Here is a 106,551-nt window from a genome sequence, read left to right on the forward strand (position 1 = left end):
TGAAGATTTCTGTGTATATATTTTTAAAGATTCATTTTATTTATTTGAAAGGCAGAGTTACACAGAGAGAGGGCGAGAGAGAGAGAGTGATTCCATCCACTGGTTCACGCCTCAAACGGCTGCAGTTGCCAGGGCTGGGCCAGGCTGAAGCCAGGAGCCAGGCGCTCCATCCGGGTCTCCCACGTGGGTGCAGGGGTCCGAGCACTTGGGCATCCCCCACTGCTTTTCCAGTTGCATTCGCAGGAGCTGGGTAGGCAGTGGGGCAGCGTGGCCTCCAGTCAGTGCTCACATGGGATGCTGAACCCCCCATGCCACAGCGCTGGCCCCAAGATTTCTTAAATGAGAATACAGACAGCGTTAACCCTCGAGTTCCTACCTGGGTGACACTAAAATGGGGAGTTTCTCTTCACATATTATTTGTTATTTACTACAAAATGATGACGAGGTGGTCGGAGAGAGGTGGAGGACGCAGCGTGCGTAGCTGATAAGCTTGGCCAGGACCCTTTATGGAAGCTGGGGCTCGGTGCACACTCTTTCCACTTTTGTTAACACCTGGATGTCCCCCTGATAAAAGCTGAGGGAGCAGAGGGGAGGCAGGCGGCGTGGGGACACACGGGGCCGGAGGAGGGACCTCATTCGGGCCGCAGCTCAGCCGGGAAACTAGCAAGACAGAAAGTGGCCTTTCTGGGCAGGAGGGCGGGCTGGCAGGCCCGGGCTCTGTGCCGTTTCTGGAGCTGGCAGTGGGTGCGCAGCTCTCCGAAGCACTTCAGAATTCTCGCACTTTTCCGTAGGTGTGCTGTGTGTCAGTGACGTGTGTACTGCACTCAGAAGGGGCTCGGCTAGGAGAGGGGCTCTGGGGAATGTAAAATTATCTTACACTGTCCTGTGAAAACCATCTTGTCGTTTAAAAACTGTGTATGTGTCTGAGCGGAGAAGGAGAGGGGGAGAACCTCTCCCATGTGGCTCCCAATTACCTGAGCCATCCCTGCTCCCCTCCAGGGTGTGTGTTAGCTGGAGGCCAGAGTCGGGAGCCGAACCCAGGTATTCCAGTATGTGATGTGGACGTCTTACCCCTAGGCCAAGTGCCCATTCCTAAGAAAGCTCGTTTTAAAATGTTTTTTAAGATTTTATTATTTGAGAGGTAGAGTCACAGAGAGAGGGAGAGACAGAAAGGTCTTCTATCTGCTGGTTCACTCCCCAGAAAGGCCTCAACGGCCAGAGCTGGGCTGATCCGAAGCCGGGAGCCAGGAGCTTCTTCCGGGTCTCCCACACACTTGGGCCATCCTCCACTGCTTTCCCAGGCCACAGCAGAGAGCTCGATCAGAAGTGGAGCAGCTGGGACATGAACCAGTGCCTATATGGGATGCCAGCGCCACAGGCAGAGGCTTAGCTACTATGCCACAGCACCAGCCAGATTGGTTGCTAAAATAAATAAAAGTGGAGCGAGAGGCAACAGTGTTAGCCTTTGCTCAGACACACACATAAACAGGCCGTGGGTCCTGGCGCTCTGTTCAGGCACCGGGCTGGTGCCTTCAGCTGGAGATGGGTGAGCTCTGACACCGCCCCGGGAGATCCCGCTGCCACAGCTGTGAACGACTAATCTGAGCGCCGCGGCTTCCGGGCGGCCTCTCCCAGGCCTGCTGCAGCCTGTGCCCCTGTGGTGGAGCGACGCAGTCCACAAGGTAGCGGCACGTGGAGGACACCGACGACAGTAACTGCGGGTCAAGGGTCCGCGGTGCCGAAGCCGCCGCTCCTGGTGCCGGCGTCCCCACCAGAACACCCGGTCAAGCCCAGCTGCTCTGCTTCCCACCTAGCCCTGCTGATGGGTCCGGGAAAGCGGCAGGGGACGGCCCAAGTGCGTGGATCCCTGCCACCCTCGTGGGAGACCAGGAAGACGCGCCCAGCTCCTGGCTTCAGCCTGGCCCAGCCCAGGCCTCCCCAGCCATTTGGAGAGTGAACCAACAGATGGAAGACGTCTCTGTCTCTGTGGCCTGCTTTTCAAATGCACAAATAAATCTTTTTAAAAAATAACTTTGGCTTTAGAATGACTGCTCTTAACAGTCAGAACCAACTGCTTGCTAAGGAAGGTCGAGTCCCAGGATAGATAACCCTGCGTTATCTGCACACAAGAGACCTTATCCCCTACTGTTCAGCTCTGGCCAACACAATAGGAAAACTTGGGAGACCTCAGTGGCAAGATTGGGTGGGGCTGGGAGTTGGGGTGGGATCTGGAAACGCTTTTTTTCTTTACTTGTACAAGCAACCTTCAGAAAGTTGGTAGAGTGGAATTAGAAGAGTTCGTTTTGGTGCAAAAAATTGGAAACCCATGCATTTTTTTTTTTTTCATTCTGCGCATTTCTGTGACTTTGTGAAGACCCTGTGTGGTTCAACGCCGGGGCTGACGAGGAGACCATCTTCCCCTGAGCACGGAGGAGGCTCATCTCGCCGCCCGGGGATCTGCACCAAGCCCCTGGCGGCTGCCCGTGCCTCCCAGGCGGGGTCCTGTGTGGTGCCACAGCCCTCTCTGCACCACGCGTTTTTCCTGGATTCTAAGTTCCCAGCGATGACCTAAAAACCCAGGTGACAGGCGGGGCCGAGGGGCTCTCTGGGGTCCACTGAGGGGCCCCTGGCTTCAAGCCCGACTTCCCCACCCCTCCAGTCCCATTGGGAAGGTGCGGAACCCCAGGCCGGCTCCCTTCACCCTCGGCTTCCAAGCAGAGGTCAGGAGGACTGAAGGCTGCTTGGAAGGTCGGCACAGATGTTCTAATTGTCCCAAGCACCACAGGCTCTGGGGGACACCCTGGGGGACACCCTGGGGACACCCTGCCTGGCCTTGGAACGGGGCTGCTCCGCTCGGCATCCTCCCCAGAAACCGCCGCGCAGATCCTGAGGGACAAAGTGTCTTCCTCCGGTCGCGTGGCCCCTGCGTCTGGGCCCTCCTCACCTCTCCCTCTGCGCAGGGGCACTGAGCACAGCAGCGAGTCTCCCCGGACCTCCGTGACGTCTGTGCAGACCGGGGCTTCCAAGCAGTCAGAACACGTGTTGAAAAGGCTCTGGGGGTTTTCAGAACAGGTGACTTTGGGGAAAAGGTAAAAAGCAGAACCAACAACTTTCATATAAAAACCCCCCGCGTAAAAACCAAAAGCCAAGTCTAGTAGGCCGCGGCGTCTCCAGCTTCCTGGAACATTTATTGATTTGATGGCATCACCAAGTATCTAGTGGGTGTTCAGATTCCCCAAACTGCCCAGGCAGAGCTCTGGGTAATCAGTCAGGTGCCCAGTGGCATCGGGGCGGGAAGGGGGCTGGGCGGAGGGCAGGGACACAGCCGGCCCAGGGGTGCGGACGCCCACTCACCTTTCCTGGCGTGCGCTCCCCTGGCCTGCCCGAACCCCTTCCACCATGATCCCTGCTTTTACGCCTTCATTTTCTTGGGTTAAGAAACTTACGGTAGGAAATTTAAAAATACATGACAAATTTTTCAAAGATTGATTTATTTATTTGAAAGAGTTACAAAGAGAAGGAGAGGCAGAGAGAGAGAGAGAGAGAGAGAGAGGTCTTCCATCTGCTGGTTCACTCCCCAATTGGCTGCAACAGCCAGAGCTGTGCCGATCTGAAGCCAGGAGTCAGGAGCTTCTTCCGGGTTTCCCACGTGGGTGCAGGGGCCCAAGGACTTGGGCCATCTTCTACTGCTTTCCCAGGCTATAGTAGAGAGCTGGATGCAAAACGGAGCAGCCGGGTCTTGAACCGACGCCCATGTGGCATGCAGGAATGGCAGGCGGCGGCCTTACCTGCTACACTGCAGCGCCAGCCCCATACACAACAAATTTAAAATAAACGACACTGTTATGTGTTGACTCAAGGTCCAAACAGCGAGCCAAGGTTGTGTCACGCGGCACAGTGGCTCTGTGAGTGACAGAGCACAGAGGAGAACCCAGGCCTGCTCCTGCGCTTCCTGAGCGCCGAGGAGCCGCGGGGTGACTGCAGGGAGAAGGAGGCGCTGCACAAGGAAAGGCGTGCACGCTGGTTTTGCGTCTTTCTTCGGCTCCTCAGTGCTGAATAAAGTCCTGAGCGAGTACAGCCAGGAAGACACATGAGCATATTTAATAAAATATTTGTAGCTCGGGGCCAGCACTGAAGTGTAACCAGTTAAGCCACCACCTGTGATTCTGGATTCTGGCATCCCATATGGGCGCTGGTTCTAGTCCCGGCTGCTCTACTTCCGATCCAGCTCTCTGCTGTGGCCTGGGAAAGCAGTGGAGGATGGCCCAAGTGCCTGGGCCCCTGCACCCCCGTGGGAGACCCGGAAGCAGCCCCAGGCTCCTGGCTTCGGCCCGCCACAGCCCAGCTGTCGTGGCCATTTGGGGGAGTGAACCAGTGGATGGCAGATCTCTCTCTCTCTCTCTCTCCCTTTCAAATCAATAATAAGAACAATTTTTACAAAACAGAGCTGCAGCTTTAGTTACAGCATCCTGTCTTTGGCGGCCGCCCTCCCGTGCCCTGGGGTGCTGGACCGAGACAGACACCCCTCTGCGTGTGAGGTGTGACGTGCGACCGGGCAGTGTGTGTCAGCAAACGCTGTGACAGCCAACACGGCTTCCTTCCCCGCGGAGCGCGGGCTCAGCACCCACCCCAGGCCAGAAATCCCGCGGGGCCACACGTGGGGGCCACACCTCACCCCCCCCCCGGGTGCCAGCCACCTGCACTCTGTGCGTTCCCTTGTTTGTTATCTCAATCTGCCACTAAGGCCCCGAAACACGGACGGTTTCTCACACACACGCACACACACACACTCACACAAACAACCGTCACTCACACCAACTCCCTCCCACCGACACCCAGACACAACTGCACTCCCTCAGCCACACCCACGTCCCCTAACGGACAGCTACCTTCCTCCACTGTGACCCTGACACGCTCACTGACGCTCACCCTCACTCTCACACTCTCACACAATCACACTGACACACACCATCTCACACAAGCACGGACGCACTCACCATCTCACTGTCACATGCTCACTGACGCTAACACTCACCATCACACTGACACAACATCTCACACTCACAATCACACTGACTCACACCATCTCACATAACCACGGATGTACTATCTCACTGTCACGCACTCACTGACGCTCACTCTCACCCTCACACACCGTCTCAGTCGCTCACACTGACACACACCATCTCACTGTCATATGCTCACACTCAGTCTCACAATCACTCACAGACACTCACCATCTCACTGTCACACACTCACTGACGCTCACACTCACTCACCATCACACTGACACAACCACCTCACACTCACAATCACTGACTCATACCATCTCATATTCACAACCACGGACGCACTCACCATCTGTCACACGTTCACACTCAGTCTCACAATCACACTGACTCACACCGTCTCACACTCACAATCACTGACATACACCATCTCACTCACAATCACACTGACCCACACCATCTCACACAATCACTGACATACACCATCTCACACAACCACACTGACACACACCATCTCACACAGTCACTGACATACACCATCTCACACAACCACACTGACACACACCATCTCACACAGTCACTGACATACACCATCTCACACTCACAACCACACTGACACACACCATCTCACACAATCACTGACATACACCATCTCACGCTCACAACCACACTGACACACACCATCTCACACTCATACTCACTGACATATACTATCTCACACTCACGATCACACTGACTCACACCATCTCACACAAGCACGGACGCACTCACCATCTCACTGTCACACTTTCACTGACGCTCACTCTCACCATCGCACTGACACAACATCTCACACTCACAATCACACTGACTTACACCATCTCATATAACCACGGATGTACTATCTCACTGTCACGCACTCACTGACGCTCACTCTCACCCTCACACACCGTCTCAGTCGCTCACACTGACACACACCATCTCACTGTCATATGCTCACACTCAGTCTCACAATCACTCACAGACACTCACCATCTCACTGTCACACACTCATTGACGCTCACACTCACCATCACACTGACACAGCCACCTCACACTCACAATCACTGACTCATACCATCTCATATTCACAACCACGGACGCACTCACCATCTGTCACACGCTCACACTCAGTCTCACAATCACACTGACTCACACCGTCTCACACTCACAATCACTGACATACACCATCTCACACTCACGATCACACTGACCCACACCACCTCACACAACCACGGACGCACTCACCATCTGTCACACGCTTACACACCGTCTCACAATCACACTGACTCACACCGTCTCACACTCACAATCACTGACATACACCATCTCACACTCACGATCACACTGACCCACACCACCTCACACAACCACGGACACACTCACCATCTGTCACACGCTCACACACCGTCTCACACTCACAACCAGGGACGCACTCACCATCTCGCTGTCACACGCACTCCCAGGCCCAGAGAAGCCCCCACCCCGGCTCGGCCCGGTGCTCGTCCCGGGCCTAGTCCCCCACCCGAGCCCCGTGACTCAGCAGGGCCCAGGAGCGGGCGGGACGCGGCCCGGGAGGCCAGGCCGCGCCCACGCCCGGGGCTGAGCTCGCGGAGCCCCTCAGCCCCTCCCCAGGACCCCGAGCGCGGCCGGGGCGGGGCGCAGGCTCCCCCCCTCCCCGCCCCCGCCGCCCTCCCGGCATGCACCGCCGCGCCCCTCCCCCTCCGCGCTCGGCCCGCGCCCCCCCGCCCCACCCCTCGCCGCCCCCCGCACGCCGCTGCGCCCCCGGCCCTGCCCCGGCGCCCCTCCCCACGCCGAGCGAGTGCGGGCCGCGCGCGGGGCGGGCGCGGGGCGGGCCTGCGCCCCTGCCCTGCCCTCCCCTCCCCTCCCCGGCCGACCCCACCCGCCCGCCGGCCCCACCCCCTGCGCTTCCTCCCGGCGCGCTGGGGCGGGCGCGGAGGTCGGGCCGGTGGGCGCCGCGAGCGGAGTGCGGGGCGCGGGGCGCGGGGCGCGAGGCGGAGCGGACATGCGGGCGCGGGCGCTGTGGCCGGCGCTGGCCGTGCTGGCGGCGACGGCGGCGGGCTGCGCGCGGGCGGCCATGGACGAGTGCGCGGACGAGCGCGGGCGGCCGCAGCGCTGCATGCCCGAGTTCGTGAACGCCGCCTTCAACGCCACGGTGGTGGCCACCAACACGTGCGGGAGCCCGCCCGAGGAGTACTGCGTGCAGACCGGGGTGACCGGGGTCACCAAGTCCTGCCACCTGTGCGACGCCGCGCAGCCGCACCTGCGGCACGGCGCCGCCTTCCTCACCGACTACAACAACCAGGCCGACACCACCTGGTGGCAGAGCCAGACCATGCTGGCCGGCGTGCAGTACCCCAGCGCCATCAACCTCACGCTGCACCTCGGTGAGCGCGCGCGCGGGGCCGGGGCGCGGGGCCGGGGCGCGGGGCCGGGGCGCGGGGCCGGGGTGGGGGCCGGGGTGGGGGCCGAGCCCCAGGGCCAGGCGCCTGGCGGCGGGCGCGCCCGAGGGGGGTCCCCAGGGGACAGCGGGCGGCCTGGGGCCTGCGCCCCTGCCCTTCCGCGCCCCGTGTTCGGACGTCGACTCGGGGCTTCCGTGTGTGGCCGCCAGCGCCTCTGCAGGCTTCGGCTTCTCCCGGAGGCGCTGCCGTGGGATGGGGCCGGGGGGCCGGGGGCCGCGCCGGCGCCGGCTCGCACTTGCCCTTGCGGGGAGATCCTCCGTCCGGACCTGGCCTCGCGGGCCGAGCCTGCTGACCCAGAGAGGCCGTGCGGATGCTTCGCGCAGGGGCGGGCTCACTGCGGGCGCAGCCGTTAGCGACTTGGGAAGATGGAGGCGAAATTGCCCGCTTGGTCCTGGAGGTGGGAGGCAGGGGGATGCGTGCAGCCCGCTCGCTCCCTCTCCCTCCCCCCCTTTCCTCTCTCTCCCTCCCCTTTCCCTCTCTCTCCCTCTCCCCCCTTCCCTCTCTCTCCCCCCTTTCCTTCTCTCCCTCTCCCCCCTTTCCCTCCCTCTCTCCCCTTTCCCTCCCTCTCTCTCCCCCCTTTCCCTCCCCCCTTCCCCCCCTTTCCCTCTCTCCCTCTCCCCCCTTTCCCTCTCTCTCCCTCTCCCCCCTTCCCTCTCTCTCCCCCTTTTCCTTCTCTCCCTCTCCCCCCTTTCCCTCCCTCTCCCCCCTTTCCCTCCCTCTGTCCCCCCTTTCCCTCTCTCCCTCTCCCCCCTTTCCCTCCCTTCCCCTTCCCCCCCTTTCCCTCTCTCCCTCTCCCCCCTTCCCTCTCTCTCCCCCCTTTCCTTCTCTCCCTCTCCCCCCTTTCCCTCCCTCTCTCTCCCCCCCTTTCCCTCTCTCCCTCTCCCCCCTTTCCCTCCCTCCCCCTTCCCCCCTTTCCCTCTCTCTCCCCCCTTTTCCTCCCCCTTCCCCCCCTTTCCCTCCCTCGCTCTCCCCCCCTTTTCCTCTCTCCCTCTCCCCCCCTTTTCCTCTCTCCCTCTCCCCGCTTTTCCTCCCCCCCCCCCCCCGCCCCGCTCAGCGACCGGGGTCCAGGCTGCGCTGCCCGGGGCCTGCAGTGTGTGGCCAGCAGGCCAGGCTGCCAGCGTCGCTGTGTTTTGATTCTCAGCGAATTCCCTTCCTCCTGGGCTGTGGCTGTTTCCCACGGGGTCAGGGACCGTGTGGGCCGTGTGCAGCCATTGGCTGGGTTCACATACCCTCGGACAAGTGATGCGTGCTTCCCAGGGTCCCGGGAGCCGCGTGGAGCTGCGTGCAGCCCCACCAGGCCGGCCTGTCTCTGGGGCAGACCTGGAAGGCAGCGCAGTCACACCAGCCGGGTCAGGCCACGCGGGAGTGGTCACTGAAACACGTGTGTTTCAGCCACGTTTTCGTAATACAGATGAAACAGAGCGTGTAAGGACACGGCGGCCAGGCCGCTCAGTCACACGCCCTTCAGACACGGCCCACGCAGGTGCAGATCCACGGCCACAGTCGTGCCCACGGGGGAGGCGTGCTGCGCGGGGAGAAGCCTCGGCCAGGCACCCCCGCCCAGAAAGTCTCTCCTGCCTCCCGCTTGCGGGTGCTCCCTGCTGGCGTGGGTGGGTTCCGAGCCGTGGAGGGAGGCCGGGCAGCTGGCGGTCACGGTACCACTGCCTCTTATCAGGCGGGCTGTGGATGGATTGGGGGACGGGTCTGGGACTTGGAGGAGGGTCCTGTCCCTGCTAGTAGCAGATGAAGCAGAAGGCGGTCGGCTCTCGCAGAGCGGCGGCCAGGGTGAGTCTGCAGGCCGCTGGCGCTCCCGCAGTGAGCGCCCAGGAGGTGGACGGAGATGGACGCCCAGCGCGTTCTGTTCCCTCGCTGGGCTCCCCCTCCCCCCTCCCCAGTCCTCGCAAGGTGGGTGTGGCTGTCGCTGACTTCGCTGGTATTCCAGGCCCCGGGCCACTTGCCATGGCCTCCTGAGGCCTGGTGTGCCACTGCAGGTTTCGACTTGAGCCTGCAAGTGGCCGCCCGCAGTCCCCCAGCCTCCCGCCGCCTTGCTCCAGCCGGCTCCATGCTGGCTCCATGCTTCTCGGGCATGCTGGGAGAAAACCACCCCGGGGCGGGGGCAGGGCCCTCACCTGCCAGGCCAGCCCAGCCTCGGCCCCTGTGGGGGGCAGTTTGAGGCCGAGCCCTCAGGAAGTTGGGGTGCCCTCTGCTGAGAGCCCTGCCCCCGCCCTTGCTCTGGAGGTAGTGGTCACGCCCCCCATTGTCCTGGGCAGGGGCTGGGGGGGGGGGAGCCTCCTCCTCCCCCCCTCCTCCTCCCCCCCTCCCCCCCCCCCCCTCCTCCTCCTCCTCCTCGCTTGTCTCTGACAATCTCTGAAGAGGCTCTGGGGATTTCCCAGAGGCCTTTGCGTCCCTGCTGGCTCAGAGAGGCCACGGCCTGGGCTTGTCCTGTCCCGGGCCTCCCGGGTTGCCACACCCCGTCCTGGCCTGCGGGCTCCGTTCTCCAGGGCTGGAGAGCCGTGGCCAAGGTCCGTCTGGGTGTCTGAGGCCGTGTCCGTCAGTCCCGTGACCCAGTTCAGCGCTGTTGCGTGATGGGCAGTGGAGCTCCCGCTGCCTCCCGCACCGTGCTGACCGCCTCTGACCAGGGCTCCGCTCCCTGCCTGCCTCCTGACCCCTGTCCCCTGTGGGCAGCCTTTCGCCCTGGGGCGGTGGCAGTGCTGGCCTCACTGGCAAGTGGTCCTTCTGCTGCCCTGGCCGCAGGGTGGGAACGGACAGTGATGCTCCTGACCCCTGGGGCTGGCCAATTTGAACATTTATTTATTTATTATTCATTTCAAAGGCAGAGGTACAGAAAGAGAAGGAGAGAGAAAGAGAGAGAGAGAGATCTTCCATCTACTGGTTCACTCCCCAAATGGCTGCAGTGGCCAGAGCTGGGCCAGGCTGAAGCCGGGAGCTTCATCTGGGTCTCCCAGGTGCGAGCGGGGGCCCAGGCACTTGGGCCACCTCCCACTGCGTTCCCAGGCTCATTTGCAAACAGCTGGATCGGAAGTGGAGCAGCCGGCACTGTAGGCAGAGGCTTGGCCTTCTGCTCCACAGCGCTGGCCCCAGAGCTGGCCAGTTTGGATTCTTCCAATCAGCATTTTTGTTTCTATTTTATATTTTATTATTATTTTTATCTATTTCAAAGGCAGAGAGACAGAGAAAGAGGCCAGGAACTCCATCTGGTCTCCCGTGTGGGGGGCTGGGGCCCACATCCTTGGCCATCACCTCTGTCTCCGGGGTGCCCGTTACAGGAAGCCGGGTCGGGAGGGTGGGAGCTTGAACCCAGGCGGCGCACGCCCGGCCCTGTAGAGCTGGCTTTGGAGTCGGTTTCTGTCGACGCCGGCTCTTCATTTCCTGCGACGTTCGTGGCTGCCATGGCTGATGTGAAGTGTGGCGCGTGGTTTCATTTCTGTCAGAGCACAGTGAGGCGTGGAACCGAGCGGATCGAGGTTGTGGCTGCTCGTGGGTGAGAGCGGACTGCTCTCGGCGTGGCGGGAGCCTGGGCGAGTGCCCTGAGGAAGCTGCTCGTGGGTTCTCACGAGAACATTCGCTTCTGAAATCTCAGTGTCAGCTTGGCTTTCCACGTGAGCACATTGCACTTGAAGCACACACGTCCACGCGCACACGTGCTTCCATTGCTGAAATGGACGTTTGTTTTAAAGATTCATTTATGTATTTGAAAGGCAGAGTTACAGAGAGGCAGAGAGAGCGAGGGCGAGAAGAGAGGGCTTCCATCCGCTGGTTCACTCCCCCAAATGGCCACCATGGCCAGAGTTGGGCTGATCTGAAGCCAGGAGCCGGGAACTTCTTCCTGGTCTCCCACGTGGGTGCAGGGGCCCAAGCACTTGGGCCATCTTCTGCTGCTTTCCCAGGCCACAGCAGAGCTGGATCGGAAGTGGAGCAGCCGGGACTCAAACCCACGCCCATATGGGATGCTGGCAGTGCAGGTGGCGGCTTTACCCGCTGCGCCGCTGCACTGGCCCCTGAAATGAACTCTTGAGGGGTCGCGGGCAGGTGAGGCGACGTTGCAGCAATGTCTCTGTTAAGTCTCCGTTGGGGGCGGGAAAGGCAGGGCTGTGGAGGGCACCCCCAGGCAGAGAGGCCAAGGACAGGTAGGCGCCTGCCCAGCCCAGCCACACTGCTTCCCCGCTGTGGGTCTGGGTCTTGGAAAAAGTGTCACTGTTTGCAGCAGAGCCGTTGTGTACTTTTACTGCTTAGAATTCCTGAGAAAACTGAAAATAAGGATTAATCTGTGCAGAGGGTAGATTGCACGGTGCTGGGTGCTGCTCCTCCCTGGGTGCTCAGTGCTGGGTGCTGGGTGCTGTTCCTCACTGGGTGCTGAGTGCTGGGTGCTGCTCCTCACTGGGTGCTGAGTGCTGGGTGCTGCTCCTCACTGGGTGCTCAGGGTGCTGAGTGCTGGGTGCTGTTCCTCACTGGGTGCTGAGTGCTGGGTGCTGCTCCTCACTGGGTGCTCAGTGCTGGGTACTGTCCCTCACTGGGGTGCTCAGGGTACTCAGTGCTGGGTGCTGCTCCTCCCTGGGTGCTCAGTGCTGGGTGCTGTTCCTCCTGGGTGCTCAGTGCTGGGTGCTGTCCCTCACTGGAGTGCTTAGGGTGTTGAGTGCTGGTACTGTTCCTCACTGGGTGCTGAGTGCTGGTGCTACTCCACACTGGGGTGCTCAGGGTGCTGAGTGCTGGTGCTGCTCCCCACTGGGTCCTCAGTGCTGGGTGCTGCTCCCCACTGGGGTGCTCAGGGTGCTCAGTGCTGGTGCTGCTCCTCGCTGGGTGCTCAGTGCTGGGTGCTGCTCCTCACTGGGTGCTGAGTGCTGGTGCTGCTCCCCACTGGGTGCTCAGTGCTGGTGCTGCTCCCCACTGGGTGCTGAGTGCTGGTGCTGCTCCCCACTGGGTGCTCAGTGCTGGTGCTGCTCCCCACTGGGTGCTCAGTGCTGGGTGCTGCTCTTCCTGGGTGCTCAGTGCTGGGTGCTGTGAGTGCCGGTCAGTGTCCCAGGACCTTTGTGTGGTCCTGGAGGCATCTGCAGGTGGAGAGGGGTCAGTTCCCTCAGGCCTCGCACTGGCCAGTCCCCTGTGAGCCAGCGCTGGGCCCTGGAGGCCCGCCGTGGGCTCCTCCTGGGCAGCCTGCAGGAGCTGGGCCATGGCGCTCAGGTCCGGGGCCGGGCGGGCGGGGGCCAGCACCCGCGGTCTCCGCCCCTTCTTTGATTCCTGGTTCCCAGCTGTGCGGCCCCTTCCTGCGGCCCTGCAGTCAACACTGGAGCTCTGTTCTTTGGATTTCTGTGCTGTGACACTGGTGGGATAGCAAATCCCTGGGTGACTGTAACTCCCAGGCCTGGGCCAGGCCGGAGCAGGAGTTCTCCCGGTCTCCCCAGGGGTGCGGGGGCCCACGCACTGGGGGACCCGTCCTGCGCTGCTTTCCCAGGCACGGCAGCAGGGAGCTGGGTTGGCAGTGGAGCAGTCTAGCAGGGTGGGCGCCCAGGGCGGCTGTGCCCCTTCTGTAGTGAGGGGAGCAGGTCCTCCCTGCGTCTGGGGAGCTGTGGTGCAGGGCCCTGGGCTGAGCCTCCCATAGGGGTGCCGGCCCCATCACTAGGATCGCGGACTTCCGGCAGAATGCAGGCTGAGGCCTCGTCCGCGGACTGGCGTTCACGGAGCCTGCCTGGTGTGGGGGAAGCCTGGGGGAGTCGGGAGCTGGGAGCAGGCGGAAGCGGTGGCCCTGGCTGGCGCGCTGTGGTTCCTGTGGTTCCTGCGGTACGCTGGGGACTTGGGGGCGGGGCTTGAGTGCTGAGTGACACGAGGCAGGCCCAGCCCCTGGGGGGTGGCTCCTTGGAGCACAGATGGGGCACCCGGCGCTCTGCTGCCCTGCGTTGGGGGGTGACCTGCACTGTGGGGCTGGGGACCCGGGCTGTCCTGCGAAAGCTGCAGGTCTGTGATCAGTGGGAGAAATCGGGTTTCGGGTCCTCGTACTGGAGTTGTGTTAACGCTTGTAGGAATCCCCGAGGAGGCCTGGGTTCTGTCAGCGTCTGCTCCCGGGAGCAGTGCCGCGGCCTGTGTCCGGAAGGTGGCCGCATGGCTCACCACCTCCACCGTGGTGCCTGCAGGGCCTGTGCTTCTGGTGAGAGCTGGCCCTGCCCGCCGCTCCCGCTCTGCACAGGCCTGCCGACGGCTCAGTCACCGCGGCCCAGGGCCGCCTCTGCCGATGGTGCTCGGTCACCGCAGCCCAGAGCTGCCTCTGCCGACGACTCGGTCACCGCGGCCCAGAGCTGCCTCTGCCAACAGTGCTCACTCACCGCGGCCCAGAGCCGCCTCTGCCAACAGTGCTCACTCACCGGCGCTCGGTCACCGCAGTCCAGAGCCGCCTCTGCCGACGGCGCTCGGTCACCGCAGCCCAGAGCTGCCTCTGCCGACGGCGCTCGGTCACCGCGGCCCAGAGCCGCCTCTGCCTCCATCTCCCTCTCCCAGGCCCAGGCCTCCTGCGTCCGCCTGATTTCCGTGTTTGCAAGTTTGTGAATCGGTCCGTCCCACGCGCCCCCTGCCTCGCTGGGCTGAGGCTGACCCCAGGCCGACGCGGCTGCAGACCCGGCCGCTGCCCAGCTCCTCCGGGAACCTGGGGCTCAGCACTGGTTTTTCCCTTCAGAAAAAAACCAAAGCTCTTCCTCCTGGAACCTGGAGCTTCACAGGTGGGCGCTGGCTGATCACGCCCTGCCCCTCTGCTTCCCTTAGACACGCTAGTACACGTGTGTGCTTCTGTGTGCATGTGGCTCCGTCATCACCCCGCCTGCCCGTACACGTGTGTGCCTCTGTGTGCGTGTGGCTCCGTCATCACCCTGCCTGCCCGTACACGTGTGTGCTTCTGTGTGCGTGTGGCTCCGTCATCACCCCGCCTGCCCGTACACGTGTGTGCTTCTGTGTCCGTGTGGCTGGGTCATCACCCCGCCTACCCGTACACGTGTGTGCCTCTGTGTGCGTGTGGCTCCGTCATCACCCCGCCTGCCCGTACACGTGTGTGCCTCTGTGTGCGTGTGGCTCCGTCATCACCCTGCCTGCCCGTACACGTGTGTGCCTCTGTGTGCGTGTGGCTCCGTCATCACCCCGCCTGCCCGTACACGTGTGTGCTTCTGTGTGCGTGTGGCTCCGTCATCACCCCGCCTGCCCGTACACGTGTGTGCTTCTGTGTGCGTGTGGCTCCGTCATCACCCCGCCTGCCCGTACACGTGTGTGCTTCTGTGTGCGTGTGGCTGGGTCATCACCCCGCCTGCCCGTACACGTGTGTGCTTCTGTGTGCGTGTGGCTCCGTCATCACCCCGCCTGCCCGTACACGTGTGTGCCTCTGTGTGCGTGTGGCTGGGTCATCACCCCGCCTGCCCGTACACGTGTGTGCCTCTGTGTGTGTGTGGCTCCGTCATCACCCCGCCTGCCCGTACACGTGTGTGCTTCTGTGTGCGTGTGGCTGGGTCATCACCCCGCCTGCCCGTACACGTGTGTGCCTCTGTGTGCGTGTGGCTCCGTCATCACCCCGCCTGCCCGTACACATGTGTGCTTCTGTGTGCGTGTGGCTCCGTCATCACCCCGCCTGCCCATACACGTGTGTGCTTCTGTGTGCGTGTGGCTCCGTCATCACGCCACCTGCCCATACATGTGTGTGCTTCTGTGTGCGTGTGGCTGGGTCATCAAGCTGCAGGCTCTGCCTTCCCTCCTGCTGGGGAGGCCGGTGGGATGGCCCCACTGCCGTGCTGGGTGCTGGGCATGGGTACCCCCCTTGTTGCCAGTTGCTGGAGTCAGAAGCGTGGACCCCGAGGGCGGCTGTGCGGCTTTGGCTTTCTGTGGGAGTGGGCAGGTCCTCGGCACATCCCCGCGCGGCCGCCCGGCCTGTGGTGGGTGTGGAGGCAACGCCCGGGCTGAGTCAGATGCTGTTTTGAGTTTTCCACTCACCAGCAGGGACTGGGAAGTGATGTAAACACAGATCCTAATAGAGGCAGGAAAATCTATCGCTGTCGGACTTCCAGAAAGGGGGAGGGCCTAGTGGTCACAGCGCCCCGGCCCGTCCTAGAGGGCCTGGGTCGCAGCCCTGGCTCCACTCCCAGTGCCGGCTCTGCTGATGCAGCCCGGGGGGGCAGGGCAGGTGCTGGCTCGCGTCCTTGGGAGACCTGGGCTGAGCTGCCGGCTCCTGGCTTCCACCTGGTGCAGCCCCAGCTGTTGTGGGCATTTGGGGAGTGAACCAGAGGACGGGAGCTCTCTCGTCTGTCTTTCAAGTTAAAAAGAAGATGCAATTGGCAGGTTGTTGGCGGTGTCAGGTGTTCTCTCCGGAAGTGCAGACTTTGGACCCTGGATCGTCACATGTGGCCGCTGCAGTCTGTGTCCATGGCGCGCGCTGAATCCCCGGGCAGTGGGCTGGGAGGCGGTGCCCTCAGGGGCGCCTCACATCCTCGCCACGGGGGTGGGCCTGCTACAGCAGCGAGGGCGAGCCCTGCTGCCGGGCCCTCTGGTGCCTGCTGCCCCTGGGACGTGGCAGGACACCCTCGCCAGCCACTGGACCGCTCGGCTGGCAGAGCGGGAGGCAGACACGTTGCTGTCTGCAGATTACCCCAGTGGGTGGTGTTCCATGTGGTGCCCACGGGAATGGCAAGGTCCAGTGCATAGGAGTGGAAGGAAGGTGTCTTGAGTGGATCCTGGTTCGCATTGCGTAGTCTCTCGGCAGGCGGCCGCAGGTGCGGTTGCCCTGGGTCGGCAGTTCCCTGCGCACCTGCTGCTCGGCCCCCTCCCGCGCCCGACTCTGGTGGGGGCTGTGACGTGGCCTCCCAGTGGCCCGGCTTTTTTGTGGTGGTGCTTTGAGTGGCAGGCTGTGATTGATGCTGCGTCCTGGAGCTTTGTGGAGGTGGGCGGGGCAAGGGGCCGAGGATGAAGACTGGGGGGTCCGAGTGTGTCCTTGGGCTGCGTTGGCCATGTGACCACCTCTGTGGGGAGGTGGTGTTGGGGCTTGGAATTTGCGGTCAGCACTCGAGGTAGGTGTGTGGGATAGACAGCCTGCTGGCCGCTGCCTTCTCAGGGCTTTCCGGATGAGGAACGTCTGTGGGGACATCTGTAACGCAGCTGAGGTTAAACTTGTTTACTTTATCAGGACTGCTTTGGAGGCGCAAAGGGGCGTGGCTTTGCCGTTGCCAGTGTTTGTGTGCCAGCCCTGGCGGACGGGGGCCGCACAGCTTTGTGGCCATTCCGCCAAGGCTTGCTGCAAACGTGCGGCCCCCGTGCCCGGCACTGACCCTAGTGGTCGGTGCGGACCCCCGCATATGCACCGGCCCTGGCATCTGGGGAGGCAGGCCCGTCTGCATGGCCGCATGTGCTCTGCTCCTGGGTGTCTGCCCAGGGCAGCGCGCTCTCTGCCTTCACTGCTGGGGCTGCTTGGGCTGGGAAATCCGTTTGGCAGGAGGTTTTGTGTGACACCGGTGACTCCGGGCTGACGTTTGTGTGGGGAGAGTGGAGGCAGCTTGTCCCCGGGCGGGCGGCTCCGGAAGGAGCTCCGGAGCTTTTCATTCCCATCCCTGGGGCCGTGGTTAGGAAATTGGCCGGGAGGCTCGGGTGGGCGGCCCTCTGCCGGGCCTGACTACACAGGCTCTGTGTTTGAGATTCGCAGCGTGGCCGGGGTCCCTGCTGTCCCCTGCCCTCCTGCTAACACACAGCTGTTCCGGCTCACACCTCCCGTCACGTCCAGCTGCCGGTGGCTTCCCCAGGCCCCTTTTATGGTGAAGAGAGGACGCGGGAGATTGAACGCCGAGTGTGTGCTTGTTCCAACAGGAAGTCTCGGGGAACAAAGAGGGACAGGAAGGCATCTGCAGGGGACCGTCCAGGCGGCTCTGAGCTGCGCGCCCAGCCCCCAGCCCAGTTAGGGCTTAGTGCGTAGTGCTCGGGGAGAAATGAGTTGTGGTGTCGGTGGCAGTAACCACAGGAAGGGGGTCTGCCTCTGTGAGGAATGGCCTGGGACAAGGCTCCTGTGATGGGATGGGTGGCACCGCGGCTGAGCCCTGGTGGGCAGCGGGTGGGCGTGGCAGGGGCCCAGGGGCTGGAATGACGCAGTCTTGACTGCTGAGCGGTGCCAGACCGGGAGACCGAGTCACAGGTCCCAGGCCAGCTCTCGGAGCCCAAGCACAGGGCGCTGCAGAGGCCGCACGAGCGTGGCCCCGACGTCCGTGTGGCGGCCTCCGAGGGTCCTGCCATCCACGTGGGTCCTGATCCTGGAAGGTTCACAAGCGGGAGCCCTGGGTTCATGGCACGTGGGTGGGTTCTGTGGATGCCTTGGCCCGGGATCCGGGCTGGCCACCCAGCCTGGGCGCTGGCTTCCCTGCGTCTCTGCCCACCTCCTTGTCATCCCTGCGGGCTGGTGGAGTTTCACCTGCCGCGGGCGCTTTGCTGGTTCTGACCCTCCTACACCTGCGCGGCCCCTGCCAGGTTTGTTTCCAGACCTCAGCGTGAGCCCGGCTGGGTGGGAGCGGACGGTGCCGACAAGGGGAGCCCACTGCCGACAAGGGGAGCCCACCTAGGACAAGGGGAGCCCGCCGAGGACAAGGGGAGCCTGGTGGTGCCCGCCGTCATCCACTCATCCAGCGAGACTCATGGGCCTGCGCCAGACCGCCCCGCGGCCGTGTCCTGGGTGCGATCCTGTGGCTCAGGGACTGACCCAGCTGGGCTTCCAGAGCTTTCTCGTGACTTGGCGTTCCCTCGTAGGTGGCAAATCCCTTTTTTTTTAAGATTTATTTTACTTGGCTGGCGCCGTGGCTCAATAGGCTAGTCCTCTGCCTTGTGGCGCTGGCACACCAGGTTCTAGTCCCGGTCGGGGCTCTGGATTTTGTCCCGGTTGCCCCTCTTCCAGGCCAGCTCTCTGCTGTGGCCTGGGTGTGCAGTGGAGGATGGTCCAAGTGCTTGGGCCCTGCACCCCATGGGAGACCAGGAGAAGCACCTGGCTCCTGGCTTCAGATCAGCGTGATGCGCCAGCGGCAGCGTGCCGGCCACGGCGGCCATTAGAGGGTGAACCAATAGCAAAAAGGAAGACCTTTCTCTCTGTCTCTCTCTCTCACTGTCCACCCTGCCTGTCAAAAAAAGAGAAAGATTTATTTTACTTGAAAGGCAGAGTTACACACACACAGTAGATAGGAGAGAGCTCTTCCATCTGCTGGTTCACTCCCCAAGTGGCTGCAATGGCTGGGGCTGGGCCAGGCGGAGGCCAGGAGCCTGGAGCTCCATCTGAGTCTTCCATGTGGGTGCAGAGGCCCAGGCACTTGGGCCATCCTCCACTGCTTTCCCAGACAGAGCAGAGAGCCGGATCGGAAGAGGAGCAGCCAGGACTAGAACCGGCGCCCATGTGGATGCCAGCATCCCAGGCAGTGGCTTTTACCTGCCCCCCACAGTGCCCCGGCTCTGAGCCCTTTCTGGACTGAGAGTTAACCCTGTCACGCAGCAACAGGTGATGGGGGACATCTGTCTTCCCTGGCTGCCCCTACCACCACTCTTCTCCCGCGTCTGTTTAGGTTTGTGTTGCTGCAGGTGCCTCTACGGGCGTCTTCGCCAGGGTAGCTGTGGAGGGTTGCGCCGGCCCTGGGACCTCCGCTGGTGGTCACGACTCCGCAGCTTTTTTCCTTCGTCATTCTCGACCTGGGCAGATTCCCTCGCCCTCACCCTTCACCCAGCCACGTCGTGTTGTCCTCTGGGTTTTATCGTCCCCGTTTATCCCTCGGGGCTGTGACGGGGCTGGTGTGGCCCTCGGAGGTCCAGCACACCTGTTGTCCCCCGGATCTTTATGATGTGTCCTTGTCTTGTTTCCCTGCCTGGCGCACTGCGGCTGGGAGCCCGAGGCGCTGCTCAGTCAGGAAGCAGGGGTGCTGGGTGGCAGGGGCACTGGGTGGCAGGGGCACTGGGTGGCTGTCTTGCACCGAAGACTCGGTCTCAGCAGCCAGCACGGCCAGGCCACGGCCCTGGGGGTCTCAGGAGGGCTCCGGTCGCTGACCCGGCTTGGCGGGGGTCAGGTCTGCTTCTTAGAACTCCAGGTGTCCTGGATGGCAGTAATGGCAGGCCTGCCTGGGGGGACGGGAAGAGAGCCCAGCCCAGCCCAGCAGGGACGTCGTCTTTTTCGGGAGCTCTCTGCTTTCCAGGGCCGCGGGGCAGTGCATACCTTTCTTTTTTTAGGAGAGCAGTTTCTCAGAGCAGCCCTGGGTTCTGTTCGACTTCCGTAAAGTCCCGCGGAGTTGGTGTTCTGAGTGCCTTGAAGGGAAGTGAGGCTCCCTGACGCCTCCCTCGTCCCCCGTGTCGCTTGTGTGGAGTGAGAATTCGGCAGCGGTTTCACAGAGGCTGGAATTGGCCCGGGCCCCCCCGGGGCTGCCCGGCGTGGGGAAGGGGCCGTGTGGTGCTGTGGGTGGAACCCGGCTGGCAAGGGTGCCGAGACAGTGCACGGAGCTGCCGGTACAGCCCCTGCCTCCTTGTCCTGTGCGTGACGCTGAGGGCGGGCGCCCTCTGTCCCATCTTTCCTGGGTGGCTGGGCCACTTCTGCGTGCCGCCACTGGACAGGGCTCCCAGGCCTGCCCTGAGCGGGCGTCACCCCACGCCTCGCTGCCATGTGCTCAGTCCACAAGTCCCTGGGGCTTGTGGCCTTCGAAGTCTCTCAGCTGGCTGCCTTGGTTTGCACGTGGCTGAACCAAGGCCCGGGGAGTGGCAGTGGCCCGAGGTTGGCCGTCACTCCAGATGGGCACCTACCTCCACGTGAGAGCCCAGGCCAGAACGAAACACAACAGGAAGCCCACACAAGCCCGAGCCGCTCCTGGGTTGGTGTCCTGCGCCCAGCCCTGCCCCTGTCCTGCCTCAGTGGGTCGGGGGGTATTTGAGCCATGCTCTTTTATACAGTCTCAACACGGGATTGATTCTCCTGGGCCCAGCGTTGCGGTGCAGTGAGTTAAGCTGTCCTCGCGACTGCTGGTATTCCATGTTGGTGCACCGGTTCTGGTCCCAACTGCTCTGCTTCCGATCCGGCTCCAACGAACGCTCCTGGGAAGGCAGCAGAGAATGGCCCAAGGACTTAGGCCCCTGTCACCCACCTGGGAAAGCTGGATGGAGTTCCTGGCTCCCGACCTCTGGCTGGCTCAGCTCTGGCTGTGTGCTTCTTTCTCTGCCTTTCAAATAAATGAATACATCTTTAAGAGAAAAAGATGGACTATTATATATTTACCAAGCACCCACTGTGAGCTTTGTGCCTTCTGGGACGGGAGCTGGGACTCCTGGGGAATGAGGGGAGCTTGTACAGCGCCGAGGCCTGGGTCCCCTCACCTCCTCATCCCGGGGGAAAGGCGTCTGGTGGTGGTAGGTGTTCTTATTCTAAGGCCACAGTGGTGCCCACCACATCGCTCTCTGGACGGGCCAGAGCCTCCTGTGGCAGCCTCCCTGTCTGGGCACCGTCTTTGGCGTCAGGACGGGCCAGGCTCCAGATGGACTGCGTTGTCTGTGTGTCCCTGAGCCATGGAGACACAGCAGAGGCAGCCTGAGTGGGTGTGATGCAGTATGCCACCGTCGCTTACCCTCTGTTGCTGTTTTAAATATCCGTGGACATCAAATGTGTTTTTGATGGATGGAGCCATCTTTAGAGGGATCTGCTTTTGTTTGGCCAATAATAGCGGACTACATCTCTTTCTAAAAATAAGTCGCTGGGTATTTCCAAGCCTTCTAGAAGGAGGCGTCTCATTCTCTCGCGATGTGGGAGACCATTTATTTTTTGTCTGTGATGTAGTTTTCCAAAAGTGCCTGTACTGGCGGCTTCACTTCTGTTCTAAACATGGCCGTTCCAGGTCTGGTCTGAGGCCTGCTCCAGTGTGTGTGGATGTGGGGGCGTGGCTGACGGCACATCACACCTGCGGCCGGGGGCCTTTGCCTCTGACGCACCCCCCTGCCTGGTGGGCGCACGTTCAAGTCTGGTCCTGCTTCTTCGCCGCCGCTGGTTGATGGTGGAGACTGGTTCTGTTTACTGTCCCCGGGGAGCCCTCGCTGACGTGAAGAGTGATGGGTTTTGTGAGTGGGGGTCTGGTGTGTGTGTACATCGTTAGAAAACATGTGGGCTGGCAGCCACCTTCCAGTTTCTTTGTTCAGATACATCTTTGCTGAGTTCCTATAGTGCCTTCTGTCCCCGCAGGTAGATAGTTCATCTCCACTCATACAGTGCTTCTTGTTAGCCAGTTCATCTCCCAAGACTGTTTATGTAGCCTGGAAATAGTTGTTGTGTCTGTGGGTGTCCTGAGAACCTTCCAGAAAGCATCCAGGAATCTCTGCCCGCCTACTTGGTTTCCCTGGAGGGACAGAGAAGGTGATTAATGTAGGAGACGCCGTGGGCACGAGGGCACACGCGTGTTTATGTTTTAAAGGAGGGCCCGCCAGCCACCGCCTGAGCCCGACAAGGTGCTCTCTGCCGTCGCTCTGCTTCCCTAGTGGTGAGATTTTCTCGCAGGGTCTCGCAGAAGACGCTCAGGAGAGATCGCTGGGCTGGGGCAGGACCCACGCTGCTGTCTGGTCCCGGGAGTCGGGCGTGGCCGATAGCTTCCGTGGCGTTTCCTGCAGCCACCAGAGCAGCGTGGCCTCCCGTTCGTTCGTGTCTTCACTGCTGCGAGCTGTGTTTGCAGACAAAGATCGTGACCGTTGAGCGTGGCCGGCCCAGGAGGGGTCCTGAGTGGGAGGCGGGCGGTAGTGGAGTGGCTCTCGAGAGCCCCTCCAGGTCCTCGGCTCAGCCCGTTTCCCGAGACTCCCCCAGCCAGGGTGGGTGACTTGCCGGGGTGAGTCAGTAGCTCTCTGTGGCCACCCTGAGTGCTTCCCAGGGTAGATGGACCAGAGAGACCAGGGCAGTGCCGGGTGGGACAAGGGGATTGATCAGGAGGGACGGGGGACCCCCAGAGCCCCTGCAGGGCAGAGCTGAGAGCCTCGCGTCTGAGCACGTCGCCCTGCACTTTAAGCTCTCCTCATTGGCGCCAGCACCGCTCCCGCTCTGTGCTGACTCCTGCCAGGCCTGGAACTCGGATGCGCCGCCCTCCTGTGCTCTGCCGGCGCCATCCAGCCCCTTCTGTGGGCCCTGTTGCCCAGGCACTGGCCCTTGCCTTCCCTGCTGCTGCTGTTTTGCCACGGTTGTCTGTGAGTGTCCAGCGTGTGTCTACATATCTGACTCACTCAGTCATGCTCGTATTCCTGGGGGCTGAGGACGGGGCCGAGTCACGTCTGTGTTCCAGACGCCTGCAGGTGCCCCTGATGCCTGCGTGACCAGATGAGTGAGAAGCAGAAATAGAGAGGCTCGCCTGAGCGACGCCAGCGGGACGTCCTTGACTCCGAGTCAGAGCAGCAGCCTGACGCTGCAGGTGGTGGGTCGCAGTCAGGACGCAGGCGTGTGCATGTGACAGACAGAACCCTGGTGTCTGCGGGTGAGCACGAAGCATGACGAAGCGTGGATGGAGTCAGTGTGGAGACGCGCCGTGCACGCCGGCACTCCCGGTCAGAGAATGTCAGTGTGGTCTTGCACACTGCCGGCCTCACATGGGACTCTCGGCTTGTGCCACAGTGGGGACAAAGCCCAGCATGTGAAAGTGCCATGGTTTTGGTGGGACGCGGAGGGGGCTGGGTAGGGGCCGTGCATAGCAGAGGCTTCTTCGAGACAGAGACAGAAGACGCACGCTCAGGGGTTGAGCCGTGTGACGAGAGGGGCCCGTGGAGCTGGCGGCCAGGGAGGCAATGTGGTCAGAGAGCAGACACGGGCAGGGTCACCCTGTGGCCAGAGGGATTGGGCCGGAACAGCAGGTCAGGTGACCGCGGCGAGATGAGGCCGGGGTTGTTCACAGCACACGCAGCCTTGGGCGCGCCTTCCCTTGCGCCGCTCGGCAGCGCCTCCTCAGTCCCGCGCACGGGGCTCACAGTTTGTTTTGCCAAGGCCACCCCTCGTCCCCCAGGAGTGAAGTCCTCTCCGCCTGAATCCTGAACCTGCACTGAGGGCTGAAGAGGAGCGGAAGTGCCCTCAGCAACCATCATGGCTTCTGGGAGCTGGCCCTCGGGCCCCCGGTCAGCTGCCCGATCTCAGAAGTTCTGTCCGGCCCAGGTGTCTCTGTAAGGTCCCTCTCCGTGGGTTGTGAAGAACGGCAGCGGGAGTTCTGGGCAGACGTGGGTTTGCTGTGTGAGTTTCTGTGTTGATCGAGTGGACCAGTTCCCTGGACGTGGTAGCGAAGGCCGGTGAGAGCCTTTCCTGTCCCCGGCTGGGCCGCTCAGACGTGGCTCATCTCACCTGCGCGCAGGGGCTGGTTGAGTACCTGGACGAGCTGCCTTATTAGGGAAACTAAGGCCTTGGGCCGCTGCTGCCACTCCTCTCTGCACGACTGAGCACAGTGGGGCGGAAAAGGAAGCTGTGTCTTTTCAGGGCCCGCTGTCTGCTGTTTGGCTCTGCACATTGGTAACAGAGCCCCCTGCCCACTGAGAGATGGGTGGCAGTGGGGCTTGGCTGTGTATGCGTATTGCACTCACTGGATTTCATCTGTGTATTCTGTTTGCAAAACAGAAGTTCAAAGTCATGTGGATATGAAAATTCTAATAGCTACTTTCTGGCTGCATCAATATTATTTACGAGGTTTTCTTGTCAGAACACGCTGAAAGTCACATTTGGGTCTTTAAACCAGTAGCTTTCTGAGCGGCTTGTTCTGAATTTCAGGGTAGCATTCGGCTGCACTGATCCAGAAAACCTGAAGGATTATCAGTAAGCACTTGGGTGAAAGTTGATTGCCAGGCCCGTGGGGGGACACCCGAGTTCTTGCAGTTGTGTCCAAGGGAACGCGTTCCTGCAGATCTCAGCGTCGGGGGCCTGGAGCTCGCTTGCTCAGCAAGATGGGCCAGTCGGTGCTTGTGTTTCATCTCAGAGACAGGCAGTGAAGGAAGCTTAGCAACAGGAGTGATATTTTAAAAGATTTATTTATTTACTTGAAAGGCAGAGCAGGAGAGAGAGAAAGATCTTTCATTCGCTGGTTCATTCCTCAAATGCCTGCAACAGCCAGGGCTGGGCACGGCTGAAGCCAGGAGCCTGGAACTCTGTCTGCTCTCCCATGTGGATGTCAGGGGCCCAAGTACTTGGATCATCTTCCCCTTCCTTCTGAGGTGCATTTGTAGGGAGCTGGATCGGAGGTGGAGCAGTGGGGACTTGAACCAGCACTCGTATGGGATGTTGACATTCTAAGTGGCAGCTTAACTTACTGTGTCACAACCCCAGGCCCAACCACGGTGATTTTTTTTAAAAGCTTGTTGACATATTTAAGACAGCACATTGCAAAAAGCAAACTCAGGTCTGGGGAAAAAAAAAAGGTTGAAATTGTTATGTGTGAGGCCAGTGCTGTGGCGCAGTAGGTTAATCCTCCGCCTGTGGCACCGGCATCCTATATGGGCACCGGTTCTAGTCCTGGCTGCTTCTCTTCTGCTCCAGCTCTCTGCTATGGCCTGGGAAAGCAGTAGAAGATGTCCCAAGTCCTTGGGCCCCTGCACCCATGTGGGAGACCGGAGGAAGCTCCTGGCTTTGGATCAGCGCAGCTCCAGCGCAGCCAATTGGGGAGTGAACCAGTGGACGGAAGACTTTTTCTTTCTGTCTCTCCTTCTCACTCTAACTTTCAAATAAATAAAATCTTAAAAAAAAATTGTTATGTGTGGGTGTAGCCACCTGGATGGTGAGTCCTTGAAGGGCTGCCTAGTAACCCTGACTACTTCCAGGGTGAGATCCGCCCTTCTGAGAGGTGCTGGCATCTGACGTTCAGCATCGACTGTTAGAACTGACCACTGGCCACGAGAACTGACCACTGGACCTGGCCATGAGAACTGACTGCTAGACCTGACCACCAGAATGATGAGAACTGGCCATTAGATCTGACCACAAGAAATGACGGCTGGGACTGGCCACTAGATCTGACCTTGAGACCCAACCACAAGAACCGACCACTGGATCTGACCATGAGAACTGGTCACAAGAGCTGACCATGAGACCTGTGTCTGCAAGTTGCTTTTCAGGGATCATGTTGCTCCTGTGACCTTTCCTATCATAGTGCCCTCTAGGCCAGGGTCCCCCGAGTCTGCCTCCCTTGGCTTCTGCAGAAGCTAGCACGAAGGAGGCCCCCTGTCTCGTCAGCTCAGGGGATAAGAGTTCAGTCAGCTCCCATATTGGGCCCATCCCTGTGAGCATGCACTCATGCTTGATTCCCCGGTGTGGTTGTGGAGACTGCTGTGCATTTTATTCCCATGATGCCTTGCTCATCCATCCTTCATGGTGCAGTTTTTCCTTTTTTAAAAAGACTGACTTATTTAAGGCAGAGCTACAGAGTGAGTGAGAGGGGAATCTTCCATCTACCGGAGAGAGAGAGAGGTAGAGGTAGAGATCAGTCTCGCCATCTGCTGGTTCACTCCCCAAATGGCTGCAACAATCAGGGCTGGTCCAGACTGAAGCCAAGAGCCACGAACTCCATCTGGGTCTCCCACGTGAGTGGCAGGGGCCCAAGTACTTGAACCATATTCTGTTGCTTTCCCTGGTGCGTTAGGGAGCTGGATCAGAAGTGGAGCATCTGAGACTTGAACTGGAGCTCATGTGGGATATCAAGTGTCCCAGGTGGCGGCTTAACCCTCTAGCCACCAAACCGGCACCCATGATACAGTTTTCTATCTTTTGTTGGATGTTTGCTTCTAATGTGGATCATTTGTGGCAATTTACTTTTTTTTTTTTTAAGATTTTATTTATTTATTTGAGAGACAGAGTTAGACAGTGAGAGGGAGAGACAGAGAGAAAGGTCTTCCTTCCGTTGGTTCACTCCCCAAATGGCTGCAATGGCTGGAGCTGTGCCGATCCGAAGCCAGGAACCAGGTGCTTCTTCCCAGTCTCCCACGCAGGTGCAGGGGCCCAAGGACTTGGGTCATCTTCTACTGCTTTCCCAGGCCACAGCAGAGAGCTGGATTGGAATAGGAGCAGCCGGGACTTGAACCGGTGCCCAAATGGGATGCCGATGCCACAGGCGGAGGATTAACCTACTGCGCTATGGCACAGGCCCCGTGGCGATTTACTATGAATGACAGAGTACTTATATTTTTATTGTCAGGCTGTAACCATAACAGACAGTAATACACAAAGATTGAAATCCATCATTAAAGTGTCACGAAGCCAGCCGAAGCCCAGCAGTGCACAGGCAGGTGCGTGCACCCTCTCCCTGTCATTGGGTGGACATGGTCGGCAGTGATAGTGAGCGCTCACTACAGGTCTCAGACTGAGTTTACAGGAAGACAAGCACGTGTGATGCCTAAGTAAGGGCACCATGATCAGAAATACCACACGAGGAAGCAGAGTTTGTCCAGGGTCTGCGTGAAAACGAGATAATTGTGTGAGCTATTGCAGCTGATGGTCCACATTTTACGTATAATACATTGAACATGTATCTATTGGTTCAGGCTCTCCAGCGACAGGCCCAGTGGGGTAAGTGGGATATACGTTATATACGCATCCCCCAGGGGTTCCACATATATCGAGAGTTTAGTTGGCTCACGTGACATTGGGGCTGACGTGTCTGACAGTTGTAGGATGGGCCAGCAGGCTGGAGCTGGGGGGGAGTGGATGCTGCTGTCCTGAGTCTGGGCCTGGAACTTTGGCCAGGGTTTCTGCGGTACAGTCTGGGGACAGACTCCCTTCTTTGGGGACCTAAGACTTTGCTCTGCAGGCCGCTGACAGGACGAGGCCTACCCGCTGTGGAAGGTCACTCGCTTCACTCGGAGTTGGCAGCTTCCGGGTCAGTCTCCCATTCGCGGGACTTTGACCATTCTGAAGCACAGGCTCTGAGAAGTGAGCACCACGTGGAGGACGTGGAGCAGCGAGGACGTGGAAGTGGGCAGCGTGGGTTCAGCGTGCGTGCCTTTGGTCAAGTTTCTTGACCTCAAGTCTGGGTTTGCACATTTGTAAAGTTAGACGTGACCTCACCGGGCTAAGTAAACCAGGGAAAGTCTGAGCCCTCCAGGGGAACACACCTGTGGGATGACTGCGTGGGAGTGAGTCTCAGCCAGGCTTCATGATAGTTCTGGGGTTCCCTCCAAGTCGTCTGCACAGTGCCTGGTACGCGGGGGGTTGCTGAGTGCATCCGGGGTGGTTTAAGGGGCACCTCTCAGCTTACTCCGTTTCTGAGGGGCTACAGTGGACGCACCCGGAGGGGTGAGACGGGGACGCGGGCTGAGGCGCTGCCCTGAAAGCCTCTGCGGCGTGGGCGCTAAGCTGGGCTGAGCTGGGTTGGCTTGCTCACAGGCGTGTGATTCCCTGAAGGCTGACATTACAGGTAAGTCTGTCCCAAGAGCACGCCATGGCTTACTTTTCTGTTTGGAAGCAGTGTTTGCTGAAGTGGGATTGTATTTTCTAGTAAGGCTTTATTTTTTATTTATTTATTTTTTTTGACAAGCAGAGTGGACAGTGAGAGAGAGAGAGGGAGATACAAAGGTCTTCCTTTACCGTTGGTTCATCCTCCAGTGGCTGCCGCGGCCGGCGCACTGCGGCCGGCACACTGCGCTGATTCGATGGCAGGAGCCAGGTGCTTCTCCTGGTCTCCCACGGGGTGCAGAGCCCAAGCACTTGGGCCATCCTCCACTGCACTCCCGGGCCACAGCAGAGAGCTGGCCTGGAAGAGGGGCAACCGGGACAGAATCCGGCCCCCCGACCGGGACTAGAACCTGGTGTGCCGGCGCTGCTAGGCAGAGGATTAGCCTATTGAGCCGCGGCGCCGGCCAGTAAGGCTTTAAAGCAAATCACGTTCTTACGTCCTTCATACGCGGGACCTTGTCAGTCGCCGTGAGGACTGAGTGCTCAGCTCTGGGATTTTTCTCAGAAGTAGATAACCTTTGACCCATTACACTGTTCCGTGTTGCTTAGGTCCTTTGGCTTGGTCGGTGCAGTCTGAAAGCGCTCGTTCTCATTAGGAGAGAAGACTGCTGTACCCCCCGGGTTGACCACACAGCTGCAAAACTCAGTTCGCCCATCCTCCTTGCCGCAGCGCCCTGTCTGCTGGCTCCCCGTGGCGTGGGGAGCTCGATGCCAGCAGCCCTGCTGGCTCATGGGGGTGACCGTGCCCGTTGTGTTGTGGGGCACCCTGGCGGCAGGGAGGACTTGGTAGGATCTCTTGCATGGGCGCTGCTGTGATGAAACCAAGGGCAGGAAGATGGCGTGGTTTGCAGATGTTCGTCCGGCTGCCCGGGGCCGGCAGAGGTCAGCCCGGCGTGGCTCCCTGTGAGACCTGGCGCCAGGTCAGGCTCGCCTGGGGTTTCAGCGTTTGTTCTGCAGAAGCCTGTTCCAAAGCCTGTTGCCTGGTGTGGGCGCACGATGACGCGGGGCCCTGCGCGCCTGGAGCAGAAGCTGGCTGCGGCAGCCCGGGCTGTCGCGTGCGGTTGGCGCCGAGCTAACCCGCACCCACATCCCCGGCGTAGGACAGGCCGTGGCACTTCGCCTCACGTTTTGCCAAAGAAGTTGGCGTGAACTTGAAAAACCCAACCAGGAAGGCCTGGTTAAAGAGCCTCTCCGACGGCAGACGCCCGCCAATGAGGGGAAAGCGCGGGAACACCCGGTGCGCATGCGCCCCTCGTGCCCGCCGCTGAGGAGAAAGCGCGGGAACACCCGGCGCGCATGCGCCCCCGCGCCCATGCTTTCGTCTCCTCTCGAGTCCCCTGGTGACCCTGTCCGGTTCCGCAATGCGTTCCTCGGGCGGTTCGTGGGCGCTGTGACCCCCTCAGGGCGGCCTTGGGAATTTCGGGAACCCTTACCCGTCGTCCTGGCGCTGCGGCACACAGCCTCGAGGCGCCGGCCCGGGGTCTCTCCCGCCGCCGGCTCCCCAGGTCCCCGGCTGGCAGTGTCCCCTGCGTGGCTCTCGCCCCAGTGAGTGCTGTCGCCCCTGACTCGCTTTGAGCAGCGGCCCGAGCCACGCAGAGCTCCTGGCCACGCAGACTGGCACAGGGAGGCTTCCGGCCTGGCGAGGGAAGTCCTTCCCCGAGGGGGCGGGGCGGAGCGGGCGTGGGGGCGGAGCCGGGGCGGGGCGGAGCCGGGGCGGGGCGGAGCCAGGCAGGGCGGAGCCCGGTGCAGGGGGCGGAGTTGGGGCAGGGCGGAGCCGGGCGGGGCGGAGCCTGGGCAGGGCGGAGCCAGGCAGGGCGGAGCCGGGCGAGGGGCGGAGCCCCGGTGCAGGGGGCGGAGTCGGGGGCGGATCCCGGTGCAGGGGGCGGAGCCAGGGCGGGGCTCGCGGGTTTGGGCTCCGGAGCCGTGAAGGTGGGGGGCCTCTGCTGTTCTGAGGGGTGTAGCAGGGGTGACCGGGGGGCGGGCTTTCGTTGTGCTGCCAGGCGTCGTCAAAATGACTGTCGACCTTCGCTCGGCTGAACTGTATTTCTTTATTTTAAAGGTGTAGGTGTGCGAAAGGCAGGTTTACGGGGAGGCGGGGCGGGACACATCTTACACGCGCTGGGCCGGGACACCTGGTGCTGCCCCGGCGGAGCTCCCTCCTGGTCCCGCAGGGGGTGGCGGGGCCCGGGCCCGTGAGGCGTTGCTTGGTGCCTCCCTGGGCGGGCGTCGGCAGAGCTGGAGTCGGCGAGCTGGGCATTGAGCGAGGCGTTGACGTGGGCTGTGGGTGGGGGTGTCAGCCACGGGCCGCACGTCCCGGCCTCTGTGCCGGGCACTCCAGGGCGCGCTCACTGGCCAGGGCCCCACGCGCAGGGAGCAGCGTTGGCTCCTGGGGCTTGCCAGGGCCTTTCAGGCACTGGCGTTCTCAGGACCGCCTGTGTATCTGTGGTAACACCAGGGTCTGAGCCTCCCCGGTGTCAGCGGTGTGGCGGCGACAGCTGCTCACGGCGTGAAGGTGAGCATTGAAATATGGTTCACCGCCTGACCTTGTGCAGCAGGAGTCCGGAGAGGCACCCCCAGGCCCTGTGCTCAGGAGGTCCCGGTCCAGCTCGTGGTGCTCAGTCTCCTCTACCCCTGGAACAGGGGTGTGGAGGGGCCAGGGTCGGGGCTGAAGCGTCAGAGTGGAACACGGACCCCGTGGGAATCACGGTGTGTGCCTGCGGCAGCCACTCCGAGTCCAGGGCTGCTCCTGGCACCCGCGCCCGTGCCAGGCCCCTGTGCAGTCTGGGTGCTGGGTCCTGTAGACTTTTTAAAAAATATTTATTTATTTGAGAGGTAGAGTTACAGAGACAGGGAGGGAGAGACAGAGAGGTCTTCCATCCACTGGTTCACTCCCCAGTTGGCTACAATGGCCAGAGCTGTGCCGACCCAAAGCCAGGATCCAGGAGTTTCTTCTGGTCTCCCACGCAGGTGCAGGGACCCAAGGACTTGGGCCATCATCTACTGCTATCCCAGGCCATAGCAGAGAGCTGGATGGGAAGAGGAGCAGCTGGGACTGGAACCAGCACTCGTATGGGATGCCAGTGCTGCAAGTGTAGGCCCAGCCCACCACACCACAGCGCTGGCCCCTGTCCTGTCTGTGCACTTTCTAAAGCAGGCCCTGAAGGTAGCCACCACAAGTGGGTCCTCATCTTCTACCAGAACCAGAACAGAAGTAGAGCGAGGTGGCAAGGGCTCTCCAGGTAGACGGTGGGTGGAAGGAGGGCGGCCTTGCTGTGCACACGGGGGCTGGGATGGCCCCGTGCCCTGCAGTGGCTGCTCAGAGTGATGGAGCGCGGCTCTGCTGGGTGGTGGGATGTGTTAGAGCAGGGCAGACGGGAGTGCTAGTGTGTAGTGTGCCGTGTAGACGGATGGGTGAGCTGGTGGCAGTGTGTAGTGTAGACGGAGGGATGGTGAGCTGGTGGCAGTGTGTAGTTTAGACTGAGGGATGGCTGTGCTGGTGCAGTGTGTAGTGTAGACGGAGGGATGGGTGAGCTGGTGCAGTGTAGTGTAGACGGAGGGATGGGTGAGCTGGAGGCAGTGTGTAGTGTAGACGGATGGGTGAGCTGGTGCAGTGTAGTGTAGACGGAGGGATGGGTGAGCTGGTGGCAGTGTGTAGTGTAGATGGAGGGATGGGTGAGCTGGTGGCAGTGTAGACGGACGGATGAGCGTGCTGGTGGCACCGTGTGGGGCAGGGGTTGGAGTTCTTGGTCGTGGCCGCCTTGTGTCCTGGTGATGAGGGGCTTTGCGGGCCAGGTGCTCCAGGACTTGCTGAAGTCTCCAGGCCAGGAACAAGATGACCGGGCTTGTGTTCTCCAAGACCTGGGTTTTTCTAGCTGATAGGCGCCTGCTGTTGCCCACTAGGAAGCAGATCCTCAGCCGTCAGCTCTGCCTGTGACCATGCGGTTGCATTTGCAGGTGGCCGAGTCTCCTGCTGTGTCGTCCCCTGTCTGTCCACTCTGGCATCGGCGAGACAGAGTGCTGTGTGTCCACTGGTTGTCCCCCGAGGTATGCAGCAGCCAGGGCCAAGGCAGCTCAGTCAGGAGACGGGAACACAGTCGGGGTCTCCAGTGTGGGTGGCAGGACCCCCGGTACTCGGCCATCACCACTGGCTCCGGTGTGGGTGAGCAGGAAGTGGGTCAGAAGCTGGGCAGGTGTGTTGAGCGCCAGGCCGACGGCCCGCCCCACAGCTGTGGTTTTCAGCACAGGGCCGGGACCCGCACATTCTGTCGGGATTTGCTTCTGCCCTTGGTGCTGTTGTCCTGGCTCAGTGTGGTCCCGACGTCCGCAGCCTGGGCTGCCCTCAGTTCGGGGGTGATGGTTGCACTGTGCTCCCTCCTTGTTGCCTGGGCCATGGTCTCACAGCTGCCCCACGCGTTGGATTGATTTGGCCACTTTGATCTCTGATAAAGCACCTGTTACAGTTTTTTAAAGCTGTGGGTGGAGTCAGTGTTGGCCCTAGGTGACGAGTAGGAAGGCGTACTCCTTGGCCCTAGTACGGAGGAGCCTTTAATTTGGGACATTTTCCCTGCTTGAATTCCCTGGGGTCTTTTCCAGTTCCCTTTCTGTCGCGTCACCCTTGAGAGCCGCCTTGTGTGACTATGTGAAGAGTTGTCGGGCAGTGGCTGAGCCGTGGGGCAGGGGTGAGCTGGAGGACCAGAGCTCCTAGGATGGTGGCCGGCTGCCCTGCAGCCACGGGATTTGGCTGCTCTATGCCCTGCCGGGACTGCGAATGCATGGGGGACATTTGTGCTATTTCCTGTCTGATCCCAGCGTGCCACCTGCTGTATCCTATACAAAGTAACTTACTATACAAAGGCTGTTTAGGAAATCGGGCGGGTCAGGAAGCCGGTTTTGGGGGTGTCCCACAATAGAATGGCCCAGGAATCCTCCCTCAGCTCCCTGGTGCAAAGCTGGGGTGGGTGGGGGTGGGCACAGGAAGGGGCTGCCAAGGAGCCTGGAATCCTGTGTGGAGGTTTGCCTGACGTGGGGGAGGGGAGTGCTGGCGTGTTCCGCGGCTGTTGCCCTGTGGGCTCTCACTTGGGACTGGAACCTGAGTGCAGACACAGGTGCAGAAGTGGCACTGGGTGCCCCACAGCCTGCGTGCGTTTTCTCTGCACTCTGGAGGGAGGAGACCACAGCTTGGCAGGGGCTCTCGGGGTGCGGGTGTGGACTCCCCTGTGCAGCCTCAGTGTGTGCGGCTTTGCCTGGGTGTCACCCACGGGCGTCTGGGGACAGGCGCGGAGCCGTGCCTCCCCCGTCGCCATGGTCCGGGGCATTCCTTGCTCGGTGTGTGGGGTGCCCCAGTGTGCAGTTTGTGCTTCATCCCAGCGATGCCCCTGCCTCACCAGGCTCCCCACTGCTGCCGTCCCGGGGCGCGGGAGGTGCACGTGTGGGGAGGTGGTGCTGTTGGTCGTGAGTTCTTTGTCCACGCACAGGTGTCCGTGGAGCAGGTGCGTTTAAGCAGAAGCGCATGAGACAAGGCTGCGGGTTGATCCGGTGGCTCCAGGCTCCCTGGTCCAGGCTCTGGGGCAGAGGAACTGGGAGAGTGGGCGTTTCCAGTGGGTGCTCACCAGTCCCGAGCATGGCTCAGGTATCTGGGAGAACTTGCAGGACGTTTCCACCTTTTAACATGTAAACAAAATTACATCCTGAAGAGGAAAAGAGCTGTTCAACTTGGAGTACATGTGCTGGGGGGGCGGGCATAGAGACCACCTGCTGGGCAGTCACAGCACTCGCCGGACCCCAGTGGGGCATGGACATTTATTTAGGTGGTCCTGGCGGGGTCCTCAGCTGACCCTGACTTTGCTGTTGTTTTTAAGATTTATTTATTTACTTGAAAGAGTTACACAGAGAGAGAAGGAGAGGCAGAGAGAGAGAGGTCTTCCATCCACTGGTTCACTCCCCAATTGGCCGCAACGAACAGCTGGAGCTGTGCCGATCCGAAGCCGGGAGCCAGGAGCTTCCTCCGGGTCTCCCACACAGGTGCAGGGGCCCAAGGACTTGGACCATCTGTTTTCCCAGGCCATAGCAGAGAGCTGGATCAGAAGTGGAGCAGCTGGGACTCGAACCGGCACCCATGGGATGCTGGCACTGCAGGCAGCAGCTTTACTTGCTATGGCCACAGTGCCGGCCCTGACCCTGACTTTGTTGGACTTCTGCAGAGTCCAGCTGACAGCTGCGTCTCAGCTCTGTTACCGTACCGGGTGGGGACCCCTCGTACTCGGAGCCAGTGCGTGGAGCTTTCCTCGTTCCTGTTACTGCTGGGTGTGGTGGCAGCATGACTGCTGGGAGTTAGCTTTGAGTAGCACTGACAGTGGGGTTGTACCTTTCTAAACAAGATTCATTTCCCAGGTGGCTGCAGCGACTGGGGCTGGGCCGGTCCACAGCCAGGAGCCGGAAGCCAGGAGCTGTATTCAGGTCTGCCACGTGTGTGGCAGGGGCCCAACACTTGGGCCATCTCCCGGGGCCTTGTCAGGTGTGTTAGCAGAGAGCTGGGTTGGAAGCAGAGTCGTAAGGCTTGAACCTGTGCTCTGAGGTGACATGCCGGCGTCACAGGTGGCGGCTTAACCCACTGCACCGCAACACCGACCCCTGGCGTTTAACTTCTTGCTCACCTTTGGCCTCTGTGCTCCTCTTTCTCTCCTGTTTGCTGTTGTCTGGAGGCGACTTCCGTACTCCAGCCTAAGGGTCTGATACACTTGAGAGCTTCAAAAACACGAGTGCCAGGCAGGCAGTGACAAAGCGGAGAAATGCCGACGCGTTCCGAGCAGCTGGTGGAGGCGCGTGGAGCAGGCGTCGGGTCACGCCGCGGCTTCCGCCAAGCTCAGGGCCCCGGACGAGCGGCTGTGCTTGGCCTTGTGGAGCCTTTTTTTTCCGTAAAAGTTACTACGTGGAAGTCCATGTCCAGAGTCTGGCCACCTGCAGCTCACGCGGACTGCAGCATGGAGGTCGTTATTGATACTGCGTGTGGTGCCGTGAGAATTTGCCCATCTTTGTCTCTGGTTCCTGGCGCAGAGTTTCAGAAACCTCTGGAATTTTCCACATGACAGGAATGTGTGTTCTGTGGATCGGTGACTCACGGTGGGCCCCTCAGGCTTCAGTGGGGGCATGGTCACCAGGAAGACCCCGTGTGATTAGACTCGGAGCTCGGCCGCCAGGTCCCCGGGGAGGTGGAGATTGCCAGTGTCAAAGACAGGCTGGACACCCAGGCCACGGCGCCTCGGGAGGGTGACGCACTCAGAGCTCTCCGGGAGACGGCAAGGCCTCGTGTCTGCTGCGTCCAGCCCTCTCCCTGCGTAGTTCTTTGCTCCCTGTTCCTGGTCTGCACCCTGTACGACGTCCTGGGCAGTGTGGGGTTTCTGCTGACCATTGTCCCCGGGGGGCTGTGGGAGCTGCATGCTCACGGCCGGCTTGGAAGAAGCGCACATGGCCCGGCGGGTCCACAAGGGCCGTGTCAGAGGACCGAGCGCCACACCTGCACATGTGGCGGGGGCCCCCGGTGGCTGGCGAGGCTTGGACGTGCCCGGCAGTGCCGGTGGGCTGGCTCACCCCCTGATGATGTGTTGTTTGGTAGGTCTCGGGTTTTTCCCAGCCAGGTGTGAAGCGGCATCTCATTTATTCCTGATTAGAACCATGGGACTGTTTATTAGCCATAAACGCTTCTTCCGCCCTTAGCCCTTCTTCCTGCACTGGTCGCTGTCTCCAGCATGAGGCCAGAGGCTGACCAAGGGTCTTCCTTTTTTCCGTTGGTTCACCCCCCAAATGGCCACCACGGCCGGCACGCTGCACCAATCTGGAGCCAGGAGCCAGGTGCTTCTCCTGGTCTCCCATGGGGTGCAGGGCCCAAGCACCTGGGCCATCCTCCACTGCCCTCCCAGGCCACAGCAGAGAGCTGGCCTGGAAGAGGAGCAACCGGGACAGAATCCGGCGCCCTGACCGGGACTAGAACCCGGTGTGCCGGCGCCGCAGGTGGAGGATTAGCCCAGTGAGCCGCGGCGCCGGCCAACCACTGGGTCTTGAAGCCTTGATGGATGCTTTTATAGAAAATCACTTCGCATGAAAACACTCGTGCGCGTGCAGAGTCACTGTTCCCGTTGGAGATCTGCCAGGTTCCTCCTCGCCGTCTGCGACCCTGCCCTCGATACTTGAGCACAGGAGAGCCCGTGCCCAGCTAGCTGCGCAGAAGGCCTGTTGGTGCAGGCCGGGGAGCTGGCCCTCCCTCTGCGGCCGTCTGGAACAGCCGCGTCCGTGCTTGACGGCCAGCCTGGGCAGCTCCTGTGTGGTTTGAAGGGAGCAGAAGAAGGGCCCAGAGAGGGGAAACCGCCTTGGCCCTCCCCGGCTGTCTCAGGGAGGCAGGAGCCCTTCTGCACGGTGGTCCCCAGGGCGGTCCTGCCAGGCCGTGGCGGACGGGGCGCTCGTGGCACAGCTGCCGGCTGAGCTGCCTGCTTCCCAGGGCACCCCTCTCCGACCTCGTGCGGCCCGGATGCCTCCTGCCTCCTGTCTCTTAGGAGTCACTCATCGGCCGCAGAGTTCTCCCTTCCGCTCCGTCGACCCTGGCTTCTACTTTTCTTAACCTTTCAAAGCAGCGTTCTGCCTTCTGCCTGCGCATGTGTGTTTGTGCACATGTGTGTTTGTGCACATGTGTGTTTAAAAACCTGCCTGCACATGTGTGTCTGCGTTTAGTGGCTTTCCCGGTATCTCAGACTCAGGTTAAAGTTCAGGTGTCGGGAGAGACGTCGCTGCGCCCTGAGCTTCCTGCCCCTGGGTGTGAGGTGCGGACGGAGGGTCTCCCACTGCAGCTGGTTCCGTGTTAGAGGCACTTCCGGCTGGAAGCCCCCTTCATCGTGTGCCGTCCAGGGAGAGCTGCAGCCCAGGCCCGCCCGCGGACTGGTTTGCCAGCCACCTTGCGAGGTTAAGGGGCCGGGCTCAGGTTCACTAACAGTAAGGACTGAAGCTGAAAAGAGAAACAGAGTAACAGAGTAAAAATGTTCATCTCTCCTGCTCTGTGGGAGAGCACCCTAATTTTAGACCAGTCTGATTATTTTTAGAGAATGCTGGCATTGCCCTGTGGAAGCTGGCTGGCCTGAGACTGCTTGGCTCCTGCGCTCCAGCCCTGCTCCCCGGGGCCTGGTGTGTCACGAGGACTGGCCTGTGCGGGGACTGCTCCCACTGTCCTGACCACTGCCCTGTCAGGAACCACGCCTGCAGTGGTGTGTGCCGTGTGCACCGTAGGACACAGGTCTGTGGAGCCGCACCTGTGGTGGTCTGTGCCATGTGCACCGTGGGACACAGGTCTGTGGAGCCGCACCTGTGGTGGTCTGTGCCGTGTGCACCATAGGACACAGGTCTGTGGAGCCGCACCTGCAGTGGTCTGTGCCGTGTGCACCGTAGGACACAGGTCAGTGGAGCCACACCTGCTGTGATCTGTGCCGTGTGCACCGTAGGACACAGGTCTGTGGAGCCACACCTGTGGTGGTCTGTGCCGTGTGCACCGTGGGACACAGGTCTGTGTAGCCATACCTGCGGTGGTCTGTGCCGTGTGCACCGTAGGACACAGGTCTGTGGAGCCACACCTGTGGTGGTCTGTGCCATGTGCACCGTAGGACACAGGTCTGTGTAGCCACACCTGCGGTGGTCTGTGCCGTGTGTACTGTGGGACACAGGTTAGTGGAGCCACACCTGTGGTGGTCTGTGCCGTGTGCACCGTGGGACACAGGTCAGTGGAGCCACACCTGTGGTGGTCTGTGCTGTGTGCACTGTGGGACACAGGTCTGTGGAGCCGCACCTGTGGTGGTCTGTGCCGTGTGCACCGTAGGACACAGGTCAGTGGAGCCACACCTGTGGTGGTCTGTGCTGTGTGCACCGTGGGACACAGGTCTGTGGAGCCGCACCTGTGGAGGTCTGTGCCGTGTGCACCGTGGGACACAGGTCTGTGCAGCCGCACCTGCGGTGGTCTGTGCCGTGTGCACCGTAGGACACAGGTCTGTGCAGCCGCACCTGCAGTGGTCTGTGCTGTGTGCACCGTGGGACACAGGTCTGTGTAGCCGCACCTGCAGTGGTCTGTGCCGTCCGTGTGCACCGTGGGACACAGGTCTGTGTAGCCGCACCTGTGGTGGTCTGTGCCGTGTGCACCGTAGGACACAGGTCTGTGGAGCCACACCTGCAGTGGTCTGTGCCGTGTGCACCGTAGGACACAGGTCTGTGGAGCCGCACCTGTGGTGGTCTGTGCCGTGTGCACCGTAGGACACAGGTCAGTGGAGCCACACCTGTTGTGATCTGTGCCGTGTGCACCGTAGGACACAGGTCTGTGGAGCCGCACCTGTGGTGGTCTGTGCCGTGTGCACCATAGGGCACAGGTCTGTGCAGCCGCACCTGCAGTGGTCTGTGCCGTGTGCACCGTGGGACACAGGTCTGTGCAGCCACACCTGCAGTGGTCTGTGCCGTGTGCACCGTGGGACACAGGTCTGTGGAGCCACACCTGCAGTGGTCTGTGCCGTGTGCACCGTGGGACACAGGTCTGTGGAGCCACACCTGTGGTGGTCTGTGATGTGTGCACTCTGGGGTGTGGGTCAGTGGACCTGCACCTGCGGTGGTCTCTGCCATGTGCCCCACTGTCCTGCAGCCTCAGGGCTTCAGTGGGCAGAGAGAAACTGGCCTTGCGAATGTGTGGACACCGCCACGGACACCAGTGTCTACATGGCTGCCTGGGGGTCCTGCCGGGTAGAGACGTGGTCCTAGGCATTTGCTTTTTCTCTGTTTTACAGGCAGAGTACAGAGGAGAGAGAGAGAGGTCTTCCATCTACTGGTTCACTCCCCTGCGTGGCTGCAGGGACCCAGGCTGGGCCAGGCTGAAGCCAGGAGCTTCTTCCAGGTCTCCCCCTTGGGTGTGGGGTCCCAAAGACTTGGGCCTTCCTCCGCTGCCTTCCTAGACACATGCGCAGGGAGCTGGATTGGAAGTGGAGCAGCGGGACTCAAACAGGCTGCCAGCACTGCAGGTGGAGGCCTAACCTACTCCACTACCGCGCCGGCCGGGTGTTTCCTAAGTCAGGGGCCTGTCCCGGGGCGCTGTGAGGAGGCTGCAGCGCCGAGCTCCCCTCCCCGGGGCTGTTTGAGGTGTCAGTGTTCAGTTTTATTTAGGCTGGGTCCGGCATCGTTCCCAGAGAGCTACACAGTCCTGAAACGTACGTGTGCGTAACATGTGGGCACAGTGAGGGAACACGTGCTCAGCCGGGGCATGGTGAGGGAACACGCGTGCTCAGCCCGGGCGTGGTGAGGGAACACGCGTGCTCAGCCCGGGCGTGGTGAGGGAACACGCGCTCAGCCCGGGCGTGGTGAGGGAACACGCGTGCTCAGCCCGGGCGTGGTGAGGGAACACGTGTGCTCAGCCGGGGCGTGGTGAGGGAACACGTGCTCAGCCCGGGCGTGGTGAGGGAACACGCGTGCTCAGCCGGGGCGTGGTGAGGGAACACGTGCTCAGCCCGGGCGTGGTGAGGGAACACGCGTGCTCAGCCTGGGCATGCAGGAGGGAGCACGCGTGCTCAGCCTGGGGTGTTAGTTTTTCCAGACACAGTAGCTGGTTGAGGCCCCACCGGTACTGCTAACTCAGTGCTTGGTCTGTGGCTAGGACTTCAGCCGCAGCTGTGTGCGCGTGACTGTGTGCCGGCCGCCGCCGGCGTTCGGGCAGTGCCGGCTCACGTTCTGCTGGTGCCTGGGAAAGGCTGGACGTTTACCGGGTTTCTCCGACATTCCACGGATGCTCTCTCCTTTTGGAATGAACAGACTTCAGGGTGTTTTTAGACTCACAGCCAAACAGTCGGAAGCACGGTGGCTCACGTCCTGCCCCTCCCCACACACAGCGCCACTCCCGCGGCACACACTGTGGTCCTGAAGTCGCCAGTCCAGGCCGGCGTGCGTTCTGTGCGTTCTGTGGATCTGGACGGTGGGCAGTGATCAGTGTCCGCCCGGCAGTGGCCCTGGCCCTGGCCACACTGACCTTTTCCGCATCTCTGTGGTCCTGCCTTTGAGAGCTGGAGCCACACGGCAGGTGGCCTTTCCGCATTGGTAACACGCATGTGCTCCTCCGTGTTGACTGCGTGTTTCTGTCACTGACACTCTGCTGTCTGGGCATGGCACGTTTAGTCACTCGCTTACTGATTGTGAATAAAGCTGTCCACACGTATATGTGCAGGGTTTTGTGTGTACGAAGCTCTTTAACCGCGTGGCCGAGCCCAGTGTTGTGAGTGCAGAGTCTGGGCTACACTGTTTGGTCTTGCAAGAAGCTGCCAAGCCGCTGTGAGTGAGGGCAGTGATGCTCTGAGGCCTAGGGGCTGGTGCCTGGGGTGCACTTGCGATGACTTCCTGTGGGTTTCAGTGTGACGTGTGTCGGGGGCAGGGTGCGTGTGCACAGGCGGGTGGGGGCGGGGGTCTGGTGGAGGGCTCCCTTCAGCACCCACACCTCATCCTGGGGCTCGCTCTGCATCAGTGTAGGAAGTGCAGATGCGCTGTGGGAGCAGCACTGGCACTCTTCCGTCATCTGAGTTGTGTGGTTTTTTTTTTTTTTTTTTTTAGATTTATATATTTTTTTAAGAGGTAGAGTTACGGACAGAGAGGCAGAGACAGAGACAGAGGTCTTCCATCCCCTGGTTCATTCCTCAAATGGCCACAGTGGCTGGAGCTGCACTGATCTGAAGCCAGGAGCCAGGAGCTTCTTCTGGGTCTCCCACATGGGAAGCTGGACTTGCGAGTGGAGCTGGGACTCGAACCCAGGGACTGCAATGCCAGATGTGGGCACCCGGAGCAGCGTCTTCACTGCCTTTTGTCCCCATGACACACAGAGGCCAACCCGATCTGCCTTTGTCCCCATGACACACAGGGGCCAACCCGATCTGCCTTTGTCCCCATGACACACAGAGGCCAACCCGATCTGCCTTTGTCCCCATGACACACAAGGGCCAACCTGATCTGCCTTTGTCCCCACGATACACAGAGGCCAACCTGATCTGCCTTTGTCCCCACGACACACAGAGGCCAACTCGATCTGCCTTTGTCCCCAAGACACACGGAGGCCAACCCGATCTGCCTTTGTCCCCACGACACACAGAGGCCAACCCTGATCTGCCTTTGTCCCCATGACACACAGGGGCCAACCCGATCTGCCTTTGTCCCCACGACGCACAAGGGCCAACCCGATCTGCCTTTGCCCCATGATGTACAGAGGCCAACCTGATCTGCCTTGGTTCCCACGACACACAGAGGCCAACTCGATCTGCCTTTGTCCCCATGACACACAGGGGCCAACCCGATCTGCCTTTGCCCCATGACACACAAGGGCCAACCCGATCTGCCTTTGTCCCCATGACACACAAGGGCCAATCCGATCTGCCTTTGTCCCCACGACGCACAAGGGCCAACCCGATCTGCCTTTGCCCCATGACACACAGGGGCCAACCCGATCTGCCTTTGTCCCCATGACACGCAGGGGCCAACCCGATCTGCCTTTGTCCCCATGACACACAGAGGCCAACCCGATCTGCCTTTGTCCCCATACACACAGAGGCCAACCCGATCTGCCTTTGTCCCCATGACACACAGAGGCCAACCCGATCTGCCTTTGTCCCCATGACACACAAGGGCCAACCCGATCTGCCTTTGTCCCCACGACGCACAAGGGCCAACCCGATCTGCCTTTGTCCCCACGACACACAGGGGCCAACCCGATCTGCCTTTGTCCCCACGACACACAGAGGCCAACCCGATCTGCCTTTGTCCCCATGACACACAGGGGCCAACCTGATCTGCCTTTGTCCCCATGACACACAGGGGCCAACCCGATCTGCCTTTGTCCCCATGACACACAAGGGCCAACCCGATCTGCCTTTGTCCCCACGACACACAGAGGCCAACCCGATCTGCCTTTGTCCCCACGACACACAGAGGCCAACCCGATCTGCCTTTGTCCCCATACACACAGAGGCCAACCCGATCTGCCTTTGTCCCCATGACACACAGAGGCCAACCCGATCTGCCTTTGTCCCCATGACACACAGAGGCCAACCCGATCTGCCTTTGTCCCCATGACACACAAGGGCCAACCCGATCTGCCTTTGTCCCCACGATACACAGAGGCCAACCTGATCTGCCTTTGTCCCCACGACACACAGAGGCCAACTCGATCTGCCTTTGTCCCCACGACACACGGAGGCCAACCCGATCTGCCTTTGTCCCCACGACACACAGAGGCCAACCCTGATCTGCCTTTGTCCCCATGACACACAGGGGCCAACCCGATCTGCCTTTGTCCCCACGACGCACAAGGGCCAACCCGATCTGCCTTTGCCCCATGATGTACAGAGGCCAACCTGATCTGCCTTTGTCCCCACGACACACAGAGGCCAACTCGATCTGCCTTTGTCCCCATGACACACAGGGGCCAACCCGATCTGCCTTTGTCCCCATGACACACAAGGGCCAACCCGATCTGCCTTTGTCCCTATGACACACAAGGGCCAACCCGATCTGCCTTTGTCCCTATGACACACAAGGGCCAACCCGATCTGCCTTTGTCCCATGACACACAAGGGCCAACCCGATCTGCCTTTGCCCCATGACACACAGGGGCCAACCCGATCTGCCTTTGTCCCCATACACACAGAGGCCAACCCGATCTGCCTTTGTCCCCATGACACACAAGGGCCAACCCGATCTGCCTTTGTCCCCACGACGCACAAGGGCCAACCCGATCTGCCTTTGCCCCATGACACACAGAGGCCAACCCGATCTGCCTTTGTCCCCATACACACAGAGGCCAACCCGATCTGCCTTTGTCCCCATGACACACAAGGGCCAACCCGATCTGCCTTTGTCCCCACGACGCACAAGGGCCAACCCGATCTGCCTTTGCCCCATGATGTACAGAGGCCAACCCGATCTGCTTTTGTCCCCATGACACACAGGGGCCAACCCGATCTGCCTTTGTCCCCACGACGCACAAGGGCCAACCCGATCTGCCTTTGCCCCATGATGTACAGAGGCCAACCTGATCTGCCTTTGTCCCCACGACACACAGGGGCCAACCCGATCTGCCTTTGTCCCCATGACACACAGGGGCCAACCCGATCTGCCTTTGTCCCCACGACACACAGGGGCCAACCCGATCTGCCTTTGCCCCATGATGTACAGAGGCCAACCTGATCTGCCTTTGTCCCCATGACACACAAGGGCCAACCCGATCTGCCTTTGTCCCCATGACACACAGAGGCCAACCAACCCGATCTGCCTTTGTCCCCATGACACACAAGGGCCAACCCGATCTGCCTTTGCCCCATGACACACAGGGGCCAACCCGATCTGCCTTTGTCCCCATGACACACAGAGGCCAACCAACCCGATCTGCCTTTGTCCCCATGACACACAGGGGCCAACTCGATCTGCCTTTGCCCCATGACACACAAGGGCCAACCCGATCTGCCTTTGTCCCCATGACACACAGGGGCCAACCCGATCTGCCTTTGTCCCCACGACACACAGGGGCCAACTCGATCTGCCTTTGCCCCATGACACACAGAGGCCAACCCGATCTGCCTTTGTCCCCATGACACACAAGGGCCAACCCGATCTGCCTTTGTCCCCATGACACACAGAGGCCAACCCGATCTGCCTTTGTCCCCATGACACACAGAGGCCAACTCGATCTGCCTTTGTCCCCATGACACACAGGGGCCAACCCGATCTGCCTTTGCCCCATGACACACAGGGGCCAACCCGATCTGCCTTTGCCCCATGACACACAGGGGCCAACCCGATCTGCCTTTGTCCCCATGACACACAGGGGCCAACCCGATCTGCCTTTGCCCCATGACACACAGGGGCCAACCCGATCTGCCTTTGCCCCATGACACACAGGGGCCAACCCGATCTGCCTTTGTCCCCACGACACACAGAGGCCAACCCGATCTGCCTTTGTCCCCAGGACACACAGAGGCCAACCCGATCTGCCTTTGTCCCCACGACACACAGAGGCCAACCCGATCTGCCTTTGTCCCCACGACACACAAGGGCCAACCCGATCTGCCTTTGTCCCCACGACATACAGAGGCCAACCAACCCGATCTGCCTTTGTCCCCACGACACACAGAGGCCAACCCGATCTGCCTTTGTCCCCACGACATACAGAGGCCAACCAACCCGATCTGCCTTTGTCCCCACGACACACAGATGCCAACCAACCCGATCTGCCTTTGTCCCCACGACACACAGGGGCCAACCCGATCTGCCTTTGTCCCCACGACACACAGAGGCCAACCCGATCTGCCTTTGTCCCCATGACACACAGAGGCCAACCCGATCTGCCTTTGTCCCCATGACGTACAGAGGAGTTTTTTCCTTTCAACATTTTAATCAGAGTAGCTTTACATCTACAAAACAAAAATTATGAGGTAGTAATACAAAGAATTGGCTTTGCTATTGTGAAGTAGGAATAAGATGAGAAGGGGGGAGTGGCTCAGCCAGGCACCCCGCTCCCCATGGACGGCGGAAACCATCCTGGGGAGAGGCTGCCTGTTGACGCGAGGCCCTCCCGCGGAGCCCCGTGTGCGCCGTGAGGTCCGCGGGTCCCCGTGTGAGGTTCACCCTGGTACGCGTGTGTGGCAGCCCATGTAGCTGTTTACCCTTTGCCATTTTAGAAGATTTTAAAAAGACGGGTTTTGCCAGCTTAAATATATACAAAATTTAGGGACCTACTAGGCGGCGTAATCAGATTCTGCTGTATCAACTTTCATGTCTGTACTGAGTCTTTTTATTTTTTAAGGTTTATTTTTATTTATCCGAAATGCAGAGTTACAGAGAGTGGTGGGGGGTGGGGAGAGAGAGAGAGCTCTTCAACTGGCCAGGCTGGGCCAGGCCGGAGCCAGGAGCTCCTTTGGGTCTCCTGCATTAGCAGAGAGCGGGATTGGAAGTGGAGCAGCCAAGACTCAAAACAAGTGCCCATACGGGACGCTGGCCTCTTGGGTGACAGCTCCACCCACCGAGCTCAGCGCCAGCCCCTGTGCTGAGTCTGTGGCGTAGTTTTCGGTGCTTCCTCCTGCATCTCCAGTGCAGCTGATCATGGCCATCAGAGGGTCCTTCAGATCCTGCCCTGCTCGTTTTTATGACTAATTGTGACACAGCGCATTTGGAAATTGGGTGAGGTTGTGGTCACCGAAATTCCCTCTCGGCCCCCCACACCGCTCCCGAAACACGACCCGTTTCCCTGTTTGCCCCCTTGGTTTGTGCCTGGAGTCTTCCCGGCACCACGTGCGCCCTCCTGCCTCCGGGTGTCCATCAGAGGCCCGGTGCCCGGCACGCTCAGCACTTCCCCGCGACTCCATGGAGGGGTGACCTGTGACCTCCCTGGAGGTGACCGTGTGACCATGCGTGTCCTATGTCAGTTTCCAAAACATGCGTCATTTGGGGCTTCCTCAAGCTAGTTTGGTTTCCTGACGGGGATTTGTGGGAAGCCGGGAGTCCTGACAAGGAAGTTCAGGCTATGGGGTCCACGCAGCTGCTCTGGGGCCAGCAGCGCCCCTTCGCATTCTACTCCGTGTGAATGTGCTCTGCACTCGTGCCGACGGGAGGGCCCACGTGCGGCCCTGTGTCGCAGCCGCCCCGGCCTTCCTCACGGGCTCTGCGCGGGGGATCTGATCTCCTTCATCAGCTCGGGATCGGGCGTCGCTGCTGCCCGACTCCCACGCAGACAGAGGCTGTAGCTGCGGGTGGAAGGCTGGCCCCCGTGCCCAGGTCCCCGGGCCCTCTGGGACGGCCTGATTCCCTGTTCTCGACCCAGCCTTCTAGGTGAGCCTGGGGAGGCGGGGGACAGCCCTGGGTGGGCAGATACAAGGTGGGTGCCCGTGTCCGAGTACAGCACAGACGGGCCTGTCTCGTGTTCAGCTCCTGCACTGGCACAGGGCAGACTCCCTGAGCTGCATCTGCAGGAGGAGGGCAGGCCTGGGGCGGCTGCTGCGCTCCCCCGTGCAACCCCGAGCCAGCGTGCCCCAGGGGCAGCCCGCCCCCGCGCCGGGCTCAATGGGGTCTTTGTTCCAGACCTGAGGAGGAAGCACAGAGCCCGCAAGGCTGAGCAAGCCGGGCGTGCCGTCACTAACACGCCACGCTGCCTCCTCCAGGACAGAAGCCGAACCCCCGTCCTGCTTCCACTGGGAGCCTGTCCCGCGTGGCTCGGGGCGCAGGCGGCTGTCCTGTCCACTGGGAGCCTGTCCCGCGTGGCCCGGTGTGCATGCGGCTGTCCCGTCCACTGGGAGCCTGTCCCGCGTGGCTCAGTGCGCAGAGCTGTCCCGTCCACTGGGAGCCTGTCCCGCGTGGCCCGGTGCGCAGAGCTGTCCTGTCCACTGGGAAGCCTGTCCCGCGTGGCTCGGGGCGCAGGCGGCTGTCCTGTCCACTGGGAGCCTGTCCCGCGTGGCTCGGGGCACAGAGCTGTCCCGTCCACTGGGAGCCTGTCCCGCGTGGCTCGGGGCACAGAGCTGTCCCGTCCACTGGGAGCCTGTCCCTCGTGGCTCAGTGTGCAGGCGGCTGTCCCGTCCACTGGGAGCCTGTCCCACATGGCCCGGTGTGCAGAGCTGTCCCGTCCACTGAGAGCCTGTCCCGCGTGGCTCAGTGTGCAGGCGGCTGTCCCGTCCACTGGGAGCCTGTCCCGCGTGGCTCAGTGTGCAGGCGGCTGTCCCGTCCACTGGGAGCCTGTCCTGCGTGGCCCGGTGTGCAGGCGGCTGTCCTGTCCACTGGGAGCCTGTCCCGCGTGGCTCGGTGCGCAGAGCTGTCCCGTCCACTGGGAGCCTGTCCTGCGTGGCCCGGTGTGCAGGCGGCTGTCCTGTCCACTGGGAGCCTGTCCCGCGTGGCTCGGTGCGCAGGCGGCTGTCCCGTCCACTGGGAGCCTGTCCTGCGTGGCTCAGTGTGCAGGCGGCTGTCCTTCCACTGGGAGCCTGTCCCGCGTGGCTCAGTGTGCAGGCGGTTGTCCTGTCCACTGGGAGCCTGTCCTGCGTGGCTCGGTGCGCAGGCGGCTGTCCTGTCCACTGGGAGCCTGTCCCGCGTGGCCCGGTGCGCAGGCGGCTGTCCCAGCGTGGAGCCTGTCCCGCGTGGCCCGGTGCGCAGAGCTGTCCTGTCCACTGGGAGCCTGTCCCGCGTGGCCCGGTGCGCAGAGCTGTCCTGTCCACTGGGAGCCTGTCCCGCGTGGCCCGGTGCGCAGAGCTGTCCTGTCCACTGGGAAGCCTGTCCCGTGTGGCTCAGTGTGCAGGCGGCTGTCCCGTCCACTGGGAGCCTGTCCCGCGTGGCTCGGGGCGCAGGCGGCTGTCCCGTCCACTGGGAGCCTGTCCCGCGTGGCCCGGTGCGCAGAGCTGTCCCGTCCACTGGGAGCCTGTCCCGTGTGGCCCGGTGCGCAGAGCTGTCCTGTCCACTGGGAGCCTGTCCCGCGTGGCCCGGTGCGCAGAGCTGTCCTGTCCACTGGGAAGCCTGTCCCGCGTGGCTCAGTGTGCAGGCGGCTGTCCCGTCCACTGGGAGCCTGTCCCGCGTGGCTCAGTGTGCAGGCGGCTGTCCTGTCCACTGGGAGCCTGTCCCGCGTGGCTCAGTGTGCAGGCGGCTGTCCCGTCCACTGGGAGCCTGTCCCGCGTGGCCCGGTGCGCAGAGCTGTCCTGTCCACTGGGAGCCTGTCCCGCGTGGCCCGGTGCGCAGGCGGCTGTCCCAGCGTGGAGCCTGTCCCTCGTGGCCCGGTGCGCAGGCGGCTGTCCTGTCCACTGGGAGCCTGTCCCGCGTGGCTCGGGGCACAGAGCTGTCCCGTCCACTGGGAGCCTGTCCCGCGTGGCCCGGTGCGCAGAGCTGTCCCGTCCACTGGGAGCCTGTCCCGCGTGGCCCGGTGCGCAGGCGGCTGTCCTGTCCACTGGGAGCCTGTCCCGCGTGGCCCGGTGCGCAGAGCTGTCCCGTCCACTGGGAGCCTGTCCCACGTGGCCCGGTGCGCAGGCGGCTGTCCTGTCCACTGGGAGCCTGTCCCGCGTGGCCCGGTGCGCAGGCGGCTGTCCTGTCCACTGGGAGCCTGTCCCGCGTGGCTCGGGGCGCAGAGCTGTCCCGTCCACTGGGAGCCTGTCCCGCGTGGCTCGGGGCGCAGAGCTGTCCCGTCCACTGGGAGCCTGTCCCGCGTGGCCCGGTGCGCAGAGCTGTCCTGTCCACTGGGAGCCTGTCCCGCGTGGCTCGGTGCGCAGGCGGCTGTCCTGTCCACTGGGAGCCTGTCCCGCGTGGCTCAGTGCGCAGAGCTGTCCCGTCCACTGGGAGCCTGTCCCGCGTGGCTCGGGGCGCAGAGCTGTCCTGTCCACTGGGAGCCTGTCCCGCGTGGCTCGGGGCACAGAGCTGTCCCGTCCACTGGGAGCCTGTCCCGCGTGGCCCGGTGCGCAGGCGGCTGTCCCAGCGTGGAGCCTGTCCCGCGTGGCCCGGTGTGCAGGCGGCTGTCCCAGCGTGGAGCCTGTCCCGCGTGGCCCGGGGCGCAGAGTTGTCCCGTCCACTGGGAAGCCTGTCCCGCGTGGCTCGGGGCACAGAGCTGTCCCGTCCACTGGGAGCCTGTCCCGCGTGGCCCGGTGCGCAGGCGGCTGTCCCAGCGTGGAGCCTGTCCCGCGTGGCTCGGGGCGCAGAGCTGTCCTTTCCACTGGGAGCCTGTCCCGCGTGGCTCGGGGCGCAGAGCTGTCCCGTCCACTGGGAGCCTGTCCTGCGTGGCTCGGGGCACAGAGCTGTCCCAGCGTGGAGCCTGGCCATTGAAGCTGGAAACCCAGCGTGAACGGCTGCCTGAGGACCCTGAGCTCGGGCCCTGGAAAGTCCCCCCCTTGGAAACAGCCTCAGCCCCATCGCCCTGCACTCGTTGTTCCACACAGGCCACCTGCACGGGCACGGAGACCCGGCTGAGCTCCCAGGTTGTCCGGGGCCCTGCCGCTGAGCCTCGCTGCAAGCCGCTGGCCCCGTCGGGTCACTGAGGCAGCGTAGGATGCAGGGAGGGGGTGACTGACAGGTGAACGTGGGGAGCTAGCCGGCAGAGGGGTGCCCCGGCTCCTCCTCAGGGACCCAGCGTCGCGTCTTCATGACCTTGTCCCCTTGGGGCCGGGGCCCACTCTGACTTCTGTATCCCCAGTGCCCCTGTGGCGCACGGCACGTTCCAGGATGTGTTTATAAAACGTGTGAGTCACTGAACGAATGAGCCGGGCCAGAGAGGCCCTCGCGGTCCTGTCCATGGCTACCGCTTTCACCAGGCGGGCGCTTCTTCCTAACGGGCGGCAGTGTCCCTCAGAGTAGAGCCGGGGACAGAGGCGGAGTCCAGGCCTTCCGAAGCCTGGGGGCCTTGTGAATGCAGGGGTAGGAAGTGAATGAGGGGCGGGCGCTCCCCCGAGTCAGGGTGCCGTGTCCCATGGTGGCTCCTGACTCCAGCTTCCCGCTGATGCACTGTGGGAGGCAGCAGTGGGGGCTCAGGTAATCGGGTTCCTGCCCCCACATGGGAGATCTGCGTGAGTTCTCAGCTCCGACTCGGCCCTGACCCAGCCCTGGCTGGTGCACGCGTGTGACGCGTGAACCAGAGGATCGCAGTCCTCTCTCTCTCTCTTTGCTTTTCAAATAGGTCATAAAAAAAAGAGATAATTCCAGATACTGATAACCCCACAGAAGAAGTGCCACAAGCATGGTGCAGGGAAAGCTGAGCTTCCCAGTAAATGCCCCGTGTGCTCCCTTTAGTTCAGTAGAGACCTGTGCCCAAGCGCGGGGCTCTCTGTCCATCTCCCTCAGAGAGGAGACCCCTGCACGCCTGAGGGAGCCGGCATTGGTGCGTGGCCACGCCATGGTGGTTCTCGTAGGAGCCAGCGCTGCTGGGGTGGTGCCTCTCCGAAGTTCGCTTTGTGTGGGGCTGGAGGGTTCAGATATAAGTGTACCCCAAAAATTCATGCGAAGGTGGAATTAAATTTATTTAGGTGCAAAAAATTCAGAAATATATGCCTGATTTTTTGAAAATATTCATTATTCTGTGACTTTTTTTTTTTAAGATTTACTTATTTATTTGAAAGCCAGAGTTAGAGAGAGAGAGAGAGGTCTTCCATCTGCTGGTTCACTCCCCAATTGGCTGCAACAGCTGGAGCTGTGCTGATCCCAAGCCAGGAGCCAGGAGCTTTTTCCAGGTCTCCCACACGGGAACAGGAGCCCAAGGACTTGGGCCATCTTCCACTGCTTTCCCAGGCCATAGCAGAGAGCTGGATCGGAAGTGGAGCAGCCGGGACTAGAATCGGCGCCCGTATGGGATGCTGGCGCTTCAGGCCAGGGCGTTAACCCGCTGCGCCACAGCACCGTCCCCTCTGTGACCGTTGTGAAAAATCATTGGCAAGGCTGCCTGGAGACCGCATGTATGCACGGTTAGAACCTGCTGGTACCATGAAGTCAGGTTAGTGAGCTGGGACCAGCGTTTCCTACAGAGGAGAACATTGGATTTTCTCAGACTTGAGTGATAATTGTGTGCCTGTTTAGTGATGCAGTCCTGTGTGCCGTGGTCAGAAAAGCTTGGGAAAGACTCTTCTAGAGGGCACCAGAAAGTAGCAAGACTCTCCTGGCCTTTGAGTAAGTTAGGCTCTCGTTGAGACAGGAGCGGCCCTCAGGAGGTGGGTGCTGTGGCTCGGACCAGGGGTGCTGTACGCCCAGCAGAGCAGCGTGATGCCCTGGACTCCGCGGCCCCAGAGTACCGCCCGGGGAGACAGGTGGGGGTCTGGGAGGCGGTGGCGGCAGCGTGGGTGACGCAGGTGGGAGCCTGGGGCACAGGGTTCAGTTTACGCTGGGAGGCCGAGGATGGTTCCTAGGTGGGAGCTGAAGCCCAGCCTTTCGGACCTGAGAATGCTGGGTAAGAACAGCCCCAGCACGACGCCCACGCTGGTTCGCGGGACCTGCGAGGCCGCCTCCGCGGAGGAGGCGGGAGCTCACTGGGCTTCTAGCCGGTTTTCCATCTGCCTCCTGCCGCCTCGTCAGTCCTTAGGGAATGTTTCCCAGGTGGGTGTTGGATACCAGGTCTCTGGCATCACTTCAAAGGGAGCGTGCAGCCGTGGGCCGCTCTCGGGAGGTAAACAGGACGGTGTGCGGGCCGTCCGGCCGCGTTTGAAGAGCGTTCCTCCTGATAGCGCTGCTCAGTGTTTGCTCTCGCTGTGGAGGGAGAAGCAGATGAAAAGGGCCGGCGTGTTTGAAGTCCTGGAGTGCGCGGCCCGCCCGAGGTACGCACGTGAGCCATCTGTCAGGAGGTGCTGTCTTGGCCCCCGCCCGTCCCGGCGGAATCTGGCGTGGGTAAATTCATGAAATCACCGCGGAGCCGTCACACAGAAGTTCCTCATCGCTGCTTCCCAGCGGAAGAGAAATGTGAAACAAAGTCCCGAATAGTAATGTGCATTAGAGAGAGGGATTTAACTAGGGGGAAGAACTCAAAGCCAGGCCCTGCCTGTGCCTGTGCCTGGCTCCCGGCTGCTCGGCTTCCAGTCCAGCTTCCTGCCAATGGGCCCTGCAGGCGGCAGGCGGTGGCTCAGGTGGCCGAGTCCCTGCCGCTCGTGCAGAAGACTCCAGGGCTCCTGGTTCCCGGCATTGGCTTGGCCCAGCCCCAGCTGTTGCCAGCACTTGGGGGAGTGAACCAGCAGGTGGAATCTCTCTCTACCCCTCTGTCACTCTGTCTTTAAAGTCCATGAATAGGGTTTTTGTTAGAAGCCTGTTGAATCCATAACACTACATACACAGAAGCGTTGATTGGCCTGGAAGTCGGGGCCGATGCTCCGATGTTCTGAGCTGAGGCCGTACCGGAAAGCATATTTGGTGTTTGATCTTCATCACCAGCAGCCGCAAGCGAACGCTGGCCTCTGAGCGTGCAGGGCCTTGAGCGGCTTCCTAGATATGGGGGTTCAGTCAGAGGCGCGCAGCACCCCAAGCACAGCCGTGGGAGAGGTGTGCACGGGCACCCGCTGCCAGCTGCCAGGCTGTCCACTGAGGGTGAAAGATCTGCGAGCAGACCTGTCCAGGGAGGGGCTATCCAGAGCTACCGCTGAGGCCCCTCCCAGCTAGCTACTCCCGCGGGGGTGGGGGGAGGCGGAACCTCTGCCCCAGCGCTGATCTCATCTTTCGGCTTCACTGGGTGAATCACGGGGAGGTGGGGCGGGGGCAGAGCTGAAGGTGTTAGGACGGAGCTGCTTCTGAGAGGCGGCCACTCTGTGTGCCCTCACCGTGTAGCGGCCACTGTGTTCGCATCCTGGTTCCTGTGAAACAGTAGGTAATCCTAGGCGGGAGCCGTGTCTCGGCCACGTCTGGCCTTGTCGAAGTCCGAGCCGACGCGGTGGCTGTGACAGAGGAAGAACTCACTTCCCTGGCCCAGGTTGTCTGTGGTGAGCGCCGCAGCCGCAGGCGGACGAGGCTCCACAGAAGCTGTTGCTGCTGTCCTGATGGCCGAGGTCAGGGATCAGCAGTCTTCCTCCGCACAGGGCCACGGAGTCCATCTCCCCGGCCCTGTGGGCCCTCAGGGTCTCCCACGGTTGCTCAGCCCCGCCTCGTCGGCAGAGCAGCCACCATGGCTGTGCCGGGCGGTGCCTGTGCGCCCTGCACACGGAGGTGGTGGGTTCTGCGTTTGGCTCTGAAGGTCGCTCACTCACCCCTGTGTCCCAGACTGAGCTGTCGAGGCTCCCTGCTCAGGCAAGAGCCTGGGAGAGCAGTGGAAGATGACCAAGTGCGTGGGCCCAGCACCTGTGGGAGACCTGGAGGAAGCTCCTGGCTTCAGCCTGGCCCAGCCCTGACCTTGAGGCCATCTGGGGAGTGAACCAGCGGATGGAGGATTCTCTCTCTCTCTGTAAAACTGCCTTTCAAATAAATGAACGAATCTGTATTTAAAGAGTGGAAGGAGGTGGGCTCAGGGACTCGGTGTTCCTATGGCGACCGCAGCAGCGTGGCCTGTAGGTCAGTGTGAGTGCTGGGGACAGTTACAGCCCAGAGCACACGACTGCGGCTCTTCCCTCTCCCAGCTCCCCCTCCCACGCCCCGTCGCGGCCAGGGCAGCTCCTGGTGCTTTCCCCTGACTCCCTGTATTCTGTATATTCATTAAAAAACAAGCGCCTGGAGTTCTCTGAAAAGTCTACATCCCCGCAGGTCTCCACCACGCTAGAGGGTTAGCTGGGCCCAGGCCTGCGGGCGGGGTGCACTGAAGCTTGGCTTCGCCGTTTGCTTCCCGGCCTGCCCCTCGCCCAGGAGGGTTGTCGTGGTCCTGTGCTGCCAGTGATTGTGGGGTCCAGGCGAGAGGAAGGTGGGGCGGGAGCCTAGGGCCAGGGCCCCAGCAGGGGTGCTTTCTAACCCTCAGAGTTTCTCTGCGAGCCTGGGGTACAGGCCGAGCGGGCTGGAAATTCCCGAGGAAAACGTAGGGCGTTGGGTTCACACGATTGACATCTGTGTGTGTCCTGGAGGAAGTGGACAGTGCTGTCTGTCCACGTGCGCTCTCTGTAGTCCACTCTGTATGTCCTGCTGTCTGCGCGTGCCCTGCCGTGGGAATGCAGTGCCCTGGAGCGCGTGTGGGAGAGCCCAGGCCCCCTGAGAGCAGCCCGGAGGGCAGGAGCCCGAGTCTGCCGTAGGGAAGTGTTTCCCAAATGTGACCGCCTTTCGTGCTTAAATTCAGGTGTAGGGGCCTCACCTGGACCTGCCGGGTGGAACTGGTGGAGATGAGGCCGAGCGCTCTCCAGGGATGCTGCCAGCCAGGCTGTGGGGACCACCAGGCAGGAAGTCCTGCCGGAGAGGCTGACCCCCCAGGTCCCATGGGTTCTGAATGTCTGGGCTCGGGACGCCCTCAGCGGCCCTGGGCCTGGCTTTGCCCCATGGACCCAGGCCGCTCTGTGAAACCCGCCTGCTCTCCACTAAAGGAGCCCTCGCTGTCCCTGCAAGTCCAGCACCACCTGATGCAGGACGCGCTGTGGCTTTAAGAAGCCGCTCCTCTGAGCCTGTCTCTTCCCTCCAGCTACCCAGTTCTCCATAGCACAGTTCCTTGGGAAAGCGTCTTTGTTGTCTGTATTAATAGCTGTCTGTTCCCTGCCCCGCCCTGTGCACAGTCTGGATCGTACCCGGTCATTCTAGCCGGCTTCTCGTAAGGTCAGCAGTAACCGCGGCGGCTACACTCAGGAGCCAGCGCTGCGTCTGTCTCTCTTCACCCTGCGGGAGCATTTGGCTCCGGAGTCCCTGCTGTCCCCCGCTTCCCACGTTGGTGGTTGCTGCTCTCCAGCCTTCCTGGCCGTGTCCTCCCTGTGCCCTGTTCGTAGAAGTCCGTGACCTTGAGGTGAGACAGCCGGTGACCCCAGGTTCTCCCTCGGCGCACCCTCTCCCCACGGCCACGCTGCACAGGTGCATCGTAACTGCCCACGTGACATCTCCACTCACGTCCCATGGGCATCCCGCGCTCACCGTGTCCTAAACTCACTGCCGGTTTCCTCCTGCCCACTCCTGTCTGGCCTCAGGGAACGGCAGCTGCGTAAACCAGTGCTACGTCCACATCCAGTGCCTCCACAAGCCTGGTCTGTTCCGCCCGTGGGTACAGCTGCACTCAACACTGCCCACTGTCTCTCTGGCAGACTGCCCTGTCTCCCTGGATTACTGCAGAGCCCCTGGCCGCCGCCCTGGCGTGTCCTCTGCGGCCTTTGTCTGTAGGGAGGCAGAGCACGGCGCTGCCTTGTATCGACTTCTGTGGGTTTTCACCTCTTTCGGCGTCAAAACCAAGTCTCAGAGTGGCCGCCGAGGCCCTACAGGACCTGCAGTCCGACTCCGCCCCCTCCCCCAACACTCCCAGCTGGCAGGTGCTACAGTCCCAACCCCCAACACTCCCCACTGGTGGGAGCTGTAGCCTGACCCTCTGGCTGGTGGGAGCTGTAACCCGACCCCTGACACTCCTGGCTGGTGGGAGCTATGGTCCGGACCCCCGACTCTCCCCACTGGTGGGAGCTGTAGTCCATCCCCTGACACTCCCCGCTGGTGGGAGCTGTAGCTTGACCCCCGACACTCCCGGCTGGTGGGAGCTATGGTCCGACCCCCAACACTCCCCACTGGTGGGAGCTGTAGCTCGACCCCCGACACTCCCGGCTGGTGGAAGCTACGGTCTGACCCCTGACTCTCCCCGCTGGCGGGAGCTGTATCTAACCTCCCCACACTCCTGGCTGGTGGGAGCTGTAGTCCGACCCCTGACTCTCCTGGCTGGTGGGCCGCGAGAGGTGCTCTGCCCCTGTGGCCGACTGCTGTTTTTCTTGCGGGGGTCTCTGGTACCTCCCTGGTCAGGGAGACAGCCTCTGACGCTGCTGTGTAGTTAACATGCAGACATGTTAACGCTGTGGTGAGTGGCGCTCTTTGCCCCACGCTTCCTGTCCCTGTCAGTCTTCACTGTCGTCTGACCCAGATGGTTTGTATCTTTGTTTTCGCTTCTGTCCCCTACTCACTCCTGCTCCCTGCTGCACTGCGGAGCCTGGGACCTCGTCTGTCTGGTTCTCCCAGCCTCTGGACGGGAGCAGCAGCTGGAGCGTGGTGGGTGCTTGGTAACCATCGACGTGTCCGGTGAATGGCTGAGCTTGGACTTGAGCATTGAGCAAGCCTGGCCGTGGCCGTTAACCTTGACCTGGTGGTGTGAGGCCCGAGAAAGACTTCTAGCGGTGAGATTCCCAAGTACCTGTGGTTGCTGCTTCTGAGGATGGGGGCACAGACTGCGTGATGGGGGCAGGCTCCTCAGGAGCGAGAGACTGGCTGGCAGGTGGACTAGAATGTTCTGGTCAGCGTGTCATGGCGGGTGTTTGGGAGCCTTCGCTCAGCAGGTGGCTGCACTATGGGTTAGCGTTGTCGGCTCATGTGTGAGGACGGCACTGTTGGGGTGTGGTACCGGCCCAAGCTTGAGCGAATCTTGGGGGTTCTTTTAACAAAACGTCGGGAAACAACTTTCAGAGGTGGAAGCTTTGATTTGATTGGCAAGTATCAGTGAAGCGCGTGGCCCGAGAGGCGAGCAGGCAGGGGCTGGGCGGGCCTGGCTGTGAGGAAGTGTCCCGGGCCTTTAAGGCATTGCTGTCTGTCATTGGGTCGTTCTCTGGGGGTGCCCACTGGACAGGCCGGGGCTCACATGCTGTATGTTGGTAGGCTTGGGGCTCATGGAGACAGTGGGGGTCTCCCCGTAGGGGCTCAGCCCCCTCCTCTGCTCGCTCTGGGTGGAAGACTGCAGCTGACTTGAAGATGCGATTAAAGCCGCAAGGTCACACATGCGGCACAGGAAGTACCATGGGGGAGAAGGTCATCCTACACATCTGAGGCCCGGTGGCCCCCAGCGCCGGTGACGGCCCCAGGTGGGCACCGTGGGACTGCCCGTCACAGTCTCCTGTTGGAGAAGGTCGTCCTATGTATGACATCTGAGGCCCGGCGGCCCCCAGCGCCGGTGACGGCCCCGGGTGGGCACCGTGGACTGCCTGTCACAGTCTCCTGTTGGCAGCCAGGTTATTTTCTTGTTGTCTCTTACCACCGTAACTCTTCTGTTACAGGCGAGCGCCGGCCTGCAGCTAGACCTCAGTAACGCGTGTGTGCCTGCCTGCGCTGGAAACGTGTTCTGTGCCGTTACAGCGACCTTTTCCTTGTACGTTTGCGTGTGTGGCTTGTGTTTCCTTGCCTGTTGCTTCTGTGTTTCCCTGGTAACTCGCTTCTTGCGGGGACAGGCAGTGTGCCTCCCGTCAGTCCGTCCCCTGCAGTTGGAACCCGGGCCTCGTGCAGCTGTGAGAACGTTCTGTCCCAGCTCGGGGAGTGGGAGTGAGCACTGGCCGCATGCCCCGAGCCCAGCGCAGGCTCCCAGGCCTGTCTGACCTACTAGCCTGGATCAGGCTGGCCCGAGTCCTGTGCACAGGGACCCAGGGCGGGTGAGGCCTGGGCCCAGGTCCTCTGCTTGGGATTTCACCCGGGACTCTCGTCTCTTGTGGTGAAGAGATCCAATGAGACGGCAGAGCTCCGGATGTATTTGTCTTATGTTTTGATACAGGACAGCGCCGCCGACAGTAACTTGCACCCTCCAAGGGTTAGGATTTCTCTCTGCTCACATCCTGCCGTCTCACCGTCTCCTGTAGTGTTGCTGGGTCAGGTCGTGTGGCGGGAAGCCTGTAGCACCCCGTGGGCGCCCCCGGCCTGCTCGGCCTGGAGACGACGGGGAGGGAGTGGCACCACGTTTTGGGCTTGGACACTAAGTTTGATACTCCAGCTCCCCTAAGAGATGACAGGTTCCCCCTCCCCTGCTCATGCCCTCTGTTTCAAAGTGGCTTTCGTCTTGCTCCTAGATCCTAGCTGAGCCGTTGTTTTCATGGGGACCTTTGGCATAGAGTGCTGTGAGCTTCCAAAGCTGTAGAGCTGCCGTTGTCTTTGCTTCTTCATCTGCCTACTCTGCGTGTTTTGTGGTGACAGCCGTGTCCCTGTCGCCGAGACGTGGGTGTGATGGGAAGTGCTGTAGCGTGTGCTGGGGACAGGGGCTGCTGTGGCCACTTGTTTGTTCCTCTTGGAGGGGCGCTTTCTGGAACTGTGAGTCCTTGTGCTGCAGAACGTTTAGTTAGAAGCTGATGTTGGGGTTGGCATGGAGGCGCACAGGGTCAGGCTGCCACTTGCAATGCCAGCATCTCGTCCTGGAGCACTCGTCTGAGTCCTGGCTGCTCCACTTCTGACCCAGCTCCCTGCTGCTGCTCCTGGGAAAGCAGTGGAGGACGGTCCTGGTGTTTGGACCCCTGCAGCCACATGGGAGACCTGGATGGAGTTCGCCCAGCCCCAGCCATTGTGGCCGTCTGGGAGTGAACCCGCAGGTGGAAGAGGGCTTTCTAGCTCTGTCTCTCCGCCTCTCAAATAAGTAAACAAATGTTTTCTTAAAAATTTTTCAAAAAGAAGTTAAGGTATGCAGAGTCATGGGGACTCGCCCACCTTGGATCATGTCCTCCGCACCCCCCCACCCCCATGTGCTTCCAGCTCGTCGTACGGGGGGCACTTGGTGAGGGCAGTCAACCTTGCACCTTGCGGGTGAGTTCCAACCTTGCCCTCCAGCAGACACACGCAGGGCTGAGTGTGGCCCGGGCCTGCTCCCTGCACCGTGTGTGTCTGCCGAGGCTCCCACGTCAGTGTGAACTTGGCCCCGAGTGATCTTAATTGCTGAGGCTCTGTGTGTGCAATCGGCTGCCGAGGTGAACAATAGCAGCTGGGGTGCAGCTGGACGCTCCGTCCTGGGAACTCCATTTCCAGCCAGCGCTTATGCTAACAAAATCGAGGACGTTTTCAAAGAGCTGCTCTCCGTGACTACTGTTTGTGTTAACTGTTTGGAGAGCCCCAGTTCGTAGCCTAAACAGGCGCCCCGTCTGCTGGCCTCATGCTGTATCTTTGTTCAAGGTTTCCATCTGGAAGCTCAGGTCTGGCCGCCAGGAGAGCTCCGCTCCCTGGTTTCCTAATTTGGTGCTGTGGCGCGAGCCGGTCGTCTCCATTGTCTGTGGCTGAGCCGAGGAGGAGTTCATTTCACAAGAGCCCCTGGAATTCTGAGCCGCACAGCACAGAGAGGCGCCCTGTTCCCAGCGGTCAGTCCTGGCCGAGGCCCCCAGACGGGAAGTCCCTCCCGGCCCTGAGATGAGAAGCACTTCGCGTAGGAGGCCTCAGGATTCCGGGCGGCCGCGCGGACAGAGGCTGGATTCTCCTCGGGCTCCACCCCTCCCCCCAGCGGGTGTGACCGGAGCAGGGAGCAGGAAGCGTCGCTAATCCTCTGTGCTTTGCTCTAAACATCTGCACTTGAGGCTTTTTGTTGATGGGAGGAATGTGCAGGGGGAGGGGCCGCGGTAGAGCTTTTGCAGGAGTGGAAGGCGGCCCTGCAGTGCGGGTGCAGGTCGGGCTCCATGTGCCGGGGCTGGCAGGACCGCTGGACGGGCCGAGCGCCCAGTGGCTGGAATGCGTGCAGAGCCGTGCTCACGGGTGTCCCCGCTGTTGATGGGATGCGTTCCGTGAGCTCCCCTGGGGTAGTGATGGCACGCAAGTTTGTGCTGGGCTGGGAGTCCATGTGGGCCAAGTGGGACCTGTGGGGGACAGGCGGGCAGCGTGGTGGCTGCTGGATGAGCCCAGCCTGACCTGTCTCCCGTCTGCGCCCTTGTTTACCCCTGCGCTAACGAAGGCCCCTCGCTCGCTGTCCTCCAGCCTGGTGGAGGTGCCTCTGTGGACAGGCAGAGCTCCACGGAGTCTGCACACAGCCAGGCCCCTCCTCTTCTGTGCCCGCCAAGCCCCTGTGCTCTCTGCAGCCTGCAGTCCCTCACTTGGCTGGAGCCCTCAGCTCCTGTCCCATGTCTGTTCTGGGATGTTCTGCACGGCGGGAAGCCACAAGGCAGCTTTCCCGCCCTGGGGAGCACCTGGGCTTCATCCCAGGTATCTGATACAGGATGTGGGTATGCCGAACGGTGGCCTGACCCGCCGAGGCACCGTGCCCCCGCTAAGCGTTCAGGGTGGCCACGCGCTGCCTGTGGAAGGGCCCTGCCCTGGAGCTGAAGCTGCTCCCTGTCCTGCCCTCAGGCTGGTGCTTCTCGCCTTCCTCTGGGCCGCTCCACATGATGCTGTTGCCTGCCGTGAGCGAGCCCGCCTCTATCCGCTGGACAGCCGGTCCCTGTCCCCAGGTGCGGATTCTGAGCACCCTCAGGTCTTGGGCTTAGCTGCCTCCTCGTCTTGGAAGCCGGCCTTGGCCTGGCAGGTCTGTGCCCCCAAGGGTGGGGCGCATCCCTCTGGTCAGGTCATCACTGGCAGCTGTGCCAGCTCAGACTGTGCACAAGGCGGCCCCGAGGGAGGAAGTGTCAGCCGCCACACGGATGCCGCCAGCTCCTTGTCCACGTCCAGCTCTGCGTGGGCAGCTCCGAAAGGAGGCACAGAGCCCGTGGAGCCAGGCCGGCACCTGCAGGCCAGGCTGCCCTCCGGACATCTGCCTGGGGCTTTGTGGTGTGGCTGCTGGGCGGGGGTGCAGGACCCCCGGTCTGCTTCGCCTCCTCCTGCCAGCCCCGGCTGCTGTGGGTCAGTTTCCAGGGAGCAGTGGGTGTCAGGGAACAGCAGAGGAGGGGGTGAGTGTGTAACGCACAGGTTAGCGGAAGCATCCCCACACCACCTGCTGCCAAGTGGCTGCCTGCGGCCTCCCACACACCACCCTGTGGCCTCACCTGGTTCAGACGGGCGTCCTGTCTCAGGGTGGAGAAGATGCTGTCGGAGGTGTATGACCCGTGCCTGTGTGGCCGCATCCCACGTGGAAGGTCGTGCTTGTGCAGTGGCGGCTGCACCCAGTTGCCCCACAAGGTCGTGGCCTCCTGCACGAACACATTTGGGACCCGGCCCGGGATTTTCCACCAGACCTTGCGTCCGTGTGGAGCTTACTGTTAACCATGGTTGACCTTCCTGCAGAGTGGATGTCGTGGGACCGGGGCTGAACTTGGGACCCGTGTCCTGTGTCTGGGCAGTGACCACCGGTCATGACTCCTCGTGCCTGACACACCCTGTGCTGTGTGGTGACCAGGGTGTGGTCAGATGAGCCCAGCCATGAGACCTGGCCTGGCAGGGGCCCCCTTACCTGCTGGCTCTTCTTCAAGGGAGTGGCCTGCGTGGTTTTGTGGGAACTGGCCTGTTGGGTTCTCGCGGCCTCACACCATGCGCATTCCTGTTTGCTGGGATAGGTGTGTCCCTTGTCCACCTGTGTGGCTCACATCTGTGACCGTCTGCCCCACAGGGAAAGCCTTCGACATCACCTACGTGCGCCTCAAGTTCCACACCAGCCGCCCTGAGAGCTTCGCCATCTACAAGCGCACGCGGGAGGACGGGCCCTGGGTCCCCTACCAGTACTACAGCGGCTCCTGCGAGAACACCTACTCCAGGGCCAGCCGCGGCTTCATCCGCACGGGCGAGGACGAGCAGCAGGCCCTGTGCACCGACGAGTTCAGCGACATCTCCCCGCTCACCGGCGGCAACGTGGCCTTCTCCACGCTGGAAGGGAGGCCCAGCGCCTACAACTTCGACAACAGCCCCGTGCTGCAGGTGGGTCCCGGGTCGAATGGGCGGCAGCGCCCTCTGCTCTCCTGAGTCCCTGCTGGTGACCGAGGGCGGCCGAGCACCTGCACGTGCGTCCTGCCAGGTGGGCTCGGCCGGGTTTGTAAAACTTGAGTGACTCTGACTTCAGTCTCCGTCCCTGTTCTGACGTCTGGCGAGGGATTTGGCCAGGTGTGGCCTGTCTCCTCATGGCCCCTCTTCCGCTCTTTCTCTCAGCTGGTGCCACCCGCCAGGCTGTCACCCAGGAGCATCGGCACCTGTGCCAGGCCCTGGTTTCTGGGTTTTCTTCTTCTGTGTCCTCTTGTTCTTTCTCTCAGATGGATTCTGCCATTCATGGACTGATTTAGGTTTAATTCTTAATGGGCAGCGTGGCTTTGGCTGTGGCAACAGAGGGCAGTCCATTTCCCTGGGGTCCAGGGCCCTTCCTTATGCTTCTGGGGCTAAGCTGAGCAGTGTGCGTGTTGGCAGAGGCCTTTCGGGAATGTGTCTAATGTGTCTCTTGTAGCGGAGAACAAACGGCAGGGGTGCGCCTGGCTCACGTGGCTGACCACGCGTGTCCAGGACAAGTGGCAGGGGTGCACGTGGCTCACATGGCTGACCACGTGTGTCCAGGACAAGCGGCAGGGGTGCGCCTGGCTCACATGGCTGACCACGTGTGTCCAGGACAAGCGGCAGGGGTGCACCTGGCTCACATGGCTGACCACGCGTGTCCAGAACAAGTGGCAGGGGTGCACCTGGCTCACGTGGCTGACCACGTGTGTCCAGGACAAGCGGCAGGGGTGCACCTGGCTCACGTGGCTGACCACGCGTGTCCAGGACAAGCGGCAGGGGTGCGCCTGGCTCATGTGGCTGACCACGCGTGTCCAGAACACGTGGCAGGGGTGCGCCTGGCTCACGTGGCTGACCACGCGTGTCCAGAACAAGCGGCAGGGGTGCACCTGACTCACGTGGCTGACCACGCGTGTCCAGGACAAGCGGCAGGGGTGCACCTGGCTCACGTGGCTGACCACGCGTGTCCAGGACAAGTGGCAGGGGTGCACCTGGCTCACATGGCTGACCGCGTATGTCTAGAGGAAGTAGAGAGTGCATAGCTGGCCCATGAAGCTGACCGGCTACCGGGAGCGTGCGGACACGCAGCAGTCGGTGTTTGTCTCCGCCTTTAGCACGCTCCCCTGTGCTGAACGCTGTGCCGAGCCTAGGTGGTCAGCCGGTGCCGGCCCTCTCCTTGTCCCCCAGTACAGATGAGAAACCCACAAACCCTAACTCCTAATGCTTTGGGAAGAGGCACTTCCGCGTGGAGAAGCTGCAGTGGGGGTGCAGCGGTGGGAGGTGTGACGAGCACTGCCTGTGGGGAGGGTCGTGGTGCTGCTCCCTGTCAGACGCCAACAGGGCACTGAGCCGTGGGCGCCATTGCCACCCCACCCCCGGTCCCAGGCTGCCTGGGGGTGGGCTTCTGGGAGCACCCACAGGCTCACGGCGGGCTCTGAACACCACCCCAGATGGTGACGATTTAAATGGTGTGATTTCTTCGCTAGCCTGGGCTCCCTCCTGACAGTTGGCTGGGGGCTGGTCCCCCTCGCTAGGGTCCTCTGTCTGGAGGAGGCTGGGCTCGCCATCTTCACAGGGAGGGGGACACTTCCAGTGAGGGCAAGGCACGGAGCACGAGAACTTATCCAGCCTCTGCTGGGTCACGTCTGTGGGTGTCCCCTCCAGGCCCGGGTCAGTGTGGAGAGGGGTCACGCCTGGGCTGCTGGGAGTGACCCACCTGCACGTTTAGGGTGAAGGCAGCTGGTGCCCGGCACCAGGGCTCGGCATTCACACGGCGCTCGGTGGGCACTGTAGGAAGCCCAGTGCAAGTGCTCTGCCTGTTGGGGTTTGCAGTCACCCAGGGGCAGTTCCACACCCAGGGCCAAGGCAGGCCCCACGGACGGTGATTTCTGGAAGGGTCCAGACCAACATGGCTGCTCTGCTTGGCCTGGGCCAGTGGAAGGGTCTGTCGTTTTCTGTTCTGGGTCTGCTGCAGCACACAGGGTCTTGAGGGAGGGGCAGACGGTGCAGAATGGTCAAGGGAGAAGTGACCACAACAACATGGGGGGACAACCTCCCCTTCTCTCGCCCTCCCCCTCCCTCTTCCCCTCAGGTACAGAGAGACAGGGAGGCCCCGTGGGTGGTGACCAGCAGGTGCACAGAGGTGTGGGGGAGGCCCCATGGGTGGTGACCAGCAGGTGCACAGAGCGTGGGTGGTGACCGGCAGGTGCACAGAGGTGTGGGGGAGGCCCTGTGGGTGGTGACATGCAGGTGCACAGAGGCTTGGGGGAGGCCCTGTGGGTGGTGACCGGCAGGTGCACAGAGGCGTAGGGGAGGCCCTGTGGGTGGTGACCAGCAGGTGCACAGAGGTGTGGGGGAGGCCCTGTGGGTGGTGACCAGCAGGTGCACAGAGGTGTGGGGGAGGCCCCGTGGATGGTGACCAGCAGGTGCACAGAGGCGTGGGTGGTGACCGGCAGGTGCACAGAGGTGTGGGGGAGGCCCCGTGGGTGGTGACCAGCAGGTGCACAGAGGTGTGGGGGAGGCCCTGTGGGTGGTGACCGGCAGGTGCACAGAGGTGTGGGGGAGGCCCTGTGGGTGGTGACATGCAGGTGCACAGAGGCGTGGGGGAGGCCCCGTGGGTGGTGACCAGCAGGTGCACAGAGGCGTGGGGGAGGCCCCGTGGGTGGTGACATGCAGGTGCACAGAGGTGTGGGGGAGGCCCTGTGGGTGGTGACCAGCAGGTGCACAGAGGTGTGGGGGAGGCCCCGTGGGTGGTGACCAGCAGGTGCACAGAGCGTGGGTGCTGACCTGCAGGTGCACAGAGGTGTGGGGGAGGCCCCGTGGATGGTGACCAGCAGGTGCACAGAGCGTGGGTGGTGACCGGCAGGTGCACAGAGGTGTGGGGGAGGCCCCGTGGGTGGTGACCAGCAGGTGCACAGAGCGTGGGTGCTGACCTGCAGGTGCACAGAGGTGTGGGGGAGGCCCCGTGGATGGTGACCAGCAGGTGCACAGAGCGTGGGTGGTGACCAGCAGGTGCACAGAGGTGTGGGGGAGGCCCCGTGGGTGGTGACCGGCAGGTGCACAGAGGTGTGGGGGAGGCCCTGTGGGTGGTGACCAGCAGGTGCACAGAGGTGTGGGGGAGGCCCTGTGGGTGGTGACCAGCAGGTACACAGAGGCATTGGGGAGGCCCCGTGGGTGGTGACCAGCAGGTGCACAGAGGTGTGGGGGAGGCCCTGTGGGTGGTGACCGGCAGGTGCACAGAGGTGTGGGGGAGGCCCCGTGGGTGGTGACCGGCAGGTGCACAGAGGCATGGGGGAGGCCCCGTGGGTGGTGACCGGCAGGTGCACAGAGGCATGGGGGAGGCCCTGTGGGTGGTGACCGGCAGGTGCACAGAGGCATGGGGGAGGCCCTGTGGGTGGTGACCGGCAGGTGCACAGAGGCATGGGGGAGGCCCCGTGGGTGGTGACCAGCAGGTGCACAGAGGCATGGGGGAGGCCCTGTGGGTGGTGACCAGCAGGTGCAGAGGCATGGGGGAGGCCCCGTGGGTGGTGACCAGCAGGTGCACAGAGCGTGGGTGGTGACCAGCAGGTGCACAGAGGTGTGGGGGAGGCCCTGTGGGTGGTGACCGGCAGGTGCACAGAGGTGTGGGGGAGGCCCTGTGGGTGGTGACATGCAGGTGCACAGAGGCGTGGGGGAGGCCCCGTGGGTGGTGACCAGCAGGTGCACAGAGGCGTGGGGGAGGCCCTGTGGGTGGTGACCAGCAGGTGCACAGAGGTGTGGGGGAGGCCCCGTGGGTGGTGACCAGCAGGTGCAGAGGCATGGGGGAGGCCCTGTGGGTGGTGACCAGCAGGTGCAGAGGCATGGAGGAGGCCCTGTGGGTGGTGACCAGCAGGTACACAGAGGCATTGGGGAGGCCCCGTGGGTGGTGACCGGCAGGTGCAGAGGCGTGGGGGGAGGGGCGTGCAGTGAGCCGTCAGACGCTCGCTTTTCCCCTGAAGATCTTCATGAGGGAGCACGCACGTGTGTCCCTCTCTGAGTCCGAGTGACGAGGCGACAGCTGGAGACTGAGGGAGCGGGGAGAGGGCAGGGTCTGACGCTGGTTCCCTGTCCCCTGCGTCTCCTGCCCATCCATCCGTCTCCTGAAGTTTCTGCCGGGTTGTTCCTCCTGACAGGAGTGGGTGACAGCCACGGACATCAGAGTCACACTGAACCGGCTCAACACCTTTGGAGACGAGGTGTTCAACGACCCCAAGGTGCTCAAGTCCTACTACTACGCCGTCTCTGACTTCGCCGTGGGCGGCAGGTGCGTGTGCCGGAGCCCGGGGCGGCTTTCCTTCCCATCGCCGCCTTGTGCTGGAGCAGCTTGTCCTGGCCAGCACCGTGGGGGTGTCCCCAACCGCCCGGGTGCAGGGTCCCTCCTCAGACCCTGCAGCGGCCGTGCTCCGAAATGAAAAGTGCCGGCAGCACTGGCCCAGGGCCGCGTGCCAGCGCCAGGCTCGGGCAGAGAGTGGGGTTGGAGCGAGGCCTCGAGGGACAGGAAGGACTGGACGGAGGCAGCTGGGGGCGGGCAGGTCCGAGTGGACGCTCCGAGAGCACAACCGCGTGTGCGGAAAGTCGCTGTGAGCTTGTAGCATTTTATATATATATGTGTGTGTGTGTGTGTGTGTGTGTATGTATATGTATATATATATATATTTTTTTTTTTTTTTGACAGAGTGGATAGTGAGAGAGAGAGACAGACAAAGGTCTTCCTTTTTGCCGTTGGTTCACCCTCTAATGGCCGTTGCGGCCGGCGCACCGTGCTGATCCGAAGCCAGGAGCCAGGTGCTTCTCCTGGTCTCCCATGCGGGTGCAGGGCCCAAGCACTTGGGCCATTCTCCACTGCACTCCCGGCCCATAGCAGAGAGCTGGCCTGGAAGAGGGGCAACCAGGATAGAATCCAGCGCCCCAACTGGGACTAGAACCCGGTGTGCTGGCGCCACAAGGTGGAGGATTAGCCTGTTAAGCCACGGCGCCGGCAGCATTTTATAATTTTCCATTTGAGGCAGAGGCACAGAGTGCTCCTGTCCACTGCTTCATACCCTAAACACACAGCAGCCAGGGCTGGGCCGGGCGGCAGCTGAGACCTGGGGACTCAGTCCAGGGCTCTGTGTGCGTGGCAGGGACTCGGACACCTGAGCCCACCACTGCCTCCCAGGGTGTGTGTCAGCAGGAAGTGGGGTCAGGAGCTGTGGCTGGGCAGTGAACCCAGGCGCCCCGACAGAGGGCATGGGCGTCTTCACCGCCTGGCCAGTGCCTGCCCAGTTTGTAGAGTTTGGAACTTAGGTGGCCAGAGACCCTAGACGGCAGGCTGCCTGTGTGGACCACAGGTCCCGAGCAGAGGAGCCATCTTGCCCGCAGAATTCCTTGGATGGGGTTAAAACTGGTGAGAGCCTCAACCAAAGGAAAATCTGGTGTGATTCTTGGAGTGGGGCCATGCTGGCCTTTCCCTGCCGGGTGCCCTGTCCTGCAGGTGTCAGGCAGGTGTGTTGGGGAGGAGGCACCGGGCAAAGGCTCTTGTGAGGTCAGGAGGTCGGAGTGGGGGGGGGGGCTGATCGGAGGGGATGATGGACATGGGTGTGGGACGTCAGGTCACAGGGTCAGCTCAGCTGAGGGTAGAAGAGGGACGAGGTGAGGGCCAGGGTGCAGCCTGGGGCTCACCTGGAGCCGGATGGCGTGCAGGGGCAGGGGAAGCACTGCCGTTCCATCGTGTATGTGCACCAACACCCTCCCCGACCCTCGGGGGCGCTCATCCTACACACCTGAGGGGGTCCCGGGCTGTCTCTCCACCTTCAGGTGGGGGCGCCGAGGCGGCGTCGTGGCAGAGGGTGCGCGTGCCGCTGAGACAGGCAGAGCTGGCGCCTCTACCTTCCTGGGGTCCGTCCCGCTGGAAGCGAGGGGCCCCGGCGGGCAGCGGAGCCTCAGCGTCCCTGCCCCATGCTCCCCCCAGGTGCAAGTGCAACGGCCACGCCAGCGAGTGTGTGAAGAACGAGCAGGACCAGCTGGTGTGCGACTGCAAGCACAACACGCACGGCGTGGACTGTGAGAAGTGCCTGCCCTTCTTCAACGACCGGCCCTGGAGGAGGGCCACGGCCGAGAGCGCCAGCGAGTGCCTGCGTGAGTGCCCAGGGGCGGGAGGGGGGCCCAGCCGGAGGAGGCCCTGCCGCCCGGGCAGCCAGGGTCCCGGTGACAGCCTCCGCGCCGCGAGCCCCAGCGAGGACGACCATTCAGAAGATGGCTTCTCCAAATGGCTTTCCCTTTTATCTCACTAAAGAGCGATTGGTTTGAGAGGCAGAGAGGGGGCGGGCAGACAATTCCTATCTCCCGATCCACTCCCCAAATGCCCACTGCAGCCAGGCCTGGGCCGAGCCAAAGCCAGGAAACAGGAGCTCGGTCTGGGCTCCCACGTGGGCGGCAAGGCCCCAGCCACTGGAACCATCACTGCCGCGCCGGGCAGCTGGAGCCGGGAGCAGGGCTCCTGTGCGAGGAGGGACGTGGGCATCCCGGTGGCATTGAACTGCCAGGCCGGTGCCCGGCCCCGCGTCTTGGTTCCTGACGGCCCCCCCTGCAGCTGCTCAGAGCGGACTTCCTCTCTCATCCTTTCTTGCAGCAAGCCCCGATTTGCACGTAGCTCTCACAGCCTCCCCACGGCCCTGAGCCCTGGCTCTCATGTCCTGCCCTCCCCGTCTGCACTGTGCTACCTGGGGCTGGCCCTGCGCAGTGAATCACGGCGGGCGAGAGAGGGACGGCCCCAGCGGCCGGCCAGGCCTCTGGGTCAGCAGACGCCTGTGGCGAGGAGTGCTGTGCCCGGTGGGGTCACCTGTGATCCTTTCTGGGAAATGACAGCAACGACAAACGAAACTGACCGCCAGCCTGCCACGCCAGGGACATGGGCGAGGGCTGAGTCCGTTCTCGGCCTTCTGGTGGTGTATCAGGCTGCAGGGGCCTGCGGTGGGGACGTGACAGCTGCCTCCTCTGGGAAGGGAGCCACAGTCCTGTGCCCACCAGGCCGGGACAGCAGGAGCCCGGGTCCTTCCACATTGTGGTCTAGAGCACCAGGCCTGTGGGAGACGGGGGTACAGCTACAAGGAGACCCACGAGGGGAACTTGGTGATGGAGATGGGGCCGTAGCTCTGGGAAGGACCGGGGCCACGAGACCTGCCAGCAGCCCTCGGCGATTCGAGGCCTTGAAGAACTTCCCGGGAAGGAGCTGCAGTGAGGTTTTCCTTAAGAACAGCCGCGCTGCGCCAGACCAGCTTTGCTGGGTGTTCACGCTACCGCGTGTGCCTCAGCGGAGTTGGGAGTCCTGGGAAGACCGCCTGAACGTACAGGCTTGCAGTGCCTGCAGGTCCTGGCCCCGGACAGGGCCCCGCCGGGACGCCCTCCGCTTCCCTGTGATCCCGCCCCCATCTGCGGCGGCTCCCGGGCCCCCAGAGTGGATCCACGGGGAATCGGGCACTACAGAAGTCAGTGTCTGCATGGGTTCGAATCCTCTGACGCCCGAGAGGTTGAGGTCAGGTGAAGCCTGCGCATGACTTGGCGCCCGCGTCTCAGGTTGCAGGAGAGAAGCCCTCGGCTCCACTCATGTGTGAGCACCTGCCCGGGGCGGGCCGCGGCCGAGCATGGGCGTCCCCGGTTCGGCAGTGCTGGCTCCGGGAGGTGGGCGCTTCCTAGCAGCGGTCGCGGGGATGCAGACCCGCGCCACTGGTGCGGGCGCTGCCCGAGGCTTGGTGTCGAGGCCCTGACGGCGCTCTCGTGCCTCGGCCCACAGCCTGTGACTGCAGCGGGCGGTCACAGGAATGCTACTTCGACCCCGAGCTGTACCGCTCCACCGGCCACGGGGGCCACTGCATCAACTGCCGGGACAACACCGATGGCGCCAACTGCGAGAGGTGCCGGGAGAACTTCTTCCGCCTGGGGAACAGCGAGGCCTGCTCGCCGTGCCACTGCAGCCCGGTCGGTAAGTGCAGGAGCCCCGGCCACCTACCTCGTCCAGGGTGAGCTTTCCGACAGTTGCCCGTGTGTGTCCCTGCGGGGGTGGCCGGGGCAGCAGCTCTGTAAATAACTAGTAACAGGAAAGCAGGACCACTTGAACCTGACCTGCGAGGTTCTGGCTGGTCTGTGGTTGTTTAGTCTGCCCTCCTCGGAGGCCGAGCTGCTCTCAGAGCAGGGGTGTGTGTCCCAGATACTCGGCACTCGGTCCCTTCCCCTCGACCAGGAGTTGGCCTGACTCGCGCTGCTCCTGCCTGCAACACAGCTGGGGAGAAGGGGCAGGGCCCGCATGCCGGGCCGTGCCCCCCTCTGCAAACTGGAAATGCCAGCAGCTTAGCCAAGTACCATTCTCAGGGTTCTGATCGGAAGTCCACCTTTTCCCACCCAAGAGCATCTGGGGACTCCGTAGCTTCCCCAGCACGGCCCTCAGTGGGCGATGCCCCGTCCCCTACCTGTGACCTTTCCCAACCTTTCTGGCCGGATCTGCGGCTGACCACAGCCCCTCGGGTCTTAGGTTCTCTGAGCACACAGTGTGACAGCTACGGCCGATGCAGCTGCAAGCCAGGCGTGACAGGTGACAAGTGTGACCGCTGCCAGCCCGGGTTCCACTCTCTGACCGAGGCGGGATGCAGGTACCGTGTGCTCAGCCCGAGGCCGCGGTGTCAGGGCTTGTGGGTTTACAGGTGGTGGTGGGAACGCTTTTCCCCCAGAGGTTGTAGCGAGGCTCAGGGCTCTGGTCTGTGCAGCGTTGTCGGTATCTGAACACACACGGTGGTGCCTTCAGGGTTCGGCCCATGCTGTGTGTGTTTCCTCAAAACGCTGCTCTCCCGCCCACGCCCCTGCTTCTGTCCCGGCTCCCCCCGTAGGCCGTGCTCCTGCAACCCGGCAGGCAGCACCGAGGAGTGCAACGTGGAGACGGGCAGATGTGTGTGCCGCGACCACGTGGAGGGCTTCGCCTGTGAGAGGTAGAGCGTGTGCCGCGTGCTCTGTGTGCCTGTTCCAATGAACAGAGACGGACAGACAGCTCCGTCTTGATCTCCTTCAGATGCAAACCTGGATTCTTTAACCTGGAGTCGTCACACCCCGGGGGCTGCACACCCTGCTTCTGCTATGGTCACTCCTCCGTGTGCAGCAGCGCCGTGGGCTACAGCGCGCACGCCGTGTCCTCCACCTTCCACACTGGTAACGCCGGCCCCGCCTCCCAGCTCCCCTGCAGGGTTCCGGGGCTTTTCTCAGTTGGGGGCTTTTGGGGGTTTTGCAGTAGGGTCACCTTGTCATGGCTTCCTCCAAGTGGAAGCAGACTCGTGGTTTGAGAACCAGGGGCTGAGCGGTGAGTGCAGCTGCCGCGTGGATCAACAAAGCGGAACACAGCGTGGGCGTCAGCTCTGTTCACCCAGAGCCATGGGGCCGCGTGCGGTGTGCGCAGTGTGTGCCTGGGGTGCTGGGTGTAGCAGGCGGCCTGTGTTCCTGCAGGCCAGGACGGGTGGCGTGTGGAGCAGAGGGACGGCTCCGAGGCCTCTCTCGAGTGGTCCTCGGAGAGGCAGGACATCTCCGTGATCTCAGACAGCTACTTCCCCAGGTACTTCGTGGCACCAGGTAAGTGCGGCTGCGCCGCAGCCAGCCCCCGTGCTCCCCCGCCCCGTGCCCTCGTGCTCACCCCTTGCCTCATGCCTCTGTCTGTCTTCCAGCCAAGTTCTTGGGCAACCAGCTGCTGAGTTACGGCCAGAACCTGTCCTTCTCCTTCCGCGTGGACAGGCGCGACACCCGCCTCTCTGCGGAGGACGTCGTGCTCGAGGGGGCCGGCCTGCGCGTGTCCGTGCCCCTGATCGCGCAAGGCAACTCCTACCCGAGCGAGACCGCCGGGAAGTACGTCTTCAGGTGAGCGCCCGCCGGCCCTGGGGCGCGTGAGAAGGAGGCCTTCGGGACCTCGGGACCTGGTTGGGCAGCCAGCGCAGGTGTGCGCGGGGAGGCAGGCTTCCCGGACCCTCGCGGTGACCGCGCCCTCCCCCTCCAGGCTCCATGAAGCGGCCGAGTACCCTTGGCGGCCCGCGCTCTCCGCGTTTGAGTTCCAGAAGCTCCTCAACAACCTGACCGCCATCAGGATCCGCGGGACCTACAGCGAGAGAAGTGAGGCGCTGGGGCTGGCGGGTCAGGAGGCCTGGGCAAGCGGGCGGGCGCGGTCCACAGCCACGCGCCGGGCCTGGATTCCGTGTGAAGTGCTGGCTTCGGCTGCTCCTGAGGCCCTGCGGCCACCGCCGCCGGTGGAGACACGGCTCTGGTGTGGGTTCAGGCTGCCTGGTTTGACTCCCACTTGGCTAGCTTTGCTGATGTCGAGACCGGATGAGGAGAGATTATACATTACCGTGAGCATCTGCTACAGCATCAGGCAAACACGACTTCCTAAACGTGCCTTCACATTTCCTCCTGCGAGGAGTTTCTGAAATGGGGACGTTTCTCTGGCAGGGGAAGGCTGTGGGGGGAGGTGATGTCAGAGCCAGGGTGGCGTCAGCGTAGCGTCCTCTACGTGGATGTGTTGGTGTAGGAGAGTGTCCGATGAAAATGTGTCACAGGCAGTGAGAAGTAGGGGCCTGGCCTGGGAAAGGCTGGGGGTGCAGGGTCGGAGGAGGGGTGTGAGTGCAGGGGGTGATGGGCAGAGGCTGGGGGTGCAGGGTGGGTGAGGGGTGTGAGTGCAGGGGGTGATGGGCAGAGGCTGGGGGTGCAGGGTGGGGGAGGGGTGTGAGTGCAGGGGGTGGTGGGCAGAGGCTGGGGGTGCAGGGTGGGTGAGGGGTGTGAGTGCAGGGGGTGATGGGCAGAGGCTGGGGGTGCAGGGTGGGGGAGGGGTGTGAGTGCAGGGGGTGATGGGCAGAGGCTGGGGGTGCAGGGTCGGGGGAGGGGTGTGAGTGCAGGGGGTGATGGGCAGAGGCTGGGGGTGCAGGGTCGGGGGAGGGGTGTGAGTGCAGGGGCTGGTGGGCAAACTCGGAAGTGCCACAAGCTCTAGAGAGAAAAGATGTGGGGTCTCCTGAGGAAGAGAGGCATAGTTTGGGGTGCGAGGCCCCCACTTGGGGCCTGTGGGAGAGGTGCTGCTCACAGCTGTGCAGACCCGGGCTGGGTGGCAGAGCTGGGAGAAGAAGCTTGGCGATGGAGCAGAGCAGGATGGAGTGAGTGTGTTTCCGGAGGGGGAGACGGAGGGACGTCTCCATCTGGGTGCACGCTGACCGGTGCAGACCGGTCTGATCCGAGGGACAAACACAGACATCGTGGAAGTGAAGTGGGCTGGAGGCCATGGCAGAGGGATCAGGCTGCAGGCGATTATGTAACTGGCCAGGGGTGTTTCGTAACTCGGTGAAACGCGCTGCGAGCCCCAGGCTACAGAAGCCCAGAGCCAGGGGCGAGGGAAGCTCCCTCGGGGGCCTGTGGCTGCAGAAACGGGGGGTCTGAGCCGTGGCGTCTCCCTGCGGGGGCGGGGGCTGTGATGGTCCACCGGGTGGGGAGGGCAGAAGCATGTGCAACCCGAGTGTCCCCCGTAGGCAGGTGCTTCCGCTTCCTGTCCTTGCTCTGCAGGACACCTGCCTAGGTGCCGCTGAGCAGAGGCTCCGCCTCCTGCCTCAGTTGACCGCTTCTTCCCTCTTCGGGGCTCCCCAGACTGTCCAGTGCTCTCCCTGGGTTGCGCTGGTGAAAGGGAGGCTGAATGTTCAGCAGGGCTGCTTGGACGTTTCAGCCGTGAACCCCGCATTGTTCTACACGACATTTTGTTTCTTAAGGTTATTTGTTTATTTGAAAGGCAGAGATACAGAGAGATCTTCCCTCCTCTGGTTCACTCCCCAAATAACCTCAATGACCAGAGCTAGGCCAGGCCGAAGCCAGGAACCAGGAGCTTCTTCCACATCTCATCTGGGTGCAGGGGCCCAAGGACGTGGGCCATCTTGCACTGCTTTCCCAGATGCATTAGCAGGGAGCTGGATGGGGAGTGGAGCAGCCGGGACTCGAACCGGTGCCCCATGGGATGCTGGCACTGCAGTGGATTCTTAGCCTGCTGTGCCTCAGCACCAGCCCCCCAGACACCGGTTCTCATTCTCTTCTCCAGTGGGTGAATTAACTGATGGCGGGCCTTCTCCGGGATCGTGGGCTCGTCTTTCGCGTCGCTAACTTTCCACAAGCTCTGGGAGGGGGAAGCCAGGTCACTGGTTGTGTTTTCCACGCTGTGCACAGGTGCGGGGTATTTGGATGACGTCACCCTGGCCAGTGCTCGCCCTGGGCCTGGGGCCCCTGCGACCTGGGTGGAGTCGTGCACCTGCCCTGCTGGCTACGGAGGGCAGTTCTGTGAGTCGTGCCTCTCGGGCTACAGAAGAGAAGCCCCAAGTCTCGGACCGTACAGCCCATGTGTGCCCTGTACCTGCAACGGACACAGCGAGACCTGTGACCCCGAGACAGGTGAGGGCCGAGCTGCGGCGGCCGCTGGGCCTGGCTTGTGGGAGGCATGCGTCGCGGTGTTTACCTGTGTGCTTGTGTCCTCCCTGGACAGGCGTGTGTAACTGCAGAGACAACACCGCCGGTCCCCACTGCGAGAGATGCGGCGACGGGTTCTACGGAGACTCGACCGCGGGCACCTCCGCCGACTGCCAGCCCTGCCCGTGCCCCGGGGGCTCCAGCTGTGCCGTGGTCCCCACGACGAAGGAGGTGGTGTGCACCAACTGCCCCATGGGCATCACCGGTGAGTCTGCCCTGCCCCGTGCCCTCAGGTCCGAGCTGTGACCGACCCAGGGCCAGGACCCTGGAGCTCGGGGGTTTGTGTGTGGCTTGGTGGTCGCGGTTTTCTGAGTGGCAGAGGCTTTGTGGGAAGAGGTTGGGGGCAGTGAGAGAGGCCAGCGTGTGTTTGGTATTCGTGGCTGGGCTGTCCGTTCCCTGGACCTCAGGGGTAGGTACTGTTGTCCCTTCAAGTCATGGCTGAGGAAACAGGCATGGGGACCCTGGGCTGCTGTCCAGGCCGTGTGGCCAAGTGGCCCGACACCACAGATGACAATGGCAACAGTTCACCTTGTCTGAGGATGAGGACCCCAAGTCGGGTTTCACTCTGTGAGTCTGTCCCGGGGTTCTGGACAGGAAGTGGTCATTGGTAAATTCTCCCTGGCAGTTTTCCGCCCAGCGGAGCGGCGTCCAGCATGTGCGGTCAGGGGGATGTGGGTCCACAGAGGCGCCTGTCCCTGGCCCGCACTCACGGGAGCGTGAAGCCTGGCTCTGCCAGCTGCTCCGAGAGCTGTCCCGCCCTGCGAGGACCCCAGGGCGGCCCCCGGGGTGCAGAGGCTCCGGCCTGGCCTTGACTGCACCGCGTGAGAGTAAGCAAAGCAAGACAGACCACGGCCGCCGCCTGTGCCGCCGGCACCATTGCTGGGAAGTGTCCAACCAGGGCTGTCACGCATGTCGGGTGGCTGGGCCAGTGAGTCACAGAATTAGCGTCCGGCTGTTCCTGCCTTTTCCCTTTCTAAGTGGTGACCCAGCCAAAGCCTGGGCAGCCCGCGCCCCCTGCCCCGGCCCACTGGGCGGAGCCTGTTGGTCCGTCCAGTTCCCTGTCCCCTGGCATCTGGACCGTGGGCTGGGTGGACACGTCACTCTCTCAGGAAGGCCGCCCCCAGTGACCCAGCACGAGCCAGGGGACCTGGCACGTCTCTGCACCATCGTGACCCGCTCCTGGAGTTTGTGGGATTTGGAAGCGGCCGCTCAGGCCTCACTGGCTTTGCTGGCTGAGCACCCTCGTGTTGGTGCCAGAAGCACCGGCTGTCACGGTTTCGGATTAGGGGTGCCCAGGCCGTGGGCATTTCCGGGACAGTCTGACTCGTCCCGCCGGCTGCGGGGGAGGGCAGGCAGCTGCAGAGTGGAGCGCTGTGTCGTGGTGACGTCCTTGTATCCCCACTGGGTAATCCCTGAGCTGAGTTCTGACTTGAGGATGCGTAACGGGAAGGCCGGTGGAATTCTGGCACGGCCAGTGCCAGGATGCAGCCCAGTCCCCTGCCTGCCGCAGGGCCACCCGCCTTGCCTGTGGGGGGTGGGCTGCTCTGCTTACAGCCAGCGGTGTGGTCGCACCACCGGCGTCTTTCTTAGCCTGCCGTATCTCCCCGCAGGTAAGAGGTGTGAGCTCTGTGACGATGGCTATTTCGGAGACCCTCTGGGCAGAGGTGGCCCCGTGAGGCTGTGCCGCCCGTGCCAGTGCAGTGATAACGTGGACCCCAACGCCGTTGGCAACTGTGACCGCTCGATGGGAGAATGCCTCAAGTGCATCTACAACACCGCCGGCTTCTACTGCGACCGCTGCAAGGACGGCTTCTTCGGGAACCCCCTGGCGCCCAGCCCCACGGACAAGTGCAGAGGTACCGGCCGCGGGCCGCGGGGCGGCCACACCGGCTCACACTTCCTCGCTTGTAACACAGTCACGCAACCTCCCCTAGCTCATGTGAAACCCGTGAGATTCATGGCCTCTCCTCACACCAAGCCCCATGCCCAGGCAGCGCCGGCTCGTGGGCGCCTCCCCTGACTCTGTCTCTGTCTCCGTCTCCGTCTCCCGCCTCAGCCTGCGATTGTAACCCCTATGGGACCATGAGACAGCAGGGCGGCTGCAACCCCGTGACCGGGCAGTGCGCGTGTCTGCCCCACGTGGCCGGCCGGGACTGTGGGGCTTGCGAGCCCGGCTTCTACAACCTGCAGAGCGGGCGCGGCTGTGAGAGGTGAGGTGCCGGCCCGTGCCTGGCACAGGCGAGGCCTTGGGGGGCGGCCCTGGGGAAGCGGCAGGCAGTGATGGGACCAGGAGGGCGCGCAGACCCACCTGAGCCGCCGGGTGAAGGTGCAGATGGCAAGGTGCTGCCTGAGGTGCCCAGGGTCAGCCCTCCAGGGCTTCCGAACCCAGGCAGTGCCCACGCGGTGTGGGTGGATGGCGCTGGTGGAGGCGAGGCTAGGAAGGAGCTTCTGTGCCCAGCGTTGTGGCACAGCGGATTCAGCCCCCACCTGCAGCCGGTGAGTTCCGGCTGTACTGGAACTAATGCAGACCCCGGGAGGCAGCGGAGGTCCTTGGGTCCCGGCCAGGCTTGGAGACTGGGTGAAACTCCAGGCTCCAGTCTGTGGCTGGCCCAGCCCATTTGGGGAATGAACCAGCAGATGGAAGATCTTTCTCTCTCTCTGCCTTTCAAACAAATAATTAGATCTTTAAAAGGAAAAAAAAAAAAAAAAAAACACAGGAAGAAAAGAGGTTGTGAATGGCCCCTGGGCAGGCAGTGTCTCTGCTGTACGGCCCAGCGGCGCCCGCCCACCGGCCTCACCTGGGAAGCGCCCTGTGCTTGCTTTCAGGTGTGACTGCCACGCCCTGGGCTCCACCGACGGGCAGTGCGACATCCGCACCGGGCAGTGTGAGTGCCAGCCGGGCGTCACTGGCCAGCACTGTGAACGCTGTGAGATCAACCACTTCGGGTTTGGCCCGGAAGGCTGCAAACGTAAGGGGAGCCCCTCGCCCACCCCCCAGTTCCGGCAGGCACCTTGAGTCCAGGAGGAACCTGCCAGCCCCATCCAGCCGCCTGGTTCCCAGCTGGGGCTGCCCCCGCCCCGGCGTAGGGGCCTGCTCCACAGACCTGCACCTCCCACAGCCCTGGGCCCAGGGCTCCTCCGGGTCCCCGGCAGCCACCGTACTGGGGTTCTGATCCCTCGTTTTCCCAGTTCCGGTTTCTGAGAGAAAGCCTCCCTGTCCTCCTTGTACTCTGTGGGTGCCGATGACCCGCTGGTCACCGATGACCTGCCCCACCCCCTCGGTGCCTCCCCCGGGACAGGTGACTTTTCTGCCTCAGGAGCGCCCGCCTTCTCCTGTGGGCGCAGCCAGAGTACGGGGCCCAGTGCAGGGCGGCCGTGGGGAGGCGGGCAGGTGAGCCGAGGCACCGGCGCAGGCCCGTCGGCAGGCTCTGGGGTTTGTACGTCGCGTGCTGTGCCCCAGGGGTGCACTCTTTCCCTGAAGGCTTGTCGTCGTTTGAAAGGTCTGCCTGCACTCTCAGCAGACCGGAACGCAGGCGTGGGGGCGGGGCCCGGGCGGGCACAGGTGCACTGCGCCTCCCTGCCCTCCCCTCACTGTGGCCCCCCGCGTCCCACAGCCTGCGACTGCCACCCCGAGGGGTCCCTGTCGCTGCAGTGTGGAGAGGACGGGCGGTGCAAGTGCCGGCCGGGCTTTGTGGGCAGCCGCTGTGACCAGTGTGAGGAGAACTACTTCTACAACCGCTCCTGGCCCGGCTGCCAGGAGTGCCCGGCCTGCTACCGGCTGGTAAAGGACAAGGTGAGCTGGCCGTGGCTGCTGCGCCCCCGCTGGGCGGTGAGTCAGGGAGGCCTGGAGAGGAGGGCCTGGGGGTGCTACTCCGAGCCTCTCCAGGGGTCCAGCCTGGCGAGGCCCTGGGTAGGGGCGTGCGTGCAGCTCTGGCCCCAGGCAGGGTGCGAGAACCTCTCGGAAACTGGGAGTTAGCCTGTGTTGTCCGAGGTGTAGTCAGGCTAGGGCGGGGGAGGCCGTGGGGAGCCCCTCCTCGGACTCGACCTTCCCTTCCTGTGTTCAGGTTGCCGAGCATCGCGCCAAGCTCCAGGAATTAGAGAGCCTCCTAGCGAACCTGGGCACGGGCGATGAGGTGGTGACGGACCAGGCCTTCGAAGACAGGCTGAAGGAGGCCGAGAGGGAGGTCACCGACCTCCTCCGCGAGGCCCAGGACGTCAAAGGTAGGTGGCGGCTGGCGGGGTCCCTGGGGCGGCTGCACAGACCCTTCCTAGCGGTAGGGCTCCGCGGGACGTGAGTTCCGTTCCACGCCGTGGCTGCTGGCACAGCCCGTGGACTCAGTGCGTTCCGCTGCCATGAGCGCAGCCGCTCTTCTGACGCAGTCAGAGCTGTTGGAGTTCAAGCACTTAGCAAGCCACGTGTGCCACGGGTGTCCTGAGCCACTGAGTTGGTCACGGGTGTCCTGTGGGATTCCGCTTTGTTGCACACGGTTGGGGGCGGGGGAGTGGGCCTCTCCCTCTGAGACACTGCCTCATGGACTCAGAGAGGACCCCCAAAGGAAACGCCGCGGTCTCCACGTCTGGACTGGACGGCGCTGCTGACCGTGCCGCGCCCAGCCCTGCAGAAATGAGTGGCAGCCGTCGGCGTTTGCCAGGCGTTTCCTGTCCAGTCCGCCTCCGTGTGGTGCACGGCCCTGGTGACAGCGCACCGGCGTGCCGCCCGGGACAGGGAATGGGGCTCCACACACGCAGCACAGAGCTGCCAGCCCAGCGAGGGCCCACAGACACCTGGACGGTTGGCTGGGCTCCTCTTCCCGTCGCTCTGGGGGCGTCCCCGCAGGGCTGGGCCGAGGTCCAGGCCCCGGCTGACCTGTCCAGCTGGAGTCTGACCAGCCGGGGAGGACCGTGGCTTCGGTGTGACCTGTCTCCTGAGGCTCGTGTGAGTCCACTCGTAGTTAGAGCTCGTGTTCATTCCGCAGACACTGAAGGTGTGAGGTGCGGGGAGGGCCTGCGGGTAACCCTCGCAGTGAGCCCAGCGGCTAGGGCGTCTGCCCTCGCAGCTGAAGTTGTGTCTCAAGAACTGGACGGAGGGGCCAGCCCCTGCTGCCTTCTCGCAGGTCGGCTCGAGAGAGAAGGGGGTGTTATAGCCTCCTCTGCTAAAACTAGATGATTCTCTGATGCAAAGTTGCTTTTGTTCTCTGTTGTTTCTTATGGATCTTTTTTTTTAAAGATTCATTTTCTCTTTTTGAAAGAGTTACAGAGATAGGTAGATACAGAGAGAGACCTTCTATCCACTGGCTCACTCTCCACATTGGCTGCAGTGGCCAGGGCTGGGCCAGGCCAAAGCCAGGAGCAAGGAGCCAGGAGCTTCTTCCGGGTCTCCCATGTAGGCAGCAGAGGCCCGAGTACTTGGGCCATCCTCTACTGCTTTCCCTGGGCCATTAGCAGGGAGCTGGATCGGAAGTGGAGTAGCCGGGACTTGAACCGGTGCCCACGTGAGATGCTGGCGTCAGAGGCAGCGGCTTTACCCACTCCGCCACAACGCCGGCCCCTGTTCCTTACAAATCTTTCCATATCAGAGGTGCAGGCGGTCCTCTGGGCAGGGACTGCGCAGAGGGCGCCCAGCCGGTGAGGTCCTGCTTCCACATCTGTGTGCATCTTTATGAACTTCGACCTCTCACCCTCTTTCACTGGGAAAGGCGGGCCGGCACTGTGCGTCAGACTGACGTAAGGACAGCTCAGCTCTCAGGAGGACTTGGTCTGTTGTGTGGATCTGACATGACAGGCCGCGTTCGCGTGGCTCGTGTTTGTCTTCCGCTGCACCAGGACCAGAGTACAAAAGCTGAGTCGGACAGGTGCAGTTAGTGAAGCAGTCTGAAGACGGTTTAAAAGCAGAGGGGGAGGCAGGTACACGGTTTCCCGGCCTCCGGCCTCTGTTTCCAGCCAGGTTTAGCCGAGCTGGAATAAACAGCCGTTGGGGCTGGCACAGTCTCTGGTTAAGCCGGGTCTGGGCTGGACTCACAGTCGGCTTTTCTCCTGTGTCCAGCTGTCCCCGAGTGTCCCCTCTGCCAAGCCTGGCGTTGGAGTGAACAGTGAGGAAGAGGAGCTCATGGAGGCGGGGCGGGGGGCAGACAGGCGCCTAGGGCCTGTGCCATGAGCGCACAGCGGAGACGCTGGGCTGAGGGCTGCTGGTGGGTCCTGGGGAGGCGACAGAGGCCGTCGGAGAGCAAGGGTGCCGTGAGGCCTGGATTGCACGTGAGGCGCTAAGTACCCTAGATACTCATGGGTCCTCCCCCCCCCCCCCCAGACGTGGACCAGAACTTGCTGGGTCGGCTTCAGAGAGTAAACAGCACCCTGTCCAGCCAGCTCGGCCGTCTGCAGAACATCCGGAAGACCATCGAGGAGACGGGAGACTTGGCTGAACAAGCCCGCAGCCGAGTGGCCAACACAGAGCGGCTCATAGAAATCGCGTCCAGAGAGCTGGAGAAGGCGAAAGTGGCCGTGGCCAACGTGGTGAGCGCACGGAGCGGTCCCGGGGGGCCCCAGTCACCTGTGACCTGTCCCTGGCCGTGGAGCAGTGAACGTTGGTCCCTAAGTCAGGATCAGGGAGGCCTGGCTGCCAACAGTCGTGAGACAGACAGGACAGAAGCCAGGCCCTGCTCCTCGTGGGCACGGGGGTGTCCTCTGTCCAGGAGTGAGAGCAGGGGGATCTGCCATCCGAGGTGCCGGTGCCTGGTGACTCCCCAGGACACAAGGCGGCCGTGCCCGCTCAGATGGGAGTAACTCAGCCCTGTTGTTTCCTCAGTCCATCACGCAGCCAGAGTCCACGGGGGATCCGAACAACATGACCCTGCTGGCGGAGGAGGCCCGGCAGCTCGCAGAACGGTACCTGGGCCCCGCCCCTCCACGTTGTCCTGGGGGGGTAGTGACGTTGCACCTCCCAGAGCTAACTCTGGCCTGCTTAGATTTTAGCGTCAAGGCCTTGCAGCTCAATAGCACCCATCACAAAGTTTAAAAAATTTTTTAAATTAATTTCTAACAAAAAAGTTTAATTTTTCAAATCTCAGTAGAAAGCATTTAATAACCCATAGTGCATCTGAAAATATGGCAACCATTTTAATTCCTGATTTTTTAGACTTTTTTTTTTTTAATTAAACATAAGGTGATTTCTTTAGGAAACTTGAAGTCTCAAGTTAGAAAGTTTTTTTAAAAGGTTTATTTATCTATTTGAGAGGTGGAGTTACAGAGAGAGGGAGAGAGAGAAAGAAAGAAGTCTTCCATCCACTGATTCTCCCCCTTAGCCAGAGCTGAGTTGAGCTGACCAGGAGCTTCATCCAGGTCTCCCACACGGCTGCAGGGGCTCAAGCACTTGGGCCATCTTCTACTTCTTTCTCAGGCCATCAGCAGGGAGCTGGATCAGAAGTGGAGTAGCTGGGACTCGAACCTGTGCCCATATAGGATTCCAGCCCCACAGGCAGAAGCTTAACCTACTGTGCCACAGCACCGGGCTCACGTTAGATTTTAAAAGCAGAGGCCGGCACTGTGGCTCACTTGGCTAGTCTTCCATCTGTGGTGCCAGCACCCCGGGTTCTAGTCCAGGTTGGGGCGCCGGATTCTATCCCGGTTGCTCCTCTTCCAGTCCAGCTCTCTGCTGTGGTCCGGGAAGGCAGTGGAGGATGGCCCAAGTGCTTGGGCCCTGCACCCGCATGGGAGACCCAGAAGAAGCACCTGGCTCCTGGCTTCGGATTGGCGCAGTGCGCCGGCCATAGCGGCCATTTGGAGGGTGAACCAACGGAAGGAAGACCTTTCTCTCTCTCTCTCTGTCTCTCTCTCTCTAACTCTGCTTGTCAAAAAAAAAAAAAAGAAAAAAGAAAAAAGAATTGCTAGAATGTAGCCTCTATGAGAATTGGGGAGGTGAAGAGACCCCAGGCATTGGCCGGGCCACTGTGCCATGCATGACCATGGGGGTCCAGTGGTGTTCCCTGGCGGCGTCTGGGGGCGTGGCCACCAGGAGCCAGGGTCAGCTGCACAGCAGGTGGCCTGAGGGCCTGACACCACGTTTGTGATGAGAGCGGCAGGTTCTGCTCAGCATATGTTGTTTGACCTGTGAGTTTTCCCCGGATAAGTGTGTTTCAAGGTAGTCTTTCTGGAATAGTCCTTTAGCTGCAAGTTTCAGACCATCAGTCTTGGACAGCATGCCTGTCTGCAGAACACTGTACACTCAGCCAGCGACGTGATCGCACGCGTCCAGGTTAGGGGCTCCCCCAGGAGAACTCTGCTCCCACCAGTGTGTGCCAGCGCGGTGAAGCAGGCCCCGCCCCTCCACAGCCACAGGCGCACCTGTTGGGAGCTCACTCACTCTGTCACCTTTGCCCGCAGCCACAGGCAGGAAGCCGATGACATCGTCCGGGTGGCGACAACAGCCAATGACACGGCCGCGGAGGCGTTCGCGCTGCTCCTGAGAACACTGGCCGGAGAAAACCAGACGGCGCTCGAGATCCAAGACCTCAACAGGAAGTGAGTGACGTCACAGTGCTGGCCGCACCGGGACTGGAGCCCATGCAGGACGACTGTGCGGTGGTCAGGGCGGGGCCGTGGAGCCCCTGACTGCAGCTGTAGGGGGCGGGGGCGAGGCAGCCCTGGGCCTTACGCTTCTGCTTCAAGGAGAAGAAAGCGTTCTGTAGTAGAGGAAGGGTGAGAGGCCTCACAGCAGCACGTTCGGTGCCAGAAGAAACGTACCTGTTCGTCCCCTCCCGTACCCGAGTGCTGGGGACTGGGGGTGTTTCGGATTTTGGAATATTTGTGTGTACGTACCGAGATGCCTCGGGCTTGGGACCCAGGTCTGAACCCAGAATCCACTTGTGTTCTGTGCACCTCACAGATGCCTACGTGTTCACCCTGCTGCCTCGTGAGGCGCCCTGTGGGCCCCAGAGCTACAGGCTTGGCAGCGTTCCTGGGTTGGGGTGCTCGGGCTGTGTGTGGCAGACCCCACATTACAGAGAAGCCGTGAGACGTGAACGTGGGCTGGATCCCCGTGAGGGAGTCTCCTCGGCCACGTACACTGAGTGGGGTCTGGCTGCCTCGAGGCTGTGAGCAGCTAAGGTTTGTCAAATCTCATCGCGCACCCCCAGGTACGAGCAGGCAAGGAACATCTCTCAGGACCTGGAGAAGCAGGCCGCCCGCGTCCATGAGGAGGCCAAGCGGGCCGGGGACAAGGCCGTGGAGATCTATGCCAGCGTGGCCCAGCTGAGCCCCGTGGACTCGGAGGCCCTGGAGGTACGGGGCAGCCGAGGGCACGCATGCGACACACCGAGACCCACCCCCGGCGAGCTGCTGTGTCGTGGTGCACGGGCACAGGTGGCACCCGTGCACGGCAGAGGCGCCTGGGCCTGAGGCCCCCGTGTCAACCCCAGCCCTGGTGCACTGCACTCACTTGCAGCAGGGGCATCAGGGACAGAGGGGGCGTGCCCCAGGCTGTGTGGGGTCTGTGCTCCTGTCTGTTGGGGGTCCTCTCCCTAGGCTCTGAAGGGATGGTGCATTTTCCACATCAAACTTTTTTATTTATTTGTTCAAAAGGCTGAGTGACAGGGAGGGAAAAAAGATCTTCCATTCTCTGGTTCCCTCCCCAAATGCCCACAGAAGCCGGGACTGGGCCACACTGAAGCCAGGAGCCAGGAGCTCCATCCAGACCTCCCACGTGGGTGCAGGGGCCACCTTCCACTGCCTTCCCAGGCATGTTAGCGGGGAGCTGGATCGGATGTGGGGCAGCCGGGACTCACACCGGCACTCCCAATCTGGGACGTGGGCATCCCCGGCGATGGCTGACCCTGCCACGCCACAGTGCCTGCCCCGGCCCGTTAACCATGCAGGGTGCCGGGTGTCACTCGCCGTGTCTGAGGGGTTGGGCCAGTTTTTCCTGTTAGGGTCAGGGCTCTTCAGACGTGCCTGCCACTGTGGACGTGGAATTTGGAAAACAGACAAGGCTGTGACCAAAGCCAGGAAGTGTCCGCCGCGGTGGTGCCTGGAAGGACACAGGGGCCGTCCCGTGTCCTGGTCAGGGCGTGGGTTCACATGGGCCCACGTGTCGCTGCGTGCCCTGTCTGAAACGGAGCCGTCTCCCTCAGAATGAAGCCCGCAAGATAAAGAAGGAAGCCGAGGACCTGGCCCGGCTGGTGGACCAGAAGCTGAGCGACTACGAGGACCTCAGGGAGGACATGAGAGGGAAGGAGTTTGACGTGAAGAACCTTCTGGAGAAAGGGAAGACAGAGCAGCAGGTGGGTCTGGCCGCGGCTGCCTCCGGCTACGCGTGCGGGCGGTGTCCAGAGTGTGCAGAGCTGAGCCCGGCCGGTGGGGGTCAGGCCTGCCTGTCGGGGGCCCTGCCCATCGGGGGCCCTGCCATCAGGGGCCGTGTCCATCGGGGGCCCTGCCCGTCGGGGGTCCTGCCATCAGGGGCTGTGCCCGTCGGGGGCCCTGCCATCAGGGGCCGTGTCCATTGGGGCCCTGCCCGTCGGGGGTCCTGCCATCAGGGGCCGTGTCCATCGGGGCCCTGCCCGTCGGGGGCCCTGCCATCAGGGGCCGTGTCCATCGGGGCCCTGCCCGTCGGGCCGTGTCCGTCAGGGCCGTGCCCGTCGGGCCGTGCCAGGGGCTCACGCCTCACTCCTGCCCTCGCAGACTGCAGACCAGCTGCTGGCCCGCGCCGATGCCGCCAAGGCCCTTGCCGAGGAGGCAGCGAAGCGGGGCCGAGACACCTTGCAGGAAGCTAATGACATCCTTGGCAACCTGCAAGGTAGGGGAGGCGGGGCGGGCCTGCGCCCACATCCCCTCTGCCGCCCGGGGCCTCGGAGCACCCCAGAGCCTGCGTCCCCCGTCCCCGGGGGCTCGGGACAGCTGCGTCGCCTGCTGCACCGGCTTCCCTGTCCCCTGCCTATGGCGTCCCACTGTCTGGTCTTTTCTCGCCGTTCCCTGAGCAGCCCCGGCGCCCCTGCGATAACACAGCTGAAGGTTCTGTCCCCGGGGGGGGGGGGGCCGTGGCCTGTGTCTGAATCCCCGCTGCATGGATTGGGTCACCTCTGCCACCTTGGTTTCTCCTCAGAACAGCACACAAGGGACGCTCGGCTGCAGCCGTTGCGCAGTCCAGCGGCAGGGCCGGCCTCCCTGGGCTCCCGGTGACACGTTTTCCATGAGGCGTGTCTCGGGCGTGACCGTGTGTGGTGGTGCCACACCCCGGGGTGTCTGCGTGTTGCTGCGCACACATGGTCAGCGGTTTCTCCCGGCCTGCGTGCGTGAGCTGAGCTGAGCTGCAGCTCCCTGGAAGGCCCCGCTCGGACCCCCGCCCGTCCCTCGCAGACTTTGACAGGCGCGTGAATGACAACAAGACGGCCGCCGAGGAGGCGCTCCGCCGGATCCCGGCCATCAGCCAGACGCTCGCCGAGGCCGACGAGAAGACCCGCGAGGTGCAGCTGGCGCTGGGCACTGCCGCGGCCGACGCCACCGAGGCCAAGCTCAAGGCCCACGAGGCCGAGCGGATCGCCAGTGCCGTCCAGAAGGTGCCCACAGGCCTGCCCCCCTCTCCTGGGCTCCAGCAAAACTGCCCGAGACCCTGTGGTCCCCTCGTAGGCTAGGGTTAGAGCAGCGACCGCCCTGACGGGGGAGGATGGCAGACAAGCCCCCTGCTCTGAGACCCCTGCTGCGTCTCCGTGCGGGCTCTGAAGGCCAGCGAGCCCCTCCCCAGAGAGCAGTCCCTCCCTGCGTCCCTCAGGTTAGCACTGGGACGTTTTCCACCTTGCTCCGAGTGCCTTGAACACGACTCACCTGCAAGCCAGCAAGTGAGCAAGTGCATCACCCGCCCCTCCAGAGACCCCCACAGAGACCCCTCCCGTGGAGACCCACCCCACAGAGACCCCTCCCATGGAGACCCACCCCACAGAGACCCCTCCCGTGGAGACCCACCCCACAGAGACCCCTTCCATGGAGACCCACCCCACAGAGACCCCTCCCATGGAGACGCACCCCACAGAGACCCCTCCCGTGGAGACCCACCCCACAGAGACCCCTCCCGTGGAGACCCACCCCACAGAGACCCCTCCCGTGGAGACCCACCCCACAGAGACCCCTCCCATGGAGACCCTCCCAGAGGAGAGATCGAGGGTCACGGGTTTGTTGGTGTCTTTCCCCAGTGGCTCTGGATTGGTTTGGGGCTGTGGTCTTGTAGTTGTGAACTGGGAGGAGGCGGGGCAGCTCTGGGTGCAGACACGTGCGTGGCCTGGCGTGCTGGGAAGCGTGGCCGTGTGCTGGCCGTGTGCTGGCCGTGCGGTCTTGAGTGGGACCGGCAGGAGCGGAGCAGACGGCAGGATCGAAGCGGTTGCACCTGGAGGTGTTTGTGACCCGTGAGGCGCCGCGTTGGGCGCTGTGTTAGTTCCTCCGGTGACGGAGGCCGGCGGCCGCCGTGCCGATCGGGGATGGGAGCCGCCCTCAGACCGTCGGTGTTCTCAGCAGTTTGCTTCCTTTCACGCAGAATGCGACCAGCACCAGGGCAGAGGCTGAGCGGACGTTTGCGGAGGTCACGGGTCTGGACCGCGAGGTGAACGACGTGCTGAAGCAGCTGCAGGACGCAGAGAGGGAGCTGAAGAGGAAGCAGGACGACGCCGACCAGGACATGATGATGGCAGGGATGGTAAGGGGGCGGGGCGAGGGGCCGGGTGCTGAGCAGGGCAGGGGGCGGGGCGAGGGGCCGGGTGCTGAGCAGGGCGGGGGGCGGGGCGAGGGGCCCAGGTGCTGAGCGGGGCAGGGTGGCGGCAGCATGGGCTCATGGTGGCCGTGGTGGGGCGCAGGGGTGAGCAGGGCAGGGTGGCAGGGGTGTGGTCTCACGGTGGCCATGGTAGCGTGCCGGCGTTAGAAGCCCAGGGTACTGAGCGGGGCAGGGTGGTGGGGGCGTGGGCTCGTGGCGGCCGCAGGGGAGGCAGGCGGTGCACGGAGGCCGGTGTGCCATGCGGAGTCCTGTCAGTTGGTTGCTTTCCACGGCGAGAGTCTTCTGCCCAGGCGTTGGGTTTGCAGCTGCCAGGGAAGTCAGAATCCCGGCCTCCACCAGGAGTTCTGGCACACATCCCTGCCCACGGCCACGACTCGCTCTCGCGTGGAGGCCAGGGACGCAGCAGAGCAGGCGTGCCTCTGAGTGGCTGATGGCTAAGTGGTGTGAAGTCAGAGTTAGTGTCCCCAGCGCTGGCTCCTGGGCAGCCCCAGAGAAGCAGCCCCCAGGCTCGCCTCTGCAGCCACGTGCGGGTGACTTGTGGGTGTCAGCACCCTCCTATTCCCGCTGTGCCTTGGAACTGGGGTGCAGGGCCTGGCAGAACGCGCCTTCTGTCCAGGGCAGGGCTGGGCAGGGACCTTGGCTGACCCGCACAGGAACTCTTGGGGCAGGCGGGGCTTTGCCCTCTGCTGCCGAGGCAGCACCCAGCTGCCCATCACTTCAGCTCAGCTGGGGCAGGGCGCGTCCCCATGCAGGCAGTGAAGGGGTCCCTGGGCTGCGGGATGCTGGGTTCCGCGTGGGTTTATTGGAAGGACAGGGCGCTGTGTCCCCCTCACGCACTGCCCGCTGGGATCCACACTGTGTGTGACGGCAGCCGTGACGGGGCCCCAGGCTGCCGCTGACCCCGCTTGGTGTGAGGTGCCTGTGGCTCTGACCCCAGAACGTGCTGAGAACGGGAAGGCGGGGGTGTGGGAGGCCGTGCGGGGCCACCCAGTCACTCCCTGCGGCCATGTCTGGAGTGCACCTGCTTCCTGGGCCTCGCCTGCGTGTCAGCTGCCATGGGCTGTGTGTGCCATGTGTCGGGTGTGCTGTGCAGGTGGTGTTTCTGGGGGGGGGGGTCGTCTCCATGGTGTGTGGTTGTAGCTGGGTATTGTGTCTGGGACATGTTTGCATGGTACATGCTGTGTGTGTGCCATGCTTGCCCATGTGTGCTGTGTCATCGTGGCTGTGTCTCAGGTCTGTGATGGGTTTTATGTGCGTGGCGTGCCTGCGTGCCTGTAGTTGTAGCTGGGTGTTGTCTGGGATGTGTGCTCTGTATGTGGCGTGCTATGTCTCTGGCGTGTGCAGTGTGTGTCGTCTGCATGGTGGGTGCTGTGTCTCTGATGTGTGCTACATGTGCCGTGTCTCTAGCGTGTGCTGTGTGTGGCGTGTTTGTGGTAGATGCCGTGTCTCTAGTGTGTGCTGTGTGTGGCGTGTTTATGTGTGGTAGATGCTGTGTTTTTGGCGTGTGCTTGTGTGGCGTGTTTGTGGTAGATGCCGTCTCTGGCGTGTGCTGTGTGGCGTGTTTGTGTGTGGTAGATGCTGCGTTTCTGGCGTAGGCTGTGTGTGGTTCTTGTGTGGTAGATACTGTGTCTCTGATGTGTGCTACATGTGCTGTATCTCTGGCGTGTGCTGTGTGTAGCGTGTTTGTGCATGGTAGGTGCTGTGTCTGTGGCGTGCGCTGTGTGTGGTTCTTGTGTGGTAGATACTGTGTCTCTGATGTGTGCTACGTGTGCTGTATCTCTGGCGTGTGCTGTGTGTAGCGTGTTTGTGCATGGTAGGTGCTGTGTCTGTGGCGTGCGCTGTGTGTGGCGTGGTAGATGCCATGTCTCTGGCGTGTGCTGTGTGTGGCGTGTCCATGCATGGCGTGTCTGTGCAGCTGGTGTCTGGGTACAGAAGACGTCCCTTGGCCACAACGTCTTTGAAGAGCACACATTTCTGTGGGTCCCCAGGAGGCCTGGAGGGCGAGCACTGGCTGACCCGGAGGCCCTGCCCTCGCCCCGAGCACGGCCTCCACAGGCTGGGTTTGCACTCGCAGCACTCTGGGCACTCGTGACGGGCCCACAGGGAAAGGCGAGATCGTTCGGAGCCCGCTGGCCGCTCTGTGTGTTGTCACCCGGGTGCAGATGAGAAATCCCCCCGAGCCTGGCCAGACCGCGCCCTGCCGTGGGTTGGGGCAGGACTCTGAGCGCGTGCCTTCTCCCCCAGGCGTCGCAGGCCGCCCTGGAAGCCGAGGTCAGCGCCCGGAAGGTGAAGAACTCTGCCACCAGCCTCCTGGGCATCATCAGTGACCTCCTGCAGCAGCTGGGTGAGTGGCAGGAGCCGGCTCTGCGCTGGGGCCAGGGCCAGGGGACCGCGGAGCAGAGGCCCCCAGAGTCACCCGCGTCTTCTTTGGCTCCGGTGTGAGATGCCGCCCACGGTGAATGGTGTCAGCTGGAGGGGGAGCGTGGCTTCAGGCTGTGTCCTCGGGCAGGGCGGGGCCGAGCCGGGCTTCCCTGGCCATCTTCTGGCAGCGCCTCAAGGGTTCACGGTGAAGGTTGTGAGCGGGTAGAGGACGCGGCCCAGGGGGTCTCTGCCCCGAGAGCGGTGAGGTCTGATTGCTCGGGGCTTCCTTACCCAGAGGGGGACACGTTGACTTCCCAAGGCACAGGAGCCAACCAGCGGCAGCTTGGGGCCAGGGAACAGGTGCGGACCAGCTGTCAGGGAGCCGCTCCGGCCATGCCCGCTGCAGCCAGGAGCATAGCCTTTAGGGGGTGATGAGTTTTGTGGGGTTCTCGTTGGGGGTCAGGCAGAGTGTGTTGTGCGCCAGCAGCGGATAGAAAATGCACGTGGGCTGGAGCGAGGGGGCCTAGGGCAGCAGGGGGGGTGGTCACCAGCCTGCAGTGCCAGGACCCAGGGCAGCGGGGGGCAGTCGTCAGCCTGCAGTGCTGGGGTCCAGGGCAGCAGGGGGGTGGGTGGACTTCAGCCCGCGGTGCCAGGACGGGGGCGGGGGGCGGTCATCAGCGGGCGGTGCCAGGGCGGTGCCGGGGCGGGGGGCGGTCATCAGCCGGCGGTGCCGGGACGGGGGGGGGCGGTCATCAGCCGGCGGTGCCGGGGCGGGGGCAGGGGGTGGTCATCAGCTGGCGGTGCCAGGACGGGGGGGGGGCGGTCATCAGCCGGCGGTGCTGGGGCGGGGGTGGGGGGCGGTCATCAGCCGGCGGTGCCGGGGCGGGGGTGGGGGGCGGTCATCAGCCGGCGGTGCCGGGGCGGGGGTGGGGGGCGGTCATCAGCCGGCGGTGCCGGGACGGGGGGGGGGGCGGTCATCAGCCGGCGGTGCCGGGGCGGGGGTGGGGGGTGGTCATCAGCCGGCGGTGCCGGGACGGGGGGGGGGCGGTCATCAGCCGGCGGTGCCGGGGCGGGGGTGGGGGGCGGTCATCAGCCGGCGGTGCCGGGACGGGGGGGGGCGGTCATCAGCCGGCGGTGCCGGGGCGGGGGGCGGTCATCAGCCGGCGGTGCCGGGGCGGGGGCGGGGGGCGGTCATCAGCCGGCAGTGCCGGGGCGGGGGCGGGGGGCGGTCATCAGCCGGCAGTGCCGGGGCCCGGGAGGGTTTCCTGAGCACTTTGTGCCTGCGTCCTTTCCCGTGGAAGTGGTTTCTTCACGAGAGTCGTCTTTCCAAGCTGACCGTGCAGCTGGGGTCGCCTAGCACTTCCACGTAGCCCTCTCTCGAGGGCTTCCTCCTCGCTGGGGCCTGTGTTAGCCCTGCTGTGTCCCCATGTGGCGCTAACGTGACCGAACCACTTCTCTGTCTCTGTGGCTCACGTGACACGGTGTCCGGGTGTGCACCCGGAGAAGGTGCTGTCCGGCCCGGAGTCCGGCCCGGTCAGGTCTGGGAGGCGGAGACTGCTCTTAGCAGGTCCGGCCCCTCGCAGGGAAGCAGCAGCCGCGCGCGTCTGCCCTGGGCTCGCGCCGTCCAGGCCCTGGAGGACAGCACGGCCCGCAGGTCCCTGCTGCAGGCCCTCAGGGCGAGGTGCCCGCGCTTGCCGCGTGCGTCCGAGCCCTCCCGTGTCCCCTCTGGCCTGCAGGGCAGCTGGACACGGTGGACCTGAACAAGCTGAGTGAGATCGAGGGCAGCCTGAACAAGGCCAAGGAGGAGATGCAGGCCAGCGAGGTGGACCGCAAGGTGGCGGAGCTGGAGCGGGAAGCCCGGAAGCAGGAGGCCGCCCTGCTGGACTACAACCGCGACATCGAGGAGGTACTGCGCGACATCCGCAACCTCGAGGACATCCGCGGCTCGCTGCCGGCCGGCTGCTTCAACACGCCGTCCATCGAGAAGCCCTAGGCGCGGCCGCGGGGCCCGCGCTCGCCTCTCGGACCCCCCAGCTGCCCCTCCACTGCCCCTCCGCACTGGGAACGGCCCCAGGCTCAGCGCGGGCGGGGCACACACTGGGCAGCCTCGGCCCCCTCCCGTCCCCGCACTCACGTCTATGAAGGAAAAGCCGGGCCCGGACAGCGGGATGGCGGCCAGCGTCTCCGCCCTGTGTCCTCCCCCACGGAGCCACAGCAGGCGGACGCCCCCGCGCAGAGTCCGCAGTGACCCAGTCTGGCAGAGCGGGGCGTGGGCCTTCCGATGCTGGCCGGGTGGGCTCCCGCTGTCCAGGCCGCTGGCCACGCCACGCGGAGGCGGGAGACCCCCGCTGAGCCCCTCCCAGAGGGCCTGGTGCAGAAGTGACAGGGACGTGTGATGGCTGCGGCGAGCTGGTCTGGGACGCGTGGGGGGTCCCCGGCGGGATGGCAGCGGAAGAGCAGGTTGGGGAGGGGCCGGCTGCAGCTCGGTCACGGACCCCACGCTGTGTTTCTGTGCTGGAGAGAGAGCGTGTCTGGCTCTTAGCGCCAGGCCTCAGAGCCCCCAGGCCCCGCCCTTTGTGGTGCGGCGGCCCCCAGGGGCCTCCCGGCCTCGGCCCCTCTGCCCTGTGGTCGCCCCCGAGACCGTCGCCTGCCACGAGTCTCTCCCTTAGCCTCTAACACTATGCAACGTCGTCCCTTACCCGCGGGGGAGGAGCCGGGACCTGACACACTGGTGCTATGAATTATTTCAGATCTATATTTTTGTGTGAACATTGTGTTTTACCATGACCATAGAGTAAGGAACTCATGTGAATACCCCCGGCCCTGCTGTCGCCGCCTCAGGCCCTCTGCTCCCCTGGCCGCGCCCCCGGGACCCCCTCCTTGTCCCTGTCCCAGGAGCCCGTGCTTGTCGGCTCCGCTCCACGCTCCCGGCCCAGGTCCGGGCACCTCCGCCCGCAGCGCCTGCTCCCCCACCCCGAGACGGGCGGGGGCCTCCTGGGTCTCCCCAGCATTGAGCTGGCTACAGCCTTTCTGGCGGCAGTTAGAGCCGAGTGGGTGGCGGAGTCCCTGGCTCGCTGTGAGCGGGGAGGAGCGCACGGCGTCCGCTTACCCCCGTGTCATGGGAGGCACAGCTCTTCCTTGCCCAGGGTCTCATCCGTGTTTCCTGGCTCGTGCCTGTTAAGCGGCCACAGCCTCCCGCGTATGTGCTGGCTGAGGTCGCGGGGGACGGGGGAAGGGCCAAGGGTGGACGCCGGGGTCACACTGGCAACTCTGAGGCCACCGCGGGGTTTCTGTCGCATTGTGGGTTTTTTCCTTCTCCACCTGTGTGGTGTATTTTTAAACAGATTTTATTTTTCAAAGAAGATTTCTTGTAGACGATCACACTCCCATGGGCCAGCGTGGCCTCCCGGCGTGGCTGCAGCGGCCAACGGGACGCCTGCCAAGGGGCGCAGGTGCCACCGCCCCGCCCACGGCCGCGGCCCGTGCCTCCGTGCCTTCACTTGAGCTGTTTGCCTTAATCTCTGCAGTCTCGCTTTTCAGGGTGGTTAATAAAATGCAACACTTGGCATTTTTTATGTTTAAGAAACAGTATTTTATTTATAATAAAATCTGAATATTTGTAACCCTTTCTCTTGGGCGTGGCCTGAGTGTGTTTCTGGGGACAACCGGCGGGTGCCAGGCAGGATGAGCGGCGTCTCCGGGCTACCTGTCACCTTGGGACGCTGCAGTGTAGCTCCAAGGGCACCAGGGCCCCACACTCTCGGACCGGCTGTGCTGGGGCAGGGTGCAGCCTTCCAAGGCGGGTCCTGGGGTCCCATGGGAACAGAACCGAGGGGTTTGGGACAGAGGGGAAGACACTACTTGGGACGTCCACTTCCCGTCCAACCTCCTGCCCATGGGCACCTGGGAAGTAGCGGCTTGTGAGAGACACGGGGGGAGCTCCTGGCTCCCGGCTTCCGCCCGGCCCAGCCCTGGCTGTTGTGGGCATTCTGGGAGTGACCCAGAAGATGGACGGTCTGTCTACCTTTCAAGTAAATAATGACTTTCACAGACGCACCCGAAAAAGTGCACGCCAAGCTAGAAGCTGAGTGCACCCCGCCCCCGAAGGGCAGGGCCAGCTGCAGGGCCCTTCTGTGTCCTCAGGCCCCGTAAGGAGGACCTCGGCTCCTGGGGGTGTCCCAGGGGAGGTGCTGGTGAGATCAGACACAGCTCCTGTGTGACCACTGGGAACCTGGAAGAGGTGGCTCAAGGTGCTCCTACCCTCCACGATTTGGGGGCCGCACCTCAGGTGTGCACCCCATAACATGGCCAACTCGGTACCCGTCCTCGCCCCGTGATGAGTGTGGGTGTGCCAGCTCCTCCACCAGCTCCCAAGGCTGCAGGGTCTTGAGGTGGGGTAGCACGGGCTGAGGGGAAGCCCCCCTAGCCTGGGCGCAGTTACAGACGGCCCCCACCCCTTTTCGGCCCACCCGTGGCCTCAGCCTGGGGTCAGTGTGGATCAAGAGCGAGGTCAGCCCGGGCAGAGCCGTCTGGGAGAGGACACCGGCCGGGGATTGCAGGTTCTGGGGCTGCTGAGCCAGCGCCCGAGCCGGCTGTGGTTTCGGGGATGACAGGTTCGTCATGGCCGGGGGTGTGTTGGAACCTGCAGACGCTGCGTGGCTGAGACAGTCAGCCCTCCACGTCTCGGCTGCATCCTGCCAGGACCGGCGCCGTGGAGGCCGCGTGCACCTGCAGCCTCCTCTTGGGGCCCCAGTTCACTGGACCCAGGATGAGGTTCTAAGGGTTTCCCAGGGCGTGTGGCTCCCGACCTCTGGGCTCTGTTGTCCACCTGTCCCTGCCTCGCTCCCAGGTCTACTGTGTCGTCTTGTTGGGGCCCTGGCTGCACACCTGCGTGACAAGCCGCCTCTGATCCCTGCTCTGGAGGGGGCAGGGCGGGATTTGAATACACCAGCAACGTGCCCAGCACGAGGGACCAGCGAGGGCAGGATTCTCACTCAGAACCCCGGGTTCCGCAGGCTGGGCCCGCACACCACAGAGCTAGCCCCACTCCCCGCTGGCTGCTGCGTCCGCCTCTCCGCTTGGGCTCAGGAGTGAGCATCCAAGGCCTCTCCACCTGTAACTTGGCGAAAGAGGAATTCAGGAGCCAGCACTGTGGCACGCAGGTTAAGCCATTGCTTGCAACACCAGCATCCCATTCCAGCGCCGGTTCGAGTCCTGGCTGCTCCACTTCCTATCCAGCTCCCTGATAATGCACCCAGGAAAGCAGTGGAAGATGGACCAAGTACATGGACCCCTGCTACACACATGGGAGACTGGGATGCAGCTCTGGACTCCTGGCTTCGGCCTGGCCCAGCCCCAGTCTGCAGCCATTTGGGGAGAGAACCAGCAGGTGGAAGACCTCTGTTTATCCACTTGTCTCTGTAACTCTGCCTTTCAAATAATCATCAAAGCAGAGGAATTCACCTGCAAGTTCTCTCTTGGGACATCTCGGGACTGAGTCCGCTGTCCTCCACGTGCTGCCCGCGAGCTCGAGTCCTCGTTACAGTGCTGTGAGTGAACCCACTCCTGCAGCATTTGGGGAACGTGCGACTGTAGTCCTGCATTCCGTATCTCTTCTTTCTGCCTTTCCAAATGTCTTTTACTTTGAGAGACTTTGAGGCTTGGAGTGACGAAGGCCATGCTCAGCCCTGTACGCGCCACCTGCTCCCCCAGGCGTGGCCGCTGACGTGGCCGTGGCACGGGGATCAAAGCTGAGGGACTGGCGCGAGCATGGTGGACACCCCCACCCCCTGTCAGTGCCTCCTTCAAGCCCTGGTCCTCTGCTTCCCATTCAGCTTCCTGCCAACGCGTCCAGGAGGCAGCGGGCGGTGGCTCAGGCGCCTGGCCCTGCCGCCCACGTGGGAGACCCAGATGGAGCTCCAGGCTCCTGGGCGGTCTGTGGTGGGCATCTGGGGAGAGAACCAGCAGATGGAAGACACCACTGCCCCTTTCTCTCTCTCTCTCCCTCTCTCTCTCGTGCCCTGCCGTTCCAGTACTGTTAACTAAGTTACAGCCTCCTGCCCACTAAACATGTTCCCAAGGCTTCATTTTTGCAGGAAGGCTGGACTTTTAGCAGAAAATGAGAACACTCAACACTAATTCCGGAGCTGTAGGGCACCAGGAGTATGGACTCCCCTTTCCTGCCCCGCTCGTCCCGGTGTGGGCTTAGGCACAGCTGACTGCCAAGGTGACTCGGTGACTTGACCCAGCTGTTCTCAGCCTCGGGAACCGCAGGCTCGGGTCTCAGTGCTGACACGTTAGGGGACGCTGCGTCTTAGACGCTTTAAATCAGCTGAATTTCAGAGCACAGAAGAACGGCGACTTGGGCAGCAAAAGCCCCCAGGTTTCCTCCGCCCGGATTCCCCAAATGTCGGCGTTTCCCGCGTTGCTGCCACCTCTGTGCTCCCCGTGGGACTCCAGGCGCTTCCCGAGGCAGGCGCAGTGGGCGTGTGGAGACCCTGAATAGGCACACATGCCCGGGCGGGCGGCACGTGCCATGCGGCAGGCTGGGGCTGTGCCTGGGCAGGCCGGGGCTGGGAAGGGCTGGGCGGGGCTGGGCGGGGCTGTGCCTGGGCTGGGCGGGGCTATGCCTGGGCTAGGCGGGGCTGGGCGGGGCCTGCATTTTCTCGGCCCCTGGGTTGGTGTTGGGCTCCGGTGGCCCTGAGCAGGAGGCTGGAGCGTCTACTGCTCGGTTCATTGCTGTGTGACGATGTGCTGGCTGCTCCCAGCTCCACTTCCCAGCCGGCTCCCTGCTAACGCACGCCCTGGAGGGGCAGGTGGTGGCTCCCGGGGGAGACTCCGGGGCAGTTTCTGCTGCTTGCACGCATTTGGGGAGTGAACCAGCAGCGGATAGAAGATTCTCTGTCACTCTGCCTTTGAAATAAACGAACATCTTTTTTATAAAAAGATTGTTTGGGTGTGAGAACTGAAATCCTTGCGCAGTGTTCTCATCCCAGGCGTTCGCCATGAATCTTCGAGGGAGCTGCACACGTTGTTGCCGATTCATGGGTCCCTCTTGAGTTCGTGGGCTGCATGGAGTGGTTCTGGATCCCTGTGGATCCCGAGCTGCCGCCCTGGGGAGCGGGAGTGTCCAGCAGGCCCTGCCCCCGCGATGGCCCCACCCCCACGATGGCCCCAGCTCCGCCCCTGCCAGCCCCGCCCACAACCCAGGCCTACACAGGGGCAGGAGGCGGGGTCGGACCACCCCAGGGTCCACGGCCACCTGCCAGCCTGGTGCTGGAGCCGGCTCTCTGCCCTGAGGAGCCTCGCCTGCCAGCCCAGGCTCTGGGAGCAGATCCTGAGCTGTTTTCAGGCTGAGGGCTGATCTGGCCGAAGAGACGCAGGACCCCGACAGCCTGGTCCCCCCAGCACCTCCGCCCGTGTTCCGGCCAGGGCTGGGCTTTGGTTTCACAGGGGCCTCTGAGGAACAGCCTGGCAGAGCCCAACGCCGGGCAGAGGACCCTCATTGTTCCACATCGCAGCTTCCGTCCCCCGCGGCCGGGGACCGGGCGGCTGGCCAGCAGCAGCAAGGCCAGGCCAACCTGCAGGTGTGTGTTTCAGGAGAGCATGGGGACAGCCACCCCGTGTGGGAGGGCAGGGTCCACACCCACGAAGGTGCTGATGGCTGGAAGGCCAAGGGCGCAGATCCGGGACAGCCCGGCCAGGACCAGCTCAAACCTGCAGACACCCGGCTGGTGGCCAGGCCCGGTGGAGCAGCCCCAGGTTATTCACTCGCAGGCCTTGGCGTGTGGGGTCAGCCAGGAGCCGCTGACCCTGGAGCTGACCCAGCGGACACTCAACCTGCAGATGACATCAGGGTCTGTCGTGTCTCCTGCATGCCCAGATTACGAACACGCCTAATTCTAGAAAATTCCACCACTTAGAGGAAATTGGCCCTAGCCCACTTTCCACAGATATCAGTGAACTAAAATCATCCATCCACGTAAAGATTAGGCTAAAACTCCTCGAGAGGAGACAGCCCTCCCGCCCAGGATCTCCCTGTGCCCCCGGGAGGTGACCAGGAGGGTCCCAAGCGGACGCTCGGGGCTCACGCTCCTGAGCAGAGGCATGGAGACGGCGTGCCACGCCCAGAGCCCCAGCGCATGGCGGGAAAACACCAGCACCTCCCCGCCTGTGCTCCCCGAACTCTCAAGGCCACCGAAGATTCGAACGGCCAGGGCGGCCCCCGGAGGCCCGAGGACGGAGGCCACCTGCTGTCCGGGGAGCTCCTGCGCCCAGGACAAGAGACGTGGTCAGCAGTGTCAGTGATGGGAACAGGCCCACCGCCTGGCCTGCGAGGCTGAAGAGCGGGAGGCCGTGTGTGGGCCAGCCGGGGCTCTCTGCCTTGCCTCAGGTTTCTGTAGGTCCACAGCTGTTTGTAGAAATAACATCTAGTTAGAGAAACAACTACTTCACTGACAGAAGAGCCCCACTGCTCTCAGAGCCAGGTCCAGCCCGGCCCCCAGCTCTGGTGCAGCATCTGGCCCCGCCCCCAGCTCTGGTGCAGAATCTGGCCCCACCCCCAGGTCTGGGGCAGTCTGACCCCGCCCCCAGGTCTGGTGCAGCATCTGGCCCCGCCCCCAGGTCTGGTGCAGAGTCTGGCCCCGCCCCCCAGGTCTGGGGCAGTCTGACCCCGCCCCCAGGTCTGGTGCAGCATCTGGCCCCACCCCCAGGTCTGGTGCAGAGTCTGGCCCCGCCCCCCAGGTCTGGGGCAGTCTGACCCCGCCCCCAGGTCTGGTGCAGCATCTGGCCCCACCCCCAGGTCTGGTGCAGAGTCTGGCCCCGCCCCCCAGGTCTGGGGCAGTCTGACCCCGCCCCCAGGTCTGGTGCAGAGTCTGGCCCCACCCCCAGGTCTGGTGCAGCATCTGGCCCCACCCCCAGGTCTGGTGCAGTCTGGCCCCGCCCCCCAGGTCTGGGGCAGTCTGACCCCGCCCCCAGGTCTGGGGCAGTCTGACCCCGCCCCCAGGTCTGGTGCAGAGTCTGGCCCCACCCCCAGGTCTGGTGCAGCATCTGGCCCCGCCCCCAGCTCTGGTGCAGAATCTAACCCACCCCCAGGTCTGGTGCAGTCTGGCCCCGCCCCCAGCTCTGGTATGGTCTGGCCCCGCCCCCCAGCTCAGGCACCCGTCCATCCGTGTGGTGAGCGGGCATCGTCCTGGTTCTACACCCTCCCCTGCACAGAGAAGAGTGAGCAACAGGGGCTGTGCTGTGCGCGTTCCTAGCCCTTCTCTGGCCTCTCACCTCCATTCAGCCAATACTAACATTGAGAACATTCTGGAATAAGCTTTATTACTCATTGCGAAAGGGGGACCTTGTCCAGGACCACCATTGCCTGTGGGTGGGCCGGGATCCAGGTTCAGACAGCCTGACCTCTGTTGCATCCTTGGCTCCCCATCACCCCTCCCCCCAGACACCTGGGGGTCCGCACTATCCACAGGGGCTGCCCTTGGAGTGTGAGTGGTGGAGCTTAGGACGACCCCACCCACAGTGTGGACTCGGGGGTGGGCGGGTGCTGTGAGCTCGCACATGGACAGCGTGTCTGGTGTAGGGGCCCACATGGGGCTGAATACAGACCTTCAGTCCCTTCTCGCCCCAAACCCAGCGTTGCCCACCCTGGTGTCCTGGGAACACCCCTGCCCTGGGCACTGTTGGTGGTTTTTGTAATCTACAGGTGACCCCCCAGCCGTCCACCTGCTCACGTGGCCCCCCCAGCCATCCCGCCCTGCTCCCGTGGCCCCACAGCCATCCCGCCTGCTCACGTGGCCCCACAGCTGTCCTGCCTGCTCCCGTGGCCCCACAGGTGTCCACCCTGCTCATGTGGCCCCACAGCCATCCTGCCTGCTCCTGTGGTCCCCCAGCTGTCCTGCCCTGCTGGTGTGGCCCCACAGCCATCCACCCTGCTCTGCTCACGTGGCCCCCCAGCCGTTCTGCCTGCTCACGTGGCCCCACAGCCATCCTGCCTGCTCACATGGCCCCCCAGCCAGCCACCCTGCTCACGTGGCCCCCCAGCCGTCTACCCTGCTCACGTGGCCCCCCAGCCATCCACCCTGTTCACGTGGCCCCATAGCCGTCCTGCCTGCTCGCGTGGCCCCGTGGTTTCTGTGTCCTGCAGGTGCTCCCAGCCCTGTGCCTCAGCCCCTTTCATTCCAGAGTGCGGCGGAACCGCCAGCCCTGGCCCAGGGAAGCGGTGTGGGCCACGTGGGCAGAGGCGTCCACGGCCGGTGGGAGGCGGGCAGGCGACTGCTTCGCAACAGCAACTTCTCCAACTCTGCCCTCTCCAGAAATCTCCCTAACGGAGTTGATAAAGACCCTCGGCGAGGCTGGTTTGGGGGCCGGTGTGTGGCACAGCGGGCTCAGCGGCTGGCACCCCGTATCAGAGCTGGCCCAGGCCACGGCTGCTCCACTTCCGATCCAGCTCCTGCTCAGGTGCCTTGGAAGGCAGCTCTGGGGCCCAAGCTCCTGGGCCCCTGCACCCACGTGGAAGCCCGGATGGAGCTCCTGCTTCAGCCTGGCCCAGCCCCGGCTGGCGTGGCCTTCTGGGGAGTGAGCCAGCAGATGGAAAATCTCTCTCTCTGTCTCTCCCTCTCTCTGTTGTTCTGCCTTTCGGATAAATCAATGAAATTTAATTTTTAAAAATAGAGGAAGGCGAATGGAAAAAAGTTGCCCCGCCCTTTGGAAGGAAAGCAGCGAGGCCGTTTCCACAGGGCGAGCAGCCTGCTGGGCGGACGCCCGGAGCCTCTCTGCCTTCTGCCTCTGCTTAAGCAATCACTCCTGGCCCGGCTGCCGGGAAATCTGAAGACAAGCCCGTGGCCCTCAGAGTTCCGGTGCTGCCGGAACGTTCCCTGCCGCCGTTCGGACAACAGAGCCTGGGAGGCGCTGGGGACGCCGGGCTGGGGACAGTCTGGGGCTGTGGGTGTCGGGGGCAGGAGCCTCCTCTGTGAGGGCTTAGATTCGGCCTCCGACCCCACGCACACCCCGGTCTCTGCAGAGCGCGCCTCTGGAACCTTCCTACTGCGAGCATGGCCAGTGTGTCCTCAGCCCCCGCTCCCGCGGGGCTCACTGCTCTTTGTTTTTCCCTTTAAAGATTTATTTGTTTATTTGAAAGTCAACATTTCAGAGAGGCAGAGACAAAGACAGAGACAGAGAGGTCTTCCATCTCCTGATTCACTCCCCAGATGACCACAACAGCCAGGGTTGAGCCAGGCCGAAGCCAGGAGCCAGGAGCTTCTTCCAGGTCTCCCACGCAGGTGCAGGGGCCCAAGCACTCAGACTATCCTCTACTGTGGTCCCAGGCCACAGCAGAGAGCTGGATCAGAAGAGGAGCAGCTGGGACTAGAATCGGCGCCCAGTGCAGCAGGTAGCTGCTTAACCACGGCACCACAGCGCCGGCCCGGCCTGCCGTCTCCCACACCTCTCCTGCTGCGGTCACTCGCCATCCTCTGTGTGTGTTTGGTCTCGGTTTCATGAGTGCCCTGGGTTCATTTTATTCTAATAAAGGAAGGAACTCGAGTTGTGAGACTGACGGCCCCAAGCCGGCCAGCTTGGGTGATTTCAGCGTGGCTCCCTCCCCAACAGCCTTTGCGGTGAGGCACAGCTCCCCAGTCACACCGGCGACCGAGCCAGGACACAGGATGGAGCCTGGAGCCTTGTAGGGTGAGCGGTGGACGGCTCCCCTTCGCCCACTCAAAGAGACGTCTCTGAGGGTCAGCTGAGGGCCGGCCTGCAGGAGACAGGTGGTAACCCACAGGGAGGAGGGGTTGCCGGGGCCTTTGACTGCAGTGGGGCGCGCCCTGGGGGGCCTGGGTCCCCGTCCTCCTTGGATCCAGCAGAGGGGGTGGGGAGACTGCAGACACGGGCTCGGGGGGAGGCCAGGGCACAGCATGAGGACCCCGGAGGCCACCACTGGGACGCTGGGTTTTACGCTGAGAGGGACAGGTGCCCTCGCAGGGTCACTGGCCCCGCCCCCACTGGCCTGCCCTCGGGTCCCCAGGCAGTCACCTCCGCGGGCCCTTCTGTCTCACCCAGCAGCCAGCCAGCCGCGCTCCCACCGGGTGAGACGGACTCGGCCGGGCCGCCCGGGAGCTGCCCTCCGGCAGCCCGGGGAGGGCTATTTCTGCACACCTGTCCTACCTGGTCTCCCTGGGGTGGCGCCGCGGTCTCGTGGGAGGTCACCAGCAAGGTGTGCCCACGGCGCGGACTCTCTGTGGAGTCCTCTCAGTAGCGGGCACTTGCGGACTGGGACGTGGAGAATTGAGCCGCGGCCTGGGGACGCGGGGCACAAGCGGACTCTTTCCTCCCGGGTCTCCATCCCGCAGGGAGCCTGTGGTTGCGCGGGGCCGTATGGGAGGGCAATGCCGTTCGGGGAAGACTGCGGTAGTCGCTCACCGCCCACGCGCTCGCTTTCCCGCCGCTCACTCCTCTCGCCAGAGCTCGAGGGTGAAGTCACCATTTGCTGACCCCAACACTGACATCTGGTTCCAAGCGGGGGCTGGAAGGAGGTACCTGGTGGGATGACCAACATGGGAGCGGTTTGAGATGTCCTAGGACCCGGTCTGCCACTAGTCACCTGCGGCTACTGGAATTAAAAATTTAATCAGTGACAAGAACTGAGTTCCTCGTGGTGTCCGCCCTATGGCTGCCCCAGGAGGAGGCACAGAGCGCTTCCGTCGCCATGGAGACGGAGCCAGTGGATGGGCTCTGAGGAGGGGGCCGAGCGCCTGCCCTGGCACAGGCTGCACAGCTTCTGGGGGAGGGGAGGGTCCTCTGCTTGTAGTGGGAGAGACAGCAGCTAGGAGACGCCCAGGAGCTATTTCAAGTTCTCATGGCCCGAGACCTGGGTGGACATCTTGGAGCTCGCGCACACCTGCTGAGGGCGTGGGCGGAAGACGTGTCCCCAGAGGTGGCCGTGGCGGCAACGTTTTCCCAAACAGAACCTTCCAGGTGAGGCTTTGCCGAAGTCAGTGCCGAACAGCAAGTAAACCTCGTGGACTGCTCCCGGGAATGGGGGAAGCGGGCGGTGAACCGTGAGAGCCGAGGGGAGCGTGTGAATTCCCAGAGCCGAGGGGCCCCGCGTCTGCTTCCCGTCCAGGACAGGATCAAGAGGTCCTGTGGCAGGGACTGCACCATGCAGGGGTGAGGCAGCCACCCGTGCCGCCAGCATCCCGCCCTGCTAACGCGTCTGGGGAAACAGCAGAAGACGGCCCGAGTGCTCGGGCCCCTGCACCCATGTGGGAGACCTGGAAGGAGCTCCCGGCTCCTGGCCTTGGCCCGACCCAGGCCTGACCATTGTGGCCACTTGGGGAGTGAGCCAGGGGAAGGAAGTCCTCTCTGTCTCTCCCTGCCTTTCAAACACGTGAAATAAATCTTAAAAAAGAAGTCGGAGAGGGAGCCGTGGTTCCTGCTTCCTGCTGAGGGCCGGGGAGGGAGCCGTGGTTCCTGCTTCCTGCCGAGGGCCGGGGAAACCACGTCCAGCTCAGCACTTGGCGCCCTGCAGGCAGCAGGAGAGCAGCGAGCGCCTCCAGGCAGATGGATCAGAGAGGCGCAGCCCTGCCGCTCATCAGCTCGGACAGAGGTGTCCACCCTGGACCCAGCACCCAGGACCCCTGCACCCAGAGGTGTCCATGCCGGACCCAGCACCCAGGACCCCTGCACCCAGAGGTGTCCACGCCGGACCCAGCACCCAGGAGCCCTGCACCCAGAGGTGTCTATGCCGGATCCAGCACCCAGGATGCCCTGCCATACGCTCGGGGCTGGCATGACCTTGCTAGGTGACCCCAGGGAACTTGCCGGGCTGTGCTTCGAGCAGGGTGGCAGACGTTGGAGACTGGGTCTGTCTTAGCCACACACACGCAGGAGAGGAAGGACGCACCCTGAGACGGGGTCGGGGTCCCCAGGAAAATCCCGACAGCGGGGTCTTCTGGCCGGGTGGGCCGAGGGACACCGGCTGACACGGGTCCCCTCCCAAGCCCGCAAGGGAACCGGCAAATCCTGATGCCTCGGGCCAGTGGCAGCTGAGGGCCCCTCAGTGCAAAAACAGCAGACTTTACGTGGTGGGTCAGGAGCTCCAGAAAATATGTAAGATACGTCTAAGATATGTATATGATATGTATATTGACATGTCTAAGATATGTATATTGACATGTCTAAGATATGTCTAAGATATGTATGTGATATGTATATTGATGTCTAAGATATGTCTAGGGTTGGTCGATCTGTCCCTTTGTATCAGATCACACCAGCATGAGAATGGACGAGAACTGCGTTGCAGTAATGACCGCGCATTTACCCTGATCCCGAGGCTCTGATGTAGTAAAAATTCCTTAAAATACATGAATGACCTTAGAAAGGGGTGGTTGTTCATGGAGAATTCCACACTGTGCTGACCAGAAAGCACCAAGGTATTGTAGACGCTTTCGAGCGTTGAAGGTGAAGTCAGCGGTGCGCCCTGCGCCCGGCTCCTTGCCGGTGCCCCTGCTGGTGGGGCCGGGCCAGGGTGGGGGCGCTGGCCTGAGCCCCGCCGGAGAGGAGACCACCAGGTGCACTGGTTAGACAGGGTCTGCGTCTGAAGGGAAGTGCCCTAAACCAGCTTGTATGCAAACAGATGCCCTTGCAGGACTCAGAGTCCTCTGGAAAGTGGACGGCCGCCGTGAGGCTGAGCTCCGCCGGGGCGGTCTCTCCCGCGACCCCGGAGAGCCTCGGGCTTAGAACTGCCCTCTCCTTGGGAATCCCAGAGAGTGGAATGGGGGCCGGCAGGCGACCAGCCAGACCACACCCCAACCAGGGGGACCAAGAATCTGCACCCGGAGCCCGAGAGATAGACATGTGCATGTGTGAGTGTATGTGTGTGCACATGCGAGCACTGCGTGTGCATGAATGTGCACTGTGCAAGCATCACGTGTATGCAGGAGTGAGCATGGGTATGTGACATGTGCACCTGCGTGCATGCGTGTGTGAGCGTGTACGCATGTGAGTGTGTGTACACGTGTGTGTGAGCGTGTGCGCGTGTGAGTGCATGTACGCGTGTGCGTGTACGCGCGTGAGTGTGCGTGTACGCGTGTGTGAGCGTGTGCGTGTGTGTGCAGTGTGTGTCTGTGGAGTGTCAGCACCTGTGTCATCTGTCGTGCGTTTACCTGAGGCACAAGCAATTCTATGGCAAAACCAGGCCGCCGTGCTCTGCTGTGGCCAGGGCTGTGCTCCCAGCCCGTCACACAGGCCGCGGGGAGGGCCTTGCGGACTTGGGTGGGGGGCGACTCCCAGGACAGCGGGATGCCCAGCCCTGGCACGCAGGCCAGCTCGAGGTTGGGACAAGGTGCTGTCGGTTGGTGGGGTCTGAGGCGGCCCGAGGGCTCCTGCTGGGTCCGCGCCTGCACCCAGCGCAGCGAGGCGGGGCTCTGCGGGGTTGTAGCTCCCGCCCCAGCTGACCCCTGGGCCGTCTTCCCACAGACCCGCCAGGGTATTTGGGGATTTCTGTGAAAATCCTAGAGAAGCAGAGCCCCGGGCTCTGTGACAACTCCGCTGGGAGGCCTCAGGGGGGCCGGGCGGCTGGGGGGGGGGGGGGCGGCACCAGGCCCCCTCTTAGTGCAGCTTCCACCCGCGTCCCTTCACTGGGGAAGGCGGGCTCCTGCCACAGGGGCCACCGCTGTCATCATGGTGAGGGCGGGAGACGGGAGCAGGCGGGCACTTGGGAGGGAGCCGCCCTGGGGGGGTCAGTCCTGGCCCCTGCTGGGGGGTCAGCCCCGTGGCCCCTGCTGGGGGGGTCAGTCCTGGCCCCTGCTGAGGGGGTCAGCCCCGTGGCCTGTGCTGGGGGGTGGGCTTGGCCTGTGGACCCTGCTGTGGAAGTCAGCCCGTGGCCTCTACTAGGGTGGGTAAGCCCTGTGGCCCCTGTTGGGGGTCATCCCTGTGGCCCCAGCTGGGGGGTCAGCCCATGGCCTCTGCTGGGGGTCAGCCCTGTGGCTCCAGCTGGGGGGTCAGCCCATGGCCCCTGCTGGGGGGTCAGCCCATGGCCTCTGCTGGGGGTCAGCCCCGTGGCCCCTGCTGGGGGTCAGCCCATGGCCTCTGCTGGGGGTCAGCCCCGTGGCCCCTGCTGGGGGGGTCAGTCCTGGCCCCTGCTGTGGTGGTCAGCCCCATGGCCCCTGCTGGGGGGGTGGGGGTCAGCCCTGTGGCCCCTGCTGGGGGGTCAGCCCATGGCCTCTGCTGGGGGTCAGCACCGTGGCCCCTGCTGGGGGTCAGCCCATGGCCTCTGCTGGGGGTCAGCCCATGGCCTCTGCTGGGGGTCAGCCCCGTGGCCCCTGCTGGGGGTCAGCCCATGGCCTCTGCTGGGGGTCAGCACCGTGGCCCCTGCTGGGGGTCAGCCCTGTGGCCCCAGCTGGGGGGTCAGCCCACGGCCTCTGCTGGGGGTCAGCCCTGTGGTCCCTGCTGGGGGGTCAGCCCACAGCCTCCAGGCAGGGGCTGTGGGTACTGGAGTTGTCAGAATTTCGGTTAGACTTCACATGCGGCCAGCGTGTGCCCCCTGGGGCAGAGGACGGGATCTGAGCAGAGAGCCCTCCGGTCCCGGCTGAGTGATGGATACAGGTTCCCCCACCCCACCCCGCCCCGAGGGCGGCAGCACAGCACCCTCCTGTCGCTCCCGCCTTCCCAAGGTGAGGGACTCCTGCGGTCGGAGGGGGACCCGGGCAGCCGGGGGGACACCAGTGTCCGTGGCCCCGCAGGGAGCTCCTATGTGTGCGCTCACACCTGGGCACCCGGGGTTCGGGTAGGGTGGCTGGGCCTGCGTCCCTTGTCCTTTGTCCCCCTCCCGGCCCACTCCCCTTGCTCTCCAGCTGCTTTGTCCCTGGGGAGCTCCGCGGCCACTCGAGAGAGGACGGCAGTGCCTGCTCCGTGGGTGCGGCTCCCCCTCCCTCCCGGCCCAGGTGTGTCACCGGCCACGGCGCCGTTACTCAGCTCCGGCTGTGGAGGCCGCGGCCTCACCGGGCGGCACAGGGACCTGCGCAGCCGAGGCTCCTGCTCGCCATGTATGGGCATCTCCAGAACAAAGGGCGCTCCAGGCGTGTTTTTGCAGGGAATGTTCCCGGAGCCCGAGGGGCTCCCCAGCGTCTGGGAGGGTGTGGAGGGCGGGGTGTGGGAGGGGCAGCCTGCCATCAGAAGTTAACTCAGGCAATGAGGGGTCACAGCAAAACCCCACGCTCCCTTGTCACTGCCGGGGCGGGGGTGGGGGACAGCGACAGTGCTGTGACGTGACTGACGCGAGCTCTGGGAGTGAGGCTGCCAACCCCAGGACCCAGGACGGGGTGGGGGGACTTCCAGGGCCTCCAGGGCCACGCCCACAGGAAGCTGGGCCCCAGGGCTGACTTCCTGCACACGATTCTTGCCTTTTCCAAATTCCCAGAGCAGACCACTCCCCGGAGGGGGGTCATGCACGGAGGCTTACTTACTGATGTATTTTACGACGTATTTTACAGGCGGAGTTACAGCGAGGGCAAGAGGAGCACGCACGTGGACACACACACACACACACAACTTCCACCTGCTGGTTCACTCCCCAGATGGCTTCAACAGCCGGGGCTGGGCCAGGCTGAAACCAGGAGCCAGGAGCTTCCTCCAGGTCTCCCCGGGGTGCGGGGCCCAGGCACTCTGGGACGGGCAGTGCAGGCCCTGGGGTGGTGTGCTGAGTGGCCCGCGGCGCCCTGGAGCCGTGGCCACGACTTGACCCGAGCACTGCCGAAGTAGCAGACACAGTTTCAGGAAAGTTCCCCGTGCTGAGCGTCCACTGAGGGGTGCCTGATCCGGGGCCGCCTCGGT

The 106,551-nt window shown here is 62.8% G+C and overlaps 1 protein-coding gene across 1 annotated transcript; it reads left to right on the top strand.

Annotated features, from left to right (window-relative positions):
- The first annotated feature begins 7,053 nt into the window (after positions 1-7,053).
- On the top strand, positions 7,054-92,349 carry LAMC1 (laminin subunit gamma 1). The gene is made up of 28 exons (XM_062211410.1): positions 7,054-7,435; positions 60,733-61,037; positions 65,249-65,379; positions 67,066-67,232; positions 68,887-69,075; positions 69,622-69,739; positions 69,974-70,072; positions 70,153-70,289; positions 70,581-70,703; positions 70,796-70,985; positions 71,122-71,234; positions 73,317-73,538; positions 73,630-73,818; positions 75,224-75,469; positions 75,670-75,823; positions 76,440-76,582; positions 77,228-77,406; positions 77,678-77,834; positions 79,918-80,123; positions 80,416-80,495; positions 81,990-82,127; positions 82,742-82,886; positions 83,735-83,884; positions 84,282-84,396; positions 84,957-85,156; positions 86,125-86,283; positions 88,603-88,702; positions 90,456-92,349. The coding sequence occupies exons 1-28, from the start codon at positions 7,054-7,056 to the stop codon at positions 90,710-90,712; spliced, it is 4,794 nt and encodes a 1,597-aa protein (XP_062067394.1). The 3' UTR covers positions 90,713-92,349.
- The last annotated feature ends 14,202 nt before the right edge of the window (positions 92,350-106,551 follow it).

Source organism: Lepus europaeus, chromosome 14 (genome assembly GCF_033115175.1).
Source record: "Lepus europaeus isolate LE1 chromosome 14, mLepTim1.pri, whole genome shotgun sequence".
Taxonomy (NCBI): Eukaryota; Metazoa; Chordata; class Mammalia; order Lagomorpha; family Leporidae; genus Lepus; species Lepus europaeus.

Coding starts and splice junctions, on each gene's coding strand:
- LAMC1 (XM_062211410.1), top strand. CDS start 7,054: ATGCGGGCGCGGGCGCTGTGGCCGGCGCTGGCCGTGCTGGCGGCGACG. Junction 65,380..67,065: donor GACTTCGCCGTGGGCGGCAG/GTGCGTGTGCCG, acceptor TGCTCCCCCCAG/GTGCAAGTGCAACGGCCACG. Junction 88,703..90,455: donor TGACCTCCTGCAGCAGCTGG/GTGAGTGGCAGG, acceptor TCTGGCCTGCAG/GGCAGCTGGACACGGTGGAC.